At 49.3% G+C, this 109,364-nt stretch overlaps 2 protein-coding genes and 1 long non-coding RNA gene across 3 annotated transcripts; all 3 read left to right on the plus strand.

The window, feature by feature from the left end:
• Positions 1-33,008: 33,008 nt before the first annotated feature.
• On the plus strand, positions 33,009-34,708 carry FOXE3 (forkhead box E3). Its single transcript, XM_032118456.1, has one exon. The coding sequence runs from the start codon at positions 33,009-33,011 to the stop codon at positions 34,170-34,172; it is 1,164 nt and encodes a 387-aa protein (XP_031974347.1). The 3' UTR covers positions 34,173-34,708.
• A 12,698-nt stretch (positions 34,709-47,406) lies between these two features.
• On the plus strand, positions 47,407-67,509 carry LOC116448291. Its single transcript, XR_004241870.1, has 2 exons — positions 47,407-47,744; positions 65,867-67,509. It is a non-coding gene; the product is annotated as an uncharacterized LOC116448291 (long non-coding RNA).
• On the plus strand, positions 49,066-51,628 carry FOXD2 (forkhead box D2). The gene is given in 3 exon segments (XM_032118521.1): positions 49,066-49,958; positions 49,961-50,004; positions 50,006-51,628. Coding segments are annotated over 3 exon segments (1,335 nt in total). The 5' UTR covers positions 49,066-49,171; the 3' UTR covers positions 50,510-51,628.
• Positions 67,510-109,364: the final 41,855 nt, after the last annotated feature.

The raw sequence follows: 109,364 nt of genomic DNA on the forward strand, positions 1-109,364 counted from the left end.
TTGACACGTGTGAAAGGGAAGGACTTGGAATGGTCTAGGAAACACAAACCTATTGTTCACCTGCTGTTGGAGACACTTTTTGTCGGGATTTCTCATGATTCCCTGCTCAATCAGCAGCTGATCCCTGACTGCCGTTCTGCTGGCTCTGCAGCACATGCCTGCGTGCTGTACTCCAGGCTGTTCTTAAAGGAAATTGGTACAACATAATATTCGCTATAAAAGAAACTGAGAGGTTGCCAGGCTCATTTTGAAATAACCCATTTTATGTAAAGGTTTGTTACAAAAGAGGTTGTTTTGTCACATGTAGCTTCCTATTAAACAATGTGTTGAACTTAGAATCATAGAATCATTTGGGTTGGAAAGGACCTCTAAGATCAGCGAATCCAACCCTTCCAACTTGAAACTTTACTCTGGCAAGATTTGCAGAGCTGGTCTGAAAGGGGTGGGGAAAGCAGGGGATTTTTCAGCAGTGGTAGTACCTTTCTGCTGCTAAAACTGCAGAGACCAAACTTTTGCTGAAACCTCACACTGAAGTTGTAGTGTCTCCTCAGGGACATACTGACAGGGGCAAAGCTACCCGTCAAATTTGCACCTTTTGGACAGAGATTTTGAGTTAAGTCTCCCACTGTGGGAGTAGGGGCAGGCAGAGATGACCATAAGCATGCTCTTGAGGATTGCCTCATTGTAAGATATCCCCCACTAGCAACAATTTGTCCTTAATAAGAAGAGCTGGCTCATGAGGGAGTTTCAAGGTCTTGTGGAAAATTCTGTGTCTTACAACAGTGGGGACATCTGTGTGCTGCTGCCCAGGCTGGACTGGGGAGAAGGGGAGAGTTAAATGGAAAAAATGCTCAGTTCAGAGCGGAGCTGCCAGCTGTCGTTACCGGTTGGCAGTTTCTGGCTGCCAGCATTTAGGAAAGTTGCAGCTTAGGGGATTACTTTCTTCCTCTGGTGTGAGGTTCAGTACCAGTTCGGTCCCTGTTGTGGCACAGATGTCTCCGAAGGCTATAATCTGTGACAGCTCTGTTGGCCTTTGCTCTGGGGGGCAACAGTTGGCTCCTTGGCACAATCAGGTTATTTCTTCAAGCCGTGGTGCAGCAGGACTTGGAGACCTGGGGCTGTGCCCTTGCCACAGTCCAAACATCCCAGGGTTAACGGCTGATAATGAAAACTGCGAGACAATGTGAAGAGGATTTGCCTGATCAGGTAACAAAGGAGACAGTAAATGTTAAATAATATAAAAATATTAAAATGTGGCTTCATATAGCAGCAGTGTGCACACTCTTGATCTGCAGACCTTTATAAGCCTTCCATAGAGATAGGGGAGCATGGAAGAATTTAATCTTGCATCTGTGCTATTTTTCATGGATTGCTTAGTTTAAGATGGTGGGTTTCAGCCTGTGTATTTGTAGAGTATTTCTGTTGGTAACAATAGGCATCTTTATTGAGTCTTCTAATCTGCTCAGCTGAGGTATGCTCTATCCTCTTTGCTTTCTGCCTTTTAACGCCTTTTCCTTACCTTTCTGAATTGCAGATGCTCTTTCGGATAGGGAAGGGGGGTGCTCTTGCCAATCTCTATGTGCCTTGCTAAATAAAGAAAACCTTTAAACCTTCCTCTGGAGCGATCTGAACCTGTTTCTGACATGAACTCGGTACATAAGCTGTTACAAAACCGACATAAAGCACATGGCTTTTTTTTTCCCCAGCTACAGGAAATCTCAGTGTAGTACCTCTGCTCTTTTCTCCTGTGGGGGTCAGATCAGCTGTGTCTGCCTTGCTTCAACACGGTGCTTAGCTGCAGTTGTATGAGAAAACCTCCTCAGTCACTAGATGTTAAACCAGCAGTGACAAGTTGTGAATGGAGGCAAGTGAGATGGTTGAGGAGGGAAGACCCTTGGAGAAGCTCAGTCAATTCTGCTTCACTCCTCAGACTTCAGCTTTAGATAAATACCTGTTCCACAGGGCAGCGATGCTTGTGGGGTGCAGCTATTTCATGATTGTGCTGTACAGAAATTAATGCAAAAGCAATCCCTGCCTACAAGTTCCTCGTCTCCCCTCGTTGAATCTACCACCTCTAATGCCAGGGGTTGTGGAGAGAGGAATTTTTCTTCAGGATAACACTGCAGAAACTAAACTAGGCAGAGTGAAGGCAATGTGAGCCTTGCATGTGAAGCATGAGATGCACAGTGTATTTCAGTGCGGGCAGCAGTGCCAGGCTCTTTTGTCATCCTGCCTTATAACTGCATTCAGACAGCAAAGCAGAAATTTTCTTACCCCTCAAATGTTTGGCAGAAAGCTTGCTTTTGTCTAAAATGCTTCTTAAGCACTGTGTGAACCATTCAGTACTAAACCAAATACCAGTTTGAGTTGCGCTTTTTCTATCCAATTTACAAATAGGAGGCTTTGGTTTAGTTTTTTGTAATAAGTGCTGCAGCGAGACAACTCTTGGAAAATACCAGGCACCATCCCAAAAGATATTATCTGCTTTACTCTGGAGGGCTTTTTAGCACAATGCTGTTTCTGTGTGGTAAGAAATGGCAAAGATTGCTGTGTGACTACCAAAGTGTGATGGGCTGGGTATGGTACGTGAAAATGGCATCTTGGACAGCTTCTGTTCTCAGCATGCATTTCCATTTAGTGCCATGAGGTATAAAAAGAGATTGGGGGTAGAATTAGATCAAGTCTTAGGAGTAAAGCTTAATCTATCATGGAGGCCTTCAGGAACTCTCAGGATCTATCAGGGTATATGGAGGATATAATATCTGGTGGTCATCTCTCCTGACTGAGCATAGGACAACTATTTAGGCTTCTATTCAGGGCATTACTACTGTTGTCTTCTTCAACCAGAACCAGCTGAAGTTCCCAGCTATGGTCACCGAGTATGCTGAGGTCTGTATTATGTTCTAACTCAAATACCTCTGTTCTGCCTGAACACCCCCTCCACCTTTGTTTGGATGTGATGAAAATCATCAGGGAGAGGACTGGCACAGTTAAACTGCTGCTCCACCTCGTATTCTGCACACAGACTTTTATGAGAGGAGATACTTTCTGGGAGCTGTAGTGGCTTCCTTACTTCCATTTTCCCTTCCAGGACATGCATGCTGGATGCACAAGAGTTCCCAAGGTAGAGCAGTATCTCCATACCCCAAGAGGGGAGGTGGTAGCTGGACCATGGAAGAAGCCCTTGGGCAGAGAAGAGTACAATAGCCTGAAACATCCTGGGTGCATTTTTCAAACGAAAGTATAATCAGGAGCCACTCTTTTGCTGGGTAATCAAAATGCCCGTGGAAAAGAAACAGGGATGATTTCTCCATGTTCTTTCTAATTTAAAATTTTCTGTGGAAAGAAAGTGCATTTGACCACTTCCTTGTGACAGCAAGCACAGGGTTTTAAGTGCTGTTCCTGAAGCAAGCATTGCTTTTGGCTTACTATGTGTGACTCCTTGTGAAGCTTCCCTGGGCTCTTGGACGCTGCTCTTGCCAGTGAGAGCCCAGATTGCTTCCAGCAATAAACATCCCACAAAATTATGTATGTTCTTTAAGAAAAGTACCAAGATTTTCTGCTAATTGCAAAAATACATAATGGATGCTTTCAGCATCTGTTATTTATTCTCTAACCAGCTTTCATCCAAAAGTAACCTTTAAACAAACATTAAGATTGAGGAGTGTAACTGTTTCAATGTGTCACACATGTCTACTGCCTCCAGTTTAATGATGTTTGAAACGTGTGCTTAGAGTTGACTTCTAGAAGCAGAAGTTGTTTATGTCTCTAGCTCGGAGACGTTCACAACACGGAGAAGGTGGTGCTTGGTGCCAGAGATGATGGATGTCTCTGTGCTCTTTTTTGGGAGCCAACGCCCAGCAGAGAGGATTTTGCTCACACGACAGTTGCTTCGATGCACCACAAGGAGGGGTGCAAGGCTCGCGGAGAGCAGGATGCAGCTTGGAAGTGGCATTCGTGGGATGTACAGTACTGCCCGTATATTGAAAGACCCGATTTTTAGTTAAAAAGCCTGACTATTTTTAACGGTGTAACTTAACAAAAAAAAAAAAAAATCCACAGAAAGAAATATTTTTAATGAGTTTTTTGTTGCACTGAGATCGATCTGCTAAGTTAATTACTTGGCAACAGTCATTGTCATGCCTCTTCCTTTTTTTTTTTTTTTTTTTTTGTCAGTTTATTTAATTGTATCTAATGAGAACAACTAGATGGGGCCCACTTAATTATTGTGGCTGATCTGTGCAACTACATTCGTGACAGCATGGACCACAGGGACCAAAAGGTAACTTTCTGAGATAATCTTGAGTGAGACCTCTCCATGAGTGAAGGGCTTTGATACGTGGTACCATGGCAGAGAAGTATTCCTGGTGTCTCTCCATCCCAGAGTGCCTCAGAAGTGAGGTCTAGGCTGGACTGGCAGAGGGAGCACTAAAAGTGAAGCTGCTGGGAAGACCTGAGTGGTAAGCACCCAATTCCCTTTCATGGGTGCATTGCATCTGATTCCCTTCCACAGGAAAATTTTAGAGAGAAAATTTTGTAGCAACACAGTCAAAACCTTAATTGCTTTGTCTGTTGATTGATGTTTTTTGTCAAAATCTTCTAGTTGCCCTTCCATCCTATTATTCCTTCCAAATGACTTTGATGGAAAAGCATGGACCAGTTTACTCCTTCAGGCATGGCGGTGCAGATGCTCCCTGAGTATCCTTCAGCAAGAACAAGCCCATGCTTTCCCAAAAGGACCTCATGGTGGGGGAACGGGAAGAGACAGAACGGGGTTGGCATCTTGGCTGGTGCAGGGCAGAGATGAGAAGTGTGGAGGTGCCAGCAGGATTAGACTTTGTTTTGACAACACTTTGTGCTGGGGCATGGCCAGTAATTCTGACCATGGGGCATGAGCAAGACTGGTACTGGCAGCCATCCCCTGGGTAGGCTCAGCATCTCTGCTATTCCACTGACATCTGGGTCTTGTGACACTTCCCAGAGAGACAGCAGAGCAGCACTGTTGGGGGCTCAGCACTAATGAATTTGCAGCCCCTTTGCAGCAGATCTATTCCTCTCTGCTTAGAGATGTTCCCCTTTACTAATCAGCCTGTATTACAGATGGGGAGATCAATGTACAAAGGGACTCTCAAATTTGGCAGAAATACATCCTGCATGTCTGGCAAAAGGAGAAATATCCTTTTGCAAAGAGCAGCTGCTCAAATTTGACCAAACTGGCTCCTAACCCTCTGCAGTTAGTAGGACAAGGTTCCTTAGGAAGGGCAGGCTTACTGAGGTTTACGAGAATTCACTGCATCTCTTCAAAGAACCAGGAGTCATTTGTCCCCAGAGTTAGTCCAGGTGTTTAAGTTAGGATGTTAATTCTGATGATTTTCTAAAGGACTGAGAGAAGAGGTTTTTTTTTTTTCAGGGAAATTCATCAATACAATTTTTTAGGGCACCTGTTGATGCTGGTAGAGAAGTGCCTCAAGAACAAGTTAAATGTGGACAGAGTCTGAGAACCAAAACAGGATTGGAAGTCCAGTCCTCCATGAAGGATGTGACATCTCTCAGCAGTCATGTCCAACCTGCTAAAGTTCATCTGCACTGCAGAATAAAATAGTAGATAATTATGTTTTGGATAACATGTGTTTTTAAAAGTTAAGAAGAACGTCAGTTAATGAAAATGGTAAGGCATAAGTGACATCATTAATAATAATAATAATTAAAAGTCATAGCCTTAATTTTGAAAATTAGGGGGGAAATGATGCCTCCTTTAACTGACACTGTGATGGAGATTGCTCTGGAGAAGGGAGAGTTTGAGTCTCTTTGGGAGAGCAGGTAGATTTCTGCTGCCTGAGTAGGCACAGGGTCACCACAGCAGCTAATGAAGGTTGGAGGAGGCACATGAAGACCCTTAATTAGCTTGGTTGTTATTCTTACATCATGAACAATTCATTAACTCCTGCCTTATCTACGCTGCCGTTCCCTCCCTGAGCTGCACAGTCCCTTAACAATATGAGCTCTGGAGGGAAAGGGTAAAAGTGGGGGGATGAGAACCCCCACAAACAGCAGAGGAGATTCTGAAGGGCGAGGAAATTGGTCAGGTCTTTGGCAAATACCTCATGTGAGAGTTCTTAGCACAAACACTGATGTGCTGCTAATTGTTCTAATTGGTTCCAGCAGGGAACCCAGCCCAGATGGGTGAGGACAGGCATTTACTAACTGGGCTCCTACTGGTCCCCAGAAGTCAACGTGGAATTGCTGAAAGGATATCACACCCAGCAAAGAAAGTACTGGTCCTGCAGCCCCTGTTTGGGATCCAGGGGAGGAGCAGAGGTGAGAGCTCTGGGTTTGGTTGTTGCTGTATTGGTTTGTTTAGGGGAGAAGTTGCTGGAGCCTTTGGGCTGTCTGAGAGGGGCTGAGCTGGATGAGGGGAAGGTGCCGGGGTTTTTTTGACCAGTCCCAAGGACATTTGGCTGAGGAGCTCCGTTGTATTTCATAGGGCATTCTTGGAGGCAGAATGGGGACTGGAGCCCAAAACCTTGGGATCCCTTAGGTAGAGGTCTCCATCAAGCTCGGGTCTTTTCTGTACTCCTGGTCCCTTTTCCCTGCCAGTAAATGCCCCCAAACTCCCAAGTTGCTGAGGAGTTTGATAACTGAGGAGTTACTTAAGGGGAGGGACTTTGGTGCCCCAAAACCTTCGTGACTGGAAAGCCTGCCAGGCACTCAGAGAGCATGAAATCCAGTTAGAAATCATCTGAAGCTTGGTTTTGGTTGTTTTTTGTCTTTCTTTTCTTCTTCCTTTGTTTCCTTGTTTTTGGTTTGTTTCTGTCCAATAACCACAAGGAGTAGGAAAGATGGTTTGGGTTTTTTTTCTCTTTTTAAGTGGACTCAGATTTCTGTATCATCTATTGGAGCTTTATTTAAAGGGAAAAAAAAAAAAAATCCTACTCGACTCCCTCTGACTCCAGTATTGAAAGCTTTAAGGAGGCATTGCTAGCTCTATTCAGTGGGAAAGCTTCCCCTGCTCTGTGCTGCAGGCTTTAAATTTAAATGAAGAAAATGGGTAAAGGACAACAGGTGAAAGAAATGCTGAAGGTTAAATGAGTTATCACACAGCTGTAGCAAGTCAGTGAACCTTGCTTGCTTGCTGGAGGAGCTGCCCTGCTTTATCAGACTGGTGGCAAGAGCCACCTGCCAGGGCTCTGCCCTGCCCACAGCTCATGAGTTTGTGTGATGCTGAGGAGTTGGGCTATTCTTGGCTTGGTTTTAATTCAGAGCTAGCTCTAAGTAATGGGTAAGTGAGCTGCATGAGTAAACCCTGACTCCTCCTCTGCAGCTGACAGAGGTGAGACAGAACGACCATGGCCCACCAGCCCTGTTCTCTGTTTCATGTACAGCTGATTCTATTCTCCCTTTTCTGCTACAAAGGGATGTTTCAAACACCTGAGAGGCATAAGCAAAATGAGAACTGTTTGCCCAGTGCTGAGATCCTGCTGCGGACCTGCTGGCTGCTGCTGTTCCTGGCTACAGTGACAGACCCTCTTCTCCCCAGCAAACCCCCAGTCTTGATCCTTGGTGCTGTTAAGTCTGTGATGGTGTGAGCAGAAGAAGTGGGCTCTTTGTGTGCCTAAAACCGGGTGTCCATTAAAACATGGCTGTGGAATGGGTTCACCAGGTGGCCATCCATGGGGACATAGGGCCCTCGCCTGGGCTCTGCTCATCCCATCCCTAAACACACAGACACTGGTCCTCTGCTTCTTTAGGGTTGATATTACCAGCTTCCCATGAGGTCCCTGGGGGTGAAATCACAGCAGCAGAGTTAAAAAGCCTTTCTGGAGGTAAATAAAGGCCCAAGCTCTCCTATGATTTTAAAGAAGCTGCCTCCTGCGTGTGACCTTGGGGTGTGTGTTGATAGGAGCCTGCCGCAAGGGTTTAGTCTGTAACCAAATCCCCTCTCCCTCTGCCTTTCTCCCCAAAATGGGAGCTGTCATCATCCTGTTCAATCTTTTAAGTCAGCCTGAATGCTGATTGTCTCTCTTTACTAAAAAGCAAGAGTCTGGGATGCTGCATGAGGCTATGGCTCTGCTTTAAGGTGTGCTCTCTCTTGCTCTTTGGTATTTGCCTGGTCTCCTCTGCTGTGTGACTCCAGTGAAGGTGCATTCCTGATGAAAGGTTTGTTTTAGTGAAAGTGAGGCAGATGGCAGGTCCTGTTGTTGAGGCCACTGTAGTTTCTTGGAGTGGGCAGCTGTTGGTAGTGAGGGGAGAAAGGACAGGCACCCAGGGTGGCTGCAGGTCCCCCATGCTCTGTTGGTGAGAGGAACTCTCGGGGTCACCCCTTTCCTCATGGGTGAGAGCATGGCTGTGGGGTAGATGAGGGTGAGGCAGGCAGAAATTGGGCTCTTGCTGCTCCCTGATAGAAGACACAACCATGAAACTGCTCAAAATACCCATCATAACTAACAAGCCCACCAGCAGCTGCCAGGAAGCTTTTGGGGATGGACCAGCATTGGGATGTTCTCTGCTGAGCCCTGGTTTGAGAGCATTGGGCTGATTCAGTGGGGAGATGATATATCCCAGGTGAAACACAATCCCTCTGACAGGGATGAAATAAACTCTCTCAGGAGGTTCTTTCCCTGCTGACTGTGGTCTTTTCCTTTTTTGGCCCCAGACCACAGCCTGCTTGACAGGGACATCTTTAAGCAAGTCAGTTGAAGGATGGTGGGGAAGAGAAGATGAACATGACGTTCTGTGATACAAAATATCTCTTTGGCCAGTCTGGGTCAGCTGTTCTGGCCATGCTCCTGCCCAGTTTCCCTTGCCTCCCCTCACTGGCAGAGTATGCGAGATGGAAAAGTTCTTGACTCAGAGTAAGCCCCACTTAGCAACAATTAAACATCCGTGTGTTATCAACATTATTCTCTAAATTACTAAATACAAACCCCAGAACTGTACCAGCTGCTAGGAAGAAAAATAACTGAATACCAATCAAAACCAGTTGTTGCCTGGAGTTAAACCATGACGCTCAGGTGAAACACAATCCCTCTGCCAGGGATGAAATAAGCTCTCACAGCAGGTACCTTTCCCTGCTGACTGTGGTCTTTTCCCTTTTTGGCCCCAGACCGCAGCCTGCTTGACAGGGGCATCGTTAGTGGTGTCAATCAAAGTGCAGTGGAGAAGAGAAGGCAAACAGGAAGAGCTCAGTGGAAGGGCAATTTTGAGTGCCCTGATGATGGGGTGGGGACACAAATCATTGGAGCGTGGGTGAAATGAATGGCTCCAGCAATGAAATGCTCAGTCTTTCAGTGAACATGAGGAGGAAAAACTGTCTGGCTCCAGGACAATACCTGGTGACTTGTGTAGAGGAAGAGTTCTGGCACCGACCAATGCATGAGGCTGATGAGAAGTGATCTGGGCAGGTCATTCAGAAAATCTGGTTTGCTGGCCTGGGAAGGACATAATCACCTTGGGCTGATGTTATCTGGGAGGCTGCGTTGAGGAGGAGGCAGCGAAATGGGCGGGCAAGCAAGAGCTTTTGGCTCAAAGTCAAGCCTTGAGGTCCCAGGGAGGGGTGATGCTGGTGAGAGAGAGGATTTGAGTCACCTGTGCTGGGGAGGGATGCAAGTCCTTGGCAGAGCTGGCTGGGATGAGTCTGCTTTAACCCGGCTCAACTTTATCTCTGTCCTTTCTGATGCTGGGTGCAATAGTTTTCAGTTCTGTTTCTAAGCATGTTCTTTTAATGTGGTTGGTAACTTGAATCTCTCTCTCAAAATGAAATTTCATCAAAATCTGTAATTTTAAAGAAAAGTTTTACTTTTTATCTGCATGCACACCTTTGAAGCTAGAGATTAACATACCACAGATCCTGGCTGGGCAAGAGTGAGGCCCTGGACTTCAATGTGCAGTAGGGTGATCCCAAATCCCACAAGATCCCAAAATGTGGATCTCTGTGGGAACTAGGCATCTAGCTCCTGATAAATGGAGCTGAAGTGACTTTCCCAAAGTTCTGGGGCACAAAAGGTAAAAGTTTCCAACTGTCCAAGCCAACATTAAAGCACAAAAGCATCCTCTCTCCTCCTTAGTCTGTATTGACAGGCAACAAACTCATGGTACCTATTAGCACAAAACCTTGTTCATATTGGCTGGTTTAGTACTGAAATTGGTGTCTTTCTAAGTTAATCACAAAAATGTCTTGGTTTATTATTATTTTCGATGACATTCTTATTTTCAGATGGTAACATCATGAATAAGAGGGACCTGCTGAATAAACAGCTATTGCCTTTCTTTGTGAAGAGATTATGTTTTGTTGTGCTTGCAAAAATAACTTCTGCTGCCATGTATTGCCCTTTAAAAGCTAAAGAATAATAAATGAGCAAGAACAAGCATCTCAGATGCAGTGCCTATTTGGAAGGAAAAATCAGGTTTGGTATTGTGTGCGTCGTTCAATTTATTTTATGTTAATTTGATCTTTTTCTTTTTTATTTTGGTGTAGCCTGATTAGTTCCACATGTTTTCCCCTAAGGATTGGACAGTAAAACTGCTTGTCTGAGTCATCAACTAGATAAATAATTGGCAAATTCAAGGTCTCATCTCCTAAATCATTCCACGGTCGCTTGTGCGCTTGAGTCAGCGGTTCAGTCCCCAGTCTGGGCTTTCACTGGTCCCAGGAGACCAACAAACCTTCGATTACAGAGCCTCACATCGGCTTGTCTTGGCACATCTGCTGCAAGAACGCGGGGAGCCGCTGGGATCCTGCGGTCAGGGCTGGTATTTACAGCCAGGGCGGAGGAGCCTTCCCGAAATGGGCACCCTGGAGTGCACACCTGGCAGCTGCGCCACCCCCCTGCACGGGGCTGGGGCTGTGTCCTGTGGGGAGGTGCTGGGGTGTCTCCTTCTCACTGGGTTTCCTGAGCCCACAGCTTGGGAGGTGCTGACCTGCCATGCAGGGATGCCTGGGGATGCCACACTGACCTCTGAATTAACAGGCTGACAATGAAATGGGCCATCCCAGCATCCTTATTTTTTCCAGCTGTAGGTATCAGTCCCAGGTCCAGCTGGCCTAAATATAACCCCACTCATGGGTCCTGCAGAGAAGCCATGAGATGGGAAATGAGAATGTGAATATGGTCCCTGGGATCCAGCTGTGTGTGAGCATCGAGAGATTTGACATGGACACGTAGCTGCTTCTTCATATGTGGTGGTTGTCCGGTTGCTGAGAGAAGAATGAATCCCTCTACTTGAGTAAGAGAGATGTTGGACTTCTGTTCTTCTGTCCCTGTGGGTTATTTCTGGCTTGGATTATTTTTTTTAAGCGGTGCCACTTGTGTCTAATGGAAATAATATCCAAAGTGTAACCCCGGCTGGAGACGTTGTACTGCTGTCCTGGGAATGTTAAAGGAGCTGAACTGGATGGTCCCTTGTCTGGATATGTTGGTTTATTTTTGGGGAGGGAGTATGATTGCAGTTTAAAATGAAAGGAAGTGCCAAAAGCAGAATGAGAGGCAGCTCAGTGGTGATCTCTGAGCTTAAGGAAAAACAGTGTAAATCTGGAACAGGCTCACAGTCTTCAGAGTGGGCTCCAGACTTCTTAGCAGGAGAGTCACAGTTTCTGCTGAATTGGAAAAATAAAGCAGCCCAAATGCCTCTCGTGAGAGGTCCTGGCCCCTTGGCTCAAGTCAGGCGTGTTTGGAGCAAACCTGATGCCTTGAAGGGGAAGCCACTGAGCCCTGAGGAAATCACTGGGGATGCTGGGCACTAGGGATGCAGAGCCCTCCCCTCCTTTGGATGGTGCTGAGGAGTAAAAGGAAGTGAAGCTGAAGGAGAATGAGTGGATTGTGCTTTGCTGGAAAAAAGGTCACTTTAGCACACTGCAATGTGTGACAATGACACCTGTGAAAGTTAAATTGGCTCATTGAGTTAAAGCTGAGCAAAGCTGTGTGCTTTTGTGTACTTGTCCCCATCAGGATTTTAGCTACCTTGGCTTTTGTGGTGGCACTTTTGGACGTGGGCATCCAGAGCCTGGTCAAATCCTCCTTCGGCTGGTGCCTGGTGTGGATGCTGGGTGCAGGCACTGCTGGCAGTGAGGACACCCGCTTGACTGGGGAGGTGACCCAGATCGTGTGGTGGTACTAAGCAGGAGCCAGAGCATTGTCCTCTGTAATGCCTACATTACCCCAATTAAAACAATGATGAGGAACTCGATGGGCACCTTCCTGCAGGGACTAACCTCTGGTCTGTGGTGGTCTGCCTTTGGTCCTCTTCTTGTTTCCCCTGTTTTTCCAGGAAGCAAATTGGTTGTGCAGCTGAGAGCTTTATTTCTGTAGGTTTCACTTTCTTTTTAATTATCAAGGTCTTGCTGCTTGGGGAATGGTTTCCTAAGAGAGCACACTGTGTGTCCATGTACAGCATGTACCACGGGGGTGTAGCATGGGGCTGGGGTGGAGAACTTCACCCCAGTCCTGGAGTTGTCTGGGTGCTCCCAAGAGCTCATCAGCCACTCTGTGCCAGGGGAAAGGAGCTGAGCCAGCCCTTTTCATGGATATTTCCCATGCAAATGATGAACTACCCTGGCAAGACAACTTGGAGACAGCCACCAAGTCTTACTCCATTCTCCAATCATCATCTTAATATAAGCTTTCTTATTTCTCCATGCCCTCTTAGCATTTGAATTTGGATCTAGGTCTAGCTTTTCAAGAGAACAACTCTCCTCTCTATTGGCTGCTTAGGCCCTTCTCATCCTCCTCTTCCAGCTCAGGAAAAACTGGAGTGGTTGATGTTCTTCTTGTGGGTCTAGAGGGTCCCTCCATGTACAGTGAATATTTGGTGGTGCAGAAGAGTAAAAAAGCAGCAGAGGACTGGAATAAGCAATTTGGCAGTCAGTGCAACTGGCTGGCTTGAATTACGTGTTAAAGTTTTGCCAGTTGTCAGTGTGCTGAGCATTTTGTATCATTATAAGATTTTAGGAGTTCCAATGCAGATTTTCTATGTTTTGTTGTCTGAGATTTGTGTGGTTTTTCTATTGTAGAAAGAAAACTCGCCCAGCAATTTGCTGCTCACATTTATGCCTTTTTTTTTTTTAATGTACAGTGGAAACAAGCATCTGAAATCTATTCTTCTCCTTCTGACAACAACATCTGTAAAACCTTAATGTTGGAAGGAGGCAGGAACCAAGAGATTTATAACCCCCTGCTGAAATATTGGAACGACCTTATTTCCCGGCAATTAGCTTTGCTCAAAACATTTTTGTTTCCTATTAGAAGCAATCTACTAACATTTACATTGATGTGTTTAATAGTTGTTGGCCATCTCTGAATTCAAGCAGGCAAGGCAGGAGGAGAGGGAAGGAGCATGCTTTGTAAACCGTGAGAGTCTTTGCGTTGTGTTGTGTGCGCTGATAGCGGTGAAAACATCCGTCATGCTCTGCTCCAGGGTGGGAATGACATCTTTTGGGAAAGGGAAGAGAACTGATATTTGACCAAAGCTTCTCTACCACTGCAGCATATCAGCACCAGCTCCAGCAATTGCTGGAGAGTGGATCTTGATTCAGATGCAACCCCTGGAGAGTGGAGAGGTGAGGAGAGAAGGTGAAGGAACAGCACCTACATGCAAGATGCTGGAGGAATGAGTGAGGTCAAATGGTGAGGAGTTAGGTTGAGGAATGGGTGAATGAATGGATCATTCCCCTTCTTCAGAGGATGCATTGATCTCCAGCAGAGACAGCAGCTCCTGAAACCTCTCTGGGGCCTTCAGCAACAAGTAGATTTTTGATTAGGTGGCTGAGACTGGGTTTGTTTGGGGTTTTTTGACTTTTTTTTTTTTTCCTAGGATGTTGAGAGCATGATGTAATGGGATGAGACTGAGAATCAGGTATTTTAGGTTGAGTTGCAACATGAGGAATGCCTCATGTCTGAATGCATTGATAACCTGGGCTGGAAGTGGCGGTAAATACTGTGGCAGTACTGTTTTGTAGGACCAGAGGAAAGAAATGCCTCTTTTCTCCTTGGCTTTGAGATCAGGAAGATTAATGTGTATCTAGATGAGGTCCCGAGTGGATCTGAAAAAGATGAATTGTTTAATTGTTGAAAAAAGGCAATTTTAGGGATGTTGAAACAAAGTTGAACTTGAAATATTGGGGATGTTTAAGGACAGTGTCTTGTGTCTTTGTTTTGAAATTAACGTGCCTTGAAAATGGAAAGAACACAAAAATTTCAATTTAGGATATTGTTAACTGGCTCTGGGATGTCCCTGTGAGGGGCAGCGTGGAAGAGAATATTCTTGGGGAAATGCCATGGCCCTGCAGGTGATGGATGATCACCCTTGGCATTCCACAGGCTTTTGTTGTCTTTGCTTTCTGGAGGTTTCCTTCACCATGAGATATCATTTTAGAAGTTTGCTCCAGGATGGGCAGCAGACAGTGTCAACTCAATTTTGCTGAAGTCACAGATGATTCACTCACTTTGGCTGAAAATGAGCTTTTCCTGGCCCAGTTGCTCTTCCAGCTATGCCCCAGCTCCCCATCCCTTATTCTGAGTGGCTGTAAGTGTTTTATGAGGCCGAGTGTTTAGCTGGATATCCAAATGGTCTGGGTTAAAAACTGACCTCTCTTTGGAGGTGGCAGTGAACTGTAGCCTGAAGCTGCACGCATTTGGGATGGTAACTACTCAGTCTGGCTCTGCTTTGGGAGCCAAGGCTTTGCAGAGTTGTATGTGAATATCCCATCATCCAGATGATCTCTCTCCATAAGTCATCCCAATGGCCAATTGCTTCCTCAGTTGTGGATGTGCTGACATAGGTACTTCCTAGCAAAACTAGAGGTAAAGAGGGTCTTTTGACAGCCTTGGGGAGCAAAGATGTGTGCCCCAAAGAGGCAGTGGTTACCTGCCCTCTCTCTTGCCCTGGGGACGCTGGTTGGGTTCTCAGCGGGGTTTGGGGCACCTCTGCTGCATCTGACTGGTGTGGGAGTGAGGGTTGATATCTCTCTTTGTGGTATCACATCCAAGTCCACCTGGTTCCTTAGTCTTCATGCATGGCTGGAGCATGAAAACACAAGCTGAGAACTGAGACATCAAACCTCCACTGATGTGTGGAGGCACCAGGGGCTGAGATGAACCCACCTCTCCTGCTCTTTGCCACAGCCTGCTGCGAGAGGGGGGCTGCTGCTGTCAGTCATCAGCCTGTCTCACTCCAGGCATTCCTGGCACAAGTCTCTTCAGGTTTGCCTCTTTGTGCACAGTCTGGTAATTCCTCCTCTGCGGAGTTTATTTGTCTTTGCTTTTTCTTTCTGCGAGGCTGGAGTAACTCCCTGCTCCCCACTCTCCTCTCCTAGGACACAGCCTGAAAAATTACCCTCCTCTTCAGCTGCAGACAGGGTCCCTGGTGCATGCCTTGGGCTGTCCTGGACAGTCCCTGCACCAGTAGAAAAACTTGTTTAAGCACCAGCAGGAGCAACGCCGTGGCTGAACACCAAGGGGGAGAAGGAGGGCTGTTCAGGAATCCTGTTGGCTCCTCCAGCAAGGGATAAACTGGCCATGGATCAACTTACTCTTTAAGCATCAGAAGGTGAAGGGCTGAAGCCAATTAATGTAGGATTTGGTAGGAGGCAAAAACTCAAGTGAGTTTTTCTTAAAGGGACAAGTTGCCTTAAGAACCTCTTTAACGTACCTTTCCCTGTGGAAATATTTCCATAGTATCCACCCCACACAGATTACTTGCCCCCTTAAACAGTGTTGTGGGTAGAGGAGCACCAGGGAGGCTTTTTTTCCCCATTACCAGGTCTGTACATTCCCTTTCATCCCCCAGACTGTGAGTGTTCTCCCTGTGCTGTGCTGCTGGTACCCCAAGGGCAGTAGGAGGAACAAGCCCGGGTTGGATTGGACTCTGGCAGCTTGTTTGATTTGCATCTTGTTCCCAGAGCTTCATCTGGTCACAAGTGGTGCATAGCTGGGAGAAAGGATGCAGAGATGCAAACTGTTCCCCACTCTTAAATAGCTGGAAGTATTTGGGGAAATGATGTGTTCATTTCATACATGGCACCGAGGACTCATCCCATGCAAAACTGTTGTGCTTGCAGCTGCCTGGGACAGCTTCCATATGTTCCCCTTTAAAATGGAGGGTGCCCTGTCCTTCTCCTCATCTGCTGGACAAAGAGGCTTTTCAGCAGTGAAGATGCCTTAATTCAACTGAGTATTTTAACTGAAGGATGTTGCTCTGTGCTTTGGGTGTTCTGTTGTGCCAGAAACTGTCACACAGTGTGTGGGAAAGTCCCCTTTCCCTTTTCCTGAAGGACAGGTTTCTTTTACCTCCCAGCTGCAGGCAGGCTCAGCACACAGATTTATTTGGGGCCAGGGATGTGTGCGTGCATGTGTTTATTTTATTTTTCTTTTTGAAAGAACAATGTTGAGGCGGCCGACAGCTAATCCTAAATTTGGGATACCTGAAAACAAACCTTTCTGCACTTAAAATGAGTGACAGGCCAGGTCTGGCCCCAGCAACCTTCAGAACTGGTTTGACCTTGCAACCAGATCTCCTGGGCTGACTGACAGCTTTTTACAGTCGCATTAGGGCTGAGCTGACCTTGTTTATCTGGGGATTCACCTGGGAGACAGCAGACGTGTCCAGGGATATTAAGTCTCAAGCTGAAAATGTTTGCTCAGGTATTAGGGGGAGAGTTAATTTAGACTGAATACCTCCTATGTGGCACCAGCCACTGCTCTGAGGGATGCTGTGCCCCCTGGCCGACGACAGTTGGTTTAGACTTTCTTTAGAAAGTGGAGTCTCCTTTGAGTGGAGCAATGCAGAGCCCTTCAACTTGCTCTGAATTTCCTTTCACATTTAATATTTTCGGGGTTTTGCTTAAATAGAGCTCAGGTGAAGGGGCAGATTGATCTTCCTGCAAAGGAGTCTTGCTGCTGCTACCAGAAGTGTGTTGGACCAGGGGGACTCTCTTTTGTTTTATAAAATCTGACACATGGGAGCTGATATCTGTCCCAACTGTGGTTGGTATCTCCTTTATCTGGTACCTACTAGGTCCTTCCTTCCCATGCAGGGGGATGTACTTTCCCTGCTGCAGTGACTCAGGAAAAAGCTAAGGACCAGCAGTTCTTCATCCTTGCTTGTGTGGACTCAGAACTTAGGACCAAGCCCTGGGGCTGCCCTCCTCCTGCACCCGAGGCTGGGCAGAAGAGAGGCACCCTGTAGATGATGCTCTGCCCTGTCTGCCCCCGTCTACACATTTGAGAGCATCCAAGGGGTGCTGCCTGAAGCCTGACCCATGCTGATGTCACCTGGGCAACTCAGCCATCCCAGCAGAGTGATTCCATCTGCTGTGTGATTGGTTGCAGCCTTTGATTTCCAGCAGCACACATGTGCTCTGGGCAGGTGACACAGCCCTCCTGCAGCATCTCTTGATGCAGGGAGATCTTAGGATTTAAATTTTTTAAAGTTATTTCTTTGGGTTAGGCAACTAACAGCCCTCAATGTGTGAATGAGTGTGTGGGTGGTCCTGGCTGTGTCCCGCCCCTCAGGGGCACAGAGCATTGCTGTTCCCTGGGGTCAGGCAGGTACCTTCACTGCTGAGGTTCTCCAGGTTTTCCTCTCCTGGTTTTTATGATGAATCACAACCGATCCTTCCTTTTTAGACTCCTCTGACAAGTTTGTTTTCCTCCTACCATAGTAACTTTTTAAGAGTGAAGGTTTCATGCGCTGGCATCCCTCATGTGGGTGTCTGGTCTCTGCTGGATGGGGTTGGGCTCGTGGCAGAGAGTGGCTTGGGGGAAATCTAGCAACAACACAGATGTCCATGGTGTGACATCCCTTGCAGATGGAACTATTCCCTGGTGTTGTAAGGAAGATTTTATTTAGTTATTTCTCTCCCATTTTCCCTGCTGGTATCACCTCCTGCATTTCTTCTCCTCAGGTTTTACCTCAGCCCTCCCTCTCCCCTCCCATATGCCTGTTTGGGAATGTTGGGATAATTGTTTGCTCACTGGATTGCATATTTCCGCCTTGGCACTGGATTTTTGGCCCCCAGCCAAGGTGAGAAGTTAAAATGTCTGTCTAGTGTGAGAGAAGACAACCTTGTCAGGATTGCCCATAAGCAGCAGAAACTGAAATCTTCAGCGAGGAAGGCTTTAAAGCCAATTTCTTTGCAGTTTGTGAAGGCAAGAGATGATTTTCTTTGACTGTCATAGTTCCACAAAAATTTTGAGACCAGATAGGAGAATTTGAAATCCCTTATTATAGGTTTGACTTCATTCAAATATCACATGATGTGCTGAAGTATAAAGTTAGCTGCTGCTCTGCTAGGGGACAGCTAGCAGCCAGCCATGGTGCCTGCTGTCTGTGCACCACACCAGAGCTGTGTCCCGTTCTTCTGCATTGTTTCTGTCCAGCCCAGGGTCTCAGGTCCCCAAGGAACCTCTCCTGAGGTCCCCAATGTCCCCAGGTGGAGAAGGGAGGAAGGCACGGTTGAAAGGATGCCAAGGAGGAGTAGGATGTGGTGGTGCATCCTACACTGGAGAAAGAGCAAGAAGGTAACTGGGTAATGCAAGTGCCCCGAATCCTGAATATTTGTTTCTCTGCCTGACCCGCCCTGCTTTGCCTTCCTCTGCATCAAGGTCTGGCAGGTCTCTAAAGGCAGAGAGTTCACCTGGGCAGGAAAAGCCCTTCGTACCAACCTGGGAAGGATGTCCATACTAACTGGTGTTCCTACACGGTGCTCCTGGGAGCTGGTGGGGAAACATAAGCTGAAAGTGCCCTCTGGATGTGTTGATCCTCAGCACAGCATGAGAACTACTGTGGGTCCTTCCTGAACCAGTCCACCCTCAGTAATGAGTCCAGCAAAGAGGGGAAGCATTGCAGCAGTTTGGCCTGGAGGGCTGGAAATGTGGCTGCTGCAGCGTGAAGCCTCCCTGTGCTGGGGGAGGCTGGGATCCTGCTGCTGAGCTATTTATTTAAGAAAAAAAATATTATCATTTCAGGCGTTGGCAGCATGGGGTGTATCAGCCATTGTATCAAAGATGTGGTTTTAATGCACTTTCCTCCGCTTAAATGCTATTTGCCTTCTCCTTCAGGCAATTGAATTTAAGAAAACTCTGGTTGCCCAGGTTTTGTTGAACAAATTGGTCCCTGCACACACAATTCCCAGGAGGAGCCAGCTCTGCAGAAACTCTGGGAGCTGTCACTTCAGTGCATGGCTGGGATGGGCTGAACGGATTACCCAGCTCTGCATCGTCTGCTCTTTTATCTGTCTCAAAGCAATGGGAAGCCAGAATAACCCCTCGGGGTTCCTCTGAGCCCGGCGGTTTCTGGAGCCCGGGGTCAGATGACTGTTATTGTAGCTAAAGGTGTTTAACCCCAATTGATTTTGACAAGCCCTATTAGTGAATCCCACAATTACTTATTGGGTTTGGAGAGGAACGTTGTCGATTTAAGGCTGGATGCTCTAACCTGAGTGCTGCTGACAGGATGCCATAGGTGGTATCAAAGCTGTTTCTGCAGGAATAGATGGAAAAACTCCCCGTCAATCTTTGGGGCCCAATTCTGGCCCTTCCCCAGGGCCCAGCAGTTCTCAGGGGTATCAGAGTCAGCCCCAAAAAACAATGGGTTGGAATAAGATGTATGAAGCCTCCCACTCTGCAAAGTACAGAGCATCACTGGGCTGGGCTTAAATAAGCCTTGTTTGCAGGACTGCATCCCAGTCCTAGGAAATGGTGCAGGAGCCATGGGACGTGGTGCAAAGCATAGGAGAGTCCTTGGAAAGCTGCCCAGAACAGGCTGAGGGTTGGTTCTGTTCCCCTTCAGAACTGACCTGTCCCCCAGCTCGGTCTCAACTTGTGAAGAAGAGAGCTGAGGGTGTCTGGTACCTGTGGCTGCATGAGCAGAGGGAGACTGCTCAGCATCTTTGTGTGCTCAGAACCAATGTTTATCCCACGGGATTGAGTCCAGAGCCCCAAAGCCCCGCAGGCTGGAGCCGCCTCTGGGCAGGCAGAGAAACTGCATGGAGACTCGTGTCTGAGAAATTCCAAGTGATGAGTTCTCTGAGGCTCATATCCCAAAGACGCCTGCGATCATTTGGATGTGAATGGGAGTTATGTGCCTAAGTAATCTCAGAGGATCTGGGTTTAACAGCGTTGCTGAATTTCTTTTTTTACATTTTTTTAATATATATATATATAAAATGTAGCAGCTGGGGAAATAAAATCATGATCTAAGGAAGGAAATCACTGCATCAGTCCAATGTTTTAATGAAGCACTGTGCTGTATTGCTCTGCAGGTCAGGTGTAGGTGTTTGTAGGTGGCAGGGAGCAGCCTGCTCGTCACCCATCCCGGGGCACAGAAATGTGGCCGTCACACGTGCGAATGCAGTTTAGCCCAGAAATTGCTTTCGGGCAGCAGAGCCAGCAGCCTCTTGGAAGCCCTGCAACTTTCACACTTGCTTTTGCTTCTTGGTTGCTTGGGGAGAGGAGTCACCCTCTCAGGGAAAGCAAACAGCCGGCATCGCTTGCCTGGCCGGGGCTGGAGCGAGCGCCTGGAGCTGTCGTGAGACTGAGCCGAGTCCTGCGGGAGGTTTTGTAACAAACACCTTGTAAAACGCAAATATTTGAATAGCGACGTTCACGGCTCATATGCCAAGTCAAGGAACAACTGCTTATTCTTTTTGTTAGCTGTTTGAAACTTAAAGAGTGAACTTAAGGATTTTCCAGAGACAAAAGCGTTGAATACGCTATTTACATACTCATCCTGCAGTTAGTGGACAGGATTATGAGCCATTTATTTAACAAAGAGACCCTAGTTAATCAGCAGTCTATTTATTGTTTCTTCATCACTTGGCAGTAATTCATAACTATGTCTTGTTTTTCATTATGGGCACAATTGCACTAAGTGTGCTTGCTCCCCATGTACCATCTCTGAAATCTATTTTCCCTTTGAAAATTGCTTGTATTCTTAAATAAAGGACCATATTTAAATGGAAAATATTTATTTCAGATGATTGCTTTCAAAAGAACCGGTTCCTCGCCCTGTTTTGAGTTATTACATGATTTTGTTTGTTTTATTGCAGGCTTTTTTAGCTCAGCCTCCAGAAACTTGGGCAACAGAGGAGGCAGCTGTAGGTGTTGGAAAGCATTTGAGGTCAACTTTTGTCATTGATGTCCTGTGTAAGTGCATCAAGTCATTGAATGCCTAAAGGTAAGGAGGCTTTTATTGCTGATTTGGAGGGCATTATCAGGTATCTGGCAATGTGTCTCTGGTCTCTCTGCCTACCTGAGGGGTGAGAAGAAAGGCTGCAGTTGCTGTGCTTCTCCCAGCCTGCTCTTGACTCTGGTGGGGTCCAAGCCCGACTGAAGAGACTCCAGACTGGAGTATTGACCTCCATCACAGGAGATCTCATGCTCCAACCTGCTTGGCTGGCATTGTAGTTTTCACCTTGGAAATCCCGAACCACCCAGGTGCTTTTATCCTTCCTCGGGCACAGAAGTCAGTCCTCCTTCTCCAGGTGCTTGTCTGACCTCAGGACTCTTGATTTCCAGTTGTGTGGGGAGAATGAGGCTTTGCCTGCTCCCACTGCCAGGCAGAGAGCTGAGGCAGCAGCATAGCCAGGGAGCCATTTCTGGGGTGGCCAGTGGCAGTGTTTATCAGGCCATAGTGACCTGCAAAGTCTTGTCCTAAGTATTATCTCTTCTCCCACCAACTGCAATATTCAGGGGAGTGATGATGATATCAATGAGAAAACTCTTGGTGATGGTTGGGACAGAAACAAATTACTTTCCCACTAGGAAAAGGTCATCTGTGAAATTTCATGAACAGTCCCCCCCACTTGTTAAACACCCCTTCACTCAGCTTTTTATTTTTTATTTTATTATTATTTTTTTATGTGTGTAATTGCGTGTCAGACCAAGTGCACTCAATGTGAGCAGGGTCTGATACAAGGAGGGTGAAATGAGATAATCCATGTTTTCATCATCCATAGGCCTCTCTTTTCACGGGCCGTGGGCCGTACTTTATTAGGCTGAGCAGCTCTGGGCCTGCAAGAAAGAGGAGCCCTTTCTCATCCCGATGAGAATAGTGCAGTGAATGGATTCCAAGTGTTTACTCAGCATTTGTCTCGTGGTTTATCAAAGGAATGAGGAGGAGGTGCCGACAGACCTTTTGTCCTGCTGATGTGTTATGACAATGTTCCATGAATATGCAGAATGGCAGAAGGGATTAGAGCCAGTACAATTCCCCTCCGGCGCTTTTTTTTTCTTTTTCTGCCTTTTTTTTTTTTTTTTTTTTTTTGCCTGGGATGTTCAGGGGTTTAAGAGTGACCTACTCACAGTCAGGGCACTAAACATCAGATTTTCCTGCAGATAGGGGTGTAAAAATCCCACACTTGTCCAAAGCTGTTAGCATCTGACTTGAAGGTTGGGCTGTCTTAGTCACTCTCTGCTCTTTATGAAATTTCGGCTGGCAGGAACTGCCTGGCTGAAAGCTTTGTGTTTTGGGAGACATGGAGATATTGGGGCATAATTAAAACTTGAGTCAATCAGTGACACGTGAAGCCCAGGGCCAGTGGGGATGTGACCACTGCTCCCTGCTCTGCTGCTGTTGGTATAGGCTGGCAGTGCTACCTTGCTGTGTTTTCCTGTTGCTTCCCAGAGTCCTGGCCTGGGAGTTTGGGTGTGATTCAGTTAAAAGTGCTGACATCAGGCATCTTCACGTGCTGTTTTAGATGGAGAGGTTAATGAGAGGACCCTTGTACACACCTCTGAGGTGATGGACATTATCTCTGTTTTCAGTATGGGGAAACTGCAGTGGGATGGTGGGAGCAGACACATTGTTCCACAGGGCTAAATCCATCCTTGGGTGTTACTGACTCCTCATCTCAAGGTAACTGCTGAGCCATGGCCAGCAGCTATCTGCTGGTAGTGTGGTTTTTTAGGTGCAATTATGTAAAGATGTCCCATAGGAGAAATGACTTTCCGTTGATTTCCTACATCCCAAGAGTCTTTTCTGCCCTGTTGCTTAAATGGTCTGATGGGGGGAGCTCCCCAGATCCATAAGGGGAATGATGACTTTGTGTCCATGTTGGGTCGTACCCTGGGAAGAAGGGTGTGGGAGATGCTCAGCACTGGTATGATTCTTCTCTTGTTCAAGCCAACAGACCAAAGTGCTGCTGAGAGATGTTCAGTCCACCTCAAATCTCCCTTACCTCAGCCAGAAAGTTGAAACTAGCCTGTTACACCATTGCCACATATGTGTAAACTGAGTGTTCTGGTCCTTCTAGCATGTCCTGCCTTTGTTTGGGATTTTGGTTGCTCTCTGGGGTATCTGGAAGACATTTGGTCTGAATCAGAAGAGAGGTGAGATGTAGCCTGCTCTCTCCCATTGAGCCCATGGGAATCACCCTGGCTGTGACGACCCCAGTATCTGCTGTGGGGACATCCAGTGAAGGCCATCAGGGAGAAATTCCTGTCATATCCTCCTGTGCAGTGATGCTCTGAAGGTGGTCAAGGACACCAGGCTGCTCTGTTCCTGCCCCCTTGGAATATGTGCTGTGTGGGGCTGAGGTCTGGATCCTGAACAGAGCATCCCACAGCAGGCTTAACCTGCAAACGTTGTTGCCACTGTTTTTCCCTGGAATGTGTAGGGATGGGGGAGTTTCTTCACAAACATCAACCTGAACGAGGCCTGCGAGACCCTCTGGGGCATCGAGTTTCTGTTTGCAGATCGAGGCATTTGCCGAGCAGGGGGTTGGCAGGTTTGTAACTTGAGTGTGTGCTGGGGAAAAAGAGAAGAGGCAGAGCCTCCTTGCGGGTTCTGGCACCGGCTGTGCAGAGGTACCTCCTGCTGTTGTGGCATGTTTGTTCTTGCTGCTGTCCCTGTCCACCCACCCAGGAACACAAGCAGTAATTAGGTTAATGGATTTTGGTGCAGTAAGCCCAAGCCCAGCTCTTGGCTGGTGGCCCCATGACAGCAGCTGGCAGTGGCTCCTGCTGACAGAGGGCGCGTGCTCTGATTTGCTCCCTGGGGAGCTTCTTGATGGTCTGTGAGGGAAAAGTGACTTCCTGTCTCCAGAGGCCAAGGACCGTGATCCAGCCAGTGCTGACATCCCTTCTGTGGGGTCTGCTCAGCTCTGGGATGCGTTGATGGCGCAGCTGATGATGGGGGACCCAGGGCACTTCAGGCTTAGCTCTTAGGCCAGCCAAATTCTGGAGACTGGGTTAAAAGGTAAAAGACCATTTTACCCCATCTGCCAGCTCTTGCCATCATCAGCAAGGGAGGATCTTCCTTTGCCCTCTGGGGGGTGCACAAAAGACCACAGTTCTCATGTTGTACTTTGCAATCTGGATTCCTCAGTTGTGTAAGGTGTATAGAAACCAAAACAATTAAATGGGAGCAAATCCTTCCCACTCTGAGAAATCTGTGATGAAAATACAAGGGTTGGCAGCCCTGGGAAGGAGGCCAACCTTGGTCCCACAGGACGTTTACAGCACCGACACCCCACTCTTGGAGTAGCCTTCAGTTCTCTACTCATCTTTTATCCTCTGGGATTGTGTTGATGGCTGAAGGCTGCATCTGAGTCCCTTTTCCATAGTGGAAAGAACAAGCCCATGGCAGGCAGCAGCCTCTGGATTTTGCAGATCTACAAGGCAAAGCCATTAGGACCTGTTTGACACCAGTTATTTCTGTGGTGGAAGATGCTGAATCCTCTGGTGGGATCTGCCATGGTGCTGGCTGCCCACCCAGGCACCCCATAACTCCTCCATCCCTGTGGATAAGTCCATATCTCAAGTACCTCTGTGTTGATGTGCCTCTGTTGTACCTATGGTTTGGATGGAAGCTGGATTCCAAACTTGCTTTCACAAACCTCTCCCAAACCCTTTAGGCTGGGAAAATGATGACCAGATTCTATTTTTTTTTTCTTCTTTTGACCCAGTCCCAGATTTGGCCCAGGTTTCTTGTGTCTCCCTCTGCCTCAGTTTCCTTCCCTGTGTGGTGGGGAGGGCAAGCTGCCCCTTATTAATCTTTTAGGTCAACGAAGTTTTGCCATACCTGCTGAGAAAAACACAAGGCAAGAAAATTTGTGCAAAGCTTGTACACGCCAAGTTTGGTGTAAAGAAAATAGATAATATTCAATCCTCTGATCATCTTCCAAAGAAGAGTGTGTAGTGCAGCAAGCCACTGCTGGCTCTGAGGCTGGAGGGTGCCTTGCACTGCTCACTGTGGAATTTCTAGGGAGAGAAATAGGAGAAGCCCTTGCTCTCAGGGCTCCCACCCTTTCTTTTTTCCTTGCACGTCTCAGGGGGACCAAGGAACAGAGGGAAAGGAAGCAGTTGATGCTAAATTTTGTCTCCTGACTTGTCCTGGGCCTGCATAAATCTGTATCAGCATCTTTATCTGCTCTGTTATGTCGTGGAGACCTCCAGGTGTTGTTTTCTAGTTGACTATTTCATGTTATTTTGAAGAGGATTTCTTCCCATAGCACTAAGGGATGGCACCTCCCTCCCAGCCTGGCCCTCACCACGAAGCTCTGCTCAAGGATTTAATTCAGCACTTATTCTGCAAGGACAAAGCGTTCTCTTGCTTATCTTTGGGAGAGAAATCCCTCCCTTCGCCTGACATGCCAGCATCTCAGGTCTCAGTCCTACATCACAGATGGCCTCCTCAATTCTGACCCTTCTGCTTAAGCCCATGAAATGGAGCAGGCAGAGAAAAAGGTGAGACAAATGCTGAAGTTCTGGCTGTAGCGGAAAAATAGAGACCTTCTGCTCATTTACCACAGGTTTTTCATTCAGAACACTTAACAACAGGCTGTCGTTCACCCATTCCTATTCAAAAGCTAAATTATGAAGGTTAAGCCGCCAGCTCTATCCTACAGAATCACAAAAATGTTTTTCATACAAACAAAAATGTATGCAATATATAACACTATGCATGGGGAAAAAGCTTCCAGAGACGCCAATTAGATGCATCTGCAAAGTAAATGTAAGATTTTTGGTTCCATCAGAGAGTATTTGGATGGTGGTTGTGATGGTGTCACTGCCTTGCTGCTTTGCTCCAGATGAGTCAGTCCTTCATGCTCTACTTGCATTTAGAAATGGGCAAAATGATTTCTGAGCTTTCCCCAAGGGTGTACTGTATGGGACATTTTTAAAGAAGCATTCTTTTTTCTGATACTGTGAGGTCTCCAGTCCTTGCTCATGGGCCCTCCTTGAGGCTGAGATGATGTGAAGGCAGAGCTACTCTGCTGATAAGGGAGGTCAGTATCTGGTTTTGCACCTATCCTCTTGGGTAACCAGGATCCAAGCCAGGTCTCAAACCCAAATCCATCTCCCTCATCGTTTATACTCAAGGTGGCACTAGCAGATAGAGTTGGCCTCGTTGCTAACCTTCCAAATGGACCCTGAGACCATCACCTGGATGCTGCTGCCTCCCTGCATCAAATACTGCCTGTGAGATGGAGATTCCCGTCTCATCTGGAGAACTCCAGTGCCCACAGCTTTTCAGCAGTGGCAGATGGAAATGAATTCACTGAATCTCTGTGGACCCCCAAATTAAAGGAATTTATTGATTCTGTATTGATTCTCCCAGCCCCAAGTAGCACCAGGCAGGGATGGTTTTGGCTGGAAGGAATGTGTGGCAAATGGTGGGATTCATACTTGCTCAGTCTGATTTGAGTCTGAATCATCTCTCTCCCCTTCTCACTAGGAAATGATGTGATGAACACCAGCCGGTCATGGCTGGAGACCCTTTTCCTGCACCACATGCACTTTGAAGTCATTGCACAGAATCTTAGATTTTGGTCATCTGTGGAGTAGTCTCAAAGGCAGATGAGGTTGTCACAACCTCAGCTAGCTTCTCCAGCAACACACACATGTGGTGAGCTCTTTCCATTTGGGACTAAATGGTTCTTCTTCCTCCCAGATCAGCATCTCATGGCTTCACCTCTGTGTCCCACTCCATCCCCACCACCTCATGAGACCCTAAATCCTATGCAGCATCCATTCACCTGGTCCCACCCGCTTATGGGGTGCCCTGTACCTCCTGCTGAGGTTAGTGTTCCTTCTCAGAGGTGCGTGGCTGGGCTGGGGGGATTCTAGGGAGCCTTTGTTTCAAAAGCATTTTAAGTGGTGAGAAGAAAAGCAACATGCAGCTCGGGCTGCAGGCAGATCAGGCTGAAGGTACAAGAGAGGAGGGAAATCTTCATGACAGAGGTGTGCTCCTGGCCAGAAGGGAGGGAAAAGGCTGTTATGGTTGAGTCAGTGAAAAGACTGCTGGCAGAAGCATTAAACAGAGGAAAAAGAGAGCAGGTAGTGAGGCAGCAAGGTGGGATTTTAACCACCTGCCCAGGCTTGCAGGTAATTGTTCTGGTGGTTTTAAGGGAGTACCAAATCCACAAGGAAAAGGGAAAGTTTTGCACCGAAGTCCTTGTCTGGGAACCCTGGAGTGCAGCATCTGGGGCATCTGGGCATCAGTTCCTTGATTTCATTGGCAAACCTGAGCCCCAGCAGGCTTTGGGAGCTGGCTGGAGACAGGGTTTGGGCAGCAGGAAAGCCTTTCACATGGCAGCTAGGAAGCACTGGGAAGAGGTAGAACTTCCCAGTGTGGGAAAGGCTTGGAATAATGTATGGGATCAAGGGGAGGGAAATAGTATGGCAATGCACAAAACACCCCTGTTGCAGTGGCCCTGTCCAGGCTAGGTTTTCCTGCCAATTTCTGTCCGTTCTTGTGATCCTCAGGTGGATTTGTAGTGGCTTCAGGCACGCCCAGTGTGCCAGCTTCTCCCGTGGGCCTGGCTGCCTATTTCTATAGTGAAAATTTCTGGGGAAGGGTCAGAACCAGCCCTTTAGAATGACCTCTGCACGGCATAGAGCTTTAACCACCTACCTGGCATCCTCTAAACAAAACCTGGGAAACTTGGTCAGTGGGCATCAGCATTTTGTTGGGAAAGGACGTATTTTTAGGAGAATTGGAGGTAGCTGGAAAGCAGGAGGCCATGGGTTTATATTGCTTTATGAAGCCAAATAATTAAATATTATTTACTAATCCCATGCATGACCCACAGTTTGCTCTTCTCTCAGTGTGTTGAAGCCACCAGGCAGGATGGCTGAGAAACCAGTGAGAGGGACCAGCTCAGTCTGGCCCTTGTGCTTGGCCTTTTCTTAGGCTTGGGTTCTGGCCACGAGGTATGGATCTGGGGCAGACATTTGAGGAGTATTTTGTTCCAGAAAGAGGGAAAATGAAATATTTATTCACCCCAAATATTGAGGTTTGTCTTGAGCAAAGAAAAAAACCAACGAAGTTTGTAGAAGCTAAGTCTTCCAAACTCCATACCAAACTTTGTCCCCCATGGCTTTCAACAGCTCAAGTCCCTTGGAATCTCTTTTGTTTTCTTTCAAATTTAAACAAAAACATGCTTCTGTTAGGAATATTATTTTTGATAAGCAGACAAATAATTTTTTTTCCTCCCATCCTGTTTTTTTCTACAGGAATAAAAGAAAACTTTAAAAATATTATATCAAAATTAATATGAGGAAGAAAATCTGGACTGGTTGTCGTGGGGAAAAACCCAAAACTTGCCCACAAAGGTGAAGAATAGTTCAAAAGTTCCTTTCTCTAGAATTTTTTCCCTGCTGCTCCACAGTTTTTCTACATGACTTTGCCTATACTTTTTGTGAAGAAGTGATTTTGTCTGGACCTTACTGCACAGTTGCCTACAAATACGTAAGTGACTCAAAGAGTTAGTTCTCAGGAACAATTTATTTGCTTTGGTTATCAGTTTTCTGCACCTTGAAGAAATGGAATAGCTCAGGAAGGCTGTTTAATCATGGCTCCTTTGACCCCAGCTGTTGCCTGGTGTCCTGGGCTGGTTTTTGCATGGCTGCTGGTCCTGAGCAGCGTGGTGGCCCCACTCCTGCACGTGTGCTGGCTGTGGTCACAAGCCACAGAGTGAACCCTCCAGGTCTGCTGCTTGCTCTCATTGCTGTTGTCCATCAGAAGCTCCTCCCCTGAGAGTGGCACCCCGTGAGGGAAATGTCCCAGGAGGAAAGGATTTCTCACACCCCCTCAAGCTGTAGTCACCTCATTCAAATGTGCTGAGCTCTTACGTGGCTCTCCTTGGTGCTGCCAAGCAACAGGACAAGAGGCAATGAGCAGAAAATGATGCACAGGGAGTTCCACCTGACCATGAGGAAGAACTTCTTTACTGTGTGAGCAACTGGGCACTGGAACAGGTTGCCCAGAGGTGGAGTCTCCCTCACTGCAGATGTTGAAGCACTGTCTGGATGCAATCCTGTGCTTTGGAATGATTCTACTTGGGCAGGGAGGTGGGACCCGATGACCACTGTGGTCCCTTCTGGCCTGACCCATTCCGTGGTTCTGTGGGGAATGTGATTCACTTTCTGGTGGCAAAGCCTTCCCCACTGCACAGGGCAGCTGTGGTGGGAGGCTCTCCCAAGACTCTTCTGAGGGTCTCCATCTGGGAGTTTGGAGCATGGATGGATTCAGACATGGATACACAGAGGGTGGGAATGGGCTCCAGTGTTATGTCAGGGCAGTGGTGCACTTGCAGCTTTCAGCCAAGGAAGTACCTGAACATTTGGTTGTTGGTAAGTGATGGGGTAATTCAGGGCCTTCCTAAGAGCACCCTCAGCAGGTTTTGTGTCATTGAAGCATCCCCCAGGGGCCACTGCTGGCTCTGAGGCTGGAGGGTGCCTTGCACTGCTCACTGTGGAATTTCTAGGGAGAGAAATAGGAGAAGCCCTTGCTCTCAGGGCTCCCACCCTCTCTTTTTTCCTTGCACATCCCAGGGGGACCAAGGAACCAGATGACTGCTTCATAGGTAATCAGAGGGCTCTGGAAACAGGGATGATCCAAAAGCAACTGTGCCCAGTGCAGACATCCAGGCTACTGTTTTCCTCAGGACAAAGACTGGTCTCTCAGCATGGCTGCATTAAAGATAATGAACCTCCTGCCTGGTTACCCTCATACTGCATGTGGTTTAACAGAAGATTGTTTGTTTGGTTCCGGGCCTAAACCACAAGCTGGCTGAGGGTGCACAGCCCCATTCCTCGGCAGTGAAGCAAGCTCACCTGTGCTGTAAAATGATTTGTGTGTACAACCTTTCTAGAGGAGGCTGCAGCTCCAGTGCAAAACAGTTCAGGAGCTGGAGGCTGCAATCACTCTGTGTACTCAGGATGAACTGAGGCAGAAGGCAACAGATGCTGGCAAACCTTACACATGCTCAGTAAATGTGATTTATTCCCTTATCGTCGCCTCATTTTAAAGAGAGTTCCGGATCGCATTTGTTTGGTAGCCACCTTTATTACTGTCTTCCACTTTTTAATAATAGATCAGGGCCAAAGAGCACCCTGAGTGAGAAAGCATATGTGGGAATCAGAGTCTGTGTGTTCTGGCCTTCCTTATTCCACGGTAAAGCACAGTTTCCTGTCTGTGCTCCTGCCCACCTCTGTCTTGCTGTTTTATCCGTCTGTCAGAGCTATTTTGACATCTGGGTCTTAACCCACTGAAGTTGAGAGCAGTTTGAATGGTCCCATCAGCTTTAAAGTGACTACTCACCAGCTGGAGTTGGAGCCAGCCCACAGCCCCAGACGGGGCCAGGGCTTCTCCCTCTGTGTGTAAAATGGCATGAGATCAGGGCCTGGGACTATAAACACGTAAAGCAGTTGGGTCTTCACAGCCCATTGTCCAGATGCGATGTCTCTTCCTTTGCTAGATCTGACCTCAGGTGCAGGCAGCTCCAGATTCAGCCATCCTGCTGGGTTTTCTTTTTCAACTCATTTTCAGTTGTTAAGGCTAATTAAAAAAAAAAAAAAAAAAAAAGGAGAAAGTGAGTGATAAGTAAGGGCCGTTTGCTATGATTGAGAAAAGCTGTTCCTCTTTTGCACTCCATAACCCTTTTCCCTTCCAAACCCATTCTTGCCAGATCAGAATACATTAAAATCCTTGCATCGACATGAAAATCTCACCAGCTAATGTTTGCAAAGCTGAAGGTTTCCATCTCCCCCAGGTGGGTAACTTTCTTTGTGCAGTCTGGAGTGATCTTTAGTGACTCCCTTCTTGGCTATCTGTCCTGCCGCCCTCTCCAGTGAGTGGAAAAGTCAGATCCTCTGGCTGAAATTAACCACCTCCATTCAGATACTTGCTTGATTTAAATGCGTGCTTCACGAGAAATATGAATTTTCTGTTCTTTTTTCCCTTGGCTTTTACAAGGTGAATGAATGATCCCAGCCGTGCCTTTCATTTGCTTTCTTCCCTGAAGATCTGTGTCCGGAGAAAGGCACCTTTCTCCAAGGCTGTGTTTCACCCTTTTTCACCTGTTCTCTGTCCTCCAGCCAGCACCTATATTCCTGTTATCCTCATTTGGCAGAATGGAAACTGAGGCAGTTAACTGCAACAGCACTGGTCTGTGTCAGACCAGGACTAGACCCATGATTGCCTGAGCCCTGGAGAGTGGAAGAAGAGCCACAAATATCTGCAGGAAAAATAAAGCACGAACAAAACCACATGCAGGCACAAGAAGAGGAATGAGCGTTGGTGGGAGATAACCTGGATGGTGAATTTAAAACCACTAGCAAATGCTTAAAGGAAAGGGCTGAAGCCTCTTCTCCAAAAGGTGGGTGGCTTTTTAGTTTAAAAAAGAAGGGAGGAGGATGATAGGACCCGGTCAAGCTCATCTGCTTGCCTCAGTGGAAAAAGCCTTTCATTGTGCTTTGCTATTGGAAATACTTTCCAGCAAGTTACAAACTTGAAGGCTTCAAGTTTTACTCCAGCGGGACATATGAAAGGATCTGCCACTGCATTCATGGTAGACTTTTCCATCTGTCTCCCCAGGACAGAGATGTGTAGCTATGCCTAAAGCTGTGGTCTGGTTATAAAAGTTCCTCCTGGCTTGTCCAGCCCACCCTTAAGCAGAGGCTCCCTTCCTTGCTCCAGGCTGGGGTCTCCTTCGGTAGGCATTTGGCTTAGAGGAGATTTTCAGGAGCAGTGGGTAAGGGCAGTGTGAAAGCTCCAAGATTTTTTGGTGCTGCTAAAGCAGCCAGCAAGCCCCCATCAGCTCCAGTCTTGGTGTGTGCTGGGGTTGGGAGGCTGCAGTTCTGCCCAGCCACCTTGCTCTGGAGAACTGAAGAGGTTTTCCTGAAACCCAGTAGGGAATTCTGAGACTGGTGTCTTCCTTCAGCTTCATGCTCTCTGCAGTGATAAAGAGACCTTCATTTTCTCTATCCGTCTCCAAAGTGCCAGCCCTGTCCCACATCTCTGGCCCACGCTGCGGGAGCTACCTCCGGGCAGCCCTGAGCTCTTCGGACCATTTCCCTTTCTCCGGGGAAAAAGAAAAAAACCTTTTCCCAGGGTTTCCTTACCTTCCTTACCTAGGAGGTCTTACCAAGCTGCAACGTAACTAAACCGACGGGCTTGATTTCGGGGAGAGCCCCCGGCTCTCGCCGGTGCTGAGTTGGGGCCATCTCTGAGCGCTTTTCACAGGGAAAAAGACAACGAAATCCAAGCGCAGAAGTCGTCCCGGCGAGAGGTTACCTGCTCTACTGCTGCGGGCTGGCGGCGGCACCAAACTCGCCCCGGGCTGGCCGTCGGGACTCGTTTTGTTTGTTTTTTCTCCTGGGAGGAAGCACCAGTTCCGAGCAAAGCGAAGCGCCGCGGAGAACGGCCGGGAGGAGAGCCGGCCGCAGCGCTGGCCCCGGGACCCCCGGGGGAGGGACCGCTCGGGGGCATGGCTGTGGAAGGAACCCCAGGAGAGGCCAGCGGATTTAGTCGTGAGAGTCGGGACCCCTCCCCGGGGGCCTCCTCCTCCCGCCGGGGCAGAGGGGCCGGGCGGGCCGGCACCGCACGCCCCTCCGGGGGGGCGACCGCCCTATATATTGCCAAGCGGCTCGGGACCGACCTCCCCATCGCAGGGAGCTGCCGCCGAGCCTGCCCCTTCCCCTTCCCCTCCCCTTCCCCTCCCCTCGGGGGGGCTTTTTCTCCCGCCGCTCCCCCCCATCCTCCGAGGAGGAGGCAGGCGAGGGCCGTATATGAACGCGGCCGGCTTCCCCTGCCTGCGAGGCATGTGCACGCTGCCGGCGCCCAGCCCCGCGGCCGCGGCCAGCCCCGGCTCCCCCGGGCCGCCGCGGGGGTCTCCGCAAGCACCGCCGGTGAAGCCGGAGCCGCGGGGCGCTGGGAGCAGCCCGGCCCCGCCGCCGCCGCCCCCCGAGGAGCCGCCGCCCCCCGCCGGGGGCCGCCGGAGGAAGCGGCCGGTGCAGCGGGGCAAGCCCCCGTACTCCTACATCGCCCTCATCGCCATGGCCATCGCCAACGCCGCCGAGAGGAAACTCACCTTGGGGGGCATCTACAAGTTCATCACCGAGCGCTTCCCCTTCTACCGGGAGAACCCAAAGAAGTGGCAGAACAGCATCCGCCACAACCTCACCCTCAACGACTGCTTCGTCAAGATCCCCCGGGAGCCTGGGCATCCCGGCAAGGGCAACTACTGGACACTGGATCCGGCTGCAGAGGACATGTTTGACAACGGGAGCTTCCTGCGCCGGAGGAAGCGCTTCAAGCGCACCGACATCACCACCTACCCCGGCTACATGCAGAACTCCAGCGCCTTCACGCCCCCGCCCGCCGGCCGCCCCGCGGCGCCCACAGCGCCTTACCCCAATGCCCTCTGCTCGCCTGGCTACGGCCCCCAGCTCTCCGGCACCGTCTTCCACCCCTATGCAGCCGGGGCAGCACCGCCGGCACAGCATCCCAGGATGTTCAGCATCGACAGCCTCATCAGCGGGCAGCAGGCCCTGCAACCCTCACCGCCCTCCGAGCTGGGCCACCCATCGCTGGGCTTGCCCGGAGCCGAGCTGGCTCCTGCCTGCTCTGCCGGCAGCTCCGAGCCTCCCTGCTTCCAGGCACAGCCCGTCAGCCCTGGCTTGTTGAGCCGGGCCGGCCCCAACTCCCTGGCGTACCCCTATGCCGCCTCGCCCCCGCACCTGCCCGTGGCTCAGGGCAGCTACTCGCCCAGCAGCCCGCAGCTCTACGGGGCTCCCAACAGACTGGCCCTGCCGGCCATGCGGCCTCCGGCCTGTGCCGAGCACGGCGAGCAGCTCCTGGGGCTCTCCGCCTCACCCCTCGGCCAGTTCGGCTCCAGCAACACCTACATGAGGCAGCCCAACTTCCCCGCCGGCCTGGAGCGGTACATGTGATGGGGCTGAGGGGGCTTGGCTGGGCATCCCCAGGCTCCCCCGAGCGGCTCTGGACAAGCGGACTTCTCCCTCCTGTGGGGGTCAGCGGGGGTGGAGTCAGGGGTCCCCGGCCCCTGTCTCTGTGCGGACACATGCGTGTGGGAGGACTCAATTCCTCTCTTTCTCAGCTTATTTTGAAGTGGAAGCAAGGTGATCTGTTTATCTGCTCCATTCCTTCCTGGAAAAGCCCTGGCTGCATCTGCCAGGCAGGGCTTCCTACGCTCGCCCTTGTGCCCAGCCTGGCCCCGGGGATGCCACCTGCAGCAGGGCACCCCGGGGCACTCCCAGGGCGAGGAGTAACACACACGGGAGGTGGGTGCATGGTGTAACATGCAGGAACTCTCTCTCAAATGGGCTTTCTCCTCTTTTCCCTCCCATGTAACTGGAATGAAAGTTATCAAAAAAACCCCTGAACCACTAAACAAGTTCACTGGATTTTAAATGAATATTTAAGATTTATCATTTCCTCTCCCTGTAGGAAAAGAAACCCCAACTTGACTTCTTCTTTTTACTATTTTTAAAGTTTACTTTTATTGTTAGAAAGGACATTTTTAAAATAAAGCTTTTTCTTCCAACAAGACCAGTGCTGCTGTTCCTCTGGCTCCAGATGGATCTTGGCAAGAGGAAATTATAGTCTTGTAACTGGTGGGAGATGGATTTGGGCTGCTGTTGTGACACCGCCACATCTTAGATTTTTAGTGACGCTTCCTAAAGCTCTCTATTTTGTTTTGATTTTCTTAAAACCAAATGGTAACTCCTGCAAGGCTTGCCCATGCAGCCCTTACTGGAATTAATAGTTTCCATTTGCATAGAGAGAATGCGTCTTCCCTCCAAGGAATCCCTCACAGGTGAAATTCTGATTTAGCACATCAAATTAGGAGATCATAGTTTTTCTTCCTAGCAACAAAATCAATTAAAGTTCTAACCTGTTCACTGGCTGGACTGCTGCTATTTATTTACAGGACTCCCAGCCAGACCACCTGACAAGGTTTGAAGGGAGAATTCCCCATCCCCAGATTTAGATTTTTTAAAATTTAAACATCCTTTGGGTAAAAGTGCCAAGCTAGGATTTCTCTTCTGAAGCAGAGCAGTTTTCTCTAGTCCCTGTTTAATTTTTCTCTCTAAGGAGTTAGAAGTCATCTGAGCTTTGGTGTAAAACAGCATCTCATTCCTCAGCTGCTGGACATGACCAAAAGTTGATATGCAGGCAGGTACCCACAGAGTCCGCTTTTGTCCACATATTGGGACCTTGTGGCTTTACATTCTTTCATTCTATGTGCTCCACAGAAATGGAGAGTGGCGTTAATATGAGAGTGGAGGGAAGAAAATGCTTTTTTCTTCTTGGCTTCCTTAAAATTTGTCCTTCATCTGTCTCTAAAAACTGGCCTAGCTGTGGTCTGCTGCCTTCAGCTGAGTTACTGGGTGCCAAGTCTCCTCTCTGGTCCTCCCAGCTTCGCCCTTTCAGCTATCACACTGGCCTCAGCAGCAGCTTCTGTGCTTTTCCCCTGGCAATAACCCTGCTCAGAATGGGCATTGTGAAAAAAATTATCCCTCGAAATACTTTGGCTCTCTCCAATATCTATAGGCAGACATTTTCTGTCTAATGGAAATTTGCAACGTGCCACGCCTGCCTGTGACATACGGCCTGCAGAGATTGCTTGGGGGGGTGCTGAAATAATCACTTGCAGGAACAGTCAGCAGAAAGGACATTTGTCATAGCTCACATTCATTCCCAGGGCCCGATCCTGCAATGTTTTGCTAACAAAAGAACTTTTGAAATCTTGCCTAAGTACCCAGGGTGTCAGAGCCAGACATGTGCCGGAAGCACTGGGTCTGCCAGCTGATGGGGCTGTGACCCCTCTGGGTTTGCACCCTGAGCAGGAGGGCTGCTGAGGCGGGAAGAGCCAGGTACTGACTTGAAATAAAAACAATGTTGGGTGGAGGGGATGGGCAGGAGATGCTGTGGTTCTGCCTGGGTGGGATGCACCGGGAAGGGTTGGCCAAACCATGACAACTCCAAGCTGAGCTGGCTCGTCCCCAGTCACTCTGGAGACCTGCAGCAGCAGGGAGTTGGTGTTGCAAAGGGTTTGCCAAGTTCCTGGTGTCTCTGTGTGTTAACTCAGGTGCTGGTGGAGCCATGGGGGCTGGGCTGAAGGGGGTCTGGGCTGTGTCTTGCTGCTGTTCCCCAGCCGCCTGCGCCCTCCTGCTATGGGGCTCTCTGGAGAGTGGCATCCAGCTCCAGATTTAGGAATGTGTCTGCAAGAGACCCATCCCACCCCTGTGCCTGTGCAAGAGGAGATCTCTTCAGCTAAGGTCGCTCTGGTGTGAAGCAAAGTCACCACAGTGGACTGAATCCCTGAAAACCTCGCTTGGGGAGAGCAGATAACCCTATCCTGGTGTGTTGGGACAGTCACTAGTGTGCAGCACTGGGCTGCACGTCTTCCCAGGACCCTATATATCCCTGTCTGCCAGACAGCTGCAGCCCAGAGCCCCCTGCAAGCATCAATAAACCACCCTCACCGCGGGCCTTACACTGCCAAACAGCTGGAAAACAGGGGGAACAAACCCCTTTTCTTCTTTTTCCTGTAGATATTAATCCTCACATGCAAGAAACTCTGGCAACTTGTATTGTGATTGTCATTAAAGTAATGCCTTAAGAGTGTCTTCTTGGTTAAGTTAATGTATCCCAACGAGGCTTTTAAGCTTCCATTTCAAAGCTTTGTTTACAGTTGGGGTGAATCTAGCAAATGAGTAGGATTAAGGTGTCATGTAAAGCATGAGCCTTGCTGGGACAGAGTAGTTTTAAGCTTTGTAAAGTTTATACCTGAGCCCTTCATCTGTTTTAGTGTCTTTTCGATGTCCCTCTTTGGTGAATAAGAGGGATTTGAACGAAACAGGAGTAATTATCACTCGGATTGCAGCTGTGAAACCAAGTCTCCTTTGAAATCCTCCCCTCTTTATTTAGGGAGTTTAGGGATATTATGTAATGACAGTTGTAACAATCTTGAGCTCATACAAAAGACAGAGGCCAAACTTTCTGTGCTGAGATTGCGGAAGGAATGTCATACCTCAGGGTGATGGCGAGAGGTACTCCGGAGTTCCCGTGGTGGGGAGAGCCCTGTCCCGAGCCCGTGAGGTGCCACCGGGGGAGGTGGAATTGATTCTGAGCACCAAAGAGATTTAGTGGTGGTCTGGGCTATCTTCTCTGACTTCTCAGGGAGCAACTCTTTGCACAAAAGGCTGATTTCAGGTAACGCAGGTTGCACGTTCAGAAACACACAGCCAAAATGAGCTGTCACTTTGAAAAGGTGTTTGTTTTCCACTGGGAAACACTGGCTACCCACAGAGGACCGACTGAGTTGCAGTGTCTGCCTGCGTACAACAGCATTCTGCACGTTTTGTGCTTGTACCACCTTCCTGCTGCTTCCAACAGGTTCAAACAAGCAGTAAGAAATAACTTTTCCAGATTATATTCCCAGACTATAAATAGTGTTTTCCATCCTGTTACAAACAAACACGGCGCTAGCTGAAATTTTAATTGAAACACATTTCCTGAAGAACTTACCAGTTCCTCTGGTAGTGTTAGGTTTTGTCTGGATGCTGCCAGCTGTTCACTGACAGTCTCAATGCTGGCAATGTTACACCATAACTCACGGTTATTCTATGCAGTGCTTTGCCCTTTGCAAATACACAGACATTCAGTGGTGTTTCTTGGAGGCCAAGATTGAGTCAGTAAAGTCAGACAGTGATGGGGAGATGGGCAGTGGGTGCAGTGGGGCTGGCTGAGATCAGCTTTGCCAGGTAATAATGAGTTTTTAAGAAATTAGCACCTGGCAGTCAGCACTGCCCCAGCCCTGAGCTACATCTCGGATTATGGGAGATCCATCCCCACTTCTGCTATGTTATGCTTAGATCCTTTATGTTCGAAAGTTCCTATAAGGACGGGTATGGTGGTGCAGCTGCTGTGTTTGTACGGGGCCAGAGCAACGCTGCGATGCCTTCTGCCGCTTTACTCAGGGGTGTAACGCCGCGGCGAGGGGCGAGGTGGCCCGGAGTGACAGGCGGCGTGCTCAGGCCAACACTGACCTCCAGTGGAAAGCCCTGGGAAGCCGCTCCCGGCTCCCGGGGGGGTGCTCAGCGTGTACCGGCAGCGTCCCGGTCTTTGGGGTCCTGTTGGCAGCTGCGGGGGATCAGGACATCGGGGAGTTCTGGGGTACGGTCAGGATGAGACACAGTGAGGTTTGTTCAGGGAGGGTCTTTATGAAACACAGCGGGCTGGATACAACCTCCGGGCTTAAAACACCAGTTACTCACTCTGGGGAGGTTTCCGAGGGGACCTTTAGGCTTTACCTTCTTTTACCCTTTTCCTAAGCCATTGCTGGGCACAGGATACAGGATTGGGCTGTGTTGGCTGTCCCCTGCAGCTCTTCTCGCTAGAGTGAAAGTAGGGAAACGAGTGGAAGCACAGTGAGAATCTACGCCCTTGATGGAAGGGGAGGGGCCGGTGTTGACAGATCACTCCTCTGCAGCAGCCAGTCTCATTGGCAGCCTGACTTTGTGTTTGAAATGTGCTACAGAGCTGGGGGCTGGTCTGGCTCTTAACAGCACCCAAAGTGCCAGGCAAAGCAGCAGAGCCTGAGCATTGGCAGCACAACACGTACGAGCTCTTGGGAGAGATCCGGGCTACAGTTGTTTCACAGCCTTTGTACCGTGCTTGCTGAAGGGGTTACTCTGCAGCCGCTGGGTTTATGAATGTAACGAATGAACTGTGCCATCCCAACACCAGCAGGCAGCTCTGGCTTGTGGCAGCTCAGGGTGCTGCATGGAGAAAAGGTGCACCTGAGCCACTTACACGTGTGCCTGGGAAAAGTTCATTTTCCATTTTCCATTTTCCATTTGCATCAGCACTGCTGAGCCAAAGGCAGCAGGGTATGACCTCTGCAGAGAATGGGCCCAATGGTCTCAGATGTTTTGGGTGCTTTCTATCTGCACCAGAGTCATCTCAGCTTGGTTTTAAAACTCCCCTGCTAATCAGGTGTTGGAGACCAAATCAAATCTGTAGACCCATTTTCAGGGGGTTTCGAGTGACCTAATCTGGCTGGAGCAAATGGACCTCAAAAAGCACAAAATTGTCCAAGCTCACCGGCCACCCTGGCTCTGTGCTCAGAGCTGGCCATGGGTTCCAGCAGAGGAATTAGTCCACCTGTGCAGGTCAGGCCAACCCAGGTCTTGGTTCTACCTTTTTCAGATGTTCTCTGCTTGAAAGACAGGAGACTGAGTAAAGCTGAGGGGACTCTGCTGTGCCTCAGTATTTTCAGTTTCAGAAAGATGCTTATATGGAGCTGTAACTCCCTCCCGAGAACATCCCATCAAGCACTCCTCTGTAACAGAGATGTGTTTACCCATGGGAAAACAGGAGGCTGCCAAACCAATCTCATCTTTTGGAGCCTTCACCCTCAAGAAATCACAAGTTTTGCTATCCCAAAGACACAGTTAGGGAACATTTTCTTGCCAGACCTCAAATGCATCCCAGCAGAACTTTGTGTTCCCTAGAGATGGCAAAAGTGGCCACTTGGTCAAGATGCTCGCTTCGGGTGACCATGGAAGCGATGGAAGTGGGGTATGGTTTTGCCTCCTGCACTGTAGGCAGCACCCACGAGGTGGCAGCCAGGTGACACCCTGGCCAGGCCCTGTGACCCATCCTCATCTCTCCTGCCCGGACCCCACCAGCCGCAGACCCTCTCCAAGCAGCATTTTCCTCTCCCTGGTTACTTATTGTTAGGTTTTCCACAGTGTTGGTTTAAGCACGTATCCATCCTCCCCCGGCTTGAAGCCCTTTCTTTCCAGGCTGTCTGCTGCTTGGATTCTCCCCGAGCTGATGCTCACCCTCTAAGTATAATTGCAATACAAAGTAGTTTCAGAATAGCGTGCAATAGTGGCTAATTATTTGGAACAATTATACATAACAAAGACAGAGCCAAGCAGCAAGAGGGCTTAATTGTCTGGCCAAGCATGAAATAGCACAGGATTATCGCTCACAGGGGGAGGGGAGGCAACAGAGGAGAATTGCCCCATAGAATAGGCAAGAATCCAGCCTGCTCTGGAAGACAAAGTTTATTGAAGAACTTGAAAATTCCCCGTTGAAGCATCTTCTGAGATGGCAGAGAAGACATGAAAAGGATAATGACCCAGAATATGGGCTTAAGGCACAAATCCCTCCACTGACAGACTCCAGGCCGACAGGCGCTTAAGAACATGCTTAAATTTTAAGCACATGAATAGTCCCCTTTGACGGCTCACGTGCTTAGAGTTAAGCTCAGGCATAAGTGTTTGTAGGATTGGAGCCCAGATTTTTATTGCAACTAGGCTCTTCTCAGTAATGACAGGAAATAAGCGATGTATAAAGTGCACAAGCTCCCCGGGCAGTGCCATGAAGCCCTTTGCTCCATGTGAGTGACAAGAACCTGCTGTGAGCCACGGCAACATCCACACCTTCCCTCCCTGCCATGGAGCTGGGGGGGAGAACAACAACTGTGCAGTGGTGAGAGCAGTATCTCCAAGTCATGAGTGGAGCCTCAGAGTCCACAGGTGTGGGTGAGAAGGTGAGGAGATTGCAAAATGGAAAAAAGATCACCATTAAAACCTAAAAAGTGCTGTGGGTGTAGCTGGAGTTCAGCCTTGCTTGAGAGCACCAGAAAGCAATGCCTTGGAGAGCTTCTGAGGTGGTGTGGAAAATGAGAATAGTTTTTCAAAAAAAGTGGTGAAAATATTAAAAAATTCCCAGAGAATATGAGCAGATGAGTGCAATAGCAGCTCCTCTCCAAATAATCCCTGCTTAGGCATGCACCTGCTTTTTCTGCAGAATAGGGTTTCTCTCGTGTGAGATCTTCCCTGCTCTTTCTCCATCTCTGAAGGTTTTGCTTTTTGCAAATCTTCCCATTTTTACACGACAGCTACCTGCTGGGCAGTAGCACTTGTCCCTCTGCTTGAGCTTAGGTCACTGTTTTTCAATTGTCTTTGGGGCTGGAAGGATTTGGTTTTGTTAGTGGGACAGCAGCCTTGTCCTGGTGACTGCAGATGTGCTAAAGTGGTGGTGGTGGTGGTAGAAAAAGTGGAAGGTGTGGGATAGGGATGCTGTGAACTTCAGTGGGCTGGCTGACCACAGGAGCTGTGGTACCTGCCATCCCATGGATGTCCCATGTCCCAGACCTACAACTGTGCCTGAAGGTTTGGATGAGGGTGCCCATGCCAGCAGCGGCGTGTGAGCAGTCCAGCCTGGGGAGTTAGCTGTGGAGGAGGTTTTGCCTTAGGAAAAATGAGTGGATATGTGGATCTGCCCCACAGGAGGTCAGGTCCCCCTCCCCACTCTTGGCTGTACTCTGCACACCCCTATCAGCCCCCCAGGAGCCCTACAGGGATGTGCTCCACAGGGTGGGAGCTGCTGGTGGAGGAGGTGGCCCCACCACTGCCTCCGTTAGTGCACCTGGGACCTCAGCTGTGGCTTGGGCATCGGCGCCCATGGGTCCAGGACTGCTGCTGGCAGCCACTGGAGGGCATTATGTGATCCATACAGCCTTCCTATCGGGCCGTGTGTGCAGCCTCCCTGCCTTTCCCAGGCATGGACACGTGCTATGGAAACACCCACATTGCCTTTTCCTCCTTTCCGCCCATACGGGGTGGGGAGCTGACATCACCTCTGGGGAAGGGTCAGGCCAGCTGGTGCCAGTGTGGGCTGGGATGTCCCTCAAGCGCTCAGGATCTTCCCAAACCACCCCGATGCCTCAGTGCATTGCCAGCCTGCCACAACGTGCCTGTGCAGCAGCTCAAAGCAGCAGGGCACGGGTGGAGGATTTTCTCTGAAGCCAGAGGTTAATTATGCTTTATTGGATAATTTTCAGCTGCCAGCGCTGGCAATAAAAGGGATTTCCTCTAGATGGCACGCTTATCTCTGCACTGGGAGGGAAGCCCACCAGCCTGCATCCCCCACAGGACCCCAGCCATATATTTTCAGGGAACAGATAACTTACGTCCTCTTATATCACAATTTAAATGCTCAGTATCTAGACTGTACAAAAGCCTGGGAAATGGTAATAAGGAAAAGGAATTTCATAGTGAACACTGCTGGGATCCAGTTAGCTGGGTGATGCTGAGTATCCATCTTGAAGAAATCTGGTCTTTCCAAGTAACATAGAGCCATATGTGAAGCATCAGCCTTCCCTTTATCAGCCCTCAGTGTCGTTCCTTCCATGTGAGTGATCCAGTTTCCTCTTCCCAGCAAGAATAAGCAGAGGCTTACCTGCAGTAAGTGCAAGAAGTGGGGATGTGTGTGTATGTGAAGCCTCAACACCCCCAGAGTGGCTGGATTAGTTTTAATCTGTGTTGACAGGTTTCCCCTCTCTTGCCCCTGTGCAGCTCAGGGTAGCAATTTCTTCTGGTGGTTTTAAGAAAGGAGTAGAGGGTCACACCAATCTGGAGCTGAGATTCACCCTCCTGTGCAGATTCAGCCACAAGTGGTGCCTAGTTTAAGAATTTTTCCACCTGACAGTCCTTCACTACGTAAGGGGAGAGGGTTAAGGGGTTTGATTCTGCCCCTGCTTCTCTACACATGTGAGATGCCTCACCTCCCTCCCCATACTTTAGGTTGCACATTTTTCTCTCTGTTTTTTCAACTTCTTCCCAAGATGGGAATAGGGAAAAGGAGCCCTGTGCTATATTTCTGTGCAATCTTACGTAAGGTCAAGAGGCAAAATATGTTTATGAAGCTCTTTGAGAGGCAGCTCCATAGATATCAGCATGTACACACAGGGCTGATTTTTCAGAAGAATACAGCAGATGGACCCAGATCTGATCCCTGGCTGGACATGGCTGGATATTTCCATAACGACTCCTATCCCCAGCCTTTTTCTACATGAAAAAAAAAAAAAAAGCAATTAAAAAACAATTTTTATACTGATCAAGCTATATTCCAGTAATTTTCCACCTTCTCTGTAATTTCCTCCTTTGAAGGCCCTCCCTGTATTGCTTCTGGCGCCCAAGTTGAAGGTCCTCAACTGGTACTTCTGGCAGAAGTGGACTTTTGTGATCTCAGTGGGTGAGGTGGGCATGAGCTGAACTGCTGAATGCAGAAAACTCAGCATCAGGGATTTCCTGGACAAGTTTGGCACGATCAGATGCTAACACAGAAAACCTGGACTCAAAAACCTCTTCGTGAGTTTTTAAATCCTTGTGGATCTGGCCACTTATTTGGGTTCTTGCACTGGTGCACCCACATTTGGAAAATCTGATTCCCTCCCACATATATCTCTCACCTCCCCAAAAAAACCCTAAAAATCCTTCCTTCTATTTTCAGGGGATTTTGGAAAGAATGAAGTGATTTAGCAGGCTTGTTTTCACAGGGATATTTTCCCTTGTGTGGTAGGCACAGTTACCAGGCTGTTCTATACACATTGCCATGTGCCAGAGCATAATTGCCTTCCACATGCATCAACCTTTGGCTAATGTGTTTTTTATGGCAACCAGGAGAACTGGCTTTGGTGAGTCTCAAAAGTGCACCTGGTGGTTTATGGCTTGAAAATGCTGCTTTCCTCTGAGTCATGGAAGTGCATGTATCTCTTTTCATGTCAGGTTGCTGAAGAATGGTATGAAAAAAGGACTTAGAGCAAGTCAGAGTTAATCAGTTGAGCGTTAAGCTGTGTATGAGCTTGCCTAGTGGGCTTCAAACCCACATGGGATGGGATCAGTCATGAAGAGAGAGCAGGAGGCAAAGTTTTGGAACTACAAGCCCAAAACGAAGGTCCTAAAGTCAGATCATAGCACTTAAATAAACGTGTTTTTAAGATGTTTCCCACTCCTCTGAGGAGCAGAAAAGACAGGGATAATTGTGCTCTGAAGTTTCATGGAGACTCAGCCCTGCACATGGGGTTCCTGGGAAAAGACTTCGTTGGAATCCAGGCCTTTTTTGGTGTGGATTTTGAGACACCTGCATTTGAAAAGTCAAGTCAACAAACCCGAGCTGTCCAACATCTGAACGCTGCAGGGATGGATATTGGCACTTGGCTCCGGTGGTTTCCAGTCTGGGAATTTCATGTATCTCTCACTATCTGTCACCACCATTCCCACTGACCTCCCTGTGCTGGGAGCTCATGGTGTGCAGGCTGCAAACTGATCTTTGCAAGCTGGGAACTGGCAGTGCAGGGCTGGAAAAAGGGTTGAACTGCAGGGAGCACTGAAGGTCTGAGCCTTGGATATGGAAAGAAGAGAAATAATATCAAAGGAAATCACATAAGTGGAAAAAGAGCCCCCTGGGGCAGCCCAGGCAGCAGCAGGTCTGTCTTGTTCATGTTTTCAAAGAAGTTAGAGGTCAGCCAAGCTTGATAACGAGGTAATAAAGAAAAATCCATCACTGAGCCTTGGGGGATTGGTAGATGCGGTTCTCATCAGAATAAACGAGTTTAGATGCTGCTCAGCAGAAGCAACAAGAACGAATGTGGCTCACAGACCCAGCAGATCATCTGGAAGGGTCTGGGAGCAACGTCGGCTGGGCTGGAGCTGAACTTTCCACATTTCCCAAGGTGATTCACTTCCCTGGGGTTGACTCCCCCCCCGCTAAACCCCCGCGCCGGGAGATGCTCCGGGCAGGAGCAGCTCCCTTAGGCGTGGGTATGACCAGTGCTAGGGCAGGAGCAGAGATCGCACCCTGCAGTGCTCCGGGGTTCGTGTTCTGCCCTCCGACTACACCCCCCACCAAATAATGGTCTGGGAAAGAGTTTTTCCCTGTGGGGGAAAAAAAAAAAGAAAAAAAATTAAAAGGTGCCTGGTCGTTGTGGCCAGTTCTGCAGCTTTCAGGAGCTCCGACGAGGGCGGAGGCACCGGGAGACCCGGGGGCAAAACCTCAGCCGTGGGGATCCACCTGCTGAAGCCGTCAGCAGGGCATCAAACACAGACCCCACACGCCTGGATCAAACGCCTCATTAAGACAGGCGGGAAAGAGAGTGAAAATCAATTTAAAGGAGAAAAAAAAAAATCATAATGATCAGCTGATGGCCTTTATTATTTTTTTTCCTTACTTTTGAGACTTTTTGGAGACTCTCTCCACTCCACCAGCACTCATCCCTACGCACGTTTGATTCCTCAGTTTAACGTGAAATGTAAAACAGAGTTGGGTCCAAGCGGGAAGCGAGGCTGTCTGTAAGGAAATAGTGCAGAGAGGAGAGCAGAAAAATTAAAAATCTGCCCAAAGAAAAATGCTTCCCTCCCATCCCAGCACGCCAAGGCTCGGCGGGGCGATGACAAGGCAATCTTTTCGGGCAGATCAATAGGGCTTTTCTATCGGGAGACCACATCATTTCTTACCCCAGCGTACATTAAAACGCGCCCGTCGCTCTGCGTGTGGATGCACGGCCGGGAGTGTGCGTGTGAGCGTGTGTGTGTGTGCGCGCACCGTGTCTGGGATCCGACCATCTGGTTTGTTTCAATCCAGGGTTTCCCATTGCTAAATCATCTCGGGACGGGTGTAGTTTAGGTACTTTTTCTCGTTTTGATTTGTTTCTGCAGCCGATCTTGTGTGGCAAAGCCGAGGCTGAGACCGACTCAGCGAACAGAAGCCGTTCGGAGACGAAGGGAGCGGGATTCATTCACTGTCGTTTCATTGTGGGTCATTCCCGACTCAAACGGGGACAATATTGTGCCTCGAAACAGGCAGAAACCGTGTCGGTGGTGGGTGATCGGGACACGCTGTTTCTCGAGCTGCAGCGCTCTGGGTGCGTGATGCGGCGGGGGAGAGCCAGGTCCAGGCGGGAGCAGGACAAGGCACCGGCCGTATCCCATCAGCGGCGCCTCGGATCAGCCCTTCTCGCCTCCCCCGTACATTTTCGGCCTCATCGGGGTCCCCATGACCCTGACTACAGCAGCAAGCGGCTCCACCCGAGTTCCCCGTTCCCGGGGGCTCCCCCCGAGGTCTGCCCACCTCTCCAGACATGGGGAGAGCCGGCAGCTGGGGCAGGGCAGGGGTGGGCAGGCAGCAGCCAGCCACATCTGTTTCACTTCGAGCCGTGCGGGACCAGCCTCCAGACGGAGCGATCGGGAGGCAGCCTCCCTGCGACCGGGCGCGGCGGGGGGCCGGCCGAGCATCTTCTCCCCCGGAGCATCCCCCGGGCGGTGTCCTCTGCCCCCGTCCGCTCGCAGCGCGTCATTTTGCTGCCCCCCCGCGCCCTCCCCTTCGCCGCCCTGCAGAGGCACAAGGCGCAGCTCCCGGCGGTTCCTCGCAGCCATGAAATGCACCAAGTGGAAATTCAATCGCCTCGTTGTGTGTGTGGTCGAAATCTCTGGCAGCTGCTTCGGAATTTTTTATGACACTTTCGTTTATGTAGGGGAGGCATAACTATTATTTTACTTAATAAAAATGGAAAGCGGCTCGGGTCTTTTCCCTCTCCGCTCTCTTCCATTTGTTCTTCCCACCGCCTTTCCACCGGGCTGATGAACGGAGAGTTTAAACAATGTCGGTAGGAAAGATGTGGCATCTCCGAGGCATTTCTCCGTGTTAGACAATTACATGTATACATGAAAAAATATGTATCAGGAAAGGAAATAATATAAATATAGGTACAGTTGAGTATATATATATATATATACGCAAATATATGAGAGGGAGGTATATGCGTATGCGTTGTGAACACAGGTTAGGAGCATCGAAGAAGTATAAAAGTGAAAGCTTAGAAAAGCTCCCCCAGAGCTGACACGCGCCCGCGGGACAGACTTCCCACCTTCCTGAGAAACTCTCAGCACAGTTTTCCTCTCTATTTTTCCCCTCCGATCGAGAAATTCTCCCCGATGTCCGCGCTAGGGGCGAGGGAGGAGGATGCGACCGACTCCGCGCGGAGGCTCCGGCTCGGTAATCGCTTCTTCCACTGGAGATGTGCGGACGGAGCCGTCCGCTTCTGCCCTCTCCTCGGGGTCCCCCCGAATTCGCCGAGCCTGTGCACCGAGTCGTTAGGGCTTGAGTAATTGTGACCGGCATTTGGAAGCGGGGCCGCGCAGCTGTTTGGCCCGGCTCCCCGGTATTAGTGCTGGAGATTTTATCACCAAATGCTCGCACCTGTTAACGGCAGAGACTGGCAATTCATCACCGCGGATTCTCACACTGCTGAACGTGGCCCTGGCGGGGGGACATCTCCTCGTGGTACCCCCTTGGAGGAACCCATCCCTTCCTCCCTCCCCAAGCATCCTCCCACGGGAAAGGAGATACGTGTTTGCAGAGCCTCCAAGGGGAAAAACCAAACCAACCCAAAACCTAACAGTGCGAGCGTGGTTCGAAGTGTCCGCGGTAGAGACAGGGACAACCTGCTGTCACAGCCACCTACGGGACATGGGCTGGGCAGCTTCCGCCGAGGACGCGTTCCCCGGACTGCGCCAGGGCAGCTGCAAGCGGGGCAGCGGGGCTCTGCCACCTGCGGGGACACTGCGGTGGCTCCCGGGGACCTTGTGTGCCTCTGTTTAGAAGAAAATTCTCCCGCTTCGCCTGCAGCCCGCGACAAGGTGGGTATCTGCTGCCCACACCTCCTCCTGCCAGCCGTCAGGGAAGCGGAGGCAGGAGAGCGGCAGACAGGAGGTCCCGAGGCCGCAGAATATTCCCCTTCCCGAAGGGTTCCTGGGGCCTGGGCGGGCTGTGGGTGGGCCGCCTTGGAAAGTGGTACCCGGCCGGGCCAGCCGCGTCGGGCGGAGATGCAGGACCCGGGTGCGGTCCCAGCACCCCGCGGACACGCACAGCCTTTGCTTTGGCTATTTCTCGCGGGAGGGGAGGCTCGGCAGAGAGTTGCTCTTCGCCCTCCGGGCCGCACCTGCCGGGCGCAGCATCCCTTCCGTGGGAGCCCTCGGAGGAGGCGGATTTCCAGGCAGGGTGCTCCGGCCTCGGTGACGTGTCGGTGACGTAAGCGCGAGGAGAAGGGGAGCTGGGATCCCCAAATTCACACGACCCCTCAAGGGGGCCGGAGGTTCGGTCCTGGCGGAGCGAGACTGCGGGAGGTCTGCAGCTCATCCCCCAGCTTCGGGGATGGGCAGCCCTCGGGGGGAGAAGGGACCCTCCGCGGAAACCCGCACCGAGGAAGGCGACCGTCGCATCGCGCAGGAATGGGGTCTGAGAGCCTCCAGCACCGCGGGGCGCTTGGGGCAGGGAGGGGCTTTATCCAGCGTCGATCGCCCCCCTCCTGCAGCAGCCGGCTCCAGACGAAGCCGGGGGCATCCGAGAGCCAGGGGAGCGGGCAGCGCCTTTCCTCGAAAGCATCCCGGGCGGGGGACACGCTCCCCGGGGACCGGGCCGGGCCGGGCCGGGCAGTCCCTCGCCGTGCCCCGTGGGGGCTGCGGCGGGCGCCACGTGATGCCGGGGCGGCCGTATAAAGGCCTGGGGAGCGCTGGCAGCAGGCGCAGTGTGGGAGCGTTTCCACCGGGTCCCAGCTCGGGAGGGGTGGGGAGGGGGGAGCCGCCTTCCCCACTCTGCCCTCCCCCCTCCCTCTTCCCCTGCCCCTCCCTTCCCCCTCCCCCTCCCTCCCCCCAACCAGAAAAGGAGCCGTCGCAAACCCCACTTTTCCTTTTTTTTTTTTTTTAACCTTTATTTTTATTCCCTCTCTTTTTTTTTTTTCCCCCCTGTTTCTCTCCTTTTATTATAATTATCACCACTATTTATTATCGCTACTCCCGAGCTCCCTGCCCAGCCCACGGGCGCCCCGTCCCCCCGCCCCCGCCCCGCGCCCCCTCCGCCGCCCCTCCCTCCGCAGCCACCACCCCGCAGCCACCACCGCGGCCCCGCCAGCAGCGGCGCGGCGAGCGGGGCGCGGAGCGGAGCGGCGGCGCCGGGGCGCGGAGTCCCAGCGGCGGCCGCAGCCCTCCGGCACGGCCCCGGGCCCATCCCGGGAGCCGCCGCTAGGTGGGGGGGGGAGCCCGGCCCCGGCCGCCCCGGCCGCACAACAATGACTTTGGGCAGCAGCGGCGGCGGCGGCTGCGGGATCATGTCCGAGCGCTCCCCGGAGGAAGAGCCGCTCTCCGAGGTGGAGGACGCGGATATCGACGTGGTGGGCCCGCCCCAGGATGGGGGCAAGTACAGCGAGGAGGAGGAGGACGAGGACGAGGAGGAGGAGGACGAGGAGGACGGCGGCGATCCGCTGGGGCTGGCGCTGCCGCGGAGCGGGGCCGCCAAGGCGCGCATGGGGGGGTCCCCGGAGCGGCTGTCCCCCGCCGGCGGCTCGGAGCCCGCCTGCGCCCGCGGCGCCGCGCCCGGGGAGAAGGCGCCCGCGGGCGGCGGCGGCGGCGGCGCGGGGGGGAAGAACCCGCTGGTGAAGCCGCCCTACTCCTACATCGCCCTCATCACCATGGCCATCCTGCAGAGCCCCAAGAAGCGGCTGACGCTGAGCGAGATCTGCGAGTTCATCAGCGGGCGCTTCCCGTACTACCGGGAGAAGTTCCCCGCCTGGCAGAACAGCATCCGCCACAACCTCTCCCTCAACGACTGCTTCGTCAAGATCCCCCGGGAGCCCGGCAACCCGGGCAAAGGCAACTACTGGACGCTGGACCCCGAGTCAGCCGACATGTTCGACAACGGGAGCTTCCTGCGCCGGAGGAAGCGCTTCAAGCGGCAGCAGCAGCTGCACCCGCCGCACCCCGAGCTACTGCTGCGGGCCGGGGCCGCCGACCCCGCCGCTTTCCTGCCCGGCTTCGCCTACGGACCCTACGGCTACAACTACGGCCTGCAGCTCCAGGGTTACCCCCACCACCACCACCACCATCCCGGTGGCGGAGGCGGCGGCGCCGCGGGCGCCTTCCCCTTCCCGGCGCCGCACTGCCCGTTACCGGCTCCGCCGCCTCCCGCCGCCGCCTCCGTCTTCTCCGCCGCCTCGGGGCTGCCCTCCTTCCTGGGCGGCGAGCTGAACTGCAGGAAGTCCTTCTACCACCCCCAGCTGAGCCCCACCGCCCTGCCCGCCGCCCTCCTCCAGACCCTCAAGCCGGACCCCTCGCCCGCCGGCGGCGGCGGCGGCGGCAGCGGCGGCACCAACCACCCCTCCCGGCCCTCTTTTTCCATAGACAACATCATCGGGGGGGCCGTGCCCCCGCCGCCCAGCACCAACCCCAGCGTCGCGCCCGCCGCGCCCTACCCCGCCGGCCAGGCGGGCCCCCCGGCGCAGGTCCTGGCCGTGCTCAGCCCCGCCTTGGCCCCGGCACAGCCCCAGGTCAGCCTGGCACACGAGCCGCTCCTCCAGCCGGCCCAGAACTTTTCCAGTAAAATCACAACCCTCAGCAGCTGTCATTTTTAAAGTGTGCTGGGGACTGGGGAAGGGGAGGGGGATGGGGGGGAGAGTCGCGAAGCAAACGGCCCCTTTCCAGCTCTCCCCCGCTCCTCCGAAACTGCTCCCCTTCCCTCTCCCCGTGTCCCCCCCATCTCCTCCTGTTGTGTTTTAAGGTAGGAAATATTTTCTTTTTTTTTTTCTTTTTTTCTTTTTTTTTTTTTTTAAATTTTTACTTTATTTCCAGGCTCAGTGGCATCCAGATCTGTTTGTCTCTCTTTGCTCGGAAAAAAAAAAAAAAAAAAATCAATAAATCGGGAGGGCGGGAGGAGGGAAAGAATAACACGATTTGGTCCTACAAGCGCCAAAGCGTATTTATAAAGTGGCCGTAACATAAGCTGGGACCTGGGCTGGTTGAACACGCAACGTCTTGTGAGGGGCGGAGGGGGGGCATGTGAAGAACGAAACGGTCTTAGGGTCAGAAATGTTACCTTTGAGAGGTGCGGGTTTTCCGCGGGGGTCCCCCAGATCGCCTGGGAAAGCGGCCAGGGGAGTTGCGGACGCCCCCGGTCGCAGCGAGCCCGTTTTCGTTCCTGCAAGTCTCTCTGCCGGGTGGTTTTGCCATGTGTGTCTGTCTCTCCCCTGCTCTCAAAGAAAATGTTTTAATGGTCCGATCTTATTTTTAGTTTCTTTGAAGCTTCGGGTTTGGTTTTAAAAGGCACTGTTTAAGGTTTCTTTGTTTTTAAGAAGAAGAAAAGTCGGTGAAACTCAGGACTGCGGTTTATTTTTTTCTTTTTTTTTTTTTTTTCTTCCTCCCCCCCCCCCCCCCCAATTAAGCATTCAAATGCACGTTCAAAAGAAAATCGGATCCGTCAGGAAGTTTGGAGAATTCCCATACTATTTTTTTTTTAAATCCCCGTTTTCCCACCCCCTCCGTGCGTGGGTTTTTTGGTGTATTGGTAATTATTTGTATATAGATTATTCGGGAGCTAATGAGCGGAGTCCAGTTAACTCTTCACTGGTTGTGCATCCGTCATATCTATTTTATTGAGAGAATCTGTGAATAATTTGATGTGGAAAAGGCAACAGAATTTTGTCCACCGTTGGTGTAAATTAATAAATGTTTGTGACCTGGTTAAAAAAAAATAATCATCCAAATCGTTCTTTGCGATGTCCTTTGTCACGCTGAGAGCCGAGAGCCCCGCTCGGGCCTCGGGGAAGCGAGAAGCTCCCAGCCTCGGGCCGGCGACTCTCGGGCGTTCGGCAGGGGCTGAGCGGCCCCTCCGCGGCCGGGCGCACAGCCTGCGCGGGGCTGCTCCGCGCCGCTCCCCTGCCCAGCGCTGCGGGCTGCCACACACCGCTCGGGCGACGGTGGCGTTCCCCGCTGTGAGTCCACGGGCCGGCAAAAGCGAAAAGATTCCCGGATACTTTTTTTTCCTGTTAATTTTATTTTTTATTTCTTGGATTTTGGTGTCTCCCAGAAAAAAAAAAAAAACAAACCCAAAAAAACCAACAAAACAAAACCAAAAAATACCCCGCGTGTTTTCGGGGGAAGGAGGTGGAGGCCGGGAAAAAGGTTCTCCCTGCTTCACCCCCTTCCCCCCCCACCTCCTTTTATTTTGTTTGGAAAAGTTGACACATGAGAAAATAAGTTGGAGGGTTTCCCCCCCGCACACACGTCCCCCTTGGGCCTGCAGTATTTGAATGACCGAATGAAACTTGATCTCTGCTTAAATTTTGCAACAACTTACAGAGTAAATAAACATCTTAAAGCGCTCCCTTCTCTTCCAAACTTCTCCCCCCTCAACCCCCTCACCCCCAATTTATTTATTTCAGGGACCAAACGTGGCTCTTTGGTTTGTTTGTTGGCAGGGACCCTGATCGAAAGAATCGAGGCCTTTCTGACCGGGCAGCCAGATGAAGGAGAAGGAGAAAAAGGAAAAAAAAGCTGAGCCGTGCGAGGCAGGGAGCAGGGGATGGAGCCGGTCCCCGGGCAGCGGGGCTTTTTTGTGCGGGGCCCTCCGGGGCTCAGGCAGGAGCAGGAGCCGGGCGGTGTGCGCCGGGGAGCAGGGGGGGACCGGCTTTTCTTTTCTCTCCCCCCACCCATCCCTTTTTTATCCCCCTCCTCTGCCCCTGTCTGTGCCACCTCGAACCTCCGCGCAGTTTGTTGATGTTGTTCCTGAACGTGCCGCCTCCCCGCAGCGAGCGGTCTCACATCTCGCCTTCACACACATTTGCTTTTGAAAAGCGATCTTCGTGTCCGGCACTTGGTTGTCTCCCTTTCATGTCCAGCTCCTACAAAAGGGGCTACAAGACTCGACATGGGAGAAAAGAGGAGGCCAATGAATCTATTTTCCAGATTGCCAAGCACATGGTTGGAAATTGAAGGGGCTTTTGTAGCATTTCCCCTTCCTCCCTCCCTCCCCTCTCCTTTTCTTTTGCTTGTGTGCAAATTGTTCAATTGCTCTGGCAGGGGTGTTCCTGACAAGCTCATTACTAGAAGGTGCCAGACCCCTCCTCTCCCTCTCCCCCGAAGTCTTTGATGAAGTTAAAATGCGCTGATAGCTGCTCTTGGGGCTATCTTTGTTCAGCCTCTTTTAATAACCAAGCCTGCTTTGAGGAGACTGGATCCGAGGGAAGAAAGCGATGTGTAGCGAGGCTGGGTGGTGGTTGTGCGCCTGGCTGAAGGAGGGCTGGTTATTTTAATATGAAGTAGCGATTTTTAATAATTTTTGGCTTGTTTGTTTGTGAAGTGCAGGAGGAAAAGGAGCCAAGGGTGCCAGGAGCGGATAAGAAATGGCAGTCGATGGCCGTAGGGATGAAGGAGGCGTGTGGCCCCTACAGTCCCGCTGGTGCAATGGGTTCTCCAAGTTGGTGGTCTCAGGGTTTGAAGGGATGGAGGGGGGTCCTCTGCAGGGAAGCAGTGTTTCCCTGGAGAGCCCCCTGCCCCCACACGGTCAGGAGAGGGGGCTCGGGGGGTGTGTCTGGGACTGGGACACCTTTCCCCTGCTCCGTTCATCTCCTTTTGCCTTGCGGAGTCATTGTGGGTTTTTAAGCCGTGGTCGCCGGACAGGATTGAAGCTGAACTGACTTGAGAGCGGGGGGATTCCCCCCCTTAACCGGGAGTCGTGGTACCCACGCAGGAAGGGTTGGGCTCGGCTCCCACGGACCTGCGGGGGCTGCGAGTGCAAGCGCCGTCGGGATTTTGATTTGGGGGGAAGAACCCCAAGCGTCTCTAAAATTAGAATTTTCCCCATTCCATGAATTTCCCTGAAGCACCGCAGCTCGTTCCGTGCCCCGATCAGATTCACGCCGCCTGCGAGTGTCTGTGTGGCTCGGGGAGCCCCCCCGGGAACCGGCTCTCCCCTGTCCGCCGGAGTGGGGGGCGGCGGGGGAGGACTCGGGGGTCTCCCCTGGGTCTGGAATGCCCCGGTCGGGCTCGGTTCGGGGGTTTCACGAGAAATTTTGCCTCGGCGAGGCAGGACGGATAATGGCCCCTAATTACGGGGCTGGCTGGCTCCGCGGCCCCGATCTTCACGGGACATTATTTTTAAGCGTTCAGCGAGGATCATTTTTCACGCCTCGCTGCCTAAAAGAGGGGTTTATTTATTTATTGGAGGGGAGGCGAGGAGGACACCAGCAATAACCGAGCACTGAAAGGAAAATAATTAGCTGTTGCAGTCGCTGCTTGGGAGTCCCTGGCCAAAAAGGCGACTTGGCGTTTCCCTTTCCCTCCCCTCCCGTGCGTAGGCTCCGTAGCCCAGGTTCTCGGAGCTGCTTTCGGGGGTTGGTTTTACCAGTGCTAAACCCCGGGCAAAGCCCTCCAGGAGCCCGATCCTTTTCTGCAGGTTTGGGCTTTTTTTTTTTTTTTTTTCCCTTCTCCCTTTCTGGTCGGCGGCTCTTTCCGAGTAGGAGCGTGAGGATGCGGATTCCCCTGCCTTGCTTTGGCTTTGGTCACGCATTCGTGGAGATGTTTCTGGTTCTGTTTTTCCTTTTTTTTTTTTTTTTTAATGTGCCCCCACTCCTCTGCTTTCTGTCTGTCAGATGAAAGGCTTGGAGCAAAACCGCGACGCTCTCTGCGTAATTCCTCCGCGGAGGATTTCCGTGTGCGCGCAGCCCGGGAGAGGCGGAAAACGGGAGATACTCCTCGGGTTTGTCGGGGCGGGATAAAACGATCCTGCCCCGGAATGTCCCCGTCGGGACCACAGCGGGAGGGCTGCGTGTGTGTGATTTCTCTCTCTGCTTTCGCTTAACTAAGCCCGTGTTAAGTGGTGAGGATCCCGAGGAGGGAACCCGCTGCGGGTGCGGGACCCCGGTCCGGCCGGGCCCGCTGCTCCACCCGCTCGGCCCTCACCTCCCTCCTCTTCCCCTGGCACCTTCTGCTTTCCATTACTGCTGATTTGGAGAATTAGGAAAGGTCAAGATCTTATTCCTCTCTCCGGTAGTTTTTTTGTTTTCTCTTTCTAGTTTCTCGCAGCCCCGAAAAAAAATAAATCATCCTGGATTATAAAAACCACCTTTAGACATCAAGAACATCTTTTCCAATAGTTTGATCCTTCCTCCAGCACTGCCCTGGCCTTTCCTAGTGACTGCGCAGAAAGTCCTGTTTTCACGGTGAATTTAGGATTTAATAATAACGTCCAATCTCCCTGTGCCCCAGTGCCCGACCTGAAAACATTGCCCTCCAGCATCTTCTTTCCCTCCCCATCTCTCTTTCGTTTCTTTCCTTCCCTGAGCAGAACGTAGAGAAATGAGTGTGGTTTTTTTTTTTAAATAAATCCCGTTTTCCGATCTGGAGAGGGCAGGAAGAGCTGTCGGAGCCGGCTCAGCCGCGGGAAAATTGCTTTGGAAATTAGTTGGTGCTTTTGAAATCTCCTCGAGATGTTCGCGCTAGGTCAGGGACCTCTGCTCGCCCCTGTGTCTGTCTGTGAGGCGAGGAGAGGGGCAGGGGCTCCGCGCTCTCCCCTCACCTCCCGGTCTCCGGCTCATCTGTCCTTCCTCCTCTGAGTCGCCTTTTATTTCTCTTCCACTCTTTTTTCACTTTTGATTTCTCCTTTGTCATTTCCCCTCTTCTTTCTTTCTTCCCTTCTTTCCTTCTTTCTATAATTACTTTTTCTCTTTCTTTCATTATCTTTCTTTCACCTTTTCCCTCTTATACTCTTCTAATCTTTTTCTTTCTTTCTTTCTTTCTTTCTTTCTTTCTTTCTTTCTTTCTTTCTTTCTTTCTTTCTTTCTTTCTTTCTTTCTTTCTTTCTTCTCTATTTTTCTCTATTTCTCTCTCCCTCTCTTTCTTTCCCATTTCTTCTTCTCTTTTTATATCTCCCCACCCTGTTAAATTTTTTTGTCTTTTGGTTTTTCCCTCTTTCCCCCTCTTCAACTATTTTAATTTATTTTGGTTTGTTTTTCTCTCCTTCTCTCTCTCTCTTCTTTTTCGTCTTTCTCCCTTTTCTCCTTTTCCTCTCTTTTGCTCTTACTCTAACAATTTTCCTTTTTATTTTTCTATTTCTTTTTCTTCCACTCTCTTTCTTCTTCTTTTCATCTTTCTCCCTTTTTTTCTTCCTCCTTCTTTCTCTCGCTGTTTGCCTCTCCTGTCTCACCCGCTTCATCTGGGGTTCATCGAGGGCCGCTTTCCCACTCTGTCCAGGAGATTTCCAGCTGTGTCCACCCCCGGGAATCTGTCGCTTGACCGCAGCGAGGAGGGGATCTCCCCTCGTTTTAACCAGGAGCGATTTCGGCGGGCGCTCCTCCGGGCTCAGCGCTTCCCCCTGCCTGTGCCCGGTGGGCTGCGGAGCAGCTCAGGGTGAGTTGTTGGAGCCGGGGACCCCGGAGCACACGCCCTACACCCCCTTTCCAGCGGCCCGCCGGTGCATTTACCGCGGAGGTTGCTGCGGAACTAGGCGGCCCATGCGGGGTTGCAGGGCTGAGCCTGTGGCGGTGCCCGTGCCCCTGGGCTCGGGGGACCCTTGCGGGACCAATTCACACTTTATTCTTTTCTTAAACGAGATGCACGTTGGCACCTCAAGCCCGTGGCAGCAACAGGTGATGCTGAGATCCAGGACGGGACCAAACCTACTCGCGGCAGGGTTTTGTCTGCGCGTTTCCAATCCTTCCTCATCATTCGGATGCCAATGATACCCTCGGGTGAACAGAACCCGGGTGCGCCCGCCTGCGGCCCAGGAAGGGGCTCAGCCCCACTGGGCAGCCGGTACCGAGCAGCCTGGAATCCGGCGGCCTTTCCCGGCCGCGGGCAGGCGGGATTCCTCGCTTCCCAACTGCCCTGGCTGCCCGCATCGCTTGCCCTAGGATCCGGGTGAATTAGGTGTACAGGTATGGCGTGAACCATACTCATCCGCCCCTGCCACAGCAGGATGAAAACCTGCAAGGGATACAATCTCTCTGATGAGAGGGCGGGAGGGAGACCCAAGGGGTGTAATGAGTTTGTCCGTCACTTTCTCCATGGGAGACTTCGTGTAGGTGCCTTAGGATCTGTCTAATGACCGGTTTAGTGATGTTTCTCCCACCCTCGATGCTTTCTGGTTACCGAAGCTCGGACTCTATGACACAGGGTGGCAGAGAAGCGCTTTTCGGGGGCGTCTTTATCCATTTCATTCATATTTCGTTTTCCCTGCTTTAACTCGCCTTTTAAGTGAAATTAGATTCCTCTTTCGTCACTACCGCGGGTTTGAAACGGCTTGAAACAACACCGGCGATTCCTTTCACTCTCACAAAAATTCCCAGATACTTTACTTCTCCCCGCCACGGAGGCGAGCGGAGAGCGCTCGGAAAGCCCGCGGATGAGCCCCCGCTCAACCCCCGCCCTCGCAAATCACTCTTCAGCAGTGAGAGCCTTCTGCGGGGCACACGATCGCCTTTCATTCCAGCTGCACTCCCTGCAAGTCCGTGGGAATTTTTCCCCCCACCAGGACGAGATTAGCAGGGGGGCCCCCCATAATGTCCACTCATCAGCCCTCGCCAGAGGGAGAAGGGGGGACAGAGGACAAGACCTCGGGTGTGAGGGAACTCCACAGCCAGATGGGAGCGGAGCCGTGCTGGGGGCCGGACCCCGGCGGGCCGGGGATGGAGGTGCCGCCGCTTACCCTTTAAATTGTAACAAACTAAATAGAGAAGGAAAAACTTCCCCCCTCCGGGCACGGGGCCGAAAAATTTCAGGGTCCAGACGCGCCCCCCTCGCCCCGGACCGCGGCTCCCTTTCCGCGGCAGGTCTCGGTGGGGTGTGTAGAGGTGAGGGGAGCGAGATGGGAATCAGCTGGTGACCCCCTCCCCGCTTCGGCCTGCAGTGCCCCTGCGATCTTCTCTTTCCAGGAGAGAAACGTGGCCACAAAATAAAGGCAACAAAAGGAGCGCACAGGGCTCGGCAGAGAGAGCCGGGCGGGCAGGATGCAGAGCCGAGCACCCACCGCGGGCCCTGGGACATGTGAGGGACAATCCTTTCCCTAGGCGAGCAGGGTCTCCCAGAGGCTCTCCCCCTAGCGCACCTTCCCACCCCTAAACCCCTGAGATTTTACCCGTGTTATTCCTAAAATGCTCTTTTCTCTTCCCACCTTCGCCCCCCCCGCTTTTTTTATTTTTCTCTTTTTTCCCCCTCTCCTATTTAATTACTTCTCTTGCAAAACCAGAGGCCGCTGCCACCTAACGCGGCACTGAAATCCACGTCTCCTCTGTGACTTACAACCCAAATCCCAGTCCCATGACCTTTCTCTTCCCCCCCCCCGCCCCGGGTCCCCCACCCTCGGTCATGTGGGACACGAGTAAATTTATCCACCCTAGTGGAAAGGCCTCCCTTCTGCAGTTGCTCCGGAGAAGCCCGACACGTTTCACAAGGAGGATAATTTCGGTTTCCGACCTTTCTCTCTCTTTTCTCCTTTTTAACTCGGTTTTAATTTCGTTTTCTTCCCCTGTCGCACGAGGCTCCCATCTCCCCTCGGGCATGCTCCTACTCTGTATGTCTTTCAACAAGTCCCTGCCAAGAGGGTCACTTCAGAGGGAGGTTTTTGACGGCTCTTGAGCTCAGGAGATCGTCAAAAGGAACATTTCTGGCCTCCCTGGAGCTGGAGCGAGCTGAGCCCCGGCTGTGCCCCTGGCAACCTATGCTCTCCCGGGGCTCCCCTCCCGCCGCACGGCGGAGGGTCCCACACCCAAGAAGCTGGATATCTGTCTGGTGACAGAGACCCCCTCTTGGCCCTGCGGTAGGGGAAACCCACCCGCGGCCGCCTCTCCGTCTCTCCCGCGGCTCCGGCTGGTCCATTCTCACCATCTTGGCTGCTTTTCCCCACCCCAGCTCCTGCGGGGAGACCGCACCCTCGGGTCCCCCCGGCAACGGCGACTGGCACAACCGCCCACCCTGGGTGACCCAAACCCCAGCCCGAGCGGGTTTTCCAGCAGCAGCCAGCGGTGAGAAACCTCTGGCCAAGCTGCGGGGTGGTCCCCGCATCCCATCCTCGCCATCTCTGCTGGGATGTGGGTGGCAGTAGGAATAGGACGCCCCCGCTCCCGGGGGTAGCTCGGCAGCTACGGAGGTTGTGTGCGGGGAGGGAGGCGGCTCCGGAGGGTCGGGCAGCCCTCAGGAGGCCGGGACCAAGCCGTGCCCTCAGACCCTGCTGCCCCGGGCGCCTCGGCCCCTTCCCCACCCGCCACGGGCGCTCCGAAGGGGGGAGTTCGGAGCATCCGCCAGTGTGGCCTTGTCTCCGGGCGGATGTTCGGCGTGGTGCGAGCGTCGGGGCCGCAGCTCCGCCGTCGGGCCGGCCGGAGGAAGCCGCTCCACCGCCGCAAGCCGCGTGCGAACCGGAGCCGGGCGGCGCCGCTTTGGGTGGCGCAGAATTCCCCCCCCCCCCTTTTTTTCTTTTTTATGTTTTCGGCGCTGCCAGCGGTGGGCACGTTCCCCTTTCCTCCCGGAGCGGGGATTTACCCCAGCCGCAGGCAGGCGTTGGGCACATTTTGGTGGCGGTAATGAAACCACGGCTCTGAGTGTATCTGTCAGGTCTTTCCACTCTGCCCTTGCTCGGCAAACTCTCGCCCACGGGCTCGCATGGGTAAAAAATGGCGAGAAATTGATGGAATCTATTCGTTTCCCGGCCTCACTGAGAGATCGGGAGAAATATTCCGGAAAGCGTCACTGAAATCCTGCAGAGCTCGATTTCAGGCGCTGCTATCAGCTGTCGACGACGAAAGATGGGCAGTACACGCTCCTATATGAAAAATAAACATACTGGAGCCTCCCGCCAGATCCAGTTAATATTATAGTCAATATTCCCAGTATTTTCCTTCTGCTTTGCACAGTGTTCCTTGGTCTCATTTATGTGCCTGGGACAGACAGAAGAGAAATATTAATCGAGAGGGAAAGGCATCTTGTGATAATCGGAAACAGGGGTCCTTTTTCTAAACATCCCTTCTGGTCCCAAAATTCGTAGGGAAAAACAAAAACGAGTGAAAGCATCGTAGCAGCACCGATGACAAAATAATAAAGGCAAATTAATCGGAAACGAACGTTTCCCGGAAAACCAAGTGGTGCGAAGCGGATTTCCAGCGCGGGGCCGGGCCGAGGGAGAGACTCTCAGCGCCCAACCCGCAGGTGCCTCTGCGGGGGTTTAGAACCCTTAGGTTTGTACCCTTTTCCCCGCTCCCGCCGAGTGCTCTGGCAGGGATGGATCCCGGCTCGGTCCCGCTTCCCAGACCCGGGCTCCGCGCGCGGCTCCCGCCTGGAATTTGCGCACTTTGGTCATTTTCGCCTCCCGCGGGTGCGGGGACTCCGCTGCCTTTCGGGGCTTCCCTGGCTCGATTTCCCTGGGAAGGTTTAATATAAAACAACCTCCCGCCCAACACACTTTGTTTTCAGCTGGATCCCCGCGTTATTTCCCGGGCTGACCCGACGGAAAGGTGCGGAATTTTGCCGTGCTGCTGCCGGTTTTTAAAGGAGGGAGAAGAGGGGAGGGGGGTGGGGGGGGGGGGGGGGGCTGCGGCTGCCGCCTCTATTTTAATGTCATTATAGTTGCCGTGGCAACCCATTGGATCACTCCTCCTGGAATGAACCTTGTGACAATGGTTGGTTTGCGAGAAATCGGTAAATGTGCAGCCGGGGGACACAGCTACATTACCGCGAACAACAGCGAGGGTTTAACATGTGACCCTTCCAATTACGCTGATGATACCTCGGTGCAGCTGCCTCCGCCGTGCCGGGAAGGTGCGGCTCTTTGGGGGGGTAGGGGAGGGCTCCCAGGGCTGTTTCAGGGCACAGCCCGGTGGGCATGGGGCCGCAGCCCGCACCGCCGCTGCCCTGAGAGGGGAACAGCATCTCTTTCATCGGGATCGTGAATGTGGTCCCAACCAATATAAGAAAAAAAGAAAAAAAAGAAGAAGAAGAAAAAGCTTCTTCGGGGGAACGAGGAGAGAGTTGAATATGCTGTGGCTGCGGGGCTGTGGAATAAGGACCTGCCTCGGGGGGTGGGCAGAGACCCCCCGGCCCCGGAGCACACGGTGTGGCAGCACATCTGTGGCACGGCTGCAGGGAGGAACGAACGAAACCCACCCCCTCCCCGAAAAAAAAATAAAAATAGTTAGAAGCCTTAAAATATGGTTCAGAGAATTACAAGTAATCAGAGCTGCGGGGGTCAGCAGTGCAAACTTTTTAAGACTAATGTTTATTTAGAAAAGTGAGTGGTGTCTGCGTTGCTTTTCTAGTGCCCCAGCACAAAAGTCCTAATGGCTTTTGCAGACTTTCCATCACAAACTCCTGCACAGGGCGCGGGGACCACCGCCGAAAGCAACCCCAAGCCGCCCCTTTCAAAGGTATCATCGGCACAGGGTTTATAACCCCCTCGCCTGTCTTTCCTTGCGTCAGTGACGATATTTTCTGCACCCCCTCCTCAGTTTTGCCCCTCTTTCGCGTTTGTTTGGTGAAACCCGAGCCCTCCATAATATTGTGGAGCAGAGAAATCGGGGGATGGGAACGGCGATCCCCACCTCCCTCCCCAGTGCCGTTCAGCCCTGGACGGCTGCGGTCCTGAAAGCAACGCGGGGCTTCAGCTGAGCTGGAAACCTCGTTAGGAAGAACCCGGGGGCAGAGGCAGGAACAGGCGCGGGGCGGGCTGGCCGGAGTCCTGAGAGAAGGCAGAGCTGGCAAATCCATTCTCCCGTCTCACCCCTTCCAGCTGCTTTCCCGGGAGCCCAGCCACAACACCGGCCCTTGTGCAGCTTTGGGTGTCTCTGCTGAGCCCATCCCAAAACTCATCCCGTGGATAAAACATGATCACCGTTTGGGATTTTACTGCCGTAGCAGACTCGAGGCCCCGTCTCAGGATGCTCCTTTTGTTCTCGGGACTGGAAGAACAAAACCAGTAACTTCACACACCTCTTGGGGCAATTCCCCCTCGACTTTAAACAGGAGGTGGATACAGGGGAAACACAGACCTGGAATCTCGCTGAAAGCCACTGGCATCAGCCCTAGGTGCCTTGCAGCAGGGTGGGGAGAAATCAGCTGTGTTCAGTTCCTTCCCTCATCACCTTCCTGCCCTTGGCAGGTGTCAGGATCTGGGAGGGATGAGCAGGACAACAGGATGTTGTCCCCTCTCCTGTCATTAGGGTTCACAGCTCATCATTGAGAACCCACAGCAGCTTTGCAGTGGGATGTGCAGGAGAGAAACAGGGTGGCAAGAGGAATGGGGTGGAAGTGGGAGAGAAAGGAGCTGGATCTTGCTCCCTTTTCAGACAAGTGACTGTCTTGTCCTGATCCTGAAAAGGTAAGCTCGGTTTAACCCCTTCTTTGGTCTGCAGAGGGAAAAACATGTAGCTCAAACCTGGGAAGGCTGAACCAAGAAACGGCAGCTGAAAGTGCCTCTGGAAACGCACACCTGAGGCCTGATCCTGGCTCCCCCTGTCTGAGCCAAGCACAGGTGCTCAGCTCTGTCAGGACCAGGTCCAGGGCTGACGTCGTGGCCGGTGCTGCGAGGCTGAGTGTGGTGCAGGGAGGACAGTGGTATTTATAAACTGCTGAAATGTGCCTGACACTTGAGGGAAGATCATCTTCTCTCCCTCAAGTACTTTCATTTGAAGGGCTTGACTCTGCTTTCGAAGAAAGTTGGTAAGACATTCGGGCCTTCCGACTCCCATTATCTCCCCCAGGGCCCTGCATCGCCCTCCTGACCATGGTGCTGGAGCACCTAGATCAGATTGCTGTAATTGCTCGGGAGTGGAGGACACGCAGGCAGGACCTGGCACTTCTCTTCAGGGCTTGGAAACCTGGTGCAAAGCTGCGCAGTGGGAAGGGGCTGGGTGACACCAGCCCCTTGCTATTCTGTCTCCCTCCACCCCTGCTTCCAAAGCAAAAATGCTGGGAACACTGTTCAGACCTAAATTTGGAACATTTGGGCTGGAATCTTTTGGATGCATTTGAAGAGGGAGGAAGGGAAGAAGGGTGCAGAGAAGGACGTGAGAAGGATGGCATGAAGTTGATTTGTGTGAATCCTGTCCCTTTGTGGCTGTCCTCTGTCACTGTACCCAGGAGATGCTGCAAACCACCACGGATGAGGCTCATCCATGCGGGAAGCATCCCGCAGGTGTCACAACCCTGCAGCCTCTTGCCTTGCCCGTCCATTTGAACCAGAGCTGTACTTCTCCCTGCTAGGGAAGGGCTGGGAATTTCAACCAGCTGCTCCTGCAGCTGTGTTCTGCTTCCCAGGACCTTGCTGGGGCAGAGAGGTGTGTGTGACATCATGGGTGAGACGGTGAGAGACGGAGCAGGTGTCAATGGGTGATCCAGGGAGCCCACGGGCCAGTGCAGCAAAGCCCCTCCATCCTCCGGGGCTGGGGCCAGTCTCATGCTCCAGCGAGGTTTTTCATCTCCCTCCTCGATGTCAGCAGAGCACGAAGGCAGGGGAGAGGTCAACCCCTCTGTTAATACACGTGTTTTAAATAACTGGTATTTTTATTTCCTCTCTTCGGTGCAGTGGGCTTGGCACACATCTTTGTTTGCACAATTGTCCTGCCTATATATTCTGTTGCCCAAGTAAGGAGAAAAAGATCTCATGTGTGATCTGGAGGTGTGCTTTGCTGGTTCTGACATGTAAATATTAATCAAGAAACAACAACAAAGAGACAAAAAAATCCCTCCTACCCTTGAACCCCTTCAGATCCCTTTATTGTCCAGGCATTTGTTGCACTTGGACTGGCTTTTCACTTTCTCCTCTCAGAAAGGCTGGCTCCAGCAATGGTCCCCAGATTCCTCAGCTACATCCTACTGAGGGAAAACATTTATTGAAGTTTTCAGCTTATTAGGGAAATACATATTTCTGCTTCTTTTCCAAACTCCACTGACATCTTTTCAAAGCCAGCCCTGCCTGTCAGCATGGGGGAAGGCAAGGCATCCCCTCTCTCTCCTCTTGCAGCTATGAACTTTGAGTACCCCAAAATGCTGTGGAGGGGGAATTCCTACCACCACCGTGTGCTTCGTTAGTGGACAAAAGCAGTGAGTATGTGTGTGGATTATTTTCCTCCATAAAGCTGTGCTTCAGCTCACTCACACCTCTGAAGAAACACGGGGTATTTGGACACACCATCCAGCTCCCCAGATAGCCACGTTTCAGATGAACTCTGCCAAGGCAGCACTGATGAGGTGAGGGGGCACAGGGAGGTGTCCAGTGAGAGAATTGGACAGCCTGTTTCACATGACGAAGAGGAAATAATTTTCCCTGGATTGTCCTGTAAAACTCACTCTGTCATAGCCCTCACTCTGCTGGCAGGTTCTCAGATGGTAACTACCGAGTACTCAAGGCTGGATGTGGCCTTTAGCTTCAGGTGTCCTTCAGGCTTCAGTTGCAAGAGGTTGTCAGAGAGTAGCAGGGAGACAATCATTCTGTGCTCACTGTTTCTTTTATTTTCTTTCTAAGCATCCATTCCCAGACACTGCTGGAGAGGACATTCTGGAGGCTTGGATGAAATCCCACAAATTTTCATGGAAGCAGAACAGCAGGAAGGCAAACAGGAAAGAAGAGGAGTAATATACTAATCTCAGGGGCACTTGTTGCGTTTCTCTCTTCTCTTTGCTGCGCTGTTTCCTTTTCCTCCAGCCACATACTGCAGGATAACGGCAAATGAATTAAGGGATTAAACCATGAGGGAGAATTAGGATCCTGCTGATTTAGAAGCAGAAAACCAGATGGGCTCATTGAACTCTAGATGATGCAAGAAAATCTTGGGTAGTACTTTGGATGTAGGTCACAGGATAATTCAAGTTATTGGGAACCTCTGAAGATCTCTGGTCCAACAGCCCCAAAGCAAAGTCATCTTAGATCAGATTGCCCAGGGCTTTGTCCAGTGAAGTTTTGAATGTCCCCAAGGATGGAGATTCCCCCTCACCTATGGTCCTCTGTGTTTAACCATCTTCAGGGTAAATATTTCCCCAATATCTAATCCAAGCTTTCCCTTCTGCAACTTGTATTCATCGCCTCTCCTTCCATGTCTGTGTGTACACTGGGGAGATGTCCAGGTTCACCAGGACCCATTCAGGGCCAGTTGTACGTCCCTTGTAAACCAGATTGTTGGGCACGAGTTTCAGAGATGGTCCCATCCCAGAGGGTTCTGGGCCTCCTGAGCACCTTGGATTGTCCCAGTGGGAGCAGGCCTGGATGGGAGGTCTCAGCTCTCCATGGTGCATCAGTGCTGCCTTTGAATTGCTCTCACCTGTGTAACAGCGTGAGGATTTGCTGTTACTGTGACTGGAGGCATCCCGAGCAGCATCCAAACATCACTCCCACAACCCAAATTCAGGATCATCCAGGAGGTGGTGGGTCTGGAGAAAAAGGGCTTATGGTGGCCTTTGGCCTGCTGCATCCACCTGGAGAAACAAAGGCATGGATAATAAAGGTCACCTGTTCACCTTCATTGCTGACAACTGAGCCAAGAAATTCCTTCTCCCCAGTGCCCCGAGCACTCCTCCAGACTGCCTGGGGTCACACAGCATGAGGCCATGCTCAGACACAGCTTTTGGTGACAGGCTCACAAGCAGGTGGACCTCTTCCAGTACATTTTGGCAGCTGGGAATCATCTCAGTGAAAGGCAGAGCTGTGACGTGTTTGGCTGTGCCTTGCAGGAGAGAAGAAAAAAAAAAATTAAAAAAGAGAAAAAAGAAAAAGGAAAAAAGTTGTCTACAACATCCCAGCCTGTCCCTGATCCTGGGAATGGATATGAGGGCTTGTTCAGGGAAAAGGTGCACTGCACTGACCCTGCGCAGTGAGAAACAGAGAGGCAGAAGTCATGAAACAGGGCTCTGTTTGGCCTCAGATTTGATTTGCATGGTTAAAACTTGCTGATCCCATACAAGGTTCTCCTGGCTGGGAGCTGAACCTGGTTCCACAGCCAAGCTTTCTTCTTTTCCAGAGCGTTCAGCATAAATCAGACTTTCACAGCCGTCTTAGAGTGGAAGGAGCAAGAAATCACGTTTTGTCTCCTGTCCAGGAGCTCTGGGAGAAAGGAGCTGTCAGAAACCCAGCAAACAGCCCAGATCTGCTGACACGTGCTCTGGGACTCCTTCTGCCCGGCGCTGCCTTCACCCATCTGCTGTAACAACTCCATCAGCTCTCACGCGCTGCTTTTCCCAGACGGGATCCCAGCCAGGCTGCTGGCGCACAAGCGGAGCTGTGCCCTGAGCAAGGGATACCAAAACATCTTTTGGGCTGGGTTATACTCTGCCCTGCATCTCATGCAAGCCATCAAGAGGGTTTTAACACAGACCCAGATCAGGTGTGGTGCCCTGCTGTGAACATTTGCGCTCTCCTGGGGTTGTGTCTTTAGGGTCTTTTTTTTCCCTAGAGGACCAGCCCAGAGAAGTCACCCTTTCACATGCTTTTCTAACTCTCTCGTCACTAGTCTCACTAGGAATTATTTTCTGTATATTTAGGTAGAATTTCCCTTGCTGTGCCTTGTGTCCATTGCCTCCCATGCCTTCCAAGAGGATGGTGCCTCCGCTGTCTCCTTCTTCTCTGACTGAACAAACCTATCTCTCTCCACATCTTCCAGCTTGGCAAAGTACTGCTGATTTTCCTTGTACAGCTTCACAAGCATTTGAGGGAGAGGGGCAAGTTCCCACAAACACTACGTGGGTCATGCCCATCTGAGCATCTCCCAGCAGGGAGGGAGGGTTTGGTGGAGGCGGCTGCAGAAATCCTACCAATGCCTGCAGTGGAGTCCAGCAAGAAACCAAAAGCTCCATTGCTGATCCTGTTGAAACAGAGGGTTAAAGCCTCTCTGTTAGAGCCATTCCCTGCTACTGAGATCCATACAGTCTATTAAAATTAGGGATCTTATTATGGGCTATATAAAAAGGTAAAGAGGAAATGAGAACCGTATGAAGGGTTTCTTATGTGTGCAGATGGCAAGGGCATGTGAGGCTGAGAAAACCTTTCCAACAGGCTTTTCCCAAACAGAAATGCTTACCTTACAGGGTTTGCCCTCTTCTAAAAAGAGGTAAATAGATGCAGGAGTATCTATCCTGCACAATTCACACTGGCCAACCAGCCACACTGTCCTTGGGATGGAGAAACAGACCCCAAACCCATATTGTGCTCTGTCCTGGTTACAGCTGAGATGGAGTTAATTTTGTTCTAGTAGCTGGTACAGTGCTGTGTTTTTGATTTTGTATGAGAATAATGTTGATAACACGCTGCTGTTTTAGCTGTTGCTAAGTAGTGCTTACCCTAAGTCAAGGACTTTTCAGTTTCCCATGCTCTGCCAGTGTGGAGGTGCACGAGAACCTGTGAGGGAGCACGGCCAGGACAGCTGACCCGAAGTGGCCGAAAGGATAATCCATACCACAGATCATCATGCTCAGTATATAAACTGGGGGGAGCTGGCCAGGAGCCACTTATCACTGCTTGGGAATGGGATGGTGAGCATTTGTATTGTGCATGCCTTGTTTTTCTTGGGTTTTAGTCCTCTCTCTCTCTTTGTAATCTTCCTTACTATTATTAATGAATTAATATTATATTGTAACTAATTTCAATTATTAAACTGTTCTCAGCCCATGGGTTTTACTTCTTTTTCTAATTCTTGTCCCTACCCCACTGGGGTGAGGGGGACTGAGCAAGAATCTTCATGGTACTTAGTTGTCTGCTGGGGTTAAACCGAGATGTTCTCAGGAGCAGTCTCCTTTTCCCCTAGCACCACATTCAGCTTTCAAATGCACTTGTAAGTCATATTCAGCTCTCCCCTGAATCAGAAGGAGCAGACTGTGTTTGCTGCCTCCTGCAGCCTAATTGAGGACTGGTAACACATCCATCAGCACACAGAAGTTATTTGAGTCTGTGGAGTAGCATCAGGAGCACTGAGAGCTGGCCAAAACTGGGAATTCAACCTTCCAGCAGTGGCCACTGCTCTGCCTCTGTTTCAAAGCAGCAGAAAACAGGGACCTCAAACATGAACGGACTTTGTGTCTGTAGCAGAACCAGAGACCCTTGGAGTGTGGGCATCTATTTGCTTGATCTAATCTCCTCCTGGGACATTTTTAACCTGTCTCATGCTGTCCCCACATGCTTGGCTGTCCTGTCACACAGCAGTGCCAGAGTGGCAAAAGGTCCCAGAGCTACTCTCTGAACCTGTAGGATCCTGTGGGAACCCTTGACTACTGCCTTAGGTCCTTTAGGGGTCCGAAAAAACAGCAGAGACTGGAAGCGCCCTTGGAGCATGATCCTTATTTATACAGAAGTATAATCTCTCTCTAAAGGTGTTGTAGGGGAGAGATTTGTGTCCCCCTGTGCAGGCTGAGAGCTGAAGCACAGTGAGGCTAAGTGACACGAGCAGGGTTGTGCAGATAACTTGTGGCAGAGCAAGAACGGCAGCCCAGCGGTGTTGTGAGCTCTTGCCACTGCTGCTTGTCACCACTGCTCAGTGTCAGAGCTCTGGCCACCTTGCCTCCCTGCCCACCCAGCCAGGCAGCCCGCTCCTTTCTCCTTCAGACTCTTAAAATAAGACTCGCAAAGCCTCGAGCGTGGTTTTGATTTCATTAATAAATTCCTGCTTGCACTTGAAGCTGCTGTGCCTTTTAAAACATTATCCGTGGCTCTGGTTACACTCCTGATGAAAGCAGGCATGGCCCTATTAGTTTTCATGGCAAACAGCACTGCCACGTCCTGCGATCCTTTACGCACTTGGTGTAACCCAAGTTTCACAGGAAAGGGAGGGGGCAAGAAAGGCATCTTGAAAGGCAGTGTCCTTCTCCTTCACTGCAGACCAAGGGCATTGCACACTTGAATTCCCCCCTGAAACAGCTTTCATTAAGCCATACCACTTTTTAAATTGTTTTAATTTTTTTTTTAATTGCTACCAGCAATTACTGCCTGGCTCTGCAGCTCCCACCTGATGCCTGTGTCCCTCCAGCCCTGGGCAGGGGCTGTACCAAGGGGCAGAAATGGGCATGGGGTGTGGAGAAGGGAAACAGGAGCTGCTTGAGCTGTGAGGAGCAACAGCTGCTCTGTAGTGCAGTCTCCATGGCTCAGAGAGGAGGTGTTTTAGTGGGGAGCAGAGTTAAGTGTCCACAGCCAACCCATGTGAAAAACCCACCCCATGGCAACAGGTTTGCTCTGGGTCATTAATCCCATATCTGCAGATGGGTAAACTGAGGCACAGAGGGGTTAATGCTTGGTAGTGGTAGAGGATGGGCAGGACAAGGGGAGCTCTGTTCCAAAACTCCTGAGGTGAGTTTTCAAATGCATTCAGCTTTGGTCTGTCCCCTAAGCAGTGCTTGAAGAGCTTTGTGGAAGTGGGTTTTCAGCAAGAGCACAGAGACTGTGCTCAAACAGGCCAGCAGGAAGCCAGCACAGAGCTGCAGGACTGTGGCAGAAATGAAAGGAAATAGAAGAAGGAAAAGGGAAAGGGAAAGGGAAAGGGAAAGGGAAAGGGAAGGAAAGGAAAGGAAAGGAAAGGAAAGAAAAGGGGAAAGGAAAGGAAAATGGACAGAAAGAGAAAGATATTAAGAAAAAAGAGAATAATGAAGTGAGAAAAAAGGTGAGAATAAGGAGGAAAGAGGGAGGAAAGCAAGGAAGCCCCTTTGCATTTCCCAAAGCAGACAGCTGCTGAGGGCCATGCTCCCTCTCTCCCGCCCTGGATCACACATCTCCACCCGTGTCCCAGCATGTTCCCTGCCCCACAGAAGTGATGGCTGCCCTGCCCACCCCAGAGCCAAGCCTGGCAGCTGTCAGAGGGACTGGATGGCCAAGCCCTGGCCTGGCTCTCTTGCTGCTCACACGGAGCAGCCGGGAGAGGGTGGCAGGTGAGCGAGTCATTGCTACAACAGATGGCAGATGCATGACATTACATGGCAGGGCTATTATTTACTGAGTGCTCGTGTTTGTCATGGCTGAAGATGACATCTTATTAAGGAGTCATGACACTGGGTGATTTTTTTAAGCCTGGGGGCCAAGAAGGCTAATGAACAGGGATAGCTCCAGGAATAGATGGAGGGAAGTGCTGTTTTCAGGTCACAGGCGAAGCTGACTAATGTTTCACTGACCTGATTTCTGGATGATTTCCAGGCACATCTTGCTCCTGCTGTTTAGGGGTGGATGCTTCTTGCCATGGCCATACTGTGCTGGCTCAGGGGGAAGCTGCTCTCTCAAGAGACCCTGTGGCAAGGGAGCAAAGCCTGAGATGTGTCATGAGAAAGCTCCCACCCACGGACAACCAAACACCAGCACTCCTGCAAACAAGGACATGTGGCAGGCAACGGCTTTTGGGCAGGTTTCCTCAAATCCCACCTTGCAGGAGGTTTGGAGGAGGGATCTCAGAGACCTGAGAGGCAATAGGTGGGGGAGCATGGGAAGCAAGACCCCGCCTGTCACTGTGGCACTTTCACTCCTGTGTGATGCTTGTCAGGACAACTAGACCAACAGCAGGGCTGCCTGGCTCATTTTGACCCCCTCAGCCTGCCCTGGCACCACCTCTGCAAGACTTGCCCTCCTTATCCTGAAACAAGAGCTGTCTCCCTGCAGCTCCCATGCACTGGCTCCTTATCGCTGACCCGCTCTGTCAGTGCAGATGCTTGACTAATGTTCCCTTGTAAAATGTTGTGTTAAGCACATTCCAGGCGCTGACATTAAATACTTGGGCCAGGGCAGCGCTCAGCCTCCGGCGGACGCAGCCACAAGCTGGTGCTGCCGCAGCCAAATTTGCTTTTTTCTGCCCCGTCCCCACCTCCCCCTGCCCTCCCTCCAGCACAGCCAGCGTGGGCAGTGGGGGAAGGAGGCAGCAGGCAGGACCACGGCTGTCTGGCAGATGAAATAATAATTACCCCAGCCGCCTCCGGCCTCCCTCGCATTCCTCTGTGCTAACAGCTCGGCTTATTTTGTTTTCATCCGCAAATATTGACTCGTCGGGTTCTTTTCACCTCGTGCCTATTAAAAAGGCATTGCTCAGAGTATTGTTGCTGAATTTGTTCTGCAGCTGCGAGAAGCATCCAGCGGCTTGAAGGAATTCACCCACACCGTCAGCACAGGCCCTGAGTGCTGTGTGCCCTCGATACCCTCCGAAACTGCTGTGCCTGCTGCTCCCCAAGGGACAGGACATGGTTTTGGCTCAGCAAGGATTCTGCCCAGCCTTTCCACCAAGGGGGAGATCAGGATGGTGCTGGGGATGAGGCAGAACTATGATCTGCTCCTGGGGAATGCTGCTTTGCTGCTCTGTGCCTCAGTTTCCCTGGTCAGCCTTGTGATTCCTGACCATTTTTGTAATGTGCTGGGAGTGTAAATTATAGACATGAGGTTTAACAGCCTGACCTTTTGTTGCTGCAAATTGTCCTTCAATATTCACTTCAGCCTGAAGATATGGGAGTTGTTTCCAGATGCCTTAACCTGGCCAGAGCAATAACCAGAAAAACAAATCCCTTAATTTCTCACTGAGCTGAATTAACTGGGTAATTAGTGAGCATGACAGCAGTGCTCAAACAGCTCCAGTGTGAGAGTTTGGGATCATTGCTGGGGGAGATGTTGATGCCTCTCCCCCCTGCAGGGGGTGTCTGGGGTGCAGGAGAGGGATGTACAATCTCTTCCCGCTTTCCCCACAGCGTTCAGCCAAGGGCAGGGGCGGCAGGAGAGCAGCCTGCTCGTGAGGAAAGCCCCTGTTTCGGCAGCTGTGCTCAGCTTTGGCATCTCTCCCAGAATAAAATTGACTGGCACCACATTCCCAGGGAATGCCCTCTGTCCCCAGCCCTCCCTCCAGGGGAAATCCCAGGGATGCCATCACTGTCAGCAGCTCTCACCTGATTCCCAAATGGGAATAGGAATTGAAACAGGTGAGAAAGGCTGAAGTGTCAGAGGGCAACCTGGGGTGGGTGTCCTTATTGAAACCTCTTCCTGTCACCTGTGAGTGTCCCAATGGACCCTTCTCCATCAGGGGTCTGACAGATGCTTGTTCCTGTGGCTGAGCTGGGCTGTGGTGACCCTTGGGATCCTCTACGTGCTCATCTACTGCAGGATCCTTGCCTCAACTTCTCCACCCTTCCAACCTCCCTCCAGATGCCTTTTTAAACTCTTCCAGCATGAAAAGAGCCAGCAGGTGAAATCCCAGCTCACCACCCCTGCCTACACCCCAGCGATAGCCACCAGCCAAGCGTGGGACACCAGGAAGAGCTGTGACCCCTTGGTGGAGGGATGCTCTTTCTGGGGGAGGGATAGATGGTGTGCGGCACATGATCCCAAGCTCCCTGCACTGAGCAGGTCGTCTCCTGCCTCGTGACCAGCCTGTGAAAAGGAACGTGGCCTCCTCCTTCTCCGAGCGCCTGTTTGTGGAAAGCAAATGTCAGCGTTGTCATGCCCAAGTGTTTATTTTGGAAACAGCTGGGGGCCTGGCCAGCAGGCACGGGGGACATGATCCTCCTTCATGGCTAGGAGGATTGGCCACCCAGTGGCAGCTCCTACCACGCCCCGCTGAGGATGTGGCTTGGCCAGAGGGCACTTTTCTCCTGCCTTCGGCCTGCACCACGTCAGGTCTGTCATAGATACTGACCAGGCACAGGGAGGGCATCATGCTGGGCCCTGGTGGCAGCCAAAACCCGGAGAACACAGACCTGCCTGCGGGTACCACTGAGCCTCGGGGTGACCCATAAGGGCGCTGGCTCTGGCTAACGCCCAGGGTCATTCCAGGCATAGCAGTTCCATGTCCCTGCCTGGGGTGGGAAGAAAATCATCTCTGAGAAGTGTCCTGTTCTCCTGACCTTTGCACTCCAAATATTTAGGATCCCACAGTGCACAGTCACAGGCCTTGTTCGGCTTCAGTGTGATGCCATTTGCCTCCTGCCTCAGCTGTCCCCAGTAATTCATCTCTGGCTTGCTGATCTGGGGATGTGGAAGATGCTCCAGCACCACCAGGCTTCCCCGAGGTGAGTGCAGGCACCAGAGCACCCTCCCAAGCCCTGTCTGTCCCTTGTTTCCTGCACACCCACATTCCCCCCTTGTCACAGGCTGATGGCCACCAGGAATTGAGGGGGCCATCCATGGAGGGCAGTCCCCTGTCCCTGGCAGGGTTCACTCTCCCCTCCCTAGTTTGCATCTGTCACTATTCCAACAGTGACAAGGGAGAGCTCAAGCATGGCCGGAGTGACCAAACCCTGGCAAAGTGTTGGGCTTTGCGTTAGGGAAGATGCTGGGAAAGTGCATTGGGGGAGCTCTGTGCAGTAATCAGGAGGAGAAAGCTGGGATTTACATGAGCCAGCAGTAAACCAGAGAAGCAAGCCCAGACCCCAGCATAGCCTGGGGTTTTTTGGTCAAGGGCAAGGACTGGTGGCTTTGGGCAGGCTCATAGCTGAGCACTTGGAGGGTCTGAGCTTGCTGGCAGAAGGTGGCATAAACTGAGAAGGATGCTCTTCTCTCCTGTAGTGGTTGTGGATTTCCCACCCCTGTTTCATGAGTTCCTAGAGGTATCTCTGCCCAGTGGTTTCTTGGAAGAAAAAGCTGGCTGGAGAAGTCTGGGCTGAGGCTGGAGACCTTCAGAAAAAACTCCAGGAGGAAGAACTGTGTTTGGACAATTACACCACCTCAGTGAGGAGGGAGAGTGCTCAGGTGGCAAGTCCTTGAGGCACTCACTGTCACTGAGGGTGCAAGGGGAGAAGAGCTCAGGAGGAGGATGCAGAAAGTAGGAGTGACACTTTTAAAGGGGCCATAGTGGCTATTGAATTTTCTTTGCTCTGACCATAGGTACAACTTATTGTACATGCTAAAATCCCAGGCCTGGCCATTTTAGTTAAACATCCACTTCTTCCACAGAGGACTCTCCTATTCACAGCTGACGCAGAAAAATGAAGGATTACTTAACCCCATAAGAGTCAACGTTTCATATGAGACAGCACCATAAAGGTTGTGTCCATCAGAGACCATTGAGCCAGAAGTCCCAGACAGACCCTGCTGTTCAGAAGTCCCTTTGCTACTGCTTGCCATGGGCTGAGGATGGCAAAACCCCCAAACTTCAGCCTGCATGGTTTTATGATGAGCTAAAAGTTTATGATGCTTCATGGACAAAAGGGGATTTTTAAAAGCTCTTTTAAAATGAAAATTTATGAAATAAATTATCACTAATTTTATTTTCATACTTTTTATTAAATTAGAGGTGATTTTTCAGTATGTTGCTTGAAATCTTGATAGTAACTCTTTTATTGGCCAGACACTATATTTTCCTGCCAAAAGCTGTATTTCTGATGGTTTCCAAAAATAACAATAATTGCAACACAAAATGCTGATGAAAAATCATTAAAAAGGTGCCAGTTTTAAATCACGTGAAAAAAAAGGTGGACTTTTTTCTTTTTCTGATGTATTTGTTTTCTTGAGGGAAGAGAAACTTTGAGTGGTCACAGCAACATGGCTTAGATTTTCAGCTGATGCAAGTCAGGTCATCCCCACAGGGGCCAGCACCGTGTTGCATGGAGGGAAGGTTTAGCCCTGCATGTTTATGTGATGTCTTCACCCCTCTCCATTTGCTGCTGAAGCCACTGGTAGCACTCCTGCCTACACCAACAGGGCTGCAACTGAACGCTGTAGAGCAAAAACCCCTATGGAGATAGAGAGAAAATCATAAGCAAATGAAAAATGGAAGTTGAAAGGTGAGGTTTGAGGAGAGGAAGTGACTCATGGGTTGGGAATGAGGGATGGGGTCTTGGGGAGGCTCGACAGCTCAAGCTTCAGTGACCCCCGACTGTGAGGAGTCGTGGGGAGGACGGAGTTGAGGCCAAGCATGGAGCAATGAAATGAACAGTCGAGCCCGGGGAGAGCTGTGAAACCCTGGAAGACAAGTCCATGGCGGTCATGCAGAAAGGGGAGGAATACCCAGCCTTTCCAGACTGTCTGAGATGTTTATCCTTCCCTCTGCTTTGGTGGGGGCTGTGTGAGACACGATGAGGCAGAGACCCGAGGGAAGCCAGGAAAGCTGATGCATCTACAGCAATGGCTTAAAGCTGTGTTCAAGCTCCTGACTCTGCATCTGCTGTGCTGATGGGAAAGGGGCAGCATTTCCTACGCCACTGTAGCATAAGGAATGGAGCAGTGTGTTTGAAATAGTTTGGATATCCTCGAATGAACCCTCTGACCTCCTCCTGCAAAAGGCATCAGAACCCAGCTGAGCCATCACGAGTGTGCAGCCAGGGCTGGGTGAGTCGGCGAAGGACGTGTGGGTGCAGCGGTGGCACACAGGTACCGCATCAAGCAATGGAAACTTGGAGGGGAGCCAGGAATCCTGTCCCCACCACCCTCCAGGAAATCTGTGTCTGTGTGTTGTGGGGTTTGGTATATCTGCATCTGGTTGTAAAAAAACCTATTTGGATGCCGGCTATGCCTTAGCAGATGGTGCCTGAAATGTCACAAAGACCTTGTGCCCAAAAAATGGGGCTGGCTCAGGAATTAGAGAGCTTCTTGCAAAGGTGCTGCAGTGGCAGCTGGAGACGGAGCTGTGTGCTCACCCACTGGTGTTCTCTGCCTGCCCTAAGGCCATCTCCCTGCTGCCTGCACCCTCCTGTCCCACTCCACATGGCTCCCAGCTCCCGTGGCATCCTCACAGCTCTGAGACCACACAGAGGGCGAGTGCCAACAGGCACCCTTGGTGTCCTCTGCCTTTGGAAACACTGAGCTGTTCTTGGCTTCGTTAGAGCCTGATTTGCATAGAAGGGAAACACTTGGCTCTAATTGACTTAGTCTGGGCATGGTTTTTGGAGGGACACAATGCTTACCAGGGAGTTGTGGAGCAAAGTGACTTTTCCCACCATTGAGGGGAAGGAACTATATCTATTTTGATAATAGATATCTGCTTTTGCAGGTAAATAAAGCTTTTCATTTCACCTCACCATAGTGAAAACAGACTTTACCTTAAGCTATGGCACCAGTTTGTGTCACTTAATCTATGAACATCCAGATACATCTCTGCCACTCGTGCATGGTTTGACTGAAGTATTTCTAGGGGCAAAGCAGGCTGGAGATGCTGCTTTCTCAGGAGGATGCAGCAGTTGCCTGGAAACCTTATTGGTGTCTGAGTTGCCATGTGCTAGGACACTAAAAAGATTTAATTCAGGGTCTGTTCCCCCAGGGATGTATAATACAACCTCAACGAAAAGAAGCTGAAGGGGATCTTGCTCCTTCAACCTCTCTATCTGATCATCACTTCTGGGGACAGAGAAGGAAGAACCCTGTTATTTGGAACATGAAATTATTACTCCAGCTATTACAGCATGGAGATACTCTATTTCCCAAGTTTTAGCACAGATGCAGAAAGCAGGTTTTAATGATTTCTTCTGTGTGGAAAGTCCCAAAAATACCACACAGAACCTATCAAAGTCCTGGCTGGGCTTCTGCTGTCATGGAGTGGTTTCCACGCTCACATCCAAAAGGCTTGTGGCCAACCTGGTTTAAACCCAGCATGAGACGGAGCTCAGCGCAGAGAGGAGAGCCAGTCAAGGTATGCTTGACATTTCCTATCTCTTTTGATAAATCTGCAGCACTAAGGAACTAAAACTGAGCTTTTGCAAACTGTATAAGGGAATTTCCCTCTTGCTTTCCTAGGCCAGCACTTGGATGAGGCTTGGCAGAAGTTTCAGTGTGGATTCTACTGGGCATAATATTGGAGACTTTAATTGTTGTAGGAGTTGGCTTGGAGTCCTCTTTTTCTTGAAAGCTTCTGAGACAAATATTCTGGCTAAGGAATCAACCCAGGCACCCACTAACTTGGAGGCAGCACGTAGGGCCAAGCATTGCTGTGGAGCACTGAGTTACCCTGCTGCATTCAGCCTGGCTGTGCCCTTCCACAGAGCCTGTAGGTGCCATCACTCTGGGCCATGTGCTTAAAGATCATTTAGAGAGCCCAAACCCGGCAAAACAGCACTGCTCTGGAGCTAGGGAAGCAATGCCTCTGATGTCATCTATCACAGCTTGGTGGCCACCGTGTGTGTGTGTGTGTGTGTGTGTGTGTTAGCCCTGTGTTGTCACATTTAACACACGACATCCTTATCTCCAAATTGGAGAGACACGGATTTGAAAGGTGGACTATTCGGTGGATAAGGAACTGGCTGGATTGGTGCAGCCAGAGAGTTGCAGTCAATGGCTCTGTGTCCAGGTGGAGGCCGGTGACGAGCGCTGTCCCTCAGAGCTGTGTCGTGGGACTGGCACTCTTTAATATCTCCATCAATGACATCAATCTCCATCTCCCAAAGCCTGTGGGATTGAGGGCACCCTCAGCAAGCTGGCAGGTGGCACCAAGCTGAGTGGGGCAGCTGACACTCCTGAAGGATGGGACATCACCCAGGGGGACTTGGACAAACTTGGGAAGTGAGCCCAGAGGAAACTAATGAAGTTCAACAAGTCCAAGTGCCAGGAGCTGCACCTGAGTCAGGGCAATCCCAGACATCGGTATGGAGTGGGAGAAGATGCCACTGAGAGCAGCCCTGCAGAGAAGAACTTGGGAGTTCTAGTGGATGAAAGGCTGGAGATGCGCACAGCACAGAAGAACAACCAAATCCTGGGCTGCATCCAAAGCAGTGGGGCCAGAAGGTCAAGGGAGGGGGTTCTCCCCCTCTGCTCTGCCCTTGTGAGACCCCACCTGGAGCCCTGCATCCAGCTCTGGGGCCCCCAACACAAGAAAGTCTTGGACCTGGTGGAGTGGGTCCAAAGGAGGCCACAAAGGTGATCAGAGGGATGGAGTAGCTCTCCTATGGAGAGAGGCGAGAGAGATGGGGTTCTTGAGCCTGGAGAACAGAAGGCCTCAGGAAGAACTCATTGCAGCCTTCCAGTAGCTGAAGGGAGCTTATAAAAAGGAGGGCAAGTGACTTTTTACACAGGCAGGTAGTGACAGGACAGGCAGGAAGGGTTTTAAACTAGAAGAGATTTAGATTAGACATCGGGATGAAATTCTTTGTTGTGAGTGTGGTGAGACCCTGGCACAGGTTGCCCAATGAAGCCGTGAATTCCCCATTCCTGGCAGCGCTCAAGGCCAGGTTGGACTGGGCTTGGAGCAACACGGTCCAGTGGGAGCTGTCCCTGCCCATGGCAGGGGGTTGGAACTAGGTGATCTTTAAGGTCTCTTCCAACCCAAACCATTCTGTGATTCTAGGGTTCCAGGATTCTAGGACTTTAGGATTCTAGGACTTTAGGATTCTAGGATTCTATTAGCAGGCCCCACCCCTTAACAACAGGCCCCGCCCAGTGACAACAAGCCCAGCCCAAGACACCTCTACGATATAAACCCCTCATCCCGCAGCACTCTCAGCTGTGCAGCAGAAGGTGCTGGGCAGGGTGGATGATGGAGGTGTGTGCCCTGCTTGGAGGGGGAGAACAGGACGTTTAGGTTACCAGCAAATCCTGTGCAAGCTTTTTTTCTGCTCGTCCTCTAGTTAGGCAGGCAATCTCACTCTGCTGCTTGGAAAATAATCCCTGGAATATTCACCAGGGATGGATTTGTTGATTGTAAAATTAAAGGAGGCTTTGGGATTAGGAATTCTGACCTCGGATGTAGCTCTTTCGGAGGCTGTGACTGCAGGTTGGTGTTTTAGCTGGAAAGCAGAAACTTTTGAGCTAGCAAGTAACAATAAACGAGCTTAATATTGGTTTGTTATGCCTCTGTTTGAAGGACTTTAAATGTGTAGCCCTAATTGGAGAGAGCAGCAGGTTAAAACTCAGTAAGGGAAGTTTATTGAAGGTGTTTATAAATTTTTTTTTTTTATAAAAACTTGACTCTTTTTTCCTCACTTCCTGAATCTATTTTGATGGAATTAAAAAGCATGAGCTGAACTTTGTGTTTAAGTGGCATTTCCTCCTCTTCTATACTAAAATGGTAGGGGAAAGGTAAAGGAGCTGGGAGAGGAGAAAATAGTGATTTAAAAAGATTAGCCCCTCTCCCCTAGTCTTTTTGATAAAAGTATTTCTAAAATATTTTTAGAGAACAACTATTGTTTCTTCTTGAAATACATGGGATGGAGAAAGTTGTGTTGTGGTGGAATGAGCCTTTCACTTTTTAAAAGAAATTTTGGCAAAATATCTGTAGTTTAACTGAAGGATTTTAAGTTGCAGTCATCTTGAATACTCAGAAGTCCTTCTGTTATCTTCTGAAAACTCTGACATCTGTATATATCTATATTTTATTTTTAAGGCACAGCAGTTGAGAGATGCTGCTGAAGAGACATTTCTTTTTTCTTCTGATGATCCTCCAAACCTGCCTGTGCTGTAAGTCAATGATGGAATAATTGTAGTCTGGATAAAGCTTTTAGTGCTGAGCATGAAAGTATAAGCATTGGGAATGGGGCTCATTTGTGTCTCCCCTTGGAGAAGGAAGACTCTTGTGGCCCAGTTGCCATAGTGTCAGCCAGGACTGATTTGCAAATGAAGGGTCTGAAACTCTAGATGAGCCTGTGGCTACTGCAAGAGTTCATCCCATAATTTTCTCTGTGCTTTTGTCTGCTTTATTGCTCAGGGGTATGGCCAGGTGCCAGCAGTATGACAGCAAGGGGTGAACACTGCCAGCAAATCCATTTTGGTCTTAGTTCTGAGTATCCCAGGTGAAAAGTGTTAGCTAACTTAGTCTGACTGAAGTGTCAGTCTCCATCTCCAGGAGGTGACTCCATCTGGCATGTTGTTTGAGGAAGGGAAGGATCTGCCCTGGATTCTTCCACCCATTTGCAGTGGGATGTTGCCTGCAGCTTTCGAGCCTCCATTAGCAGGCCAGTCCATGCTCCATGTACCCACCAGGATTTGCTTTGGAAAGGTGTTTATGACAGCTGGAGTTGGATGGTGGGGCTACAGAGGGAGAGGAATATTTTGGCCATTTGTGATGGGTCTGTGTTTTGCCTTCTGCCCAGGTTCCCTGATGTGCCAGCAGCTGAGATTGGTGGTCCATCAGGACAGCAGTGCCTGGCTGCCTCACCTGGATTGTAAGGTAAGGACAAGCTTTATTGCACAGGGAGAAGCTCCACCAGCTATGCAGCCACCTTGTCCTTGTGACCTTGCGTGTCACCATCTGCCATGGGCTCACAGGTGAGAACTGTTTGCTTTTTCATGAAGAGATGAGTTTAAAGGTGAAGCTGATTGTTCTCATATGTTTATTGCTATTGCTTTGTTGTACCCATGTGGAGCTTATTGCAGTTATCCCATTCAGATCTATTCACAATTCTCCCTTGGTGTTTCAAAAATTCATTCTGGATAAGTTCTTCATGGTGCTGCTTAGGGCAACTTTGTCTCTGTCTGATGAGTAGGGATCCTCTTCTAGGTTTGAGGACTGAGATGTGACACAGATGGCAGTTCCTTTGATTTATGCTGTCAAAGGGAAGGTTAAAAAGTTGATTTGATGGATGTTTTGTAAACAAAATCTGATGGGAATGTGGAACTTTTTTTTTTTTTGCTGCAAAGAAATATTCTTTTGTTACATTGTGCAGACCTTTTAAGAGCAATCTTTGGAAGCCTTCTGAAGATAAGGGGCTGGATGTATTTGTGTTGTTAGCTGTCCCATGCAGTAGTGCAGGCTGGTGGGATGGGAGAAGATCACCTGCAGAATCTGAAGTTTCACACCAAATAAACCAGCTGAGTCACACATGCGAGTCAGTGATTTGCTTGCAATGATCCAGAGTAGCAGAAGGAGCATTTCATAGGCTGAGAGCCTGCTTTTGAAGTCTCATTCTTCAGTTTTTCTTATCCAGACATGCTTTAGGGCACTGTTTTAGGACAAGTGGATGATTTGCTACAGGTGTTCCTTGCTGGGATGGTGAGTGAGCAGTGGAGGGGATCAGGTGTAGCTGGGAGTGTAACCAAATACCATTTTAACAAACCAGGTCTTTTAGCTCTGCGCAACCATGTTAAATTATTTATTTTCCTCTTGGGGAAGGATGTTTGCAGCATCTGGGATTTCTGGGAATTCTTCCTTCTGGATGGGTTAAACCACAAGTAGAGCAGAAACTGTGCTCATCCAATGTGCCTGTCCATGCAGCTCCACCCAGACTCTTCACAGGGTGTTCCTTGCTTGTGAAACCAAGTCCTGAGATTGAGCAGCATCTAATGGCACAACAAGAAGATCAGTTTCAAAACTGGAGCTACTCGAAGTTGGGGAATACATCTGTTCCTCCTGTTAGCTTCATGTTCTGCTGAGATATACTGGAATATCCCCACTCGGTTGTTCCTCAGAGTCTCTGGACAAGGCATTGGGCATTTTGTTTGATAAGGGGTAAGGCTACATCAGTGGGAATGAAGCAGGCCTGGAAGAAAGTTGGGAATGATATTGTTTCTGTTGTTTTGCTGGGTTTTTTTGTTTTGTTTTTCACCAGGTGACTTGCCTCCTTGACTGAGGGTCAAGATTAAGCCTGTTCAACTTTATGTTGAGTTTTTGGATGGTTTGGGGTATCGTTTAACCATGTATAATATATGTTCTATACATAAAATAGGTATTTATATGTTAGCAGGTTTCATATTAGTACAGCATTATAGCTGTACTAATTAATTATTATTAATTATTTGTTATATTATAGTAACAAATCCCTTTTCTTTCTGTTAGTAAGTAAAATACAGACTAAAATCCTCTTTAACTGGGGGGTGGGGGGAAATCCTGCAGATATTTCTTGACCTTGCTTTGTGTCCTGGTGTTTTTTACCAGTCATTGGCACAATCAAAGAGCTTCATTACAACAGCTGAAACCAGAGTCTCTAAAATGTGGAGTGGTATGTTTGACCTGGTGTTAATTGTACTTGTCAGTGGTATTTAAGTGGCAGAGTGAGGGCAGATGTGTTATAGATAGCTTTCCTGAGCCGAGATCAGTAGCAAAACAGGATGTGGCTTTCATAAAGGGAATCTCTGTATCTGGCAACATCAGCTTCAGATCTTGGAAACCAGCACCCACAAAAATGGACAATACTGGGGTTTGCTTGGGTGCTGGCAGGCAGCAGCAGATCAGGTATTGTGGGGGCTGGTGGGAGGAGGGGCTTTGAGCACCAGCCTGATGCACTTGGCTTTGGAGCAGGAGAGCTGAGATGATGCCTTGTACTTGGGCAGGATGTCTTCTGCTGGGAATGGGATCAGCTGCTTCACCATCTCTTGACCTTCTCTCTCTGACATGTGAGCTCCAGGTGGCATCCTGGAAATGTGCAGCTTAAACAGCAAGGCTGTTTCTGATCCTTTTCCTGAAATGTAAGAAAATTCTGTAACAAAGGAAAATAAGGCTTTTATGAGCAATGAGTCCACTGTAGTCATTGTTGCAACCTTTAGTCTCAGGTTTCTTTTTTCCAAAATGCATTCTCATTTCCCTGGTCTCCTAATGATTCTCTGGGCAGCAGCATGCATAAGATGTATCTGGTTCTGAGCTCTTTGTGGTGTTTAGCTTATCATATTTCCATGTTTGTGGGACAGTTGAACAGTTTTTGCTTCTTTTGTCTTGATGGACATAAACTAGACTTTCTCTCCTTTGTTTCTGCCCCCTCCCTACCCAATTCACAGCAGATTTGTTTAAGTTCAGTAAAGTCTGATCAAAGGGTATAAAAGGTGGGAGAATGGCTTTGACCTTTTTACAGGGATGGAGAAATCAACAATCAGTGTATCAGTATCTTTGGAATTAGGTCTTGAGGTTAAGAGAAAAAAGTTAAATATTCTCAAATCAGAAGGATGAAATTAATATTACTTTTTTGTGCACTGCTATTGCCAGGAGGAAATGTAGTTATTAATCTCCTTTGGGGTTTTGTGAATAAAAACAGCCATTAATTACTAGATCTATATTTGAACTAGAATTAAAGCATGTTCCTATTTTATTTGAATAGTGAGGAGCAAGCTGCGCAGAGAAATCTGGAATTTGCTGGACTCAGTGCAGAGGTAACTGGGCTAAGTTCTGTTCTAGATGTTACCTTGGAGGGTCTTGCCTGCCCCTCCACATCTGACATGCAACACAAGCCAGAAGACTTTGCAGTAATGTGAGGGGCAGGTTCCTGTAGTGGCTGGTCTATTCATCTGCATGTGTTAGCAACCCAAAACCAGAGATCAGGGGAATTACAGGGCCTCATTTAAGGCTGTTTCTGTCTGGAAAAAGTGAATTTGGTCTTGTTGGGACTACTACCAGTTCAGGTATGAGGGTCTCTCACTGCTGGAGCGCTGGCAGGGTTGAAGCCAAGCTGGGTGAGAAGCTGGCTGCAGTGAGGTGTTCAGTTTGTTTCAGCTGCCTGGATTTCCTTTTAGATTCCTTGTCTAAGGTTTTGTAAAGGTTCTAACATTCTGTAGGCTCTTCACATATTTTGCAAGTCGATAATAAAGCTTGTAAGAAAAGGTATATTGGGAGAAGGAATGTGCTGTACAAGCCTGGATCTTGCATTATTTCTGACTCTTCTGTGGTCCTGTGGCAACTGCTGGCCAACAGATAGGACTCTGTAGCTGCTCCAGTGTCACAGAATGAACTAGGCCTTTCATTTGGGTTTCAGGGGGGTAGATGTTTACCCTGTGTTTGCTCTGCACCCGATGTATACCTTGAAGTTCTCCTAGATGCCTTGTGGCTGCAGGTTTTTCCTGAAAAATGGAACAGGACACCTTTTTGGCTGCCTCTAAACCATGGAAATTTTGCTGAGATTTTTCTGTGAAAGAGGAACAATACGATCTCAACAGAGAAGTTAATTATAGCAATGGAAATTTTTCTTAAAGACTTTCTGATGTGAGGCTGGTATTGCTTTTCAGCAGGATGGAACTCTCAGAAATGCCACTTTTAATGAAAAATGCTGCAGTGGCAAATACTTTCCACAGTGTAATGGTTATTCTTGGGTTTTTCTGAAGCATATTGAACCTCTGTATTACTTTGTGGAGTTGCGTAACATGGTTTGGCTCTGCCTTTTTGCTCTTGCTCAAGTACAGTGCTGGTCTAGGTGAGGTGGGTGCCAGAGAAGTCATGGGAACTGAATATGGTAGTGTTGTGCTCAGGCTGTGATTTGTATTGAGTGCTGTATGGAGTAAGACAGTTCTGAACCTTGGACTTGGGGATATTTGCTTCTGCTACCTTGGCCCCTCTGAAATTATATCCCTTATTCTCATCTGTCTTAAACTCCATCTAGATTGAGCTACTCCTGATATACCTGGGTTTAAATAGGTGATAATTCTCCTAAGACTTGATCCTGTAGGCTGATTGCCAGGGAAGGACTGCCTTGGATGTAAGCAACAGGTCTCATCTTACACAGATAGAAACCTAAAGCAGGGTTCTGGCAACAGAACACTTTTTTTTTTCCCCCTCTATAATGATGATGTTTTTGAGGAGAAGGCAGAAATTTTCATATAGCTGAGATATCCCATCTGTTCTTATCCTATTTCACCTCTGAACAGTACTTCATTTTCTGAGTTTGTGGTGTCAGACTTGGAGAGTTCCCTTTCTTTTCTGGAAATCTCTGCAACTATGAATAAGGAAGGCTTATGCTGGCTGGGGAGGTGTGAAGCAAGTGGCCAGGCTGGGACACGGTATCAGATTGCCACTGGCACTAATAAAAGGACTGATAATCTTGTCATGTTTTTGAATACTTAAGCAACTTCTTTGGCCTTAATACAGAAGGGAGGAGGGGAAGGGAGTGAAGAAGGGACTGGCCACAAATAAGTTTGCCTGTAAAATCAAAGAACTGGAGGGCTTTGTAGGTCACTATGATGCTCTCTTTGGGAGCTCCTGGTACAGTGGGAATTTAGAGGCTGTGACCAGAGCTGGCACAACTCCTCCAACACTGTGCTGTGCCTGGCAGGCACCTGCCTTTGCTACACCAGAGGCAGTGAGGTGGTGGGATTCTGCCATTTGGTGTCATGATGACTGTAAATGCAAGTGGGATCAAAGGGAATTAGATACACTGATGGAGAAGCTCATCAGTGGCTGTTGATCATGTAAGCCTTTACTGCATAGGAAATTCTTCAGGAGGAGGTTCTGCACTTGAATTGACCTTTGTTCTTAAGTGCTGGGGTGCCTAAAGTCTGGGTTCTGCTACAGCACCTAGGGAGCCCCTTTTTGGCAAAGCTGAGACCTCATCCCAAGGGTGGGTTTTGCTTCACAGCTAAGTCTCTCACATCTGCATCTCCTGGAGGAGCAGCAGATGTGCTCCAGGTGTGTTTAAGATCACTGTCATGGCACTGAGCAAGGGTGTTGAGAGCCATCCTCTTCCTTCTGAGCATCTTAGTGGCTGGACATGTACATGAGAGACCTGGGGTTTTGATGGCCTGTGGCTTCTACTTCCAGTACTACTCTTCCATGGTAACTAGTCATTGGATAACTAGTCTTGGATCCAAGATAAATGTTTAGCCCTAGAAGGAGAGCTTAGCACTTCTCAGACCAGAGGACAAAATCTGGTCCCTGCTTGCTTTTCTCTTCTGGGGCCTGTGAGTCTGCTGTGGTAGCATGGTCTGAGGGAATCCTTCACTTCTGGAGGGTGTGGATGGAGAGGACAGGCTTCAGTCCCTCCTGGCTCTGCAAGTGAAGGTGTCAGTCACTAAGTGTCTGCCCAAGGTCTGGGATGCCTCTCTCTGCTGAGCTTTGGGGGAGAAAAAAGGAGTTTATCTGTGCCCAAAGAACTGTGTTGAGTTCTAGTGCAGGAACAAATTAAGGGTGAATCCACCAGTTGGAGGCCTGTTGTGGCAGAGGCTTCTGTTTACTGCCTGAAAAGTTATAGACTCAGCAACATGAGTTATGGAGCCTTCTCTAGCACCCATAAATCTTGGAGGAGAATCAGAGTCTTCAACCATGTACCCACCCAGGCTAATACCATTTCTTGCAGCTGGAATTAATCATGGCATTAGACAAACAACAGGGGTTCATTAGGACCAAAGGTGACTTTAATTTAATTGAAATATAACTTGGCAAGTAAAGAGGCGATCCAGTTCACAACACCTAATGGGAGGTCTGGGTTATATATGGAAAAGTTAATGGCCATAAAAATATCCAAACAACGTATTTGTGCACGTGTTCCAGTAAAAGTCTGAGCCAACTACTTTTTAATGGTTTAGGTTTTCAGATGTATATATTCATGTTCTTAAAATAAGAATAAGACTATATGAGTACAGAAATATGAGGTGGGCGTGGATATGAGCCTCATGGTCAGGACAGCATTGGTGAAAGCCACCTTCCTCCTTATGCTGGAGGAGGCTGCTAAACATCTTTCATCCCCAGAGGGTTTGGCTGTGTAATGGATGTTATAGCCTTGTTCTTAGAGGTTGAGGAATAAAGATTCTTACCTGGTTTTTGTGGTGTTTGGGGTAAAGGTGCCATGCAAATGTGCCCAAAATGGATGTTTAGAGTTTTTGGCAGTTTCATGTATTTAGATTTCGTACAACTACAAGAGCCCAAGAAATAAATGAAAGCCCCTTAAATAATGATATTGGCATTCTCTTGTGAATGACCACCCACATCCCCCAAAATAATCATATTTAAATACCAGTTAAATCAGCCTGTAAATCAGTGTGACAACACAGGTCTTTTAACCTTCCCTCTCTCCTGTATAACAGGTCCTCCCATTTCTGCACGCACACAGCCTCATAAACTGACTGCTACATAAAATATTATTTATATTTTATTAGGTAAATATATGACAGTATGCACACATCGGTGGGCTGTGACTTCATAGGTCCAGCCTGAAGAGTATGTACTATGTAGCTTTATACCTGTTTTATTCCCCAGGCTGTTTTTCATAGAGAAGGGGCCATCTATATTTTCATGGGCATGCAATCTGTATATCCAGCAGTGAATATGAATCTCTGCTTTGGAACAGACCATTGGAAATAAAACTATATACCCACAGATTTTTTTATTTTTTTTTTTTAATCCCCTTCTCACTGGTGTTTTTCCTTCCCCTCAATTTCTTGTGAAAGAGCTCATCTGATGGGCCATGATGGAACATTGTCTTTCAGCTGGTTTCTCATGTGCTGGCTGGTAGTGTAATGCCAGCATTGTGGAGGCTTGTGAAAAGCTTGGATTGAGAATGATAGAATCATTAAGGCTGGAAAAGACCTTCAAGGTCATAGAGTCCAACCTTTACCATAACACTGCCAGGTTCACCACTAAGCTGTGTCCCTGAACATCTGTGTGTTTTTTGAACGCTTCCAAGAACAATGATTCCATCACTTCCCTGGGCAGCTTGTTTTTATGCTTGACCACCCTACCAGTGAAGAAATTTTCCCAATATCCAGTAGGTGAAAGTAAAGAGTCTTAGATGATGGTGGGTTAGGAATGACTAGTGAAAGAATATGCATGGAAAGGGGAAAAAAAAGATGGAGGGGGGGAGGGAAACAGAAGCAAGATAGAGGACAGGGAAAGGGAAGGGTCACATAGGAGGTTTTAGCTTGGTGTTATCGCTTTGGGCAGGTCACTTGGGATGCTTCTGTGCTGGAAGGGACTGCAACGAGGCGCTTGGAGAGCACACAGGCAGGCGCTGGGTAGGAAAAGAATCCATCTCCTGATGGCTCGGCTGAGATTGCCATATGGTTTTGCTTAGATGGTGCCTCTTGGGGTTTGCTCTGTCTTTCGGTGGCCTGTGTGCCTGTTTCTCATTTCAGCAGTTTCTCTGATGGTTTTATCTCCACGTCCTTTGGCTTTTGGACTACTGGGGAAAAGACAGTCTTTTCACCAGCGGACTTGAGCCTTCAGCAGGGCTCACCTTGTAGTCAAGCTGGCTTTAAGCATTTCCTTTTCAGTAAAGCAGCCCTCTCAGAAGTTTTGTGAAACCTGCAGTTCATAAGCAGGAAAAGAAAAAGGAGATAAAGCGACAAATGAAAAGCTTGCTGCAGACAGGAGATGGTGGACTTCCAAGCCCCACGGGGAGGAGCGGGAGTGAATGTTCATAGTGAACCCCTGTCATTATTGCCACAGCAGATGATAGGCAGTCATTTCTGCTCTTATTTCTGGTTTTAGCACGGAAATGTGTCTGCCCGACACCTCCTCCCTGAGCTGGAGTTGTCTCCAAAGGGATCTCCCCAAAAGGGGGAGCTTTTAGCCCACCATATGGTGTGTCCCCCACTGGCTAGCCTGTTTCACTGTGTTGAAGACCCTGTTGGACAAAAGTGTGTTTTGCACCTTGTGGTTACCCCGAAAACTTGCCCATCCTCTTTGGTATGGGGGAAATGAGGTGTGAAAGCAGCCACATTTCACCTCAAAACCCATGGCTTGGGTTCCCTCCTGTCAGATCTCTGCCACCCCTTAAGACTGGGAAAATTTTCCCCCAGAGGAGGTTGCTTGTCTTCTGTTACTGCAGGGAAACTGCAGCACAGGGAGATGAACTGACTTTGAGGTCTCTGTAGGGTCCCACATGACAGCTCTTCCCACGCCTCCTCCTCCTGACATCTGTTAACATCCCTGTCTGTATGGTGCCTCAAAAGGCCAAAATGCCAAAAGAAGTGTGTTTATTTTTAACTGCTGATGGCATATTTGACCTTCCCCAGCACTTTTTGGCACCTGGTGTCTTGACTACCTTCATATGTGTGACCCTGCATCTGTGAAGCAACCTTAAAGGACTTGACTTTAGCTGTCAATCAGTGTGTGGGAGCCTGATCCTGTCACCTTTCCTGGCCTGATGCTGCCCATGCCAGCTCTGCCCTTTTTCCCTGTGCCAGCTGGTGCCTGGCACAGTCTCCCTCTGCAGCACACTGACTCCATGCTGCCTCTGTGCTTGGTGCATGGCAGAGGGGTGCAAGCAGAATGACCTGTGCAAAACTTCTGTGGTGGGTGTGTTTGTTCAGCACTGTGGTGGCCTGGTGTTGGCTTGGTGCCCTTCAGCTTGGCCAAGAAGCCAGGCAGAGTGAAAGTGAGACAGTTGGTTGTTCTTAGAAATTTCTTAGGAAGAAATCTAGGTTGGTTTCAGCCCTGGCCTGCTCCACCAGAACCCCTTTGTGCCTTGCACTGGGAGTGCGGCTCTTCTCAGAGGCATTGCTCTGACTCCCTGTAGCCACAGGGCTAAACCTCTGTGGTTTTTCCTGATCCATTGGGCACAGGAGGCTGTGAGAGGCACCACAGCTCAGGCAGGGATGGAGTGAGGAGTGGATTGGATGAGATGCTGAGATTGTTTGTCATCAAATGTACCCTGACTCCTCCAGTGCTTCACCTTCAGCTTTCTTAAAAGGATGGGTGTGACTATTGTTGCAAGCTTGTTTGTGTGCAAACCTGGGGGCACTGAAGGGTGTTGAGCTCAAGCCCAAGCTCTCGCTCATATTCTGGGGGCTGAAGGTGTCTGTCCTCACCCCTTTCTCATTCCCCAGCTACTCACTGAGCAAAGCCAGCAGTGAGGCTGAAAACCAAGGAGTTGATGGGGCTCAATTTGCTTTTCTGGGCTTGCTTCTGTGCAAAGTAGCATTTGTCAGAAGGTAAATGAGGTAAACCAGTTCCTAATTAGTCTGCACAAAGGGTCTAATGCTATAAATGTGGAGTGAGCACTATAAATCCAGCTTGGAGCTGGCTGCACGGTAATTTCCCTGTATAGACAAGCCTCAAGTCACAATTCATTATGGCTCTACCTCATAGACCCTCCGATGTTGTGCTTCCCCTTTGCTGAGGGCAGATTGTCAAGCTGTGACCCTGCCTTAGTTAATTAACCTTCAAATGGGATTTATTTTCCCTTAGTTACTTGTGCGTGCACACATTTGGTAATAATGACTGTCCGCTTTCCTCGCGCTCGCTAAAAGGGGAGTAAGCCATTTGTTACAGTGTTTTACCAGGGGTAAAAAAATAAAACAAAAAAAAAAATCCAGGCCTCAACTTTCATGGAAAATTGATAGGTTTATGCCAGAAAGAGACAGTTCCATCACAGCCACTTCTTCAGCTGTCTGCAAATATTTGAAACCCTGAGATATTTAATGTTTTTCAGATGGCGATAAATCTGCAATAGTGTGGGCTCGCTCGAGCTTAGTGAGAGATGAAGTGAGATAGGAGAAAACACATGAGCCAGCACGGGAGAGGTATTGCTGCTCACACTTCTGCTGATGTCAGGACAGGTTTTCAGGACCTTCCAACATACCAGCTGGCTTCTCTTCGCCAGGAAAAAATACACACAAATGTGAGCTTCCAGTTCATTTCCCATCCAGTTGTGAGCTAAATGTTTGCTTTTTTTGTCTTCTCCCCCTCCCCCTTTTATTATTTTTGCAATCTGACATTAAAAAGATGAACCTACAGCTGGGGAAGGAGAAATGTTACTGGCTGAAAGTTGGTTTTTTTTGTTTTTTTTTTTTTTTTTTTTTTGCATCTGTCAAGACTGAGATATTGCTCAGGGTTTGTTTGTTTAACCTTTTGTTTGCTATTCAGAACCTTGGTGGCAAGTTGCAGAATGTGGTTTGGTTGCAGATGTGTTGGTGTCTTACATTGGGTTTTTTTAAGGAGGAAAAAATAGTCAGATCGTCTCCATGTGCTTTGCTTGCAGCATTGCCTCTGCCTGGGGTAAGCTTTAGATATCTTTGTGTTCCTCTGATACACCTGATGTGCCTGGGGTTTGCTTTGTAGGGAGGTGCATGGTCCAGGGGAAGGCTCTGGGATTGGCAGCGACCTTGAGGGCAGGAATGAAGTCTTATCAATGGCACATCCATCAGGAATGAGTGCTGAGGAGGGACAGGAGAGGATTCTGCCTGGCTTTCAAGATACTGGGGCTGTGTGTGTCTCACAAGCAGAGCAGAGTGGTGACAAGCTGGGGAAATATAGTGAGGGGCAGATGCTTGACTGAGCAAATTGTCATCATCCTCCAGAAATATGGATGCCAAGCTGCAGCAGAGCCTGGTAGCATTGGAGCAGGAGGCCAGCTGAATATTTTCTTAGTTATTTTCCTTTGGAAGTGTGAAGTAAAACAGTTACTGCAGAAAATGCCACTTAATTTGTTGGGAGGAATCAAAGAGCAGTCTGGTTCTCCGGGTACCAGCACCTTTCACAGCAAGTGAAGGAGGTGTGGGTGATGCCAGGGGGATTGTGTGCTGTGAGCAGCCTGGAGTGGCAGAGGGACTGGGCTGGATCTCAGTTTGGGTTTCTTGCTTTCAGCCTGCCATGCTTAAATCAAATCCCCCCCACTGCAGCTGTGATTCACTGATGGGTTTTGTCCAAGTGTCTGTTCATGAAGTTTTAAAGAGACAGAAACACCTCAGCAATTTGATTTTGGCAAACAGCTGTGAGCCAAGTGTGGAACAACAACAAAAAAAAATCCCTGTAAAAATCAGAGAAAATGCCTGCAAATTTCCACACATTTCACAGAGGCGGTGTGGTCTCGGAGGCAGCAGGGTGGTCTGGATGTTTTAGCACTGGTGTAGAAAACAGGCACTCCTGTGCTCAAATGCCAGCTCCACCACTGATGTGCCATTTCGCCTTGGCGAAGGCACTTGACCTTTCCATGTCTTGGTTCCTCTCTTCTTCTGTTTCCCCCTTTTTTACTTCAAAAATGAGAATTAGTGGCCCCAAATCTGGGTGGTGGCCAGCATGGGCCTGGCACAACCAGGGAAGGTGGGGCAAAGGTGGCTGTGTTCCCAGGTTTCAAGGGAGGCCAGGGACTGGGGATATTCCAGGAATGAAGAGCGTCTTTGACCTCGACGGAGGCCCTGATCCTGTAGCACAAGCTGTTAATGCTTAGCTACCTCCCACCTCCCTGCTCTGCTCAAGTATCCCAGGGAAGGGAAGAGGTTTTTCTAGCACTGGGGCAGTCAGGGCTTGGCAAAGCTCATGCAGTCTCCACACCCTGCTTTTACATATTCATGCCTATCCAAAATGTTCCCTTCTGAGCTGGACTTTCCCAGGCTTCACCTCTGGTCTGTGAACTCATGAATCATGGGGAAGGAAACTCTTTTGAAAAGGGTGAAAATTTTTTGGGCAGAGCTGCAGCAGCTAAAATGGCCTAATGCTGTCTGCAAAGGTGGGGTGAAGGGGGAACAGTTGTAGGGAGGTCCAGGGGCTTGGTGAGCTATGAGTTTGGGGAAGGGAGATGAGAAAACAACCCAGGCATCCTGGCTATCATCTTTCCTGCACAGTTGCCTCCCCTGCCTGTCCTCTTACTGACAATCCCAATTTCTCTGCTGTTGAATGAATGGAAAAGCTCCAGTAGGAATTGATTCAGGCCCTAAATTTTGAGCTCTCTGAGGACATCCAGAGCCTACTGCCAAGTTCAGCAGAGCTTTGTAAAATGTGCATTTCAGTTACTTTTGCTTTTTTCTCTTATGGTGTTTCAAGAACAGGATTAGGAATTTAGGTGAAATAACCTAGGAGAAACAAGAATAATTGGTAGCTCAGGTGTGCCAAAGTTGAGGATAAGTTGAATTTTTTTTTCTGCTGTTTGTTGTCCTGCTGGTGCTCATGGCACAAAACCTGCAGCTAAGAAGGACCTGCTGTGCTTAGGATTTTATCCTCTTTCTTCTAGTGATCATCCTTGAGTGGCTTTTGCCAGAGAGCTGCTAGGCCCCTGAACAATTGTAAATTAAAGCCCCTCTAGGCCAGTTCAAACTTGCATCCAGAGCTGGTTTTGGTATCACTGAGTCTAAAGGATGTGAGGTGCTCTCTGTCCCTCCTCTCTTCTCCTGGGCTTGCACCCATGGCAGTTACTGCAGAACAAACAGGGTATGTGGTGGAGGTAACACTGCTCTTTTGACTGAGACTGTCTGAAGTGGAAACACCAACATAATTTAAGGCTTCTGACTTTTTAAAACTTGTATTGGTTTTATTCTGGGCTTAACTTTCCCTTCTCCCATTATGCAGTGTAACAGGGACCTAGCCACAAGTGAGGCTGCCTTACTTCAGTGCTAGCTCCTGCCAGCTCCACTGAAAAGTGAATAACTGGAGAGCTACCTAGCAGAATAGTCAACAAATGCTCCATGTAGCTCTTTTGGAAACAAATATTATTTGCTTTCCTAGATCCACCCAAATAATGTTGTTTGTTCTGCATAATTGGCTTAAAAAGAACTAACCATGTACCATCTTAGTACTATGAAAATGTACTGTAAGTAACTATGGAAAGTTCTTGCCTGTTGGATTCAGAGTGTGAGCTGCATGACTTGAATTTTAATAATCATCTTTGCTCAATAAAAGTGCCTTTTTCACTGATAAGGAATCCAACACGTCCTTCTATTCCAATTAATGCATTTCCTGGAAGTTTCCACTTTCTTGTAGTGTGCTGTTCTAGGGCAGTTAAGCAGAAAGCAATAATGAAGTATTTTGTTGTGAGATGATGTTATTTTTACAGGCTGTAGCCACAGTGCTTTTTGTGACATTTTATGATATATAATTAATAGCAATGGGAACCAAAATACTTTTGCAAGGATTGGAATGATTCTAATATGTTTTGTAGCATGTTGTCCGTGCTTTTTATCCATTTTCTTATTTCTTTATATCCAGGTCCAACAAAGCACTTAAAGAAAGCACTATGAGAATTCTTTGACAACTCATTTCCCCCTTGCTGTCCCCTAACCCCTGTTTGGAAACTGAAGCCTTTGTCAAAAACGAAAATTTTAACAGAAAGTTCCTGCTTTCCCTGCGTGTTCTGTGGGAAGTGATTCCTCCCAGCGGCCTTTTGGTAGAGACATGAAAGTGGGACATGGGGGTGGCTCCAGACTTGCTGTGCTGGGAGAGCTGTAGGATTTTGGCCGAGGCACCCCTGGGAGCAGAGCAGTCTCCAGTAGGTAGGAGTTTGGAGATCTGGTTCTCTTGCAAGCCTTGGTTTGGGCTGTTCAGGGCTTTCTGAAGAGCACAGGAGTGGGTTGAGCAGGGCTATAACACCAAGTCCTTCTGTCCCTGGGTGGAGTGTAAAAGGCAATGTTCCAGGTTTGATGTGCATTGGATTCTAGCACACAGCTCTGGTTCCCTCAGCAGTGGTCCTGGGGCTCTCCACCATGGGATTATCACAGTGCTCCTAGACTGGTGTTTGAGAATGCCATGGAGCCAGGATCTGCTTGTTGGCCCCCCTTGCAGAGTGGGCAGGGGCTGGCACATCTCTTGTCCTGTAGCCTTGGCTCTTCCTCCATGTTTGCTGCAGGAAGAAATTTCCAAGTGGTGAAAAAAAATATTCTTGGGCTGGGAAATTGACTGGAGCTCTTGTGTGTAATCACAGGCTTAATTGTCAGCCATGGGACCCCACTGCTCTGAGGTCCGACTCGCTCCCCTCTCTACGGCAGCCTTTAATTCTGTCAGGAGGTGTTTGCATCTCATCTTTGCCACACTTTAAACCAGTCAGCTGCAAATGTATCTGAATATGTGTGACATCTTTCCATTTCCCTTGGGTGTAGGGAAACCCCGCTATCTAGCAAGCTCTATAGACTCTTTGCCTACTTTTTTGCCTGAGAGTTAGAGGTTTTAAAATTTCTTTAAGCTACCAGAGTCCTCTTTCTGGAGAGGAGCGCCAAGTGCCAATGATACTTAAGATGGGAAATATATGGTTTTTGGTCTAGGCATTTAAAGGAGTGTCTGAGCACTGCTCAAGGAACAAGAGCCTTGTACTGGAGAGGCAAAGAGTTTCCCCTGAAAGTCTGTCCCACTGTGCAGAACATCCCCTTTGCTATCTCATGGAGCTGCAGCACTCTGGGGACATTCTCCATATTATAAATGGACTTTGTGGCCTCTTGTGTGCATCCAAGTGAAGCACAGGCAGGGCTGTATGCATATTTTAACAATTTTAAATTAACATACCATAGCTGCTTAAGTGTTATGACAATGCTCTGTGATCACGGGTCTCAAGAGACATTTAATGCTTTGGAACAAACCAGCCTCTGGCCTGAAGTGTCTCAGGTTAGCTGGGGTTGCACCATTGATGGATTTGACCCTGTGAGTTCAGTGGCTCCAGCAGGCTGTTTGCAAGAGTCAAACTCTGGCAAATGATCGACTCTGAGCTCAGTTGGAAAAGCCTGTGAAATGAAATCACAGTGCTTTGCCCATTAGGCTTGGGATGAAAAGCGAGCCTGAGAGCTGCCAGTGGCTCATATTTCATGTGCAGAGATTTACTTGTATTAGTTAAGATTGCGATGAGTTTGAGAAAGAGAGTGAGACAATTTGTAAGCCAACACAGAAATAAAACTTCCCTATAGTAAGTGTATAATGAGAACTGGTGCTTTTATTGGATTGAGTAAGTTCAGATTGTTTTTAAGATATACATGTTTTGAACAGTGAACTGTATCACTTGTGATTGACCTCCTGTGTTATTTTTACATCACTTCTTATTTCTCTACATCCTGAATTTGCTTCTGAGACTTTTGTTCCTATTTCTCTGCTCTTTTCCTTTCACACCTCTTCCCTTAATCTTTCCTGCTCTGGCTTTGGAAGCCTGTTTGCTTTTAATGGATATCTAATATTTGTCATAGAGAGCACACACTTTGCACTAAGCAGGTCTCTAGATGTCATTACAGCACATGTAAGCAAACTTGAGCTGGCTTTAATCAGAAAGCAACGTAACCACAGCATCAAAGAGCCCTAAAGAGCTTTGCTTGTGCTGTGGTTTGCAGCAGATGCATTGACCACTGCAGCAGTGTCAATCCTTGTGCTTGCTGTGGATCTCAGGTCATCTGGCAATTAGATCTGGTAGAAAGAGCAAATTCATCCACAGTGCTGAGTCTGGCAGAGTCCCCAACACAATCGCATGCCACAGCCCTGCCTGCTTGCTGACAGATTTCCCTGTAACTTCAAGGTTTTGGCTCTTGAATCTAATGGTTGAGGTCAAGAATTTAATTAAACTTTGGATAGAAGAAATCTGCCCATCTACTGGATTCCTTCCAGAGCAAGAGAGCTCTCTCACAGTAAGCAAGGGAGACTATTTCAACTGATTTAATACTCCTTGGCTTTGGATGTTACTTCCTCTTTGGTATGGGATTTTTTTTTTTTTCCCCATGGTTTGCATTTGGTGACCAGAACAAGATACAGATCCTGCTGGTTTCTCTGGGAAATGGTAGATATATCTCAAAGCAGGGAACCAGCTGTTGGGCTTGGGCAGGTGATTTCAGACCCCCTTTCTGTGAAATCAGGGCTTGGGTGCTTAATTGGACTTCAAGGGACCTGATTTTCTGGGTGAGCTGAGGATCTATCTGCCTTCTGAACATCTTCTAGTGCTCCCTACAGAGCACCCCCCAGTACTGTTGACCCTTAACAAGCTGTGGGAATGAGGATATAGTATGGTTTATTATTTATCTGTGCTTCCACTGGACTCAGGATGGGGGAGATCAGTCTGTGAGCAGGAAAAACCGAACCAACACATCAGCCCTGCCTTAAATCACTTTCAGGCTAGTAGTGATCTGTCTTCCCCAGCTCCCTGTACACAAGCAGGGATGGCTAGGGAACACTGGAGTCAATGAACAAATGCTCTAGAGGTCACACTGAATTTTAGAGTAAGAGACAGAGATAGGAGTAAGACAGAAATATATATAAACATTTTCATTCTGGAATTCCACTGCTCCCTGTCCTGTGGGGAAGTACTTATCCATACTTAGAGTGGATGTGCTGGTGTGGTATACATGTAGACCGAGCATTAAGAGATCAGAAAATTCCTCAAATCTCATTTACAGCAGGACTGAGTACCAAGCTGGTTTTAAAGAAGGTTACACTGAAACTGTTGAAAAGCTGTTGAAGAGTTTCTGACAGAAAACTGGGATTTCAACTGAGACCATTTGGTTCCCGTGGGTAATTTCTGGTTTTCATCAGACCCTGATCATGCAGTCTAGCTCTCCACATACCTCCATTGTTCATCAAACCGGGCAAGCATGGAATATTTTTTGCCCCAATACATTTTGCCAAAATTTCTGTTTATATATATGTAAAAAAAAGAAAAGCTGATTATTATTTTTAACAGCTCTCCCTTTTTTCCCCTTTCAGTGCATAAAGCTTTAGAACACACCATGTTCAGCTAGGATATCTCTAGGCAGGCTTAGTCCTGTGCTGCATAACCATGGAAAGTGAGAGGAAAGCAGGGGTGTCCCTCTTGCAGAGTAACTCCATGCCCCTCCAAGGATTTAGAGAACAGTTAAGAAGCAATCAGCTACAAAGAGGAAGAGGCAAGGAGAAATGAGAATAGTGGGGGTAGAGTTTGCCTTTGATCGTGGCAGCTGCAGCAAAGCCGTGTGCTGTCAGATCTGCCAGGAAATTTCTGCCCATGGGTGAAGACAAAGTGGAATGAAACTCCCTTCAGGGAGCAGAGCTGCTGTTCCTGGGCACGAGGGCCCAGAGTGTTACAAGGCAGAGAATAGGATCCCCTGTGTTTGGGTCACACTTGTACCCAAATGGTTCCTGAGCAGGTCATATCCCATTGCTTGAGTTGCTTCCTGGTTTGGGGGAATATCCTCTGCTCAGCTGGAATCTAGAGGTAGGGTGAGTCAATGAGAACATTCCTGTGTTTTTTAGGTTTAAGTCTTCCTTAGGAATCTGTTTCACAAACATCTCTTGCAGGCTGTTTTCAGGCAAAGATCCTGCCAGGGGTTCGTGGTGCAGGTCACTCCAAACCCGGTGATGTTACCCTTGTCCCTGCCCCTCACTTTGCCAATGTTTTTTTCATTTGCTCCATGGTGACTTTTGAACTGCCCCTGTTTTAAGACTGAAATGAGAGAGATAAAGTGTTTTTAATTTTAATTAAAACAAAGTTTATTTTATTTCATTAGCTAGCCATGTTATTTCAGGGCTCTACAGTAAAGTTATATGTTACCCTGTGGGTACTTCTAATTGTGTTACGAGGTTTCTAGTTCATTCTGTCCAGAACAGTTTGACTTCTGTGCTGAGCTCCATCCTCCTGCAGCCTTGAAACAGCACAGCTAATGAAAAACACTCCAGTATTAACAGGGGGCTCTCAAGGGCTCCAGATAATTGGGGAAAGGTACTATTAATTTTACTGGAAGGCAAGCCAGCTGAGCTCTGAGAGCCTACTGCTAAAAATACCAAGAAATAGGGCCTGATCACTTTGGAGGAAAGATAAGAACGTGGAAGCTGGTCAAAGTAAACCTACAGACCTAGAGAAAACATTCTGTCAGTAAATGTCAGTGCAGGGACATGTCAGACTGAGGCAGCCCTTGGTCTAGTGAATTCCTGTGAGGCAGGAGGTGAGATCCTCTTCTGCCACGCTGTTGGGAGATGCATTCCCAATGGTGCACCTTTTAAGAGACCAGTGGGAAGATACCAAGCTCAGGGTGGAAACTGGGACTGTCAAGGCTTTATTTTTTTCCTCTCCTGTGTGCAAGAAAAGCTCCTGCTCTGTCCTGTGACTATTTGGGCTAGTCCTGGACACCTGGTACCTGTGCTGCCTGTGGCAGCATTGGCACAATACACTTGGAAAAGAGAGATAGGAAACCAAGAGGAGGCTGCTGGGGGTCATGCTCCCTGCGCTCAAAGCCTTTCCCCATTCATTAGGAGTTACAGATTTGCTTAAATCCCCATTGTAAATCCTGGTATCTTGTGCAGTGTGAACCCACGGTGGCTGTAAAACACTTCTGCAGGGGACCCTGAATAGAGAATTACACCGATTTAGAGGTGTTTTGTCTGCTGTCCCTGGTATAGCTGCAGTCGCTGCTGCTGAAGTTTTGGTGCCTGGAATTTATTTGCTCCAGCAGAGAAGGTGCAAAGGGAGAGGTGTGACAGTTTAATTCTTCTCTTGTGTTCCTTGCACAATTATAATGTTTTCAAGAAAATATTTAATAGGCGTTTAAGGCTGAATGAATCATGTGTGAAATGGAAGGGTGTTTTGAGGATAGTTGGTAATGCAGGATAGAGGAGGTTCACATTTCTTACTTCGTCCTAGGGATCAGGACTACAGAATGGAGATAGGAGCCTAATTTCCAGTGAGCCAGCCAAGTACCTCTGACTCAATGGGTCAAATCTTTGTTTCTTTTCTGTCCTATTTGGTGGTGCAGGGGGAGGTATTATCTCAAGCTTGGGTAGTGCATCAGCTGTCTTGTTGATTTTCCTCCTCCTTTCTCTTGTTGGTTGGCATTGTAGACTTATATAATTTTGCATAAATATGAAATTCTTTTAAGTTGTTTGATCCAGTTTGGATTTCCAACTGGATTGCACTGTGCTTAACCTTCAGTATGTTATTGTTTTAGTAGTTTTGTCCAACATGAATAACACCTTATAACATAACATCCTCAGTGGATGTAGAAAGAAGTTCCAGAAAGAACTGGAAAGGGTTCCAGGAAAGTCAAGCTGCATGGCTTCTTTGATTTTTCTGTTTAGCCTCTTAAAGTAGCCAGAGAAGGGGGAATAAAAACATTGCAAAGGATATGTTGCTGGATAAAAGATATTCCATTACAAACCCTGTCAACATTAATAACTTGCATCTCTTCAACAGTGCTCTGAGCTGTCAATAAGAAACAGGAATCAACCAAGATTAAAACTGATCTGTCAGAAAGCAGATTGTATCAGAAAGATAATAGAATCAAATTAATTTATGATGAGGAGATTTCACAACAGACAACGAGGCAATACTGAAAACCACAGTCCAATGTAATCCCTTTGAAGAAATGCTGTACTTATTACAGCTGTGATGATTGCAAATGTTTGGTTTAAAAGTCTGTGTTGCAGTCTGGAGGAAAAAACCCAGGCTATTTATGGTCTCCAGTTTTTAAAGATGGGAGCTAAAGAAAATAAGCCTGGAGAAATACGAGCTGAAGCTTAATATTTCTGTCTTCATTTAAGAAGGGGTGGTTAGAAAATACAGACCTGCCAGCCTGAAGGAAATTTGGATGTGTCAACATTGTGTTGGGTTTGAAATTTCTGGTTCCTGGTTAAGATTAAAAAGTCAAAATAACCTGTTTCCAGTGAAGAAGTTTTGATGTAATAGTGTCAAAATGTTTAACTCTGTCATTCTCTTCACAAAGTTAAACTGCTTCAAAACAATTATCTCATTTGCAATGACCATTTTGACTTGGAAAAGCATGATTTTAAACTCAGCTTGGTCCAGGATACTTCACTTCTGACTGGAAAGTGAAACACTGTGTTTTGAAAGGATGCTTTCAATTTTATAGCTCTATTTTCCTAGAATTTTTCATTTTCTCTTGTTTGGGGACTGACGGGAGGAAGAGGTCACCTGGATTAAACAATAATTTATGGTGGAGGAGAGGAAAGAAAAGAGATCTTGTAATGCAAAATTAGAGCTATATCTGTGCCCCTACTTAAATTTTCTTAGTGGTTAATGCACACAAAGCAGCCAGTCTCCCACAGTTTGAGATCTCCCCTTGTTACTCCCCGTGATCCTAATCTTCCTTTCCCAATCCATGACACTGCATAGGGCACACAGCTCGCTTGCCTTTAGAGTGGGATCAAGTTTGTGTTGTCTGGTATGGTTGGGAAGGTCTGTGACTCATTTTTTTAGTCCTGGTCTTGCCTTCATAAACCTGACCTGAGAAGGGCATACAGGGTGAACATGGTGGTATAGTCAGTCCTCTTCTCGCTCCTGAGCCAAAGCAAGTGAGGAACAACCAAAGCAGGCCTTGGATGCGCCTTGTCTTTTTGCTTGTCCTGAATTATCCTATCAAGGAGAGGACAAATATCTGTATCTGAGTGGGGCAAAGAGCCCAATACTGACTTCGAAGCCTGACATGTGCCAGCATTGCCCTCCCCCAGAGGGGAAGGGGCTGGGTGCTGTTGAGAATTGTGGCAGGGGCTGTTCCCACACCTGCATGCCTGGAGGCAGGCAAGAAGCGGGCAGGGGGCATAAAGAGCAGGTTGTGGGGATGGGGTCTTGGTTTTGCTCTGACTGGTACCATGACTCAAGGAAGCTTGAACCCATGGTTTAGGGAGCAAGAGGATGGAGGCCTGGAGCTGCCCTTCCCATGCCAGTGAACAGTGTGTGTTGCTGAGAGAAGCCCTGCTGGCTGTTTTGGAGCAGGTGCTGTGTGTGTGGGGGATGCATTGCTCCCTCCCCTTCCTCCTCCACCCTCTTTCATCGCCCACAAAGGGACCTGTGCTCCAGCTGAAGTGAGCTTCCTCCAGTGGCTCCAGATGTGTTTGAGCAGTCTGTCTCTTTTCACCACCCCATCCTCTGTGCTGGAAGTTTCTGCCACCAGTGTTGCTGGATGTAGAAATCTGTGGCTGCAATCAAACTGGGAGGTGGAGTACCCAGGACAGAAATCAGAGGGGGAAGATGTGTCCCTTCTCCCTTGCCTATTGTGTTGCTTATGGATCAAATTAGCAACCTGAATTTAAACTGTGCTTTTAAAGGGATAAATCCCTTGGTTCCTTCTTGCCTGTGCTGGTGCCTGCCAGGCTGTGTGTGGGCACCATCCGCAGTGCACTTAGCACTGACTCCCCTCCGGCTTAATGACAAGTTCTCACTTTGTTTGTTGTTGTTTGTTTTGTTTTGTTTTTTCTCCTTCCAGCCAAGCTGACATTTAATTCTGCCTCAGCCAGTTAAATATAACCCCGAAACCTGTGGGTGAGAAAATGTGGCTCTCTGTCACGCTCATTTCAGAGGAGCCAATTAGCAATGGTGATCCTTGGGACTTGGCAGCCTCTTCCCGGGCACCTGGCAGCCCTGGCCCTGCCTGTCATTCTTGGGATAATGTGCTAGGAAATGGTCTTGTGGTTTACTAAGAAAAGCAAAACAAACTCCCTCTTCCCCGCCTTTGCAACCCAACAACCTGTGGGCATAATTGATTTGCAAGATTTGCAGTCAGGATGTGGCTTTGTTGCACATGAAGCTGGTGAATAGCCTGCTCCTTGCTGGCTCTTTGCCTGATTCTCCTCGGTCCAGCAATTTTCCACATTCAAAGGCATCCAGTTTGGAGGTGCTGATGGGACATAGCTCCCTCTTCTACCTCACCCCTTCTTTTACCAGATTAATTCCCTTCCCTCTTTCCCTGCTGCAGTGCTGATATTATGTCCTCCCAGGTGTAAATACACCACACACTGTGCTGGGTCAGTCCACTGGGTGTCCAGCCCAGTGCTGTGTGTGGGTCTGCTTGCTGAAGTTGGGAAAAATGAGATGAAAGTGATTGTTCTGTTGACACTTCCTGCTGGAAGTTTAGCAGTATGGTGGGGTGGAGCCAGTGATGGGTCTGGCATTGAACTTGTCTTGTCCTCTTTATATTTATTATTTTAACTCAACTCATAAAGGGTTCTTGGTCTCCAAAATGCCCTAGTAAAGGCTTCTGCTGCTGCTGTCCATTCTCCTGATTTCTTCAGCAGTGACCCTTTCCTTGCAGTACTGTGAGGAACTGGTTAATTTTGTCCCCTGGTGTCCTGTGTGCTTTGTCCTCGCTTTGCATGGTAAATATCAGAAGCTGTGCCAGTGCAGATGTTCTTTTCTGCGTTTGCAGGTAACAGGATCAAAAAAAAAAAAAAAAAGGCAGGAAAGCTGGGCTAGTTTAAGCCATTTTTGGCTGGTTTATGCAGATCCCTGCTGTGTCTGAGCCAGGGCTCCCTTCTTTCCTTCCCAGAAATGCTCCTCCCTGACTCCCTTATGCTTTTGGGACCTGCATTTTCATTCACAGTTTCCTACTTCTGGCTTGATCCCTGCCCTCTCCCCCTCCTGCCAAGCTGAGTATGGTGCAAGGTGAACCTCCAGGGTGGAGCACACCTGTGCTGTCCATCAGGTGCTGGTGAATGGGGACAGCTGGGGCTGCCATCAACCCTCTGACCCGTGTGCCATTGGCTCCTGGTGGGAGCAAGCCCTGGTGATCGTAGAGCAGGAAACACAATGGAAATCCAGCAAACAGATGAACATATGATATTCATAAAAGAGCGGGGGTGATTCCCTGTCTGCTGCAGCAGGAATTGAGGATTAACTCTGTGCTGGTCTCTGGGGTTTAGCTGCTGTCTGTTATCCCTTCTTATCTGGCAGGCTTGTGTGCTGCCATGTAACCACCTGCTCTGGTATCTTGCTGGTACCTGGCTATGGAATGGTGTTATCCAAAGTCTCCTGCAGGTGAGGGAGATAGAGAGGGTGCCTGAAACCAGTTGGACACGCGGTGCCCATGGGCATTGATTGGTGTGGACACAAAGTGATGGTTTGAGGGCTCTCTGAACTCATCTCCAGTTTTCAATGCATGTGTGGGGAATGGCCCAGCTTTGGTTTTTTGACTTAAAATGAAACATGATGGATATCTTGTGCATGGTGCTTAGACATCGTACTCACTTCTGTGTTTTACATTTGGCTGTGGATTACCTTCAAAACATTTGCCGCAAAATAGCTCCGCAGAACAATGTTTCCTCTTAGTGTTGAGACTTATTTTCCTTGTGTTCCTTTGATTTTTATCTTCTCCACATTTTCTGTACGTCACCCTAACAAGTTGTGGAGGCTGGACAGTGTCCATATCACATCAATACTGAATTTCATTATATACAAACATCAATCTGGCTCTGGGCTGCCTTTTTAAACTGTCATCCAACCTGGTGGTATTCAGTTTCTGTTTAGGTCTGACCGTGGAAAAGCATTGGTTCAAAGCTTGTTCCCCATAATGTTCAGATCAAAACAGTTCCTCTGTGTGTTTATAATAAAAATATATTTTCACGAGCTCTTGGGAGCATTGACATTTTCATCAAGGCAATTTTCTATGGCCCCAATCCATCACAGCACACGAGCTGTTCCATTGGTTCCAATATGACTACTCATTGCTTAAAGTAAATTGTTTGCTTAAAAGCTTGTTGGATCAGGGCCTATAAGTGAGAAAAGATTGCTGATTAGAAAGCACACTTGTTTCTGTTGTGGGATTTGATGGCAAATTAAGGACACTAGGAGGATTCAAAGATTAATACTTCTGTATTTTGGGAAAGAAATATTTTAATACTTTCACATTATTGAGGCCCTGTAATAAACAGATTATGCAAATGGGACACTAAACACCAAATCCCAGACATTAATGGGGTTCAGTGAGAGCAAACTGAAGGCAGAATTAATCTCTGAGAGAACTAAACGGCTATTTTCATGCTTATGAACTTAACATACTTTCAACTCCACCTTAATGAAAGACACACTCGGCTCACTGTTAAAAGAGGCACTTAAAAGGTATTAGAGGCATAAGTCCAGCTGTTACAAACTCCAATAAATTTGGATTAGGTCTCCACTGTTTGAATTGTGTGTGTGGGTGCCTGACCTCAAAGCAAGTTGTTGGTTTTTTAACTTATTGATATATAGCATTACATCAGGTTAATTACGCCTTGCTGTATTTCATGTTGTCTCGGCACAAACGCGTATGCATCGTGCCATGGCGTTGGAGAGCAGCGATTCGGGAGCCCTTGGAGGGCTGGGGTGTGCTGGCCACCCGCCCACCACCAGCCCTCCCTGGAGATGGATGCCTTGCAGAGGCGGCTGCTTGGTTTTACAGTACACAACTGGCTCCCTGCCCTCCCTTCTCTGCCCCACCCTATCCCATATTTTCATTCCCTGGGGTAACCTCCCTTCACCTCACTTGGTAACAGAGCACATTTTAAAGGCTTTGTTTTGGTGTGTTGGGGCAAATTGCCCAATGTCGTAGGGCAGAATTAAGAGTTTGAATTGATGGGGGGCTTTGCGAATTTTGTCTCACTGGATCAAATATTTGGTGCTTGTGCTGTTTTGCTAGGAGTTCCTGGCCACCCATGAAAGGGATCAGGCATGGGTAGAGCACGTTCAGATTTACGGCTGCATCTGTGTAGATGGGTCTAGATAACAGCAAACCTTTTGCTCTGAAGGCACTGCAGTCGCCAGGACAAAAGAGATGGCTTAAAATTGCATTTCCATTTAAAGTAACACCAAGCAGCCAGCCCAGCCATGTGAGGGAAATATAAAGCTCTGCAATAGGGAGCGAATGAGGAGAGGGGGGGAAAAAACCTGGGTAGCAAGTAACTAAAATAGATGAAGTGGAACAGTTGGAAATCCCAACTTGAGTGACAAGGGAGAAAGAAGAGAACCAAAGTCAGCAGCAGATGACTCCAGTCTCACATCCCATCTCTCTTCCCCCTCCCTTGCCACTATTGCTGCTGCTTTCCCAGTGAAGGCAAGAAAAAAACAGAACGTCTTTTCCAGATTTGGGGGCTGAGCGGCCTCACATGTTGACACAGCAATAATTTTTAATGAGAAATTTTTAGTATTTGTGTGGGAGAAGTTAGCCTTGTGTACACAGATGCCTCTCTGGCCACCACGCCGTGGTCCGGGCCCGGCCGCGTCCCCCTCCGGCATGGCCCGCAGGGTCCCAAGGCAGATTCCTTTCAGGAGAAGGGAAACATTTAGGCTTGCTCACCTTTGAACTGCATGCGATGGTGTTTACCTTGGCAAGACAAAGTGGCAGTTTTACAGATATTAAAAACAGTCCTGAGGGGAATCTGGAGGCCTTCCTATATTTTAATCACCCAATTTAGCCAGCCTGAGGACTTGGCTGGAGGGAAAATGTGTGGCAAATCTTGTTTTGTTTTGTTTTATCTTTTAAAAAGGAAATTTAACAGAAAATAGCCCAGTGCTAAAACAAGAAGGGAGAAAAATAATGTGCACTTCAGTTTTTATTCCCTTCCCTCTGAAAAAAAAACAAACCCAAACCCCGAAGTGGGAATTCTCATATTAATCCATAGCACCTCCACGCTCCATATGGTTTCTTTTTTGGCATTTCCTGCTGGGCTGTGCTCTACCTCAGCTAACCCCGCTCCCCTTGCCCTCCCTGGGTGCGTTCCTCTTCTAATTTGATTTCTACCTGTCAGGAAAGATGGGTGCAAATGGGTTTTGCCCACATCTTGAGGCAAGATATCCCCTCCCTGCCAGCACTCCCTCTGGTGTGCATGATTAAAAAGAAAATTGGGTTTTTTGTGGGGGAAGAGATTCAAAGGAGTCATGAGTGATGTCTGAAGTTATGCTGAGGTCAGGACCTTGCTTATTGATTTTCTAACACAGCAGAACCATGTACAAAAGGAAGAGACCTCCTTGCCTCCCCCTGATCCAAGATACTCCTCCAGCCTGTAAAATAAAAAAAAAAATTAAAAAAAAAGGGGAAAAAAAAAATCTGGCTGCAAGCAGTCAGGCTTCAACCGGCCTGTCAGACAGCTCTCTGCAGGAACACAATCCATGTTGATTTTACAGAGAAGGTTGTTATCCACATTTCACCACTGATTTATTGTTTTTTAACCAGCTCCTTATGCTAGACTCTTTTTTTTTTAAAAAAAAAAAAAAAGGTCCTTTTGCACTTTGTGAACAAGGGGATTCACTGGTGGTGGGAAGAAGGTGGAGGTGCTGGTGTGCCCTGCTCTTGCCAAGCTGGGCAGGAGCAGGGGGAGCGCTGCCGTCACACCAGTCACCTGTGATTCTTTCCTTAATATTTGTCAGGATGCATAAATGCTATGGCTAATGTCCAGTAACACTCTTGGGTCTGCTCTGCCCGTGGGCTGCCGTGGGGCAGCCTGGCTTTGAGATGCTGAGAGCTCTTCAGCTGCTTGAAGAGCAAGATGGGTACGTTAAAGAAAGTTCTGAGGAAGCCCCGCAGAATTGAAATGGCCAAACGGGTCCCGTCGCCCACATCTGCAGAATTCATTAGGCGAGCTTGATTGGCCTTTGTTAAACAAAGATGGGATAAGGTTTCATACTTTTTCTGTGGGAGTCGAGCTAGAGTTTCAGGCTGATGATTTAGTCAGGTGTAAGCATGAAGTTTCCAATTTAGAGAAATAAATCTAAAGTGATTTTATTATCCTCTGTTTTACCCTGACACCCTGCTTCACCCCGACTCCCTGTCAGAGCACGCATGACGTGTTTATACAGGCTGCACTGTAATCGACTGGCAGCCAATATAACACGAGACACAAAATGCATCTTCTGCCTAACATAGGCTTTGGTAGCTTCTATATTTCATCATCTTCCTGCTCCTCTGCCGGCAGCTCTTCCTTTCTCTGAATCCTTCGTATTCTGCCTGGCAAGAATTGTGTGCCCCAGCTCCATGGAAAGAGTTGTCAGTGTGCCGAGACACGGAGTTTTGGATCTCCTTGTGTAGCCACAGCTTTGTTTTGCTTCATTCCATGCATCTTCCAGGGAGATCCTTGGATCAGACTAGGCATCCTGTGGCTGGAGTAATTTTAACAAATGTGTGTGCTTGAAACACCCAAAACCCCCCCTTTTTTAGTGGCAATTGGTAAAATTTTAAATAGAAAATTTCTTGTTTGCTTATTTTCTGCATTAGGAACAAATATTCTATGAAAACTCTGTTAAGATTTTGACAGCATACTCATGAACAAAAGTTATGTGATTAAATTGGCTGAAAATACCTGTTTTCAAAAGTTACTTACAGGAAAAACAATATAAAAGTACAGACAGCGATGCTGGGGGGGAAAAAAGCAAACTGCTTTGGCCAGGTTCTCTGATCCCGTTGATTAAGAGTCTGTGCAATTTAGTTATTAGTTAGAACATAAGGACATGAAAAGCTATAGGTCAAATTCATTTCTTCATCTCAGATATATCCCTGTTGACTTCAGTGAAGTTCCTTTAATGATGAATTTGTCCCGCTGGCTCAAAGATAAAAAGAGAAGTTATTTTTGTTTAATATTTCAACAAGGGGAAGAGGTTAGCGAGGGAATTTGGTTTGCACAAGTTGTGTTTTTCCATGGAGTTTAGCAAGGGCAGCCACCACCTAGCCAGCTCTGTTGTATATTTGTCTTTTTGAGGGCTGAGTGCTTTCTCTATGGACTCTCCCAAGCCCTTGCAAGGCAATTTTTGCCAGATGCAACCCACAAAGGACACTCGCAGCCATGGTTTGTTTGTGTTCCTGCGAGCAGTGTTGGGAGCTGCCCTCCTTCAGGTGCCTGCTGATCTGATTTCATCTGTGGGAAGGCTTTGGGAGGCAGAGCTGTGTCTGTCTGTTGTCCCTGGCACCACAGCAACTGAATGCCACCACCTGGTGCTCCCAGCAACCTGCCTAACCCTGGTCCCAATGTGGTTGAGCTTTTCCTGGGTGAGTCTCTTGTTGCTGGGCTTGTTTCCCTTAATGTACAGTTTTGACTGACGTGATATCCTTGCCTTTCCCATACTTTTCTCTAGTGCCTTAGCAGGACTGAATTTGGGTTTTTTCCACCTCTATCAGACTGAGGGCAGAAGAGTGGGAGAGGCCAGGGCTCCACAAAACCTGGGAATGCCTTTGGAGACTGTGTGAGGCAAAAGCCAGCTCTGGCCAGCCTGCTTCAGCCTGTATCTAGACTGTGTGGAAGAGCAGGATTCCATATTCCCCGTTCAAGCCAGACCAGGACTCCATAGGTATGACAGGCAGATGACTCGGGAAGCTTGGCTTTCTTGTGGGACCAAACTCTGGGTGAACTTGGTGATGTGAGAATCCTTCCTCTGCACTCCCTGGAGCAGACAACTTGTGCTGTGGTGTTTGGCTGTTGCAATGTGTCTGCATGGCTGTTGAGCAGTGTGGGTTGAGTTTATGGATGTTGGACAGGTATTCATGCAGAGTTGTTTCACCGCCTCACTCTTGCTCCAGAGAAAATGGCCTCTTGCCCAGGCAAGAAGTCAAAAGCTTCACTGGTCACTTTGCATCCTGGAGTTCAAGGCACCTGGCAGGTTTCTCTAAGCCTTGGCTAAGAGTAGCCTCTCTGCTGTGAGCAGTATTGCTTTTAAACCTGTGAGGAAAACGTTTTTACGAAAGAGAAGGAAACCTTTCCCATGCTCTTCTCATCCTTGTATCCCTGGGTGCTTTCCAGAGTCATTCAAAACCATTGCAACTCAACACCAAGCAGCGCAGTTTGGCAGACTTCTCTATATAAAGTAACTTTTAGGGAGACCCCAGCTTTCCCAAAGGAAAAAGGACCTTTAAATAGTATTGTTTCTGGGAAAGAACTGCCATTTTCTGAGATGCTAACCTGAGTGTGGTTAGTGACACAGCAGCGTCACTTTATTTCCTTCTTGGTCCATTGTCCCCGGTGTTGGTCGTTTCCATGTGAGAAGGCCCTCAATGGTGGGGAAACTGGGAGGAAGTTTCTCAGGAGAACAACCTTAGGTCTTGGCTGTGCTTGCATTTAGCCGTGATGAATTCTGCTATTCATCCCTAGGTTCCACTAGTGTGTGGAATTCTGCGTGTAGGATGAGGGTCTTCAGGCATTGAATTTGGATGTACCCAGGCACTGTTCCTTGATACGATGATTGGCAACCAGTCCTGGATCTCCTAGTTGCATGAGCCCCATGGCTGTCTCTGCCCAGGACAAAAGACTTTTGGGACAGGGCAAAGGGGAGAGCAAGCAAGCCTAGAGAAAACAGATATGAGGAGTTGAATGAAAAGTTAGAGGTTAAAACCTTGATGTAGCCACATGGCCATGAGAGAGAGGGCAGAGGTAGAAGCTGGCAGCATATTCACATGGTGCTCCCCTGCACTGACCCAGTGTCACTGCCCTCAGCATCTCCTGCTGTCCTGCTTCCTCCTGGCTTACCCAGTAGCTCTCATGCCAGCATGTCCCTGCTGCCACTCAAGCGGATGAGCATCGGCCCGGGAGACCACACGTGAACTTCTTGTGAGGTACAGATGTTAGAGTCAAAGCCTGGCCACCCTTGGTTTAGGAGGGACTTGGGTTTCCAGTGTCCCGGAGAGGCAGGAAGTGCAGGAGA

This window comes from Corvus moneduloides, chromosome 9 (assembly GCF_009650955.1).
Source record: "Corvus moneduloides isolate bCorMon1 chromosome 9, bCorMon1.pri, whole genome shotgun sequence".
In the NCBI taxonomy this organism is placed as follows: Eukaryota; Metazoa; Chordata; class Aves; order Passeriformes; family Corvidae; genus Corvus; species Corvus moneduloides.

Bases quoted from the DNA above. Each gene is read 5' to 3' on its own strand.
- FOXE3 (XM_032118456.1), top strand. From the start codon at position 33,009: ATGAACGCGGCCGGCTTCCCCTGCCTGCGAGGCATGTGCACGCTGCCG.